This window comes from Hevea brasiliensis, chromosome 8 (assembly GCF_030052815.1).
Source record: "Hevea brasiliensis isolate MT/VB/25A 57/8 chromosome 8, ASM3005281v1, whole genome shotgun sequence".
NCBI lineage: Eukaryota > Viridiplantae > Streptophyta > Magnoliopsida > Malpighiales > Euphorbiaceae > Hevea > Hevea brasiliensis.
Genome location: NC_079500.1, coordinates 21676195 through 21820373, shown reverse-complemented (window position 1 = coordinate 21820373; position 144179 = coordinate 21676195). Strand labels below are relative to the sequence as shown.

The 144179-nt window shown below is 32.3% G+C and overlaps 8 protein-coding genes, 2 long non-coding RNA genes and 1 pseudogene across 21 annotated transcripts; 5 read left to right on the top strand and 6 right to left on the bottom strand.

The window, feature by feature from the left end:
• Positions 1–12502: 12502 nt before the first annotated feature.
• LOC110671577 (protein FAR-RED IMPAIRED RESPONSE 1-like) lies at positions 12503–13969 on the bottom strand. Its single transcript, XM_058150747.1, has 2 exons — positions 13685–13969; positions 12503–13549 (listed from the first exon to the last, which is right to left on the bottom strand). Exons 1-2 carry the CDS (start codon positions 13967–13969, stop codon positions 12503–12505), a joined length of 1332 nt encoding a protein of 443 aa, XP_058006730.1.
• A 462-nt stretch (positions 13970–14431) lies between these two features.
• Positions 14432–19409, bottom strand: LOC131182330 (uncharacterized). 8 transcript variants are annotated; one of them, XM_058151460.1, is made up of 7 exons: positions 19272–19409; positions 18879–19028; positions 18711–18762; positions 17963–18606; positions 17337–17444; positions 17149–17250; positions 14432–14685 (listed from the first exon to the last, which is right to left on the bottom strand). In XM_058151460.1, exons 4-7 carry the CDS (start codon positions 17969–17971, stop codon positions 14539–14541), a joined length of 366 nt encoding a protein of 121 aa, XP_058007443.1. In that variant the 5' UTR covers positions 17972–18606; positions 18711–18762; positions 18879–19028; positions 19272–19409; the 3' UTR covers positions 14432–14538. The 8 variants fall into 8 exon arrangements, 5 of the variants coding, with proteins under 5 accessions (XP_058007443.1, XP_058007441.1, XP_058007442.1 ...); XM_058151458.1 differs by lacking the exon at positions 19272–19409 and adding an exon at positions 19132–19215; XM_058151459.1 differs by lacking the exon at positions 19272–19409 and adding an exon at positions 19132–19215 and having other exon boundaries at positions 18879–19023.
• A 10911-nt stretch (positions 19410–30320) lies between these two features.
• On the bottom strand, positions 30321–38164 carry LOC110651947 (profilin-1-like). Of its 3 annotated transcripts, none has more exons than XM_058151463.1 (3): positions 37817–38162; positions 35521–35600; positions 30321–30802 (listed from the first exon to the last, which is right to left on the bottom strand). In XM_058151463.1, exons 1-3 carry the CDS (start codon positions 37937–37939, stop codon positions 30757–30759), a joined length of 249 nt encoding a protein of 82 aa, XP_058007446.1. In that variant the 5' UTR covers positions 37940–38162; the 3' UTR covers positions 30321–30756. The 3 variants fall into 3 exon arrangements, with proteins under 3 accessions (XP_058007446.1, XP_058007445.1, XP_058007444.1); XM_058151462.1 differs by lacking the exons at positions 30321–30802; positions 35521–35600 and adding exons at positions 31478–31608; positions 32124–32201 and having other exon boundaries at positions 37817–38164; XM_058151461.1 differs by lacking the exon at positions 30321–30802 and adding an exon at positions 33449–35084 and having other exon boundaries at positions 37817–38164.
• Positions 38165–39804: 1640 nt separating this feature from the next.
• On the top strand, positions 39805–41018 carry LOC131182499 (uncharacterized). Its single transcript, XR_009150791.1, has 3 exons — positions 39805–39893; positions 40342–40399; positions 40919–41018. It is a non-coding gene; the product is annotated as an uncharacterized LOC131182499 (long non-coding RNA).
• A 4016-nt stretch (positions 41019–45034) lies between these two features.
• On the top strand, positions 45035–46595 carry LOC110649428 (putative F-box/LRR-repeat protein At3g28410). The gene is made up of 2 exons (XM_058150746.1): positions 45035–46240; positions 46401–46595. Exons 1-2 carry the CDS (start codon positions 45035–45037, stop codon positions 46593–46595), a joined length of 1401 nt encoding a protein of 466 aa, XP_058006729.1.
• A 6293-nt stretch (positions 46596–52888) lies between these two features.
• On the bottom strand, positions 52889–54038 carry LOC131182329 (uncharacterized). The gene is made up of 2 exons (XR_009150649.1): positions 53787–54038; positions 52889–53230 (listed from the first exon to the last, which is right to left on the bottom strand). It is a non-coding gene; the product is annotated as an uncharacterized LOC131182329 (long non-coding RNA).
• Positions 54039–54672: 634 nt separating this feature from the next.
• On the bottom strand, positions 54673–58661 carry LOC110649429 (uncharacterized). 2 transcript variants are annotated; one of them, XM_058151454.1, is made up of 4 exons: positions 58352–58661; positions 55424–55501; positions 55042–55200; positions 54673–54938 (listed from the first exon to the last, which is right to left on the bottom strand). In XM_058151454.1, the coding sequence occupies exons 1-4, from the start codon at positions 58472–58474 to the stop codon at positions 54828–54830; spliced, it is 471 nt and encodes a 156-aa protein (XP_058007437.1). In that variant the 5' UTR covers positions 58475–58661; the 3' UTR covers positions 54673–54827. The 2 variants fall into 2 exon arrangements, with proteins under 2 accessions (XP_058007437.1, XP_058007438.1); XM_058151455.1 differs by lacking the exon at positions 55424–55501.
• A 4333-nt stretch (positions 58662–62994) lies between these two features.
• Positions 62995–64992, top strand: LOC131182101 (uncharacterized). Its single transcript, XM_058150745.1, has 3 exons — positions 62995–64200; positions 64361–64549; positions 64774–64992. Exons 1-3 carry the CDS (start codon positions 62995–62997, stop codon positions 64990–64992), a joined length of 1614 nt encoding a protein of 537 aa, XP_058006728.1.
• Positions 64993–73293: 8301 nt separating this feature from the next.
• LOC110649432 (uncharacterized) lies at positions 73294–77636 on the top strand. 2 transcript variants are annotated; one of them, XM_021803995.2, is made up of 3 exons: positions 73294–73601; positions 74017–74177; positions 77317–77636. In XM_021803995.2, exons 1-2 carry the CDS (start codon positions 73447–73449, stop codon positions 74165–74167), a joined length of 306 nt encoding a protein of 101 aa, XP_021659687.1. In that variant the 5' UTR covers positions 73294–73446; the 3' UTR covers positions 74168–74177; positions 77317–77636. The 2 variants fall into 2 exon arrangements, with proteins under 2 accessions (XP_021659687.1, XP_058007436.1); XM_058151453.1 differs by having other exon boundaries at positions 73296–73601; positions 74017–74139; positions 77321–77636.
• An 11057-nt stretch (positions 77637–88693) lies between these two features.
• LOC110649426 (zinc finger protein 4-like) lies at positions 88694–89748 on the top strand. Its single transcript, XM_021803988.2, has one exon. It carries the CDS (start codon positions 88825–88827, stop codon positions 89419–89421), a length of 597 nt encoding a protein of 198 aa, XP_021659680.1. The 5' UTR covers positions 88694–88824; the 3' UTR covers positions 89422–89748.
• Positions 89749–90694: 946 nt separating this feature from the next.
• LOC110649431 (TIP41-like protein) lies at positions 90695–99029 on the bottom strand (annotated as a pseudogene).
• Between the last annotated feature and the right edge of the window lie 45150 nt (positions 99030–144179).

Here is a 144179-nt window from a genome sequence, read left to right as displayed (position 1 = left end):
CATTCATTCTTTTGTTACTTAGATGGATATTCTAGTTTCTTTCAAATTCCAATACATCCTGATGACCATGAGAAAACTACCTTTACCTGTCCCTATGGCACCTTTGCCTATCGAAGGATGCCATTCGGATTGTGTAATGCACCTGGCACATTTCAAAGATGCATGATGGCCATTTTTTCTGATTTTATTGAAGAAATTATGGAGGTCTTCATGGATGACTTTTCAGTTTATGGTACTAATTTTGATTCATGCTTGACTAATTTGTCTAAAATTTTGCAGAGGTGTGCTGATAATGATTTGGTGTTGAATTGGGAGAAATGCCACTTTATGGTCCAAGAGGGGATCGTTTTAGGGCATTTAATCTCAAATAGGGGAATTGAAGTGGATAGAGCTAAAATAGAAATTATTGAAAAAATGCCCCCTCCAACCACTGTCAAAGGAGTGCGGAGTTTCCTTGGACATCTTTGGGTTTTCTGGCGATTTATTCAGATTTTTCTAAACTTGCTAAACCCTTAACAAATCTTTTGAATCATGATGTTAAATTTGATTTTAATCAAGATTGTATGGTTGCTTTTGCAGGTTAAAGGCGGCATTAACAACGACTCTATCATGCAACCCCAGTTGGACTTTGCCATTCGAAATCATGTGTGATGCAAGCGAGTTTGCTGTTGGAGCTGTCCTTGGCCAGCGAAAAGATAGAAAACCTTATGCCATTTACTATGCAAGCCGAACCCTTGATGAAGCTCAAGTTAATTATGCCACAACTGAAAAGGAGTTCCTTGCGGTAGTATTTGCACTCAATAAATTCCGTTCTTATTTGGTCAACTCAAAGGTAATAGTTTTCACTGATCATGCAGCAATAAAGTATTTAATGAGCAAGAAAGAAGCTAAATCTAGGTTGATTAGATGGATATTGTTACTTCAAGAATTTGATTTGGAAATAAGAGATAAAAAGGGTGTTGAGAATGTGGTGGCTGATCACCTTTCTAGGATGAAAACTGAAAATAAAGATGATGAAATTGTGCCAATTGATGAATTTTTCATGAATGAGCGATTGTATGTGTTGAATTGCACTTCCATGGTTTCTTGATATTGTGAATTTCTTGTCTTGTGGTGTCTTGCCACCTGATTTGTCTTGGCAGCAAAAGAAAAGATTCTTGCATGATGTTAAATTTTATTCTTGGGAAGAACCTCTTTTGTTTAGAAGATGTAATGATGGAATAATTAGGAGATGTATACCAGAGGAAGAAATTCATGATGTTATTTACCATTGTCATTCCTCTGAATATGGTGGTCATTTTAGTGTCTCAAAAACTGTTGAAAAAGTCTTGACATCAGGTTTCTATTGGCCTAAAATGTTTAAACATGTGAGAGACTTTGTAAGCAAGTGTGATAGGTGTCAAAGGGTAGGCAACATTTCCAAAAGAGATGAGATGCCTCAACAATCCATATTAGAAGTTGAATTATTTGATGTGTGGGGAATTGATTTCATGGGGCCATTTCCATCTTCTTATGGAAATAAATATATCTTGGTAGGGGTAGACTATGTATCTAAATGGGTAGAAGCTATTGCTACACCTACCAATGATGCAAGAGTTGTGGTGAAATTTCTGAAAAAATTTGTTTTGACCAGGTTTGGTGCCCCACGTGCCATAATTAGTGACGGTGGTAGCCATTTTTGCAACCACCAATTTGAAAAATTAATGAGAAAATATGGGGTAAAGCATAGGATTGCCACACCATATCACCCTCAAACAAATGGCCAAGTAGAAATCACAAATAGAGAAATCAAGCAAATCTTGGAGAAAACTGTCAATAAGTCCAGAAAAGATTGGTCCCTTAAATTAGATGACACTCTTTGGGCATATAGAACAGCATTTAAAACCCCCATAGGAACTACACCTTATAGGTTAGTTTTTGGGAAATCATGCCATTTGCCCGTAGAATTAGAACACAAAGCTTATTGGGCCATTAGAGCAATCAATTTTGATTTACAAGCTGCTGGACACAAAAGACTTTTGCAACTTGATGAATTAGAAGAATTGAGACTTGATGCTTATGAAAATGCTAGGATCTACAAAGAAAGAACTAAAAAATGGCATGATAAGCATATCAAGAAAAAGGACTTTAAAGAAGGAGATTTGGTTCTCTTATTCAATTCAAGGTTAAAATTTTTTCCAGGAAAATTAAAATCAAGGTGGTCCGGTCCATTCAAAATTGTGAAAGTTTTACCTCATGGTGCTGTTGAAATTTTTGGTGAAAAATCGGGTAATTTCAAGGTAAATGGGCAAAGGTTGAGGCATTATTTAGCTGGTGAGCCAATTGAGAAAATAGCAACTTGCTATCTTTCTCATTCTCCATGAAATTTTGAGTAAGTATGGTCAAGCTAAAGACCTAAACTTAGCATTTTTGTGCATAACTCCCAATTTTTCTTTCATTTGTTTTAAGTTTTTTTTTATATACTCCGTATTCAGAATTTAACATTGTTCTAATTTCCTTGTGCAGATGGGATGCAATGCATTGCAAGCAAATGAGCATAAAAAAAAAAAAAAAAACATTTCATGTCTTTAATTTCGTTGCTTAATTAATTAGTATTTTTAACTTGTTTAGTTAATATTTTGCTTGTGTTGTTTTTCTTTTACTTGAACCATTTACTTATTCAGTTTTTTTTAGTTCCTCATAACATACATTTTTAGTTCATTGCTCACTTGCTTTGATATGCTCCTTTGGAATTTCCATTTGATAATTATATTCTCTGCACTTAACTTCCCTATTCCAAATTTTTGAGATTAATCGATTTAATGGATTCCATTGCACTGTTTCTTTTGCAATGAGTGCAGCAGCTGTCCAAATTTTACCTAATTAAATTGGCTGCACTTCAATGAGGTAACACTTCTTATCTCAGCTTATGTCACTTTCAACACAAGTTGTGCTATCGCTTATGCAACAGGGTAATAATTTCTCTATGCACATATAGCCAAATTATCCCATTCCTTGCACATTTTTAACATTGAGGACAATGTTCATTCTGAGTATGGGGGAGAGGGTAAATTTTTTGCAAAAATTATTTTTCCTTGCAAAAATTATTTTTCCTTTTTCATTTGCATATAGTGACATACTCATTCATTACTTCATACTTGTACATATTCACATATATACACTGCATATAGCTTCATATATACTTAGTTAAGCATACTTAGTTACATATAGGTTGACTATTCATTTACACTCATGCATTTCATTCATTCATTTAAAATTTTTGAATTTTTAAACCAGTCTTTGGATTCCATAAGCCACTTATTCAAGCAATCCAACTTGTCTTTAGATGGTTAGTGGAATGAAAGTTCCAGCTGGGTACAAAGTCTTAAGCATTATTCTTTCTCTTACTTAATAGCTGAAAATTAATATATCAATCTAGGTATGCAGTGCTAGTTAGTTATTTTGAGTTTTGAGTGTCTGGATAAGCCTTTAAGGAAGAAAATGGTCCTTGTCGTCTCACCATTCCTAGAACAAGCATCTTAGATCTTTCAAAGCGAAATTTTTAACTTGCATTTGATAAGAATATGATTTAGGCATTTCTTCATATTTTAAACCTCGCATTTAGCCTTAACCTACCTTAATTTCATTTTAACCCTTGCAAACCCCCTTGAACCTTAATTCCCTAATTTCTTTGGAACCCAAATCATTTACCTAGCCATAAAACCTAAACACTACCACCTATCCATGAGAATAATATTTTAGCAATTAAGTGCATAAAATAAAAAAAATAAAAAAAAAAAATTTCGGAGGATTGAAACATCTTGAAAAGTGCTAAAATAATTGTGAAAAGTTGAAAAGGTCACCAAAATATCCCAAAGGTAATTTTGGGTGTGACATAAAATAGGGACACATACAAAATCAAAATAAAACAAAATAAATAAGCATAAAAAGTAGTCCCTTTGTATAATCATTGTGATAAGCACTTGAGATTCATTGTGAATTTCTTTCCTCTTGACTTGATAAAAAAAAAATAAAAAAAAAAAAAATGGATGCACTTTGAGTTTCACGATTAATATTATTCTCATATTTTGTTTACCTTATTCCCTTTCTTTGTTAACCACAATTTTACCCTATTAGACCCCATTACAACCCTTAAAAAGACCTAATGATTCTTTGAAAAATGCTCGTTACATTAGTAGAGTTAGATCTTTTATGCTTGCATATGGGTTTGGCAATATAATCTTCCATACATTACTCACCATCTATTTGAGACACATTGGCTATCTATTTCATTTAGGTTTGTTTTGGCACAATTGACTCTTGTAGTTGGTTGGTATTTGTTGCTTGGGTTGATTGGTTAATTCTTAGCTATTCTGTAATAGTTGAGAGTGCTTGCTTCATTCTTTGTGCTTTTGCTGGTGGGAATTTGGAATGTTGGTGGCTAGAGGTAAGTTGGTGGTTTGGATTTGTGATTTTTGTGTTTTCAAAGACTGATTCTATTCCCTTCCAAATGAGTTTTAATGAAATTTTGCTTGAGGACAAGCAAGAGTTTGAGTATGGGGGAATTTGATGCATGCATTTTATATCATCATTTAGGAGTAATTTTTGCACATAATTTACCCTTATTCATAGCTATTATTTTAGATATTAGTATATATTTAGTCAATTTTGCAATTTTCACTTTTCTTAGTTTAATTTTTGGAATTTATTTGTTTTGTAGGTTAAATTTGGAGAAATTTGATGTATTTTGATCAGAGTAGCCATTTGGAGGAGATTAAAATCGAATTGCAAAAATTTTGAAGTTGAGTAAAAAAATGGCCGAGAGCGACACAACTCGCAAAGACAACCGATTAGCTTATGTCGCAGTTGTGTCGATCGTCGATATTCACGCCGAGAGCGACACAACCGCGACACAACCGGCTCACTTATGTCGCTTTCTTGGAAAATTGTTGACGTGACATTTCCGTTACTCTAGCCTTTTTACCTCACTTTCTCTGGATCCTTCCCCCTTTTACCCATTCTAGAACAGTCCCCTTGCCTATATAAAGTGCCCTTTATCACTTTCTTTCCATATAGAGAGCAAGGGAGTCATTTTTAGAAAGATAGAAAGAGGGAAAAGGAGGAGCACTTTCTGCATCTTCTTCCAGCAGCAGCAAGGATCAAGTTTCTGCACTTTTCTGCAGAGATCCTGCTGCAAATCTGCTGGGTTTTTCTACCCCTTTAAGCTTACATTTCCATTATTTCTTCATTTCTTCATTTGGGTTTATTTTTAAACAATGATTTGTGAGTAGTTGATTGAGATTCTAGAGATGGGTTTGTAAATATTGATTTGTTTTGTGGTTTTGAACTGATTTAGCCATTTAAATGAAGATTGTTATATTTTGATTTATTGCTTGTGTGCTTATTTCCATGCTTGATGAATGGGCCCTCATTAAGTTAAGTTTTAATCCTTAATAGATGGACTGAAAAGTGAATATTGGGGATGGATAATCTTGCAATAAACTTTATTTTCTTGGTGTTAGAAATAAGCTAAGAAGATTAAGGGGAACTTTCCAAAAATCAATTAGAGCATTAATTGGGTTTTTGTTAGATTTGAAATACCGTGAAAACAGGGTTTGATTTAATGAAAACCAATTTTGAGATGCTTGAAAAAGGTTTCAAAAATTTAAGAATTGATTTCCCTCAAAATTGCAATTCTCATGTGTTTGGCTAAATTAGGGAAAAATCACAAGCAAACAATATTGAAAATCCAATCTCTAGAATCAATTTATTTTTCATTGAAATTAGATATAAATTCTCCAAACCTCATAAATAGCAATTTCAATTTAAATCCAATTTAAATTTAATTCCAATTTAAATCCAATATCTAGAATTACTTTATTTTTTTAGATTTAATTCTTCTTAATTTCATAAATAGAAATTCCAAATTAATTTTTGGTAATCTAGTTTAATTAATTTTAGTTAATTGATTGATCTAGTTTTAATTCCTCAAATACCAATTTTAATTCCAAATTTCATTTTACATCTTTAATTTTTGTCTTAATTTTAATTTTTAGATTTTATTTTTAATATCTTTTAATTTTTGTCATTCTAATTAGCTTATACTTTTATTCCCAATTTAAGCACAATTCCCTGTGGGATCGATATCATTTTTTTAAAACTATACTACTGTGACCCGTGCACTTGCGGACACACCGTATCAATGCTCATCCCTTTCCCATGCTCATTATTCAAGTATCACCCTAAAACATATCTACCACCCAAAAACACATCTTATCTATCCGTAGTTGTTAGCTGACAAACGAGTATCATACACTCCTCTCTCAAATCTTTATCCTATCAATCGAAGCAATAATGTCAGACACATTTGAGGTTCGTATAACTGAGGATATAATCAAATTCCAATCCATGGTAAGTGAAACCTTTATCTATCATCTGTTATGTATGATTCACGTACCTCTTTCATCTATCATCTATCATCTGTTTTGTGTTTGTGTTCTTCCAAGTTAATCCCGTCAAGGTTTTTAAGAGAGAGAATGGAACAATTTCAAGTGACATTTCATTTGCGCACACCATCAAATGAAACCTGGGAACTGCTAGTCAAAGCAGGACTAGGAGTATCTATAATTGACAAGGGATTATCAGAATTCATGGATTACCACAAAGTAGAACTGAACTACAAATTGATCTTCACTTTCAATCCTCCATATGAATTTAAAGTGGTCATAATCAATTCTGGTGGTAGAGAGATTTACTACCCTAAGAGGATGCAAGAGCAGAACATAGGGCTAACCAATGTTTATCAAAATACAATGCATGCAAATCTAAATACAGGTGAGAAATTTCAATTTTTTTCTTACCAAATTATATGCTATTCATAAGAATGAATTGTTACGCAATTGTTTAATTATTTGTACTGCCATGTAGATGTTCATGAGAATGAATTGATACGCAATTGCTTAAATGATTTATACTACCGTGTAGATCATTTGGTATCACAGAACCATGTCAATCCTTCTCAATGGTCATTTAAATTTGTTTGCAAGAATTACGATTGGAAATATAAAGTGGTATGCTTTACTATCATTTGTAGTACATTAATTTTCTGTATACACAATTTCAATTGGATTTTTTTTTATTACTTCTAATGGTGTCAACTTTATTTGGAAAGGATATCCCTGCACTTGAAGCTGTGCAGTTTATTGGACGAGAGAGAACCACAATCATTGTGTGGAAGCTGCCTAAACCTGGATGAAGATTAGATCATCCCATGCCATTTAAACTTGGGTATGTTTGTACAGAGGAGACATCCAGACGTGGAAAGAAGCCAAAACTGAAAGCAAGAATTGCAAAGGGATGGGTTCGGTTTGTTAGATTCTATGGACTAGAGAAAGGGGATGAGTGCACCTTCATCCAATCAGTTATGGAAAAATCAAGCTTCTTCATTTCTGTCATCCGCATGGGTCATCATATTTAAATTGTTACTATTTCAAATTTTAATGGTTCATTTGATGGATGTTGTTTTAAACTTGCATTGATATCCAGTGCCAATGGTTTTTTTCTTTTAGATTATTATTGAGCAGTTTAAGCGTGTTATTTTGTTAAAAATAATGAAATATCCTTTTTAATTTTGTTGATATGGTAGCTCTCTATTAATGAAAAGGAAATGTTTTTTGGCGCAAAAAAAAAATGTCACAAATGGCACAAATGGATGTAAATTGTCTAACTCACCCTCCACATGAATGGAGGGAATATTGGGAGGGAAAATGGTAAACAAATCTTGGTGCCATTGTTTTACCAAGCGCACACGATATTGCAAGGTTTTAGTGTTGTAAAAAAACTAATGTTTGAAGGGCCAGAAATATTATTGTATCATTTGTGATAGGGGAAGAAAATCAAATGCTAATAAGTCATAAAAAAATGATTGAATTATATTATTAACACCACTTCACTACTATTAGAATAATCACCAATACGACCACCAATAGTTAAATCAACACCACTGCTATAATCACCATGTGTACAATATTGCCACTATTATCATCATTAAATCATTGTTTTTAATTTAAATATAGAGGGAGATAGTCAAAGATATTTAGAGAATGATAGAAATAAAAAGAGTTATAGGCAGAGATATTAAGATTATCACATATATAAAGATAAATAAAGGGAGAGAGAGATAAACATGTGGAGAGAGAGATATAGAAATGTATAAATCAATATATGTGTTCATTTTTTAATAACTCTGGTGTGTGTATATATATTTTTCATACAAAAGATTATCGGATGAGGGCTAATAGCCCGACTGGCATTGGCGCATGCTTCCAAGCATGGTTAAGGGTTCGAACCCTCCCAGTGTCAGATTCTTTTTTTTTTTTCCCTTTAAAACACACCTTAACAAGATAAAGTCATTTCCATTGAAGAAATTATTTGATGAGGGCTAATAGCCCGACTGGCACTGGCGCATGCTTCCCAGCATGGTTAAGGGTTCGAACCCTCCCAGTGTCAGATTCTTTTTTTTTTCCTTTTAAAACACACCTTAACAAGATAAATATAGAGGGAGATAGTTAAAGATATTTAGAGAATGATAGAAATAAAAAGAGTTATAGGCAGAGATATTAAGATTATCACTTATATAAAGATAAATAAAGGGAGAGAGAGATAAACATGTGGAGAGAGAGATATAGAAATATATAAATCAATATATGTGTTCATTTTTTAATAACTCTTGTGTGTGTATATATATTTTTCATACAAAAAATTAACGGATGAGGGCTAATAGCCCGACTGGCATTGGCGCATGCTTCCCAGCATGGTTAAGGGTTCGAACCCTCCCAGTGTCAGATTTTTTTTTTTTCCCTTTAAAACACACCTTAACAAGATAAAGTCATTTCCATTGAAGAAATTATTGGATGAGGGCTAATAGCCCGATTGGCACTGGCGCGTGCTTCCCAGCATGGTCAAGGGTTCAAACCCTCCCTGTGTCATATTTTTTTTCCTTTTTAATATCACTATTCCCACTACATTTCCGTTTATTAAATGGGCAATTCATATCCAGATGAGTGTTGAAGGGGTTTGTTGACTGCCATTAAGTTCCCTTCAAACATTAATAAACGGTCAAAGATCTACCTAACATAGAGATTGAGAGAGAGAATCGAAAATGGTGAGATCTTTCCTTTCAAACATTAATAAACGGTCGACGTCCTCGTTCCTTTTTAACTGAAAGAGAAAGAATCCTCTCTTAAGAGCATCATGGGAGAAAATGATAGGTTCTATTTCAATGTTGAACGCAACAATAGCAGGATCGTAAGCTCTTTATATCCTTTTATCTAATTTTTTTTTCTTTAGTCAATATAAAATAGAAATAAGTGATAATTTACTGATGCTGATATGATATTTGTTTCTCATCCATTTTTTTCGACATATACAGAGGATTCCAAATCATGTTACTCATCTACTGGGCTATTTAAATTTTGATAGCACAACACTTTTTGTCAAAGGTATGGAAGGTCACTCATGGCAGGTTGCGGTTGTAGTGGATGAGAAAGATGGGAATTTATATTTTACAGATGGTGTTGATGAACTTATCAAATACTACAAGTTGAAAGCGAAGTTACGTATCATATTTTCACATCATCGATTACACAGCAGGTTGAGATGTTAATGTTCGATAAAAAAGGAGTTGAGATTGATTATGGATTTCCACCATTACCGGAAGTAATTCAAATATCTTCAGATGATGATGATGTAATAGGTGAATGTGCTGACTTTCGCATTATGAGTTTTTTTTTTTAATTTCTTTCATGCAACCAATAAAATAATAAGAACTTGCTTTGTTTTTCTCTTTATTATTATTAAATTCCATGTTTTTTATAGAGCACAACAGTAATCCTGATGCAGAACCCCTTCCTACTCAGTCAAACTTTGTGTCTGTGATGAACACCGCTGATTGGAAATACAAAGTGGTAAACTAGCCATTTACGAATTATGTTGAAAACTTTATTGATTATGTAAATTATTTTTCAAATAGTTATTGACATGTATAAAATGTATCTTGTGTTATTTACTAGAATATTCCAATTGAATTTGCGAAGACGTTTCTTGGCTTGAATGGGAGGTTGGTTCACATACAAGTACCTGGTGTGCGTAAACAATTTCAAGTTCAGTATGTGACTCGGTTTAGTCAAGAGGGAGTCTTCAAGAAAGCAAGGTTTGAAAAAGGATGGCGTGCATTTGTGCAGGAAAACCAATTGGGAAAGGATGATGAGGTGGAATTCACTTTGACAGTGGCTGATGACTATAGGATTGAGTTTCAAACTGAAATTACAAGGGCTGGGCAGTAGCTACAGTTTGGATAGGGTCCTTTTTGGTGTTGTCTTATGTATATAGTATGCTAAGTTTATGTTTCATGAGACAATATGCTATGCTATCCTCTATGTGTGTCGAATGTTTTGCCATAATTTTTATCCTTACCAAGTTTGGAAGCTGGATTTTTTTTTTATTACAGTACTATTTTCATTGGCTTGGGGACTGCTATTGTATATGAATTGGGCATGTTACCAAGCCTTTGCTTTTCAAATTCAAGTTATTGCATATTTGCAATATATTAAAATTCTGATGGAATGCTTTTCCTCATTTGTGAAAATTAAGTCCTTATAAGAATACATAGGATGTTATATATAAATAACAGCAGGCTAAACATTTGTTCCTACTATGCATCTTCCAGTTGACAGAAATTGTGTATATGCATTAACTATTAAGTAAGAGGAAAGCACTCTAGCTTGATCTCTAGCACCCCCCTCTCGACATTTTGTAGCTTGAGGCTTATTTATTGTTTTATCGTCCCATCTACTAAGGTGATGAAGATAGATACAATGCTTTACAATAAAGAGTTTCTTAGAAAGAAGATGAAGATAGATACAAATAAGGGTTTGTTCAATAAAACAATAGTATACTTCTTTAAAATTTTTCAAAAAGATAATTGGAACTCACATAATATTAATTATAGTGGGTAAAGCATGGGAACTCTCATCCTATTTACTCAAGTAGTTGTTAGATAGAAGAGAGATAATGAAAATTCAAATTATACTCTATCTCTTGACATCTCTTCCATTCAAAATTTTAATAAGGATAGTTATGTCATTTTATAGGCATTTGTGCTATTTGTGCCACAACATTTGTGCCATTTAGCACTGTCCGACCATGGCTATGATTATAATCCAGAAATGTAATCTCAACTTAACAAGAAAAATGATCTTACACGAGTTATAATAAATTATATAATATGCTACGTCTTGCTTACATAAGAAGCAGAAGCAGACTAAAATTAGCTAACTAATTTTGATAAGTTATAAACGCAACTCTGGCTATTTCATAAGATAAGTTGTAATAAAATTTTAAAAAATTGCTATTACATTGATGATACTATTCTAATTTCTTAACCAGTTCCATTGTAATGCTTAGTAGTATAATGGGTATAATGGATTCCTTAATGCCTAATACTATGATGGCTTGGTATAGTTCCACTGACAATCGGATTAATTACAGCATTAGCAACATTTCCTTGTGTTTGGCTACCTGGTGTTTGGCTATTATACGGCCCAACCTTTACATGTAAAAGGACACAAGTTACATGAAATATCTAAAAAAAATGAAATAAATAACATTAGTACTGATTTAAAAAAATATATATATACCTGCTCAGCAATATTCGAGTTAATATTGTTTCTTGGTCGACCTCTACGCCTGCCCCTTCCACTGTTTCTATTCCTACCAGAATTTGCTCATTGAGTGATCTCCCATCGATGCGCTCGCTTTATTCGTGGCGTCACGACTACGAGTCACATGTGGATTAAGAATAACTCTTTCATTTTCTTCGTTTTCATCAACATTGTTAGTGTCAATAGTAACCTGTGCATTACTGGTAGGAGCAATCATTCCATCATTCCAGCTCAATAAATCCCGCTTCAATTCAGCCAACCGTTGTTTCACAAATTTGATCTTATTGTCATCGTAAGCCAAATCGGATGCTTCTTGAAATAACCTCTCCATCTCCCTGTATTTCTCAAACTCCTCTGTCATATGTGGGTACCCTCCGTGAAAAAACTTTTTACTATGGACACGGTTAACATCTTTTCTCCATCGCCTAAGCAAATATTGTTCGTTGATGAACTTTATGTCTTTGAGTGACATCAACCTCATGATATGGCAGCACAATATTCCTTTTTATTCGAATTTCTTACAATTGCAGCTGAAATATTGGCCATTTTCCCTGTACTCTACATCATAAACAAACTCCCTACGAAACCAGTTGTTGATTATGGATTTCTCCATAATTTTATGTCTCTCAATTCCTGGCTCATTATCTGCTTCACGCCTTCCCTCTTCAGTTGGCTGAATGACATGGCAATACCACATTCGTTTAATCTCCTCTTGAACGAGCTTGAATATTGAATTAGTAAATGCCTTTTGAAACTGTTGTTCCCATTCAAAAACAGATATGCAATTTACAACTGTGTTTTTTTTATTTGAAATCAGCATAGAACTCCTTTTCATTCTTGTCACACATAGCAATCTCATACTGCTCCACAAATTGCTTTAGTGTGCTCATTGAGTTAACATACCTATCAAAATAGGCATGCATGCTCTCACTCCTTTGAGTCGAAACCATTCCAGCCCAAAATGTGTGATTGAGATAAATTGGAACCCAATACTCCCTATCAACATATAGTTTGGAAAGCCATTCATTTCTTTCCAACCCATGCTTCACCACAAACTCATTCCAATTTCTCTCAAACATCTCGATGGTTAAGCTATCATATATTACAGCTTTAAACTCAAGGCATGCACTATCATAATCAGTAACACCCTTAAACTTCTCAGGTACCTTGCATAATATATGCCACAAGCAAAATCTGTGTCTAGTATTAGGCATTACCTCCCTAATGGCTTTCCTCATGCTCTCGCATTGATCTGTAAGAATAGAATTAGGATGAACATCTTCCATTGCTTCAAGCCACGTCATGAACAACCACTTAAAAGTGTTTACATCTTCATGTGAGATCAAGGCGCATCCTAATAAAATAGATTGCCCATGATGATTTACTCCAATAATGGTGGCAAATGGCAACTTGTATCGATTAACAAGGTAAGTAGTGTCAAAACTAACAACATCATTGAATTCCTCGTAAGCAGCTTGACTACGAGGATGAACCCATAGAACATTTGAAAGCCTGGAATCATCATCAAGATCAAATAAATAGAAAAACTCAGGATCGTTTCGTTGCATTCTCACAAACAACTTACGTATAGCCTCAGCATCACCATCACCAAGTCGTAGCCTCCTCTTTCGCTCAATGAAGTTTCGACAATCCTTTGACAAACAGCTTAAATTTTCTGGTCCACCTGCTTGAACTTCAAGCAACCTAATGCTTTTTGTGGGTCTTATGCCAGCTATATCGTTTGCCTCCAATCTCCTCTTCATATCCATATTCAGTGACCTGTGAGCAACCATCAATCTAGACATAGAAGGTTCCAATTCGTGATTGTGACTTGAAATAACTTTTGAAATCTGCCACATTCCATTTTCTCTTAGGATTGCATTAATCTTTGCAGGACAATTTATCCTTTTTGATGATTTCGCACCAATTGCTTTCCTTCCTTTATCGCAACTAATTGTTTAATATTTGCGAGATCCACCCCGTACATTAACTGCTGATCTTTTGAAAACACTAAAACCTTTCAATCTAGCATGTTCTTTATAGAAGTTGAACATAGTGCTGATACAAGGAAATAACATCCCTGTTAGAGGACCTTCTTCAATAGCATTAGTGTTTGCTACTGCTCTAATGCCTCCTTCGTTCATATCTTGATCACCAGTTGATTCATCTTCCTCCACATCTTCAGCGAACAAACTATCATCTTCACTAAAATCAAATATCTCATCAAACAATTGCCTACGATATGACCTTCCCTGACTTAACCCCGCCATAAAAAAATTGAAAAAACTGAGAGAATGAATCAACTTTAAAAGAAAAAACAAAGAATGAAAATATTTTAAGGAAGGCAAAAACAAAGAATGAAAATATTTTAAGGAAGGCAAAAACAAGGAATGCTCATCACTGCTGCATGTGTTAGCTCATATGTGCATGCATTAATGCAGTAGACACACTCATCGAATCATCAGTTCTTGAATGGTGTGCATGGCTGCAAGCAATAATAGCTTGTTGCATGCACGCTTTCCTTTGCATGAGCCATGAAATGAGCTATCTTACCAGCTCCAAGCTTTGAAGCCATTTTTAAATTGTTTTCTCTCTTTCTTTTAAGGGTATAATAGTAAAATTACATACATTAATACCATTTGAGTCAACTCAAATTGAGCTATTTAGCAGCACTCTAAATTTAAATCTATATATTATTTATTTTATTAAATGTTAATTTAATGGAATTCAAATTAAAATAGAATTGTAATTTATTATGTAAAACATTAATATGATAAACAAAGAATAGACATCGAGATTCCAAGAACAACACGAAGTTCAAAACAAAACTCATCCAAATTTAAGGAGGAAAACACTCATAATAAAATCCCCAAACGATCCTGACTATCTTCAATGCTAAAATTGATTTTTGACTTTGAAAAAGATTCTGAAGCTGATGCAAAGATAGAAACTTCCTTCGCTCAGCTGCAACAGCTACTTCAAAAACCTGAAAGGAAAAGGTATAAAACTTCAGAAAATAAGTTCTAAATAGTTTTTGTAGCATTAAATTCTGGAATTAATACTGGAATCTAGCATCTTCAACATCTCTAATTGCTACCATTACATCCTCAATCCATCATTGTATACTACAATCCCATCAACATAATATTATTGAGGAAAAAAAATAATAATCTCATTTATAAACAACTAAAAATTCCCAATTATCTCTATGATCTCAATGGTTTGGACAAGTTCCATACAAACACAAATACATATAAACAAGACAACACAAAACGGGGCATGAACCTTGTCAAAAATGGGCTTTCAGTAGCTAACATTGGAGAACTAATATGCAGTCTTAACTCAAAAAACATTTGAATAGTCCATATTTTTCACCTCTTTCGGAAAAATATCCTTGCATCTCTCTCTCTTTTCTCCCACCCATTATCATCTAATAATATATATGAACCCCTCCTTCCACCTCTCTCTCTAAAAAATATCCATACATTCATCTCTCTCTCTTTCTCTTCTTCCACCCACCGTCATCCAATAATATATATATACACATTCACTCATATGTTTATTATTATTATTATTATTATTATTATTATTATTATTATTATTATTATTATTATTATTATTATGTGCTAAGATGATAATGTGTAATATTATTATTGACATTTTTACCTGAATTTTAAGTTTTTTAAATAAATAAAAAAATTTCCATTTTTTCATAAATAAGTTTCATAAATACAATATATATATATATATATATATATATATATATAAGGGAAGAGAGAGAGGGGAAATTATTTTTTTTAATTATATTAAATAACATAAATTTCTTTTTTTACAATTATACTAAGCAATAAATTATTAATTTTTTACTAAATTATGTTAAAATTAGTCAATTGACTATAAATGAAATAAACATACAAAATTGACTATAATTGACAAAAGTATAAAAGTTTTGACCTTTTTTATTAAAATAATAAAAGATCAAAGTTCATGCTAAATCAACTATCACGCCAGTAATATATAAAAAAAATAATATTTTTGTCACATTAACAACCATATCGACATTCACTTTATTCAATTTGGGACCCAAGTCACAATTAATATTAAAGTTTCAAATTAAGTCAAAATTGACAAAATAAAAAGAATTGGCTGTAATTAATGAAACACAGTTTTTTTTTTTAATTTTTTACCATTTGGCCTGTTATTTAATGCACTTGAATACTGATTATCTTTTTCATCATGCTACCAGGATTTTTCAGTATATATTCCTTAGTCAATGCAGTATCCCATGACCTAAACTATTGATACCTTTAAATTCTTCTAATTTTTAGTTGTGTTCTCCATTCTCATCCCCCAATATTTTTCATTACAATTTATTTTAAAAATGATGTAGGTCAACTATCAAGCAACTGGTTGGGTGGCACAGCATCGGTCTGACGCATGGGCTATATCATCAGCAAGTGGAGGAAAGGTTATGTGGGCTTTATGGCCTATGGGTGGTTCCTGCCTTTGTACCCATTTGTGGGAGCACTATAATTACTTAATGGTTCTGGTAAGTTATTGAATTTTCCCTGTACCTTGTTGTATGACAAAAAGGTAACAAGTTTTCCTGATTGCTGCATTAGCATTTTCCGGAGGACTCTGCCACTAGTAGTTCATAATCTGATGCAAATCTTAAAACATTTTCTGACCTGATTACTGGGAAAGACTTGGCTTCTTGAAGCTAACGGTGCCAATTTTCAAAACTTTCGTTCAAATCCATTCTTCAAAATTTTTACTAGAGTGCTAAGACTGGATGAGTTCTTCTTTGTCTAGTGTTTATTCTTCTTATGAACTCGTCATTTTTTCTCTAGTCATTCTACTTTTGGGGGGTCTAAAATGTGGCTTCTTTTTGAATGAGTTAGATAAATAGAAAGCTATCATAACCATGAGCAGAGTCATTGAGCATAGGCCATAGAGTGATTAAAATGCGTAGGAAAAGAGGGGAAAAAAAAGGCCCCCAGGCCTTCCTCATCCGACACCATATTTATATAGGACACACACACACACACACATATATATATATATATTGGAACAGTTTGGTTAAGAACCATTTGTAGGAAAAAAAAAAATTCTCAATTTTCCTATGAGTCTTTTTGCATTAGTGATGCAGGATGAGATTTAATTTTAATGCTGTCTTCCCCTTCAACATCCCTGAATTTGTACGAAGCAGTTGATGTAATTGTCAATGGTTTTATGTTACTGTGTTTTCTCAGCAAATTCATCTGCTCTCAATGGAATGTGATTTCCCTCATAAAATGTTGTAGTTTTGAATGTTCTGATTGATACAGAGACCACCAACTTCAGGTGGACCACATATATGCATGTGCATATAAGACTAATGATGAATTGATGTTATTTTTACCACTTTTGGTTTCAGTTTTATAGCAGCAAATTGTCTAGTGCAGAGTACCTTGAATGATTTGTACCTACTTCCTGCACTTCCCCAGGATAGATGGATGAATGGATCTGTAAAAGGATTGAGGGCACGTAGAGGGTTGATAGTCACCATATGCTGGAAAGAAGGGCAACATCACAGTCATACCCACGCACAGGAATTGAAAGCTTACAGGCAGCAAGGTCAATATCACCATAACGAACCTGACTATCTTCAATGCTACAATTGATATTGGACTTTGAAAAAGATTCTGAAGCTGAGGCAAAGATGGAAACTTTCTTCACTCCAGCTGCAACAGCTGCTTCAAAACCCTGAAAGAAAAAAGTATAAAACCTCAGACAATAAGTTCTAAACAGTTTTTGTAGTATTAATTTCTAGTTGCAGCAGCATACTTTCAGATTAGGTATTAATAATGGAATCAAGATCTCTAATTGTTGCCATTACATCCTACAATCCATCATCATATACTACAATCCCGTCAACATAATATTATTGAGGAAAAAAAAAGAAAAACTAATCTCATATATAAGCAACTAAAAATTCCCAATTATCTCTATGATCTCAATGGTTTGGACAAGTTCCATACAAACACAAATACCAAGAAACAAGACAACACAAAACAGGGCATGAACCTTGTAAAAAATGGGCTCTCAGTAACTAAAATTGGAGAACTAATAATGCAGTCTTAACTCAAAAAACATTTGAATAGTCCATATTTCTAGGATAAGTCGTTACCATTATCAACATCACCTGCAGAGAAGTAAATAGCCAATCAATTAATCTCCACAATTCCCAATATTTACTAATTGCACACAATAACAAAGCAAACCTTAAACATAATGGAGTCTGATAAGAACAAATACCAAAGTTAATTTGAGTTCACACCAGCATCCACAGGAGGTTCCTCCATCATTGTTATTGGTTCTTTGTCGATAGGCAACAACATCCTCTTAGTCCAGCATGTTACAATTCATTATCTGCAACTCACTTTGGCCAATAAGCATTGCAGTAATACAAATTGTCCAGCTTTAAAAATTAATAATCCAATAATCGAATATATAATTCAAAATCATGATATATATATATATATATATATATATATATATAGAGAGAGAGAGAGAGAGAGAGAGAGAGAGAGAAACAATTTCACCACCTTGATCCTCAATTTGATGTGTTAATTATAGGCGAGCTTGATGTTTATTTTTACTATCATGCTGTTCCCTTTTTTCTTTATTTATTGTCTTCATAAAAAATCGACAAAATAACATTATTAATTATTGCTGTAATCCACAGGATTTACACATATAACTTAAGCCAGACTGTTCCCTCTCTCTCTCACCCCTCTTATGTCACACACCAATCCCAAGCAAGTAAACTACAACTTTTAAACCACTAATCAACATTTACCTCTGGTTGCATACATGGTTGCTGAAGTTGTATTGATGGAAATAGCCTCTAATAAGTGGACAATGGCTTCCTCCAATTTACGTGCAATGCAACAGATTCTACAATCACATCCTTATAAAGCAGAAAATCAAACCATATAACACTAACATTATAAATAAGTATCTACCCACACATTCATTCTAATTCCTTCAGAGATGGCCTCCATGGCTTTGGGTCACCCATCTGCAAACAGACATTCCCATATGCCATAGAAGGGGGGAAAACATATGCAAATAATTATCAGGTTCCATGAATAAAATAAAGTCAAACGCACAGAGGATGAAATTCACCAACAATACCATCTGAGGAGGATCATTATGAGGCTCAACAGTCTCGCCCTCAATCTCAATGCTCGATTCGATTAGCTCGTCCTGCACCTTTTCTTCCTCTTTGGGCTCTCTTTGTGGTCCATCCTTATCCTCAATGTCCTCATCCGCGCAATAGCTTTTCTTTAACCCCAAGTACATCAAACGTTAACACGTAAGAAAATAAATACACAATTGCACATAACTGAAAAAGAAAAACAGTGGAAAGGAAGCAAAAAAACAGCACCGATTTGGAGCCTGCGTGATTGTAAGAAAAGGGAGAGAGCTTAGCACCAAGACTGAAGGGATATATCCGAGTAAACCAAAAATGAGAGAAGAAAATAGAGAAAGAGAGAGTGAAACTTGAATATATAGGAAAGTTTTTACCTCTTGAGGTAGTCGCGGAAGAAGGAGAGGAAGGATCACTAAGAATGGAGGGATTGGATTTGCATTGTTCGACGAAAAGCTTCATTTCTTAGTGTTTAGCTCGGTACATTTTGCGTCTGGTATTGCAGAGGGAGAAATTGATCAAAGCATAGAGAACGGAGGAAAAGAAACTGAGGAGACAAAGCGCCGAGAATTCCTGGACGAAGTGGACTGGGTCAGACCCATGCAAGTCGGGAATGATCTCGAGCTTGAGAACTTGATGTGAAGGCAATGTCCAAGTCAGACAGACCTATAAGGCCCACACGGAGAGTAGTCTGGGTCCATGATCGCTCGAGAATCGAAGAGCTCTGCGCTCGATTTGCTCATGCCCGAAAACCCCCAAGTCTTAAATAAAATTTAAAACACCGTAATGTTCGTTGTGTCTGAAAGCCCCTGAATTTTACTGTTTAATTTAATTTCTTAAACTACCTCAGCGTAAAAATTTTAAAAAAAAATTATAATTTTCTACTCTATCAAAAGTTTTATACCTAATAAATTTAAAATAATTTAAAATTTCATTCTCTGAGATTCTGAATTTCCTTTATAAAAACATAATAGGTTTTGTGAAAGGGAGGTATTTAGTTATAGCTATTGAGTATTTGTTTAGGTATTGTAAGGGAGATATTCATCTTTTCTTGCAATGTCTTGCTAAGGCTTATTCTTTAGTTCAATCTCTATATTGCCATGTTTCTGGGATGGCCATTGACGCAGGTTTCCGGCATGTTTGTCTAGAATTTGTGGGCTTTTTTGGATAAACATCCATTTGAAGAAGAACTTTTCTTTGTTGAGAGAATTCATGCAGGATAAGGTGATTTTTATTAAAAATTTCTCTCTTTCAACGGGACCTTTTTACCTTGGAGGTGGATACATCTCCTATATGTTAGTAGTATGCCTAGGGCATATTATTGTATTATATCTTGTAAATATTTATTTCTCATTAATGGCAAATCTATTATTTTCTTTTAAATTTGAATGGTTTGAAGTTAATTAAAAATATCCTTTAATATCTTGTTAGATATTCTATTCTTAAGTCATTAAAAATATGAGTAACTTACGTTTATTTTCTGTTCACAATCTATGATACTTCATTGGGTATGACTTATCCGAAAAGATTGTCACTTACGTTTATTTTCATGAATTAGTATGAGATACTAATATGATGAAATTGTGAGTTTCATGCCATATGACAAATATGGTGGGCACTTATAAGATAAATAGGCCGAATCAGTGACACAAAAATGACTTGTACATGGAGTTTACTCTTGTCAATACAAGGTCATCTAGATCATACTAGTACACATAATCCCTTGACCTTAGATAATATAGTTATCTAGTATATAGGCAGTTTGAGTTTGATACTGCTTTCATGCTTGTACTATGTATGAGTATATGGGCATGTGTTAACTCTGACTAGTTATATATGGAGATAGGCGTTAGTTAAGATGTGATCCGTTACCCTAAGTAAATAGGGATAAAATCCTATGTTCATTTAATTATTCTTGATAATTCAAGTTTCTGGCCATGACAAATAGACTTAGTCAGAAAAGGGTTTCTGACTGGAAAAGTCTTATTAATCAATAATTAGAATTAAAAGTGAACATATGATTCTAAATAAAAGAGTTTGACATGAACCATGACTTTAGCTGGAATCAGAATTTTATAACGGAGAGATTTTAGTGCATGGTATATATGATCAAGGTTCATAAATTAGGGATTAATTCATAACTAATTGGGCATTCATAGTATATTATGCTAGATGTCAACCATGATTTATGAGGACTTAAATGAAAAGAAAATTTTATTTTATGTTTGAAATAGCTCCAATAATATTGAGAAGTTAATATTATTCTCATTGCCAATTAGTAATAAATCTAGTGAATCACACACATTATGATTAAAGAGATCCATATAAAAAAATCTTATATGTCTAGATATTATAAAATCTATATTTATAAAATCTATATCTATATGTTAGCCATGTTTACCCATATATGAATGATTTTATATTATGTAATAAAAAATTTTATGTAATAAAAAATTGAATGGATTCCTTTTTTCAAACTACAATTATTCATTACAAAAAATTCGTTCTTATAGTAAATGCTCAATACCCAAATAGGCCTAAAAGTTGATCATGATCAAGTACTTTTTGGATCGTCTAAGACCTTTCGATTGGCCTTTATCTCAAAAAATATTGAGATTTTTTGCATACAAATTATTTACTTGTTACTAATATAGTTTAGCTCCTATCATTCTTTAGATTCTTTATTCATATACAGCATCTTTTTCTTTTATCAAGGGTTCTACTAATTGATATGTTTCTACAAATAATTGAAATTCAATTTCTTGATTTGTATCTTAAATTTTTGGAAACTTATAAAGTCCCTGATCAATGAACCTACAAAATCCTTTAAATTGTATCTGACTAAATCCAGGTATTATAGACATTCCCCCATTTCCATATCTGAGCATTTTGATTTTCCCGTTTATTAGATAAAGATCCCATTATTGGATCATTCTTCTTTCAATTATATGGATTGGGGTCCTGAGCTAAGCCTTGTCTAAGGTTTGGAAATCTTAATGCCATAATCCCTTTCAAGTCCTCCTAGCCTAATTCCTACTGCAATACTTTTTGCTAAGAAAAGCGTCCATATTGTGGCAATTCCACCCAGAAAGTAGTGGGTTGCTCTTACAGCACATCCTTTTATAATGCTCAAGGCTCTAGGTTGAGTAGTAGGAGCAACTTTTTATTATTATTATTATTATTATTATTATTATTATTATTATTATTATTATTATTATTAAATTTTAATTAGAAAATATGAAATCAAGAGATATTTAAGCAAAAACAAATAATTTTTTATTTGTAGTAATATGTAAATATCAAATTTACAGATAATATGAATTTTAAATTATAAAATTGCAACCTAAGAATGGATAATATTTAGTTATGTGATACTCAAATTAAAATTAAATAAATTTAAAAAAAATTAAATGAAATGATTTTTTTTATCTACAAATCGTTATTTGGGCCGAAGTAGAAGATGTTAAACTTCTTGTCATAGTCCTATTTTTCTAATGGGAAAATATATAGGATTCAAGCTAGCATGCGGCATTATTGTTAACAGATTCACGAGTAACATCTTAAGCAACATGGTGATTTCTTTCTTTCTTTTTCTTTTTTTTTTCTTTTTTTTGCCCAGTAAAATATTATTTGTAATAATATAAACTACATTCTCGAGCTATATTGTTGGTATTTTCTTTATTATTGGGATTTTCCAGAAAATGAGGCATACCCAATCTGTTGGAAGGATGTACATTATCATTTTTGTTAGACTGGTTGATTGAAGGACCTGAAGGGTATCTGGAAAAAAATCCATCAACTTCTCCAGAACATTCATTTGCTGCTCTGGAGGAAGATTGCCAGCGTACATGAGCTACGCGTCAACCATGGACATGGCAATCATAAAAGAAGTTTTTTATGCAGTTATTAACGGATATAAAGAAGACTGTCAAGCAGAGCTGAGCTGTGCTGACGAGGAGTGAAGGAGTTGAAGTTTAACTTATTCTGTTAGTTTTAGATTCTGTCAGTTAGTTAGTTTCGCCCCTGTATTTAAGTAGTTAGTTACTTACTTGTATATAAACAGATGATTGATCAACGAAAGGTCAAGTTTTCAGTTCCACTTTCATTTCTCGCTGTGGCATCAGAGTAATAACTGTTGTTCTCCCGATTCTTCTTTATTCACAGATCTCATATCTATTCTTTGACAGTTATTTTTCTTTCTTTGTTGATCTCTTTATTTTGTTCATCTGATCTTCTTTATATCCAGTAATAACTGCAGCAGTTATCTTAGTGCTTAAAGCAATATGCATATACCAATGGCTTGCTTCTAATAGTTCATATATATCCAGGTTGGTAAACACCTGGAAAATTGCTCTGTGGGCTCATCTAAACAACAGTGAACATGCATATAGGATGGTTAACCATTTGATTAAGTTGGTGGATACAGATCATGAGATAGTTTTTGAAGGTGGACTATATAGCACCTTGTGTGCAGTACATACTCCTTTTCAGATTGATACCAACTTTGGGTAAGCTGCGTTGTTGTATTATCAATGGATGTGTTGCAAACATCAGAATAACTTATCAATGAATGTGCTTAGCCTTTGCTGGACCAAATTGCATTAGTTTGCCTAGAACATATCATGTATTAATCATGTTCCGATTTAATGACTAGAAGCAGCCTCACCTCTCTGTTTGGTTCAACACTTTGCTTGTTGATGGTTTATTTATTTATTTATTTTTTGATTGAATCTCAAAATTCTCTCTCAAAAGGTTCTAGTTTTAAATGCTCTTGATTGATACAGATAGCACCAACTTCAAAAGGACCACATATAAGCATGTACATACAAGACTAATGATCAATAGATGTTATGCCTACCACATTTGGATTCAGTTTTACAACAGCAGTTGCAGAAATGTTCATTCAGAGTACCTTGAATGATTTTTACCTGCTTCCTGCACTACCCCGAGATAAATGGATGAATGGATCTGTAAAAGGATTAAGGGCACGTGGAGGGTTGACAGTTGACATACGCTGGAAAGAAAGTGATTTCCATGAAGTTTGTCTTCGGATAAAGGATGGAAGAAGCCGACATAGACTACATTATAGAGGAACTACAGTGACAGCAAGCATATCTTCTGGCATAATTTACTTATTTGACGCACAGGTAAAGTGGGTAATGGTATGGCCTATGGGAAGGTTTTCTTTGATATATTTTTTGTTTTGAGTTTATTGAATGGCAATATCAAATATATTGGTTAGAGAAGCAAACAGTACATCTACCAAGGAACTTGGTTCTTTCGAATGTAAATGCTCTTTTACGCTATCTTTGGTTCCTGCAATTGCAAAGTAGTTTCTTATTTTGTACTTGTCATCCAATCCTCTAATCAGTATTTTTTCTATACAATTATCCAACTATTCTGATAATTATAGTTTGGTATATTACTTGAGATTGACATGTTTTTGACATGATAGTTACTTTATTTATTGAATTACTGTCAATAAGAAACATTTCATTGAACAGAGGAAAGTTAGCCAATGAGATCTTGATTTAATGGAAACAAAGATATTGCACCTCACCCCAAGGAAAGTTCCCCACAGTTCAGTGCGTCATCGTTGAAGCTATGGCTATTTGACATGATTTGCTTTGCACAATCACCCAATATGGCTTAGGATCGACAGGGAAGGCAATTTGATCTCTGTAGTTTCAGGTATGTATACAATCATATTGTATTTTGCTTCCTTCCATGCTACTTTGTCTAAAGCCAGACACATCCTCGTAGATTTTGCTACATAATTTTACATTTTGCTAATATAAATAGGGTTATCTTCGTTAGTGTCTAGGTGTATTTATTAATAGTAGATAATGTCCCTTATGTACTTCAATTGGTTGATGAATATTTGATTTTTGTGTTGCTTTATTTGAAGTCCAAGGAAAAAAAAAAAAAGGTAAGTTCACTCATATTCATTTCAGATTCACTTTTTATGATCTTTGAAAAGTTATTGTACAAGAAGTCATTAGTATGATAAAAAATAATATCACCTATATATACTTGAACCATATGCTTGTCATACACATGTATTTTGATAAATAATATAGCATCAATCTTTCCTCTTTTAAAATCGTTTTCCCTAATACTAATAAAAATGCCTAGCCTGGATTAGTCGGTCTAATGGTTAAAAATATATCACTCACCTCTAAAGGTTTAGATCACTCCCCACTCCCCTTCCAGCCGAGTCCCTAAGAGTAAATCCCTCTTACAAAATTGAAGGATGATTGAAGCCACATAATTATTAGGATTTTCTAGAAAATGAGGCATACCCTCTGTTGGAAAGATGTACATCATTTTTGTTAGACTGGTTGATTAAAGAAGCCGAAGGGTATCTGGAAACCAATCCATCAACTTCCACAGAACATTCATTTACTGATAGGGATGGTTCTGTTATGGAATGGGTATGTAAGCCTCTTATATGTAATTTCCAAATTCATTGTTGTAGTCACCAAGTGCAAAAATTCGTGGATGACCCTTAACGCAAGTGTTCATCTGTCTATACTTGTCCTCGGGCATTTAGGGGAAGCTTGCGAGGCTGGTTGTCAGATTCCAGATGAGAAAGCAGAGTAATTAGATCCTACGATCATATCTGCTTTGGGAATTTCAGTTGAGTTTGTAATCCCTTTTCAGCAGGTTAGAGTTCCAAATGATATTTCTCAGAACTATGTGCTCAGATGCACCAATCTCTGCCATCTATCGGTAATATAAAATTACCTTTCTTGAAAAAGTTGTCTCTTAGAGTTGTTTTTGCAGATGATGATGTAATTAGCAAACTTATTGCTGGGTCTCCTTGAAGACATGAGTTTCATTACCTACTATGGTATCAAGTCTTTACAGATATTTGATCTAGTTAATCTCATCCAATTCTGTGCAAAAGATATTGTTAATTTTGAGCGACTTAAGATGGAAACACCAAATCTTCAATCATTCACTCTGCAAGGTCCCACTTGGCCTTCTGTATTAAAGGTGGCTTCCTTGAAAAATTTGAAGAGCCTACATATATTTAGTGCTCCCATAACTGATAAATGGTTGTATGAGCAACTAAATAAATTTCCTCACTTGGAATGCTTGAGCTTGGCTGAGTGCCCTATGTTGGAGAGTATCAAGATTTCTAGTTCTAGTCTTCACAAATTGCGCATAGATTCTTGTGGAAAGGTGGCTAAACTTGATATTGATATACTTAATCTATATGTCTTCTCATATTATGGTGATATAATTTCATTTTCTTCAAACAATTTGACCTTACCCAAGGTTAATTTGTATATCAAATCCAATAATATGAACAATTCCTGGTATACTAGATTGATTAAATTACTTGACGAGTTCAATCAATGTTTCAACATGGTGACTTTGGAAAGTGATATGGGTGAGGTATGTATATTAAATCATTTCTATTATTTGAATCTTTTTTTACGTATACTTTGAGTTAGTTCACAATTAATACTTTGAATTAGTTCACAATTAATACACTCATGGAATTAGTATGTAAATTCTAGCTGCTATTTATGTGATGAATTATTCATCTTTTCAGAATTATATTATTCCTTGCGAAGTGAGAAAACTCACACCCATTGCATAACGTGAAAGAATTGAAACTTTCAATGACTACTAATCGCCATCGTCCAATTGCGGAACTTGTGGATGCTATGCTTTGGATTTCTCCACATCTAGAAAGTCTAGACATAATTAATTTCAACGTACAATCCTCTTTTAAGGTATGATATTATTTAATTTTATATATAGTAATTCCATTTAAGAATGCTGAATTGTAACAACTAAATTGTAGCTTTTCAGTTAAGATAGTTATCACCATTACAAATTATTTAATTTTCTTTTTTGTTAAAATAAATGCATATGAAGTTTAAATCAAGAAAACAAAATGGAAAAATGAAGTTCTAGAATTTTGTAGCTTAGTTTAACGATATTATTTTTCTTACAGTTCTCATATCAGAAGCAAATTTATGAAGAAGAGTGTATTTGTTACAAGTCTACTCCTATATCCTACTGGAAAAATTGCATAAAGCAAGTAAAAATAAAACAAAATTTTCCTGCTGTCACAAGGCGTGAAGATGAATGCTTCATGCAAGTTCGTGAACGTGAAGAAAGGAATTTTGCTTTTAGCCAAGACATCTGGGAAAATATTAGTGATTCCTGTTAATTATGTAACTACCTGATAATCCGCAAGCCGCAACGGAATTTTTTTTTTTCTTATTTGAGTAATAAGTTTATTATAATTTTTTTTTAATAAAGTCTGTTACAATTAGAATTGTGCAATTTTCAGTCTAAATTGAAAAATCGAACTGAACCAAATCAATTCGGTTTGAGGCTAAATTGCCTCTCTTCGTAAGCTTTTTTTTTTTTTTTTTCCAACTTTTTGAAGCTCAATATAATCTGCTTCTGCATGCATTGCAATTTAAATTAACTGTACTAAGAATTCACAGTAGATTTACAATTCCTAGTACTAAGAATTCTCTTGGTATAAAAACTCCAATTTTATCAAGACATCTCCATGCAGTATTTTTAACCATCTTGAAACCTAAAACAAGAGAACAATGCAACTACCATATTACGAATAGAGTAAAAAAGTTTTTACTAAAAACAACTGCACTCCTTAAGGTTTAGAAAAACACTCATATCAATTCATATCACAAATAACCTTCATGAAATTAGTATTCAACATTGAAGAATTAATAAAAACAAGCCAGATTAAAGCCAAAAGACAAGCAAAACTTCAAATTCAAACCAACAAAATTTTCACAAATCAATATCAATTACCCCAATAGCTATGGATTCAATAACAGGAAATAATATCACATATGGAAATCAAGAATAACCCATAAGCACCCAATTCTTACATAGGCTGTGAGAATTGCAGCTCAAATTTCTATATCTCCACTCATGCAATCGGCTTCCACCTTCATATCCGGCCTCACTAGAGATAATTTGTAATTTGATGCAACAACGATGGAACTCGAAAAAATTTACCTACTTTTGGACCGCACTTAAAGACTACCGACATACCTCCATTACAAAATGAAAGATAAGGCCCAGGTAGCTCTCAACATTCATTACTTGGTGATATCGCAAGATTTGTTAGCTAAAATCTCTGGTATCTTGGTGCCAGAATTTTTACTCCAGTATCACCAAGACTTGGATTTCAGTCTGCTCTTCTTCCATTTTCTTTCTCATGTTGATTGTATTCTCGAGAATACTGACCTTATGGTTCATTAGAGTGACCCCAGAAGGGGAACCTATTAAGGATATTTACATTCATTTCATAGTTGTAGTTGTTTTAGATTTGGCATCATTGGGTGATAATATGGATTGGAATATCTTTGGGGTCCTTTTCTTTTTGGCTTGTTAATCCCAGCAAGGTCTCCATTAGCAACAACCTTAACATCTAAGCTTGATACTGTTGTCTATGGCTTGCTCATTCCCCTGCTGTCTAGTTTCTGTGCCTCCAAATTTAATTTATGGGTATTAGTAGACCATTTTGAAGATGCTCTCAATTTTCAAATGGCCTTAATAGGGTACATAATAAAGTTGGCAGCAACTTATCTCATGGTACTCTCTATCAACATGCCTTTCAGAGAAGCTGCTGCTCTTACTCTAAAATTTTGAATGTTAAAGGCACAAAGGAGATGGGAACATTTTTGAGCTACACTATTCATGAGGTACTTATATGCATCAAACTAATCAATCTCACCATTCTATTTTATATTGAGAAATAACAAGTAGTAATGTGTTACGTATCAGAGGAGGAAGTATAGAAAGAAATAGTGAGTAGTTAGAAACGTTGGGAGTTAGTTTAAAGAGTTAGCTTAGAAGTATGTTTGGCGGGAATTAAGAGAGAGGTAGTTACTAAAGTTGCTGAGCTGTAAAGTTGTTGAGCTGTGTAACTACTCTTAGTAATAGGTTGTTACTAAGCTGCTATATAAAGCTCAATAGCTATTCTTGTATTTCATTTTGGAACAATAATCAAGAAATACAACTCTTTATTCTTCTCTTCTTTCTATCTCTCCTCCTAATATTCTTCTCTTCTTTTCTAAGTCTTCTATAATTCTTTGTTAGAGACTCTTACCCTAACATAATGTTAGTCGCGGGCAACGCAATTGCTGCTAGAACTTCTCATTGCAAAATTATTGAATGCCTCTGGTTCATTGCCTGTACCTATACTGATATTCATGTTGGACTCAAAGATTAATTCCTAGTGTACTTAGTGTTATGTGTATATATATAAACAAGTGAACTCACTCTTTCTTATTTGTCTCCTTTTCTCCTTGCAGTTAAAGGATCTGGACAGTACTAGTGGGATTTTTTTTTTGATATTTCTGTTGACAACATATGCACCACCCCTAATAAAGTTGCTCTATGATCCTCATAAGCATTACATAGGCTATAAGAAAAAATGCATACAGTATGCTCAATGTAATGAGAGGCTCGAGATCCTAGTCTGTGCACATAAACAAGAGGATGCCATGGCAGCAATCAAGTTGCTTGAACTTTTGAAACCTACAAAGCACAGTCCCCATTTCATTTTTGTACTTTGCTTGCAAGAACTTGTTGGCAGTTACACTCCTTTAATCAACCACTAACTAGGCCAAAAAAGCAGTGATTCTGAAGCATCCTGATCACAACCAATCATTGATGTTTTCAAGTATTTGTAAGTTCTCCCTAAATTCTACTAAAAATTTGACAACTTGTCCCATCTTAAAATAAATAAATAAATAAAACAATTTATATACATAGCACATGGTAAATTAAGAGATTGCATGTATTGTGTCTCCTTGTTGTCTTTCTCAATCAAGTATGTCTAAAATCATCTTCCAATTGAAGGGAATATCATACCCTCTGAGAGCAAGCAATAAACTCAAACAGTTTACCAGCTAAAATAGCTTCCAAATTGACTAAAATCATAACAATAGATGACAAGCTTTTCGCAGAGCCAGAGCTATGATGGTAACCTCATATCTATAATAAAATTAGGATTGTTCAAACTGTCTATCCACCAAAATCGCATGAAATTCATCTTTGACAATTCCAATTCCATGAGTATCACTTGAATCAACAACATAAATTACAGCTTGAGCATTTGGAAAATAATATGGTCATAAATAAACAAGCAAATACAGAGCAAGCAATTAAGGGGGATGACCACACAATAAAAGCAGCCAACATGAGAACCCCTAGAAGAAATAGAGTTTGTGGAGCAGAAGCACTTTGTGGAATTAGACAGTCTGGAAGATTCACAAATATCGTTTTAGAAGCAGATTTGACAAGAAAATGGAGTTTTACAAATAGGTTGTCCAAATTTCACTAAAAGTTAAAGAATTACCATTTGCACCACAAAAGAAAAAACACCCACCAAACCATTTATTCCGACAAAAGGCAACTAAAATACTTAATTCTTTGATATTTTAAAGCATTAGTAAAAGTCAAAACTTGAAATTTTTCCATTCAGAGTCCAAATTCCCATCATATATTCATTTTTAAGACCAAATTTTGCATAAAAAATTATTAAAACAATAATACATTTACCGTCCTAACTATCGAAATTGAGGAATTGAGAATGTGTGGTATGGCTCACCACTGTTCACGCGCATACCAGATTATTCTTTTCAGATCTCCTTCCCTATCGACTTTTGGCGGAAATATATGCTGACGAAGAAGGGCGGTGTGACAAGGTGTTGCCGGTTTCGGAGATCCCGTGGTTAGAGGAGACAGCACTGGCATCTCTCAATTCCTCACTCAAATCGCGATTATAGGGTGGGGAAATCAACAATCCATTAGGATTTTGAGAAAAGAAGAATATGGCAAGTGGCGACGACTTCACGACGGCCGGACAGAGTGAGAAGTTTCAGTCCAGAAAGGCACTCTGTTACAGGGAGAGCATGGAATTTTAGTTATTTTGGTTCCGTTTTGTTTTGGAGAAAAAAAAAAAAAAAAAAAAAAAAAAAAAAAAAAAAAAACACGAATCAAACAGAATTATTTTAGTAATTTTTAAATTAATTTATTTTTATAAAAAATTTATAAATTATATTTATATATAAATTATTTAATTTTATTAATTAATAATTATTAAATTTAAATTAAGATTAAAATTAAATTAAATAATTTAAAAATTAAGTCTAAATTAAAAAATTTTATCAAAACTTAAAAATTAATAAATTCAAACCAAACTAAAATAGAGTGAATTAATTCATTTTATTTTTCATTAATTTTAATTCGATTCGATTTAATTCTATTTGATTTAGGTAAACCGAATGATCGGACCTACTCTATTTTTTTGTTTTTATAGTTCTAATTATTTATTTATTTATATATTTTATTATTTCGTCGAATGCTCTGTACTGATTTTCTTTTATAACTTCACTGAATTTATATAAATTGAGTGTTAATGCTGCAATTTAAATTTAATAAGTTAAAAATAAAATATTCAAATCATTTTTGATATATATTAAATACTAAATAAAATTAATATTATAAAGAATCATGTGAAAGGAAAATCCAGCAATACATACTCAAATCCCTAGTAAATAATTTATTATATTCCTACTAGCTAATACATATATCTCATTACATATTATTTATCTTGTATGGTGATGCAGCTCCTAATTACGAACCACTTCAAATTTGGATTCCAAGTTGGAAATTTTCATGTTGCTCCCTATTTGAAAAACCCTACGACAAAAGTTAAATTCGTAATCTGCGCCGTCCACCAACTTTCAGAAAAACACAAAAAAAAATTAATATTATAAAAATAAAAATATAAACTATTTTTTTATTCAATAAATAACATAAATACTTACAGATGTAGCTTTCCAGATTCCACTAAAAGTGAAATCTTGGGGTTCAAATCCTTTGCAATTAAAATACATAAGCGTAGTATAATTTTCATTATTATTTTCAATCGGCTGATCATGTCCAATAATAACAGATACTGATCCTTGATTTCTACAATCTTTGCACTAAATAATATATTCTAATCAGTTAAAATAACATATCAATTAAAACTTGGTGATGTATTTTAAACTCAAATATCATATTGTTCTACACTACACTCAAATTTAAAAGATATTGCTATAATTTCAATCAATTTATTTTAATAATAAATAAAAAACATATTTAACAATTTAGAAAAAAAAATATATATATATATATATATATATATATATATATATATATATATATATTACCTTGTACTTCATTGTTTGATGGGTGGAATACATACAAACTTCTTTTTTACTCATTGCCTGACAGTGAGTACATTTCAACTGTAATACAAAATATATTAAAAATATTATAAATAAAAATAAATAAAATATTTACATAAATAAAATTAATTTCTTGACCTTGAAAAAATATGGTAAAACATTATTAGGACCTCCAGCAGGTTGTAAATTCTTAAGATTATCGAGTTTAGCTTTAATTTTGAGAGCAAATATTACCATGATTAATGATTAATAGTGTTATTGAAAAAATGGCTAATGATTTTGTATATTCAAATTAACAAATCTCTTGTTTTTATAAGCCATTAACTTAAAAAATGAAAATTTCATTTAAGCTTAAAAAGCATGAAGTTATTGGTAAAAGTATGACTAAATTCACCTAAAATGCATTATTATGTATTAAGTTAATATGCTTTAGGAGTACACATGTAAATTTCTGTTCGCAGGCATTGGTATATATTTGAAAGCAATGTACGAATTCATTTTAAAAGGAGGTGGACCCAGAAAAAGAATCAAGAAGTAATTGGTTAACAGAGTTCTTGAGTCTTTTACCATATGCTTGAAATTTAGAGTTGACTAATAAATAAATAAAGCATAGATTTTATAAAATTTAATTTGATGACCGAAATTATTAATTTTAATTTTCTTTTAATTCATAAAAATCTTTATTAAAAGGATATTACATAATTATTTTAAATAAAAAATATTTTTTAAATTTTAACAAATATTAAAATAAAGTAACAAGTAAAAAAATATGTATGTTTATAAATACAATTATTGGATTATGCAGTATTATATAAATACAATATAAAAAATAAAAGAAATATATTTGAAAATTCTACATAATGGTTTCTCATACATAGAAATTAGAGACTATAAAATTCGAGATGTTAGAATTTATATAATACGATTTTCGTGAGTGTCAGAATTTAATAATATTTTCTTGAATCACTCATTAAAAACAATAAATTTATGTCTCTCTCTATATATATACTTCTTTTGAATTTTATAAAAATTAAGTTTGTATGTATATGCTATAGAATTTTTTTTTTAAATCTATAAAATTATATTTTTTAAATTAATTTCTAGAGGATAACATAAATTAATCTTTTTTCTATATTATAAAATTAATTGATAAAGTAATTGCTATTCTTACATAAAAGAATTTTACTAAATATTAAATTTGTGATTAATTCTAAATTATTATAAATAGAAAAAATTACGTACTAAAACTAATAATGAGTTTTTTAAATTATATAAATATTTATATTAAAATTTATATTCAATTGAAATTATATTTGTTAATAGGATTGAAATTTTAATTAAGCTTGCTTGTCCTAGATTTTTTATTTATTTATTTTTAACTTTTATTTTTGATAAAAAAAATTGATTTTTAATTAATTTTAAAATTGGACATTTCTCCTATTAAAATAAAATTCATGTGAGTATTTATTTATTTATTTATTGTGCTTAACTTAAGCTCCTAATGTAAAACTTGTTATTTTACAACTCAATCTGTAATTTAAATCTTACTTTTCCAAGCACACAAGTTGTCACGTGATGTTGTCTTCATGGAATTAATATTGCATTGAGAAAGCTTTAGTCATATACGTGGCAACCAGCTACTGCTTATTATTGGTTTCCATAAAGGACATACATATCAACAATTAATTATTTGTGACTAGTAAAATAGCTCAATTTTATAAATAATTCACTGTAAATTACCTGTGTTAGTATCATACAACTATTTTCATTGTAAAATAGCATCGCTTGTGGGTAATCAGTAACCAAATAGAAATTAAATTTTGTTCACAGAATTTTATTATTTTTTGAATTAATCACATATATTTATAATTTATTACTGTTATGATAACGTAGCCTAAATTATTTAAATCGATTATTTTCAGACATATACATACTCAAAGACATGACTTCAAGCATGAAATACCTCCCCAGTTTTAGAATTTGATTTTCACGTGCTCTTTAGTGGAAATCGAGACCGTTACTATTATCAAAACTTTGAATTTAGGTAGAAAAACGTTCAAGAGTTGTAAAATTAAATGAGTATCTTTTTTTTTTTCATTAATAAGGAAAACTGTTCTAATAAGCCTAAATTATATATGACAAATTCTAATAAGCCTAAATTGTTTGAAAAGCATAAGCATAATATAATATTAATTTTTATTTAATATGCTTTAATTTAATTCATAATTTGTGTCAATTCAACTCTTTTTTTTTACAGAAAAAAAAAAACTTATTCTAATTCTATTGTGTTTACTCTTAAATGTCAACAAGGGAGAGAGAAAAATAAAGTAAGGATTAACAAGCTATAACATTAACTTATTTATGAGACGTGTTTGTATATTTTTAAATTATGATTTAATTAATCATTAATGAGTGAGTGATTGAATTATAAAACAAGTAAGAAAGGTATGGCTTCAAGCATGCATAGTTAAAGACATGGCTTCCAGCATGAAAGACCTCCCTAATTTTAGAATTTGATTTTTATGTGCTCTTTAGTAGAAATCGAGATCGTTATTATCATCAAGATGTTAAGATTAGGTAGAGGAACATTCAAGAGTTATAAATTAAATGAGTAATTTTTTTTTAAATAAGCAAAACTATTCTAATAAACCTAAATTATATATGACAAATTCTAATAAGCCTAAATTGTTTGAAAGGCATAAACATATCGCACAGTCAACAACCCTATCTATATATAATCACATTTGGCAATAATTTACTAATCCGATGTTCTCAGCATATTAAATTCTGTTTCTTAGACCCTAAATTTTAGTGACTTGCACTCATTTGGTGTGTGAAACCTTATGGTCTGCTGGACTTTACTAAAGCAAGCGTTCTCTATTTTAAATAGGAGAGGAAGGTCCAGGATGGTCAATGGTTTGAAAAACTGCTCCGTGGGCATGCCTACACAACAGTGAGCTTACATATCGAATGGTCAAACATCTATTTCGCATGGATTGACCATTCAATTATATATATAGATATTTTGACAATTCCGTTAATATTGCAATTTTGTTTCGGTCTTTTAGCAGTAATTGTAGAAATTTGTTGCAGAGTACGGCAAAGGACTTGTACTTACTCCCTGTTTTTTTTTAGATTAGCAGGTGACCGGTTGTGTTAATGTTCATTAAATTAACTAAATAATTAATTTTATTCATTTATTTTCAGATCCAAGATCAATTAAATTAGTTTTTTTAATTAATTTTATTTAATTGGTTTAATTAATTAAAGGTTTGAAGATAATTTACAAAAGAAGTTATTGATAGTGAGTGGTTACCAAAGAAAGCAGTTAAAAGGAGTTATATGAAGTTTAGAGAAATTATCAAGAATTGACGGTTACCTTCCATCATCTGCAGAACGTGAAGTGAGTGTTCTAGAATTTACAGTATGTGCAATGGGTCTTCTAGAATCTCCAAACACCTACAAAGAGAGGTATAAATACTATGTGAGCAGCAATGTAGAAAGTACCAACAACTCAACCAATCCAACCAATCAACTCAAACAATAACAATCCAAAGGGGTCTAGCAATTCAATCAATCCATAACTCTAACAATCAATCTGTCTTTTACATTTATTCTTAGTTTCAATTTCAATTCCAAGCAATTTTTACTTTTACAAGCTGTTGTGTTTTAATTTAAAAGTTTTATAATTTTCTTCAGCAATAAATACAATCTTACTTTTCAATTTCAATTATCTTTCACACTCACATTGCATTTAAAGGTGAAGCAATGTTCAATGTGATCAGTTCTCACAATCGTTTAATTCACAAGTTAGAAAGTGCAATCTTGTAGTTGATATACCCAATATCTGGTGTGCTCGCATTCAAGCTATTAGTTAGCCAAATTGTTTTCTCAACAAATAACTTCATTGTAATAAAAATTTGAAGGTAGTTATCAACTTTTTAGGAAAAAAATTGCATTAACTATATAAAGAGTGCAAATTGTGTATTTGGGTGACTTTATATAGATAACGTAGATTGATTTTATATTAAGTGACTATAATATAATATTAATTGTTACTTGATATGCTTTAATTTATTTCGTAATTTGTGTTAGTTCAAATCTTTTTTTTTTTTCACAGAAAAATAATAACTTACTCTAATTTTATTGTGTTTACTCTTAAATGCCAACAATGGAGTGAGAAAAATGAAGTAAGGACTAATAAGCTATAACATAAACTTATTTATAAGATGTGCTTGTATATTTTTAAATTATGATTTAATTAGTCATTAATAAGTGAGTGATTGAATCATAACACAAATAAGAAAGGCATTAATTATTCGGCTATAAAAGAAATGGAGAAATTAACAGAGGCTTAAGGAAAGCACAACTCCATATTAAAAAGAAATAAATAATATTATTATATTTATTTGATTTGTTTTAATTTGGTTTATTTTTTGTGTCATTTAACCTTTTGTTTTAATATATATATACTTCCTTTGAATTTTATAAAAACTAAGTTTGCATGTATATGCTATAGAATTTTTTTTTTTAAATCTTTAAAATTATATTTTTTAAATTAATTTTTAGTGGATAACATAAATTAATCTTTTTTCTATATTATAAAATTAATTGATAAAGTAATTGTTATTCTTCAATGCCATTTACATAAAACAATTTTACTAAATATATGCCTGATTGTTTTCATACTTCTTTTTTGTTTTCATACTTCTTTTTTTGGTAACAGATTGTTTTCTTACTTAGTTCTTATATTTATTTATTTTTTAAATTATTTTTTAATTCATGAATTGTTTAGCCCGTGCCTTTATTTTTAAACTAAATTCTTTCTAACTCAACTATTCAATTTTTATAATTTGGATAATCCAACTATTTAATCCTCATAATTTTGAATCTATCAATTATTTAATCTTTATGATTTCAATAATACAACTATAAATAATTCTGGACATATGCTGGAAAGAAAGGGATCTCCATGAAGTTTGTTTCTGGATGAACTATGAAGGATGGAAGAAGCCAACATAGACTACATTATAGAGGAACTACAGTGGCAGCAAGCATATCTTCTACAGCAAGCATATTTTCTTTGATAATTTTTCGTTCTCAGCCATCCAGCTGAGTTCCTAAGAGCAGAAGAGTCACCAAGTGCAAAAATCCAATAAAAGATGCATACACAAGATCTAATTGTTATTCAACCTAACCCAAGTATCAAACATAACCATCAACCAATTCAACTAGATCCGCTTACAATCATAAAACGAACCATATGAGACCGCCCAATTCCTAATTAGCCCACATGGGTATGATAATCATTCAATAATCCTCAAAAAAAGTAAATCAAGTTACCACAAAATCATCAAATCAGATCATAGAGGCACCAACTTCAAGCCCCCAAAAAAATTAAAGAAAGAAACCAATTCAATTGGGAAAACAGATAAGAATGACCAATTTCCTTCCAGTATATCCCATCAGATAATTAATAAAGACGGAGAAGAAGAATAATCAGACGAAAAACTAATAAATTTTTTTTAAAGGAAAGAAAAAAAGGAAACAAGAAAAAAGTAGGTCAGATCACATCTAAGCACCAAATCTAACCCAAGAATCAATTTCCATGGATCCAAAGTAACACATGGGTTATTTTTAGACAAGAACGAAGAACGAGTGAGGTATAGAAATACCTGAGGAAAGTTGGAGCTCTGGGCCCAAACGCTGCCGTCTTGGCCGATGATGGCGGCAGCAGAGAGATGATTGCCTTCGATTTCGCACATAAGATGCTCATCTACATATGTTTGCCACGACATCTTCTTCTGCTTCTTCTTCAAATTCAGAGATTTGATGAAGCTTTTTTAGTTTCTGCGCTGTGCAATGTGAGTATGGATTGTGCTCAGCTGAGAGAACGAGAGGTGCGTTCTTATCTGCGAAGCCAGCAGACTGATATTGCGTTAAAACGACGAGACGTGGTCGACAAACGGTGTTCTCTTTAGGGTGCGTTTTGTGTGGGCGTAACGGAATGGGCGTGAAATTTTATAGTATTAATATTAAAGTAATATTTAAGCAAAAAATTATTTTCGATAATTTAAAATTTAAAACTTTAGTTTTAATTAAAATTAATTATATAAAAAATAATATTTAAGTGAATAAAGAATTATGATTGAAATTTAAAAAATAATAATTTAAATATATTTAATATAAAATTAAAGTAATAGAGTTACAATTATATAATAATTAAATTAAATTATATAAAAATAAATACTCTATTAAAATTATTATTATTTTAATAGTAATCTTTTTTTATCACTAATTTTTGTATGTGTATTGTACAGTAATATAATATAAATTGATATATATAATTAAATAAAAAAATTCAAAAAAATAAAAAAAAATTAATAAATAATTTTTTTTTAATCGAGATATAGACACACACTTAAAATCGTTACAATTTTAATAAATTCATTATTTTTATATAAACTACACACGCACGTTATTCATAATCAATGTAAACTTTTGAAAGACCAATTCCTAGACATGTCAGACTCATTTACGAATATTAATTAATGTCATATCAAAACACTCAATTTAATCAATGATTTAAAATCATCTCCAAGCCTATTTTATTTATAATATTAAGAGTTTGAATTATAGAGTCGTTATTATTAAAAAATTTTATTGAATATCACTCCTCCTCCCATTTTGAATTGTAACACCCCAAATTTTTATTAATTATGAGTATTTTTGATATTTTAATTTTATTTAAATTTTAGGAATTTTTTTGAGATTTTTCGGATTTTAAAAATCGGGTTCGATTTTCCGAAAATATAAACTTTGATGATTTTTAAAAATTAATTTAAAGACCACGTGGCAAAACTAAAAATATATTTGGAGTCTACGTATTTTTCTGAGTTTTCTGGAATTTTTTCGAAATTTTTTGACCTCGTTTTCGGTCCCGAGGTAGAGTAAAAAATTCAAAATTTTGTATCCTGAATCGAACCGGCCGAATCGAACCGGACCGGATCGGACCGGTCGAATCGGACCGGCCCTTTTCTCCTTTCCTTTTTCTTTCCCCGCGCGCGTCGTCCCTCTCCCTTCTCTCTCTCGTTTCTCTCTCCTCCCCTCCCCAGCCGCCTCCCCTGCGTCCTCCCCTCGCCGGCGCCGCCTCCCAGCTACTGACCCCCGTACGGCCAGAAGTAAAGCGCGCGATCTCCCTCCTCGCGCGCGCAGCCTTCCTCGGCCAAATCCGGCCGATCCGGCCACCGATTGGACCGGGTCTTGTGTCCAAAACCATCTACTCGGCGAGAGCTTTCCATAGACACCAAGAACGCCGAAATCCATCGAGCGGATTGTCCGATTTTAGCTCGGGAAGATTTTAGCCCATTTCGACTTTTGGGCTAGATTTCTCGAAAACCGTGAATCCCACGAGAAAACCGAGACCACCAGCACACTCCATTCGTCGAGAGCTTTGCAACGACATAAATTTTGAATTTTTCCGACACCGTTTTTTGGTGGGTCCCACGGAACTTTGCAGTGTATTTTCGAGCATTAAATGAGCTTAGAAAATTCTGAAAAATTTATGTACTAACCCCCGTGTTATGGGCTTCGTGTAGGTATCCTCGATTCGCGGAAATTCGACAGTTGACCGGGTCTGCAAATTTCGCCGCATGCACTGGCACGGAAAAGTCTCCGAATTGGGCCGAGGTTTTGGCTAGCCCCCCATTGTCAGACGTCCCGAGCGCGTTCCCGAAGTCGGAATCGGCAAAGGTAAACCCGAACCTTGTTTTTACGTAATTTTCTAGTGCTTAAATAGGATTAAAAATCCATAAAATATTCGTGGTAGCTTAGAAAATTACAATTCTTTTTGCAATAGCTTAGTAATATTGCTAAGGACCGCGGGGCAAAGTTTTATAATTTTTAGAGCTTATTTGGGCAGTTTTTGCAAAAATGGTCAATAATAAGGACTAAATTGAAATTTTGCGTATTGTGATGGATGACTGATTTGATGGGCCCAGGAGGGGCTGTGTGATATGATTGAACTGTTGATATATGGAGTGTGAATATAGAAGTGCGTTTTTAGCCCTTTTGCAGGTTGGGTAGGTCCTAGGTATAGGGGAGACTCTGCCGGATTTTCGGCACGACTTAGGACGTATTGGTCTTTTTCTTTGCTTGTATTGAGTCAGATTATATTAAATAAATGTAATATAATTGTCAGGTGAGCCGAGACAGCCTTCTTCCTCCGCCCAGCCGCCACAGTGATTGTCGTCAAGTCTGTGAGTAAAATATTAATTTTAATTGTAATTTCGATATTATTATATGTTCAGCATGCCCATGCATCACTTATATGCAGATATTTATGTAGTTAAACTCTAGGCACGGATTATGTTGCATTGATAACTGTTGACGTGCCATGAGTGTTGTTGTGGTAATTTGGAGCAGTGTGCGTGCGTGTGATGTGGTGTGGACTATGGATAGGACGGGTAGACACGGCTTGAGTTCTTCGCTGGGACCCCGATTTGGTATTTAAGTGGAAGTCCGAGCTGAGTTCTTCGCTGGCACCAGGTTGGATTTAAAAGAGCTGTATAGGGGATCAGCTCCCATATATTATGATTGATGTTACAGGGTGCGTGAGTGCTCCAAATTACCTTTTTGATGTTATGATGTGAAAATGTTGTTTATGTTGCATTTCACTCTACAGGGCGCATTAGTTCAGATAGTTATAGAGATTATAGTTAAGATTGATATTTTACTCTCTGAGTCGAACGCTCACTCCTGTTCAAAAATTTTTACAGGCCACAGGAGGATATTTTGTTCTGGGTTAACCTGCTTTTCTACTTCGCAGGTTGTTTATCAATATTTGTGTAATGTTAATTACTCCTAGAATTTCCGCATGTATTAGAAGTTCTTATTTGATTATGGTCTGTAATATTATTATCATGTTGGACCTGTAAACGTATAATGATATGCATGTTTGATGGATTGGATGAGGGAGCTGAGCTCCCAATTATTATTATGTTGATGAGTATGTGGAGGGTGAGCTGAGCTCCCCAATTGATTATATATTGTGTTTACAGGTCGGGTGAGTCGAAAACTCCCCGTTGGTAAGTCCATTTTATGGCCGGACTCTGTCCGTTTGTTTTCTTGATATTGGGCCCAAATGGGCCTTAGAGTTGGGTTAATGAACAGTTAGGCTTACTACGGGCCTCGGGGGCTTTAGGCTGGCCCAGGTCCTAGTGCCGGTCCGGCCCATAGGTTGGGTCGTGACATGAATGTGAAAATATTATATAGTTAAATAAAAATAAATAAATAAATAAAAATAATTTCAGCCTTTCCTGGAGAATATTATTAGGCTAGAGATTTGATGGGCTTGTGGCCTCTAACCGAAAAGATTAATTAAGAGATCTGTCGGCCCCGGATGATTAAAGAAGGTTTGGTTAGCGTGCACTAAAAAATATAAATTAAATTTGATAAAGATTGTTGATTCTCTTCTTTTAAAATTATTAATTAATGAATAACAATTCAAATTAGTTTGAGAAGGTCATGACATTAACACTGTACTTATTTCTTAGAATGGGATAAACACAAATCCAAATCAAATAGAAATTTAAAATCCTAAACTAATTTGGAATGCAACTAGTAAAATCGAAATTCGAAATTTAATATTATATACATATAGCTTAAGATCAAAAAAGTGTAAATTTCTATTAATTCTTTACGTGAATTTCCTTTTCACCCTCTAGCTAAATTTCTATCGTATTTTTCTTCTTTCCAAGAAACATTATATTTATTTTGAATAACAAGTTTAGACTTTTTAAGTATTTTTATTTTATTTCTAATCTTTTTATTTATATTTTATTACCTATATTTGTTATCAATTAAAGCGTTATATTCAGATTTTGAAGAAATCGTTAATATACAAGCTGATATCAAGGAATTAAAATCGTCCCAAAAGCTTCAAAAAGAGATGAAGAAAGGAGGTAATTTATCTTTTTGTTCTCATATATTTTTTTTAATCATGATGTACATATTAATTTTAAATTTTTTATTTTTTGTTTAATTAATATAATGTAATATAACTAGATTTTAATCAAGATATCTAATACCAATTTTCTTAATTATTCTCTGTGACTCGTAGGTTGAGTCAGCTATCATATTTATAATTATTCTTATTAAATTGATTTAATTTTTTGAATTCTTATGTGCCATTAATTATTGTTACATTATCTGTTCTCTCGGTCTACATGTTTATGATTTAGTAAGTCTATTTATTAATTTATCTCTTGGTTCCTCAGCAAGTAATTATTTAAAATATATATATAATTATTTTTTTAAATTAATAAATGTATTAAATTAATTATTAGTGGATAAAATAAATTAAAATTTACATTTTTTTCTGTATTATAAAATCTATAAATGATAAAGTCATTGTTATTTTTCAATGCCATTTATATAAAATAGTTTTATTAAATATTAATTTTGTGATTGATTCTAAATTATCTGAATATAAAATTTTAAATACTAAAATTAATAATGGGTTTTTAAATTACATAAATACTCAAGATCTAAATTTATATTAAAATTTATGTGCAACTTATATTATATTTATTAATAGAACTGAAAATTTAAGCTTGGTTATCCTTAGATTTCTTATTTATTTAATTTTAACAATCTTTTTTTATAAAAAAAAAAAAAGGTTAACTAATTTTTAATTAATTTTAAAAATTTAATTAATTATTTGAAAATTTATATTTGCTGTTTAAAGATTTGCATGAGCAAATAACGTTGGTATTAAATTAACTTAATCTATGAAAGACGCACTAAACTTAGGGAAGGGATTTTAAATAATTATAATTTAATTTAATTAAATAATTAAACAATTATCTTCTTTTACAACTATTAATTAATAAATAATAATTCAAATAGGTTAGAGAAAGTATACCTTAGAATCCTAATCAAATATGAATTAGAAATCCTAAACTAAATTGGAAATTAGTCAATAAGTAAAATCAAAATTCACCATGTGTGGCCTTTAATAAGCTATATATACACATAAAGTTTAAGATAAAAAAATTATAAATTCCTACTAATTCTTTATTTGAATTCCCTTTTCACCTACTTTTCTCTTTTTCAAGGAACACCGTAAGGTCCATATTTTTTTACTGTTTATATTTTATTTTTAATCTCTTTATTTATATTTTCTTACCTATTTTAATTACCAATTATAGTCTTATATTCAGATTTTGAAGAAATCGTTAAAAGTAACGCTGAAATCAAGGAATTAAAATTGTCCCAACAGCTTCAAAAGGAGGTCAACAAATTAAGAGGTAATTTATCTTTCTATTCTCGTGTAATTTTTTTAATCATAGTCTAAAATTTAATTTTAAATTTTTTATTTTTATTTTAAGTTTAATTAATATAATATAGTTTGATTTTAATCAAGATAATTGTTCTCTGTGATTCATAGATTGAGTTGCTATCATATTTATAATAATTTTTGTTAAATTAATATAATTTTTTGAATTTTTTTTGTCATTAATTAATATTTTATTGTCTCTTTTCTTTGTCTACATGTTTGTGAGTTAATGAGTTTATTTATCAAATTGGCTAGAAAGTTAATTTTAGGGTGAAATAAACGTTTTTAATAAATTTAAGGGATAAATTAAATTTTAATTCAAATCTTAAACTATTAGTCCCAACCTTTCATCACCCATGCCTTGAAACTTAGAGTTAACTACTCAATAAAACTTAGATTCCATAAAATTTAATTTGAGGACTGAAATTATTAATTTTATTTTTCTTAATCTATAAAAAAATTTGCAAAGAGAAACGAGTTTTTCTAAAAAATTAAGATCATTATAATTTTTAAGGAACTTAATTGACGCTAGCAAGTGGGACTAACAAAACAAGTAATTGTGGGTTTAGGCTTAATTACAATGATTAGAGACAACAATTAGAGATATTTAGGCTCGTGTATTAGATAGGATTAAAATATTTATAAATGGCTTTAGATAGATAGTACTCAAATTATTAAATAGGTTAAAATTTATTTAATACTAAAGTTTAAAGATTTAATAATCTTATCTTGAATCATTATTCTCTAATTACTTAAAAAATAAAATAAAATTATAATCCTTTTAAGATTTGAACTCCAATAAATCATGGATATTGAAATTCTTTTCTTTAAGGATTAAGATTTATTAAATGCCTATAAATAAACTCATATCTGTATATTTTTATGCCAAATTCTCTACGTTATTTTTGGACAAAGGTAAGGATCTTAACCTCTCCAATTTTTTTTTAATACAATATTTTTTTCTTTAAAATATGAATGTAATGCTCTCATTGAGAGTATGCTCTTATTTACATGACAAACAATCAGAAGACTTCAGGTTTTTTTTTTTTTTCTTAATCAATGATTTTTCTTCGAAATTACGAAAATTTACTGCATAAATTGATTTTTGACAATAAATTTTTCAGTTAATAACTCAATGATTTTTTATCTCTCATTTTATATATAAATAAAAACTATGAAATTTCTTACAATAATTACCAAAATTCATAAATAACTAGACTTTTCTCTTCTGCAATTATTATTGATTCATAATGTTTTATTGTCAAAAATCTTAAGATTCATAATGTTTAATATACTACATAAATTGATTTATGTACACTATGCTCTTATTTACAGTATGAAATTATAGAAATTAATGGTAAATACTGTTCGATAAAAATTAAACATTTAATTTAATATGCCTTTTTTAAAGTTTTTTTATTGCTTTTTTTATTATTATTTTTAATTACATGCATCACTTCTTTTAATCTAACATGTAGGTGTTTTTTGGTTAAGTCAAATGACTTTTTTTATTTTCTAATATATTAAACAGAAAAAAAATTTGTCAATCATAGACATGGACAAACGCATAGAAGCAGTTGATTATATATCAGAATTGCCAGAACATATATTGCATCATATCTTGTCCTTTCTCCCTATCAAACAAATCACTCGAACCAGTGCATTATCAAAGACATGGTTTCAAGTATGGAAGACCTCTCCGATTTTAGAATTCAATTTTTACGCACTATTTAACGGAAATCAAGATCGTTACTATTGTCAAGACTTTGAGATCAGGGAAAGGAACATACAACAGTTATATAACTTTGTTGAGCAGATTTTGTTAAGCCGATGCAAGCAGATGGATAATTTGATAAAGTTTACACTTGTTGTGACTTTTATTTATGAGAGACCAGAAATGGTTTCCACTATGGACAGATGGATTGGCTACGCTCTGAAGAGTAATGTTAAACACCTGAAGATTCAAGTTGGTCCAAGTAACGATGATGAAAACTATAAGTACTGCGTGCCTCAAACAGTTCTCAATGCAATGTCAATACAGGTTTTAGATTTGAGCCACTGCAAGTTGCATCTGCCATCTATCGGTAACATAAAATTACCTTTCTTGAAAAAGTTGTCTCTTAGAGTTGTTTTTGCAGATGATGATGTAATTAGCAAACTCATTGCTGGGTCTCCTCTAATTGAAGATATGAGTTTCATTACCTGCTATGGTATCAAGTCTTTACAGATATTTGATCTAGTTAATCTCATCCAATTCTGTGCAAAAGATATTGTTCATTTTGAGCGACTTAAGATGGAAACACCAAATCTTCACTCATTCACTCTGCAAGGTCCCACTTGGCCTTCTGTATTAAAGGTGGCTTCCTTGAAAAATTTGAAGAGCCTACATATATTTAGTGCTCCCATAACTGATAAATGGTTGTATGAGCAACTGAATAAATTTCCTCACTTGGAATGCTTGAGCTTGGCCGACTGCCCTATGTTGGAGAGTATCAAGATTTCTAGTTCTAGTCTTCACAAATTGCGCATAGATTCTTGTGGAAATGTGGCTAAACTTCATATTGATATACGTAATCTATATGTCTTCTCATATTATGGTGATATAATTTCATTTTCTTCAAACAATTTGACCTTACCCAATGTTAATTTGTATATCAAATCCAATAATATGGACAATTCCTGGTACACTAGATTGATTAAATTACTTGACGAGTTCAATCAATGTTTCAAGATGGTGACTTTGGAAAGTGATACGGGTGAGGTATGTATATTAAATCATTTCTATTATTTGAATCTTTTTTTACGTATACTTTGAGTTAGTTCACAATTAATACTTTGAATTAGTTCACAATTAATACACTCATGGAATTAGTATGTAAATTCTAGCTGATATTTATGTGATGAATTATTCATCTTTTCAGAATTATATTATTCCTTGCGAAGTGAGAAAACTCACACCACCCCCATTGCATAACGTGAAAGAATTGAAACTTTCAATGACTACTAATCGCCATCGTCCAATTGCGGAACTTGTGGATGCTATGCTTTGGATTTCTCCACATCTAGAAAGTCTAGACATAATTAATTTCAACGTACAATCTTCTTTTAAGGTATGATATTATTTAATTTTATATATAGTAATTCCATTTAAGAATGCTGAATTGTAACAACTAAATTGTAGCTTTTCAGTTAAGATAGTTATCACCATTACAAATTATTTAATTTTCTTTTTTGTTAAAATAAATGCATATGAAGTTTAAATCAACTCAACTCAACTCAACTCAACTAAGCCTTTATCCCAAAAATTTGGGGTCGGCTATATGGATTCGCTTTTTCCATTCTGAACGATTTTGGGTTAAATCCTCAGAAATGTGTAATGCTTCTAAGTCATGCTGTACTACTCTACTCCAAGTCAATTTAGGTCTACCCCTTTTTTTCTTTCTATCCTCTAGCCTAATGTGCTCTACTTGTCTAACTGGAGCCTCCGTATGTCTACGCTTCACATGACCAAACCACCTCAATCTCCCTTCTCTCAACTTATCTTCAATTGGCACCACTCCTACCTTTTCTCTAATACTTTCATTACGGATTTTATCTAGTCTAGTATGGCCACTCATCCACCTTAACATTCTCATCTCTGCAACTCTTATCTTAGATGCATACGACTCTTTCAGTGCCCAACACTCACTACCATATAGCATAGCCGGTCGTATGGCTGTACGGTAAAATTTTCCTTTTAATTTATTGGGAATCTTACGATCACATAAAACTCCCGTGGCACGTCTCCACTTCAACCATCCGGCTTTAATCCTATGACTAACATCCTCCTCACATCCCCCATCTACTTGAAGAACTGAGCCTAGATATTTAAAGTGATTACTTTGGGACAGTGCCACTCCATTCAAACTAACTCCTTCCTTATCACCAGTTTGGCCTTCACTGAACTTGCAATGCATGTATTCATCTTCGTTCTACTTAACTTAAAACCCTTTGACTCTAGAGTACTTCTCCAAAGTTCTAGCTTCCTATTGACTCCTTCTTGTGTCTCATCTATCAGAACAATATCATCCGCAAACATCATGCACCAAGGAATACTCTCTTGTATATGTTTCGTCAGTTCATCTAAAACTAATGTAAAAAGGTAAGGGCTTATGGCTGATCCTTGGTGTAATCCAATTGAGATCGGAAAATCTCTTGTGTCCCCTCCCACTGTGCGCACAATAGTAGTTGCTCCTTCATACATATCTTTCAATACTTGTATGTACCTAATAGATACCCTCTTTTGTTCTAACGCATTCCATAAGACCTCTCTTGGAACACTATCATACGCCTTCTCCAAATCAATAAAAACCATGTGTAGATCTTTCTTCCCATCTCTATATTTCTCCATCAAGCTTCTAATGAGAAAGATCGCTTCCATAGTTGAACGACCAGGCATGAAACCAAATTGATTGAGAGAGATAGAAGTATCATGACGTAGTCGATGCTCCACAACTCTCTCCCACAACTTCATAGTATGGCTCATGAGTTTGATTCCCCTATAGTTTGAGCAACTCTGTATGTCTCCCTTATTTTTAAAAATAGGTACTAAAATACTCTTCCTCCATTCATCAGGCATTTTCTTTGAGTTTAGAATCTTATTAAATAATTTAGTTAACCATGCCACTCCCATATCTCCCAAATACTTCCACACTTCAATTGGTATTTCATCGGGTCCACAGGCTTTACCTACTTTCATTCTCTTAAGTGCTTCCTTTACTTCTAAAGATCTAATCCTTCTAGTATAATTTACATTCTTTTCTATTGTTCTATAATCTATATTCACGCTATTTCCATTTTGACTATTATTAAAGAGATCATTAAAATAATTTCTCCATCTTTCTTTAATGTCCTCATCTTTCACCAACACTTTTCCTTCTTTATCCTTGATGCACCTAACTTGATTGAGATCTTGACATTTCCTTTCTCTACTCCTTGCTAATCTATAAATATCTTTCTCCCCTTCTTTAGTTCCAAGTTTCTCATATAACTTTTCAAAGGCACGTGCTCTTGCTTGGCTAATCGCCTTTTGCCTCTTTCTTTGCTATCTTGTCTTTGTTCATATGCCTCATTATTATCACATTTAGGTAATTTCTAATACCAATCCCATTTACTCTTCAAAACATTTTGTACTTCCTCATTCCACCACCATCTCTCTTTTGAGGGTGGTCCATGTCCTTTAGACTCCCCAAGTACTTTTCTAGCTACTTCTCTAATCTTTGATGCCATCTGTATCCACATATCATTGGCCTCCATATCTAGCTTCCATACTTCGACTCAAGAAGCTCATTTTTGAACTTCACTTGCTTTACTCCTTTGAACTCCCACCACTTTGTTCGAGCTACACTATTTCTTCTGACCTTACTTGAATTGTTCCTAAACTTGACATCCAAGACCACCAACCTATGTTGACTTGTTAAAGCCTCTCCTGGAATGACCTTGCAATCCTTGCATAGAGCTCTATTTGTCGTCCTGGTTAAGAGGAAGTCGATTTGGCTTCTATGTTGCCCACTTTTGAAAGTCACTAAATGTGACTCTCTTTTTATAAAGTAAGTATTTGCTAGTATTAGGTCGTATGCCATAGCAAAATCCAGGATGCTTTTTCCCTCCTCATTTCGACTGCCAAAACCAAAACCTCCATGAACATTCTCATAACCTTGCCTATCACTTCCTACATGTCCATTCAAATCTCCACCAATGAAAACATTCTCTTCATTCGGTATGCTTTGCATTAAATCATCCATATCTTCCCAAAACCTTTGTTTACTCTCCTTTGTCTAGTCCTATTTGTGGGGCATAAGCACTAACTATATTTATTGTTTCTCCGTCTAGTACTAGCTTTACTAGTATAATTCTATCTCCTACTCTTTTCACGCCTACTCTGCGTCTTTCAATGTCTGTCTAAGATTATACCCACTCAGTTCTTGATTCTCTACTTTCAGTTAAACCACAGTTTGTACCTAAATTACCCACTTCCTTACTTTTCTCTCCTACCCATTTAGTCTCCTGAATGCAAGCAATATTCACCCTTCTCCTTTCCAAGGTATCCACAAGCTCCATTAATTTTCCTGTAAGTGATCCAACATTCCAAGTACCAACCCTGATCCTCCTCCTATCCTGCTCCTTTCTAATTGGTCTCCTTCTATGATATCTTCTATTATTTTCTATGTCTATCTTGTGTTCTGTTCCACTATTTGTTCTATTATCTGTCCTATGGACTAACTTCTTTACCCACACCCGTCCATGATGTGGGAACCCTTGCTCACTTAACACCACACCCGGCGTAGGCATGGCGTCGCTTTCGGTGAACGCCCTACACCCTTGCATATTTATCACTACACCCGGGCTCCGATGTAGCGCGTCGTTAGTAGAGGACGCCCCAACGTTTATATCATTTGAATCCATATCATAGGGTGTGACGAAATTTTTACGCTGGTTGTCACCTACCGCAACCCTCCTCCTTTACCCGGGCTTGGGACCGGCTAAGCGCAAACTACTTAGGCGGAGTTCATATGAAGTTTAAATCAAGAAAACAAAATGGGAAAATGAAGTTCTAGAATTTTGTAGCTTAGTTTAACGATATTATTTTTCTTACAGTTCTCATATCAGAAGCAAATTTATGAAGAAGAGTATTTGTTACAAGTCTACTCCTATATCCTGCTGGAAAAATTGCATAAAGCAAGTAAAAATAAAACAAAATTTTCCTGCTGTCACAAGGCGTGAAGATGAATGCTTCATGCAAGTTCGTGAACGTGAAGAAAGGAATTTTGCTTTTAGCCAAGACATCTGGGAAAATATTAGTGATTCCTGTTAATTATGTAACTACACGATAATCCGCCATACGCACTGGAATTTTTTTTTTTTTTCTTATTTGAGTAATAAGTTTATTATAATTTTTTTTAATAAAGTCTGTTACAATTAGAATTGTGCAATTTTCGGTTTAAATTGAAAAATCGAACTGAACCAAATCAATTCGGTTTGAAGCTAAATTGCCTATCTTCGTAAGCTTTTTTTTTTTTCCAACTTTTTGAAGCTCAATATAATCTGCTTCTGCATGCATTGCAATTTAAATTAACTGTACTGAGAATTCACAGTAGATTTACAATTTCTAGTACTAAGAATTCTCTTGGTATTAAAACTCCAATTTTATCAAGACATCTCCATGCAGTATTTTTAACCATCTTGAAACCTAAAACAAGAGAACAATGCAACTAACATATTACGAATAGAGTAAAAAAGTTTTTACTAAAAACAACTGCACTCCTTAAGGTTTAGAAAAACTCAAATCAATTCATATCACAAATAACCTTCATGAAATTAGTATTCAACATTGAAGAATTAATAAAAACAAGCCAGATTAAAGCCAAAAGACAAGCAAAACTTCAAATTCAAACCAACAAAATTCTCACAAATCAATATCAGTTACCCCAATAGCTATGGATTCAATAACAGGAAATAATATCACATATGGAAATCAAGAATAACCCATAAGCACCCAATTCTTACTTAAGCTGTGAGAATTGCAGCTCAAATTTCTATATCTCCACTCATGCAATCGGCTTCCACCTTCATATCCGGCCTCACTAGAGATAATTTGTAATTTGATGCAACAACGATGGAACTCGAAAAAATTTACCTACTTTTGGACCGCACTTAAAGACTACCGACATACCTCCATTACTAAATGAAAGATAAGGCCCAGGTAGCTCTCAACATTCATTACTTGGTGATATCGCAAGATTTGTTAGCTAAAATCTCTGGTATCTTGGTGCCAGAATTTTTACTCCAGTATCACCAAGACTTGGATTTCAGTCTGCTCTTCTTCTATTTTCTAACCATAAGGTCAGTATTCTCGAGAATACTGACCTTATGGTTCATTAGAGTGACCCCAGAAGGGGAACCTATTAAGGATATTTACATTCATTTCATGGTTGTAGTTGTTTTAGATTTGGCATCATTGGGTGAGAATATGGATTGGAATATCTTTGGGGTCCTTTTCTTTTTGGCTTGTTAATCCCAGCAAGGTCTCCATTAGCAACAACCTTAACATCTAAGCTTGATACTGTTGTCTATGGCTTGCTCATTCCCCTGCTGTCTAGTTTCTGTGCCTCCAAATTTAATCTATGGGTATTAGTAGACCATTTTGAAGATGCTCTCAATTTTCAAATGGCCTTAATAGGGTACATAATAAAGTTGGCAGCAACTTATCTCATGGTACTCTCTATCAACATGCCTTTCAGAGAAGCTGCTGCTCTTACTCTAAAATTTTGAATGTTAAAGGCACAAAGGAGATGGGAACATTTTTGAGCTACACTATTCTTGAGGTACTCATATGCATCAAACTAATCAATCTCACCATTCTATTTTATGTTGAGAAATAACAAGTAGTAATGTGTTACGTATCAGAGGAGGAAGTACAGAAAGAAATAGTGAGTAGTTAGAAACGTTGGGAGTTCGTTTAAAGAGTTAGCTTGGAAGTATGTTTGGCGGGAATTAAGAGAGAGGTAGTTACTAAAGTTGCTGAGCAGTAAAGTTGTTGAGCTGTTTAACTACTCTTAGCAATAGGTTGTTACTAAGCTGCTATATAAAGCTCAATAGCTATTCTTGTATTTCATTCTGGAACAATAATCAAGAAATACAACTCTTTATTCTTCTCTTCTTTCTATCTCTCCTTCTAATCTTCTTCTCTTTCTTTCTAAATCTTCTATAATTCTTTGTTAGAGACTCTTACCCTAACATAATGTTAGTCGCGGGCAATGCAATTTCTGCTAGAACTTCTCATTGCAAAATTATTGAATGCCTCTGGTTCATTGCCTGTACCTATACTGATATTCATGTTGGACTCAAAGATTAATTCCTAGTGTACTTAGTGTTATGTGTATGTATATAAACAAGTGAACTCACTCTTTCTTATTTGTCTCCTTTTCTCCTTGCAGTTAAAGGATCTGGACAGTACTAGTGGGATTTTTTTTTTGATATTTCTATTGACAACATATGCACCACCCCTAATCAAGTTGCTCTATGATCCTAATAAGCATTACATAGGCTATAAGAAAAAATGCATACAGTATGCTCAATGTAATGAGAGGCTCGAGATCCTAGTCTGTGCACATAAACAAGAGGATGCCATGGCAGCAATCAAGTTGCTTGAACTTTCGAATCCTACAAAGCACAGTCCCCATTTCATTTTTGTACTTTGCTTGCAAGAACTTGTTGGCAGTTACACTCCTTTAATCAACCACTAACTTGGCCAAAAAAGCAGTGATTCTGAAGCATCCTGATCACAACCAATCATTGATGTTTTCAAGTATTTGTAAGTTCTCCCTAAATTCTACTAAAAATTTGACAACTTGTCCCATCTTAAAATAAATAAATAAATAAATAAAGCAATTTATATACATAGCACATGGTAAATTAAGAGATTGCATGTATTGTGTCTCCTTGTTGTTTTTCTCAATCAGGTATGTCTAAAATCATCTTCCAATTGAAGGGAATATCATACCCTCTGAGAGCAAGCAATAAACTCAAACAGTTTACCAGCTAAAATAGCTTCCAAATTGACTAAAATCATAACAATAGATGACAAACTTTTCGCAGAGCCAGAGCTATGATTGTAACCTCATATCTATAATAAAATTAGGATTGTTTAAACTGTCTATCCACCAAAATCGCATGAAATTCTTCTTTGACAATTCCAATTCCATGAGTATCACTTGAATCAACAACATAAATTACAGCTTGAGTATTTGGAAAACAATATGGTCATAAATAAACAAGCAAATACAGAGCAAGCAATTAAGGGGGATGACCACACAATAAAAGCAGCCAACATGAGAACCCCTAGAAGAAATAGAGTTTGTGGAGCAGAAGCACTTTGTGGAATTAGACAGTCTGGAAGATTCACAAATATGGTTTTAGAAGCAGATTTGACAAGAAAATGGAGTTTTACAAATAGGTTGTCCAAATTTCACTAAAATTTAAAGAATTACCATTTGCACCACAAAAGCAAAAACACCCACCAAACCATTAATTCCGACAAAAGGCAACTAAAATACTTAATTCTTTGATATTTTAAAGCATTAGTAAAAGTCAAAACTTGAAAATTGTCCGTTCAGAGTCCAAATTCCCCGTTCAGCATGTGTATATTCATTTTTAAGACCAAATTTTGCATCAAAAATTATTAAAACAATAATACATTTACCGTCCTAACTATCGAAATTGAGGAATTGAGAATGTGTGGTATGGCTCACCACTGTTCACGCGCGTACCAGATTATTCTTTTCAGATCTCCTTCCCTATCGACTTCTGGCGGAAATATATGCTGACGAAGAAGGGCGGTGTGACAAGGTGTTGCCGGTTTCGGAGATCCCGTGGTTAGAGGAGACAGCACTGGCATCTCTCAATTCCTCACTCAAATCGCGATTATAGGGTGGGGAAATCAACAATCCATTAGGATTTTGAGAAAAGAAGAATATGGCAAGTGGCGACGACTTCACGACGGCCGGACAGAGTGAGAAGTTTCAGTCCAGAAAGGCACTCTGTCACAGGGAGAGCATGGAATTTTAGTTATTTTGGTTCCGTTTTCTTACGGAGAAAAAAAAAATCAATTTAACCGAATCAAACACAATTATTTTAGTAATTTTTAAATTAATTTATTTTTATAAAAAATTTATAAATTATATTTATATATAAATTATTTAATTTTATTGATTAATAATTATTAAATTTAAATTAAGATTAAAATTAAATCAAATAATTTAAAAATTAAATTTAAATTAAAAAATTTTGTTAAAATTTAAAAATTGATAAGTTTAAATCAAACTAAAATAGAGTGATTTAATTCAGTTTATTTTTTATTCAATTTAATTCGATTCGATTTTTAAAATATCATAATTTTTAATAATTCAGTTTTGATAATTTAATTATATTTGATTTAGGTAAACCGAATGCTCGGACCTACTCTATTTTTTTATTTTTATAGTTCTAATTATTTATTTATTTATATATTTTATTATTTCGTGAAATGCTCTGTACTGATTTTCTTTTATAACTTCACTTAATTTATATAAATTGAGTATTAATGCTGCAATTCTTAAGAATAATTTTAAATTTAATAAGTTAAAAATAAAAGATTCAAATCATTTGTGATATATATTAAATACTAAATAAAATTAATATTATAAAGAATCATGTGAAAAGGAAAAACCAGCAATACATACTTAAATCCATAGTAAATAATTTATTATATTCCTTCCAGCTAATACATATATCTCATTACATATTATTTATCTTGTATGGTGATGCAGCTCCTAATTACGAACCACTTCAAATTTGGATTCCAAGTTGGAAATTTTCATGTTGCTCCCTATTTGGAAAACCCTACGACGAAAGTTAAATTCGTAATCTTTGCCGTCAACCAACTTTCAGAAAAACACACAAAAAAGAAAATAAGTTAATATTATACAAATAAAAATATAAAAATATAAATTATTTTTTTATTCAATAAATAACATAAATACTTACAGATGTAGCTCTCCAGATTCCACTAAAAATGAAATCTTGGGGTTCAAATCCTTTGCAATTAAAATGCATAAGCGTAGTATAATTTTCATTATTATTTTCAATCGGCTGACCATGTCCAGTAATAACAGATACTGATCCTTGATTTCTACAATCTTTGCACTAAATAATATATTCTAATCAGTTAAAATAACATATCAATTAAAACTTAGTGATGTATTTTAAACGTTCTACACTACACTCAAATTTAAAAGATATTGCTATAATTTCAATGAATTTATTTTAATAATTTTATATCAACTTAAACATATTTAACAATTTAGAAAAAAAAAAAAAATATATATATATATATATATATATATATATATATATATATATATATTACCTTGTACTTCATTGTTTGATGGGTGGAATACATACAAACTTCTTTTTGACTCATTGCCTGACAGTGAGTACATTTTAACTGTAATACAAAATATATTAAAAATATTATTAATGAAATTAAATAAAAATAAATAAAATATTTACATAAATAAAATTCGTTTCTTGACCTTGAAAAAATATGGTAAACCATTATTAGGACCTCCAGCAGGTTGTAAATTCTTAAGATTATCGAGTTTAGCTTTAATTTTAAGAGCAAATATTACCATGATTAATGATTAATAGTATTATTGAAAAGTGGTTAACGATTTTGTATATTCAAATAAACAAATCTCTTGTTTTTATAAGCAATTAACATAAAAAATGAAAATTTCATTCAAGCTTAAAAAGCATGAAGCTATTGGTAAAAGTATGACTAAATTCACCTAAAATGCATTATTATGCATTAAGTTAATATGCTTTAGGAGTACACAAGTAAATTTCTGTTCGCAGGCATTGATATATATTTGAAAGCAATGTAGAATTCATTTTAAAAGGAGGTGGACCCAAAAAAAAGAATCAAGAAGTGACTGGTTAACAGAGTTCTTGAGTCTTTTACCATATCCCTTGAAATTTAGAGTTGACTAATAAATAAATAAAGCATAGATTTTATAAAATTTAATTTGATGACCGAAATTATTAATTTTAATTTTCTTTTATTTCATAAAAATCTTTATTAAAAGGATATTACATAATTATTTTAAATAAAAAATATTTTTTAAATTTTAACAAATATTAAAATAAAGTAACAAGTAAAAAAATATGTATGTTTATAAATACAATTATTGGATTATGCAGTATTATATAAATACAATATAAAAAATAAAAGAAATATATTTGAAAATTATACATAATGGTTTCTCATACATAGAAGTTAGAGACTATAAAATTCAAGATGTTAGAATTTATATAATACGATTTTCGTGAGTGTCAGAATTTAATAATATTTTCTTGAATCATTCATTAAAAACAATAAATTTATATCTCTCTCTGTATATATACTTCTTTTGAATTTTATAGAAATTAAGTTTGTATGTATATGCTATAGAATTTTTTTTTAAATCTATAAAATTATAATTTTTAAATTAATTTTTAGTGGATAACATAAATTAATCTTTCTTCTATATTATAAAATTAATTGATAAAGTAATCGCTATTCTTAAATAAAAGAATTTTACTAAATATTAAATTTGCGATTAATTCTAAATTATTATAAATAGAAAAAATTACGTACTAAAACTAATAATGAGTTTTTTAAATTACATAAATATTTATATTAAAATTTATATTCAATTGAAATTATATTTGTTAATAGGATTGAAATTTTAATTAAGCTTGCTTGTACTAGATTTTTTATTTATTTATTTTTAACTTTTATTTTTGATAAAAAAAATTGATTTTTAATTTATAAGAAGCTATAACATAAACTTATTTATAAGATGTACTTGTATATTTTTAAATTATGATTTAATTAGTCATTAATAAGTGAGTGATTGAATCATAACACAAATAAGAAAGGCATTAATTATTCGGCTATAAAAGAAATGGAGAAATTAATAGAGGCTTAAGGAAAGCACAACTCCATATTAAAAGAAATAAATAATATTATTATATTTATTTGATTTGTTTTAATTTGGTTTATTTTTTGTGTCATTTAACCTTTTGTTTTAATATATATATATACTTCTTTTGAATTTTATAAAAACTACGTTTGCATGTATATGCCATAGAATTTTTTTTTAAATCTTTAAAATTATATTTTTTTAAATTAATTTTTAGTGGATAACATAAATTAATCTTTTTTCTATATTATAAAATTAATTGATAAAGTAATTGTTATTCTTCAATGCCATTTACATAAAACAATTTTACTAAATATATGCCTGATTGTTTTCATACTTCTTTTTTGTTTTCATACTTCTTTTTTTGGTAACAGATTGTTTTCTTACTATTTAGTTCTTTTATTTATTTGTTTTTTAAATTATTTTTTAATTCATGAATTGTTTAGTCCGTGCCTTTATTTTTAAACTAAATTCTTTCTAACTCAACTATTCAATTTTTATAATTTGGATAATACAACTATTTAATCCTCATAATTTTGAATCTATCAATTATTTAATCTTTATAATTTCATAATACAACTATAAATAATTCTGGACATATGAAGGGATCTCCATGAAGTTTGTCTCTGGATGAACTATGAAGGATGGAAGAAGCCAACATAGACTACATTATAGAGGAACTACAGTGGCAGCAAGCATATCTTCTGGTCTATGCCCATGCCTTAAGAGGGTTTTCTTTGATAATTTTTCGTTCTCAGCCATCCAGCTGAGTTCCTAAGAGCAGAAGAGTCACCAAGTGCAAAAATCCAATAAAAGATGCATACACAAGATCTAATTGTTATTCAACCTAACCCAAGTATCAATCATAACCATCAACCAATTCAACTAGATCCGCTTACAATCATAAAACGAACCATATGAGACCGCCCAATTCCTAATTAGCCCACATGGGTATGATAATCATTCAATAATCCTCAAAAAAAAGTAAATCAAGTTACCACAAAATCATCAAATCAGATCATAGAGGCACCAACTTCAAGCCCCCAAAAAAATTAAAGAAAGAAACCAATTCAATTGGGAAAACAGATAAGAATGACCAATTTCCTTCCAGTATATCCCATCAGATAATTAATAAAGACGGAGAAGAAGAATAATCAGACGAAAAACTAATAAATTTTTTTTAAAGGAAAGAAAAAAAGGAAACCAAGAAAAAAGTAGGTCAGATCACATCTAAGCACCAAATCTAACCCAAGAATCAATTTCCATGGATCCAAAGTAACACATGGGTTATTTTTAGACAAGAACGAAGAACGAGTGAGGTATAGAAATACCTGAGGAAAGTTGGAGCTCTGGGCCCAAACGCTGCCGTCTTGGCCGATGATGGCGGCAGCAGAGAGATGATTGCCTTCGATTTCGCACATAAGATGCTCATCCACAAATGTTTGCCACGACATCTTCTTCTGCTTCTTCTTCAAATTCAGAGATTTGATGAAGCTTTTTTAGTTTCTGCGCTGTGCAATGTGAGTATGGATTGTGCTCAGCTGAGAGAACGAGAGGTGCGTTCTTATCTGCGAAGCCAGCAGACTGATATTGCGTTAAAACGACGAGACGTGGTCGACAAACGGTGTTTTCTTTAGGGTGAGTTTTGTGTGGACGTAACGGAATGGGCGTGAAATTTTATAGTATTAATATTAAAGTAATATTTAAGCAACAATGAAGTTTAACCCACTGATATTAAAATTATTTTCGATAATTTAAAATTTAAAACTTTAGTTTTAATTAAAATTAATTATATAAAAAATAATATTTAAGTGAATAAAGAATTATGATTGAAATTTAAAAAATAATAATTTAAATATATTTAATATAAAATTAAAGTAATAGAGTTACAATTATATAATAATTAAATTAAATTATATAAAAATAAATACTCTATTAAAATTATTATTATTTTAATAGTAATTTTTTTATCACTAATTTTTGTATGTGTATATAAATAAAAAAATTCAAAAAAATAAAAAAATTAATAAATAATTTTTTTTTATCGAGAGATAGACACACACTTAAAATCGTTACAATTTTAATAAATTCATTATTTTTATATAAACGACACACGCACGTTATTCATAATCAATGTTAACTTTTGAAAGATCAATTTCTAGACATGTGAGACTCATTTACGAATCTTAATTAATGTCATATCATAACACTCAATTTAATCAATGATTTAAAATCATCTCCAAGCCTATTTTATTTATAATATTAAGAGTTTGAATTATAGAGTCGTTATTATTAAAAAAATTTATTGAATATCACTCCTCCTCCCATTTTGAATGTGAAAATATTATATAGTTAAATAAAAATAAATAAATAAATAAAAATAATTTCAGCCTTTCATGGAGAATATTATTAGGCTAGAGATTTGATGGGCTTGTGGCCTCCAACCGAAAAGATTAATTAAGAGATCTGTCGGCCCCGGATGATTAAAGAAGATTTGGTTAGCGTGCACTAAAAAATTTAAATTAAATTTGATAAAGATTGTTGATTCTCTTCTTTTAAAATTATTAATTAATGAATAACAATTCAAATTAGTTTGAGAAAGTCATGACATCAACACTGTACTTATTTCTTAGAATGGGATAAACACAAATCCAAATCAAATAGAAATTTAAAATCCTAAACTAATTTGGAATGCAACTAGTAAAATCGAAATTCGAAATTTAATATTATATACATATAGCTTAAGATCAAAAAAGTGTAAATTTCTATTAATTCTTTACGTGAATTTCCTTTTCACCCTCTAGCTAAATTTCTATCGTATTTTTCTTCTTTCCAAGAAACATTATATTTATTTTGAATAACAAGTTTAGACTTTTTAAGTATTTTTATTTTATTTCTAATCTTTTTATTTATATTTTATTACCTATATTTGTTATCAATTACAGCGTTATATTCAGATTTTGAAGAAATCGTTAATATACAAGCTGATATCAAGGAATTAAAATCGTCCCAAAAGCTTCAAAAAGAGATGAAGAAAGGAGGTAATTTATCTTTTTGTTCTCGTATATTTTTTTTAATCATGATGTACATATTAATTTTAAATTTTTTATTTTTTGTTTAATTAATATAATGTAATATAACTAGATTTTAATCAAGATATCTAATACCAATTTTCTTAATTATTCTCTGTGACTCGTAGGTTGAGTCAGCTATCATATTTATAATTATTCTTATTAAATTGATTTAATTTTTTGAATTCTTATGTGCCATTAATTATTGTTACATTATCTGTTCTCTCGGTCTACATGTTTATGATTTAGTAAGTCTATTTATTAATTTATCTCTTGGTTCCTCAGCAAGTAATTATTTAAAATATATATATAATTATTTTTTTAATTAATAAATGTATTAAATTAATTATTAGTGGATAAAATAAATTAAAATTTACATTTTTTTCTGTATTATAAAATCTATAAATGATAAAGTCATTGTTATTTTTCAATGCCATTTATATAAAATAGTTTTATTAAATATTAATTTTGTGATTGATTCTAAATTATCTGAATATAAAATTTTAAATACTAAAATTAATAATGGGTTTTTAAATTACATAAATACTCAAGATCTAAATTTATATTAAAATTTATGTGCAACTTATATTATATTTATTAATAGAACTGAAAATTTAAGCTTGGTTATCCTTAGATTTCTTATTTATTTAATTTTAACAATCTTTTTATATAAAAAAAAAAAGGTTAACTAATTTTTAATTAATTTTAAAAATTTAATTAATTATTTGAAAATTTATATTTGCTGTTTAAAGATTTGCATGAGCAAATAACGTTGGTATTAAATTAACTTAATCTATGAAAGACGCACTAAACTTAGGGAAGGGATTTTAAATAATTATAATTTAATTTAATTAAATAATTAAACAATTATCTTCTTTTACAACTATTAATTAATAAATAATAATTCAAATAGGTTAGAGAAAGTATACCTTAGAATCCTAATCAAATATGAATTAGAAATCCTAAACTAAATTGGAAATTAGTCAATAAGTAAAATCAAAATTCACCATGTGTGGCCTTTAATAAGCTATATATACACATAAAGTTTAAGATAAAAAAATTATAAATTCCTACTAATTCTTTATTTGAATTCCCTTTTCACCTACTTTTCTCTTTTTCAAGGAACACCATAAGGTCCATATTTTTTTACTGTTTATATTTTATTTTTAATCTCTTTATTTATATTTTCTTACCTATTTTAATTATCAATTATAGTCTTATATTCAGATTTTGAAGAAATCGTTAAAAGTAACGCTGAAATCAAGGAATTAAAATTGTCCCAACAGCTTCAAAAGGAGGTCAACAAATTAAGAGGTAATTTATCTTTCTATTCTCGTGTAATTTTTTTAATCATAGTCTAAAATTTATTTTTAATTTTTTATTTTTATTTTAAGTTTAATTAATATAATATAGTTTGATTTTAATCAAGATAATTGTTCTCTGTGATTCATAGATTGAGTTGCTATCATATTTATAATAATTTTTGTTAAATTAATATAATTTTTTGAATTTTTTTTGTCATTAATTAATATTTTATTGTCTCTTTTCTTTGTCTACATGTTTGTGAGTTAATGAGTTTATTTATCAAATTGGCTAGAAAGTTAATTTTAGGGTGAAATAAACGTTTTTAATAAATTTAAGGGATAAATTAAATTTTAATTCGAATCTTAAACTATTAGTCCCAACCTTTCATCACCCATGCCTTGAAACTTAGAGTTAACTACTCAATAAAACTTAGATTCCATAAAATTTAATTTGAGGACTGAAATTATTAATTTTATTTTTCTTAATCTATAAAAAAATTTGCAAAGAGAAACGAGTTTTTCTAAAAAATTAAGATCATTATAATTTTTAAGGAACTTAATTGACGCTAGCAAGTGGGACTAACAAAACAAGTAATTGTGGGTTTAGGCTTAATTACAGTGATTAGAGACAACAATTAGAGATATTTAGGCTCGTGTATTAGATAGGATTAAAATATTTATAAATGGCTTTAGATAGATAGTACTCAAATTATTAAATAGGTTAAAATTTATTTAATACTAAAGTTTAAAGATTTAATAATCTTATCTTGAATCATTATTCTCTAATTACTTAAAAAATAAAATAAAATTATAATCCTTTTAAGATTTGAACTCCAATAAATCATGGATATTGAAATTCTTTTTCTTTAAGGATTAAGATTTATTAAATGCCTATAAATAAACTCATATCTGTATATTTTTTATGCCAAATTCTCTACGTTATTTTTTGGACAAAGGTAAGGATCTTAACCTCTCCAATTTTTTTTTTTTAATACAATATTTTTTTTTCTTTAAAATTTGAATGTAATGCTCTCATGTATACTATGCTCTTATTTACATGACAAACAATCAGAAGACTTCAGGTTTTTTTTTTTTTCTTAATCAATGATTTTTCTTCGAAATTACGAAAATTTACTGCATAAATTGATTTTTGACAATAAATTTTTCAGTTAATAACTCAATGATTTTTTATCTCTCATTTTATATATAAATAAAAACTATGAAATTTCTTACAATAATTACCAAAATTCATAAATAACTAGACTTTTCTCTTCTGCAATTATTATTGATTCATAATGTTTTATTGTCAAAAATCTTAAGATTCATAATGTTTAATATACTACATAAATTGATTTATGTACACTATGCTCTTATTTACAGTATGAAATTATAGAAATTAATGGTAAATAATGTTCGATAAAAATTAAACATTTAATTTAATATGCCTTTTTTAAAATTTTTTTATTGCTTTTTTTATTATTATTTTTAATTACATACATCACTTCTTTTAATCTAACATGTAGGTGTTTTTTGGTTAAGTCAAATGACTTTTTTTATTTTCTAATATATTAAACAGAAAAAAATTTGTCAATCATAGACATGGACAAACGCATAGAAGCAGTTGATTATATATCAGAATTGCCAGAACATATATTGCATCATATCTTGTCCTTTCTCCCTATCAAACAAATCACTCGAACCAGTGCATTATCAAAGACATTGTTTCAAGTATGGAAGACCTCTCCGATTTTAGAATTCAATTTTTACGCATTATTTAACGGAAATCAAGATCGTTACTATTGTCAAGACTTTGAGATCAGGGAAAGGAACATACAACAGTTATATAACTTTGTTGAGCAAATTTTGTTAAGCCGATGCAAGCAGATGGATAATTTGATAAAGTTTACACTTGTTGTGACTTTTATTTATGAGAGACCAGAAATGGTTTCCACTATGGACAGATGGATTGGCTACGCTCTGAAGAGTAATGCTAAACACCTGAAGATTCAAGTTGGTCCAAGTAATGATGATGAAAACTATAAGTACTGCGTGCCTCAAACAGTTCTCAATGCAATGTCAATACAGGTTTTAGATTTGAGCCACTGCAAGTTGCATCTGCCATCTATCGGTAACATAAAATTACCTTTCTTGAAAAAGTTGTCTCTTACAGTTGTTTTTGCAGATGATGATGTAATTAGCAAACTTATTGTTGGGTCTCCTCTAATTGAAGATATGAGTTTCATTACCTGCTATGGTATCAAGTCTTTACAGATATTTGATCTAGTTAATCTCATCCAATTCTGTGCAAAAGATATTGTTCATTTTGAGCGACTTAAGATGGAAACACCAAATCTTCACTCATTCACTTTGCAAGGTCCCACTTGGCCTTCTGTATTAAAGGTGACTTCCTTGAAAAATTTGAAGAGCCTACATATATTTAGTGCTCCCATAACTGATAAATGGTTGTATGAGCAACTGAATAAATTTCCTCACTTGGAATGCTTGAGCTTGGCTGACTGCCCTATGTTGGAGAGTATCAAGATTTCTAGTTCTAGTCTTCACAAATTGCGCATAGATTCTTGTGGAAATGTGGCTAAACTTCATATTGATATACGTAATCTATATGTCTTCTCATATTATGGTGATATAATTTCATTTTCTTCAAACAATTTGACCTTACCCAATGTTAATTTGTATATCAAATCCAATAATATGGACAATTCCTGGTACACTAGATTGATTAAATTACTTGACGAGTTCAATCAATGTTTCAAGATGGTGACTTTGGAAAGTGATACGGGTGAGGTATGTATATTAAATCATTTCTATTATTTGAATCTTTTTTTACGTATACTTTGAGTTAGTTCACAATTAATACTTTGAATTAGTTCAGAATTAATACACTCATGGAATTAGTATGTAAATTCTAGCTGATATTTATGTGATGAATTATTCATCTTTTCAGAATTATATTATTCCTTGCGAAGTGAGAAAACTCACACCACCCCCATTGCATAACGTGAAAGAATTGAAACTTTCAATGACTACTAATCGCCATCGTCCAATTGCGGAACTTGTGGATGCTATGCTTTGGATTTCTCCACATCTAGAAAGTCTAGACATAATTAATTTCAACGTACAATCTTCTTTTAAGGTATGATATTATTTAATTTTATATATAGTAATTCCATTTAAGAATGCTGAATTGTAACAACTAAATTGTAGCTTTTCAGTTAAGATAGTTATCACCATTACAAATTATTTAATTTTCTTTTTTGTTAAAATAAATGCATATGAAGTTTAAATCAAGAAAACAAAATGGAAAAATGAAGTTCTAGAATTTTGTAGCTTAGTTTAACGATATTATTTTTCTTACAGTTCTCATATCAGAAGCAAATTTATGAAGAAGAGTGTATTTGTTACAAGTCTACTCCTATATCCTGCTGGAAAAATTGCATAAAGCAAGTAAAAATAAAACAAAATTTTCCTGCTGTCCCAAGGCGTGAAGATGAATGCTTCATGCAAGTTCGTGAACGTGAAGAAAGGAATTTTGCTTTTAGCCAAGACATCTGGGAAAATATTAGTGATTCCTGTTAATTATGTAACTACCTGATAATCCGCAAGATGCAACGGAATTTTTTTTTTTCTTATTTGAGTAATAAGTTTATTATAATTTTTTTTAATAAAGTCTGTCACAATTAGAATTGTGCAATTTTCGGTTTAAATTAAAAAATCGAACTGAACCAAATCAATTCGGTTTGAGGCTAAATTGCCTATCTTCGTAAGCTTTTTTTTTTTTTCCAACTTTTTGAAGCTCAATATAATCTGCTTCTGCATGCATTGCAATTTAAATTAACTGTACTAAGAATTCACAGTAGATTTACAATTCCTAGTACTAAGAATCCTCTTGGTATAAAAACTCCAATTTTATCAAGACATCTCCATGCAGTATTTTTAACCATCTTGAAACCTAAAACAAGAGAACAATGCAACTACCACATTACGAATAGAGTAAAAAAGTTTTTACTAAAAACAACTGCACTCCTTAAGGTTTAGAAAAACTCATATCAATTCATATCACAAATAACCTTCATGAAATTAGTATTCAACATTGAAGAATTAATAAAAACAAGCCAGATTAAAGCCAAAAGACAAGCAAAACTTCAAATTCAAACCAACAAAATTCTCATAAATCAATATCAGTTACCCCAATAGCTATGGATTCAATAACAGGAAATAATATCACATATGGAAATCAAGAATAACCCATAAGCACCCAATTCTTACTTGAGCTGTGAGAATTGCAGCTCAAATTTCCATATCTCCACTCATGCAATCGGCTTCCACCTTCATATCCGGCCTCACTAGAGATCATTTGTAATTTGATGCAACAACGATGGAACTCGAAAAAATTTACCTACTTTTGGACCGCACTTAAAGACTACCGACATACCTCCATTACAAAATGAAAGATAAGGTCCAGGTAGCTCTCAACACTCATCACTTGGTGATATTGCAAGATTTGTTAGCTAAAATCTCTGGTATCTTGGTGCCAGAATTTTTACTCCAGTATCACCAAGACTTGGATTTCAGTCTGCTCTTCTTCTATTTTCTTTCTCATGTTGATTGTATTCTCGAGAATACTGACCTTATGGTTCATTAGAGTGACCCCAGAAGGGGAACCTATTAAGGATATTTACACTCATTTCATAGTTGTAGTTGTTTTAGATTTGGCATCATTGGGTGAGAATATGGATTGGAATATCTTTGGGGTCCTTTTCTTTTTGGCTTGTTAATCCCAGCAAGGTCTCCATTAGCAACAACCTTAACATCTAAGCTTGATACTGTTGTCTATGGCTTGCTCATTCCCCTGCTGTCTAGTTTCTGTGCCTCCAAATTTAATTTATGGGTATTAGTAGACCATTTTGAAGATGCTCTCAATTTTCAAATGGCCTTAATAGTGTACATAATAAAGTTGGCAGCAACTTATCTCATGGTACTCTCTATCAACATGCCTTTCAGAGAAGCTGCTGCTCTTACTCTAAAATTTTGAATGTTAAAGGCACAAAGGAGATGGGAACATTTTTGAGCTACACTATTCTTGAGGTACTTATATGCATCAAACTAATCAATCTCACCATTCTATTTTATGTTGAGAAATAACAAGTAGTAACGTGTTACGTATCAGAGGAGGAAGTATAGAAAGAAATAGTGAGTAGTTAGAAACGTTGGGAGTTAGTTTAAAGAGTTAGCTTGGAAGTATGTTTGGCGGGAATTAAGAGAGAGGTAGTTACTAAAGTTGCTGAGCAGTAAAGTTGTTGAGCTGTTTAACTACTCTTAGTAATAGGTTGTTACTAAGCTGCTATATAAAGCTCAATAGCTATTCTTGTATTTCATTCTGGAACAATAATCAAGAAATACAACTCTTTATTCTTCTCTTCTCTCTATCTCTCCTTCTAATCTTCTTCTCTTCTTTTCTAAATCTTCTATAATTCTTTGTTAGAGACTCTTACCCTAACATAATGTTAGTCGCGGGCAACGCAATTGCTGCTAGAACTTCTCATTGCAAAATTATTGAATGCCTCTGGTTCATTGCCTGTACCTATACTGATATTCATGTTGGACTTAAAGATTAATTCCTAGTGTACTTAGTGTTATGTGTATGTATATAAACAAGTGAACTCACTCTTTCTTATTTGTCTCCTTTTCTCCTTGCAGTTAAAGGATCTGGACAGTACTAGTGGGATTTTTTCTTTTGATATTTCTATTGACAACATGTGCACCACCCCTAATCAAGTTGCTCTATGATCCTAATAAGCATTACATAGGCTATAAGAAAAAATGCATACAGTATGCTCAACGTAGTGAGAGGCTCGAGATCCTAGTCTGTGCACATAAACAAGAGGATGCCATGGCAGCAATCAAGTTGCTTGAACTTTCGAATCCTACAAAGCACAGTCCCCATTTCATTTTTGTACTTTGCTTGCAAGAACTTGTTGGCAGTTACACTCCTTTAATCAACCACTAACTTGGCCAAAAAAGCAGTGATTCTGAAGCATCCTGATCACAACCAATCATTGATGTTTTCAAGTATTTGTAAGTTCTCCCTAAATTCTACTAAAAATTTGACAACTTGTCCCATCTTAAAATAAATAAATAAATAAAACAATTTATATACATAGCACATGGTAAATTAAGAGATTGCATGTATTGTGTCTCCTTGTTGTTTTTCTCAATCAGGTATGTCTAAAATCATCTTCCAATTGAAGGGAATATCATACCCTCTGAGAGCAAGCAATAAACTCAAACAGTTTACCAGCTAAAATAGCTACCAAATTGACTAAAATCATAACAATAGATGACAAGCTTTTCGCAGAGCCAGAGCTATGATGCTAACCTCATATCTATAATAAAATTAGGATTGTTTAGACTGTCTATCCACCAAAATCGCATGAAATTCTTCTTTGACAATTCCAATTCCATGAGTATCACTTGAATCAACAACATAAATTACAGCTTGAGTATTTGGAAAATAATATGGTCATAAATAAACAAGCAAATACAGAGCAAGCAATTAAGGGGGATGACCACACAATAAAAGCAGCCAACATGAGAACCCCTAGAAGAAATAGAGTTTGTGGAGCAGAAGCACTTTGTGGAATTAGACAGTCTGGAAGATTCACAAATATGGTTTTAGAAGCAGATTTGACAAGAAAATGGAGTTTTACAAATAGGTTGTCCAAATTTCACTAGAAGTTAAAGAATTACCATTTGCACCACAAAAGAAAAAACACCCACCAAACCATTTATTCCTACAAAAGGCAACTAAAATACTTAATTCTTTGATATTTTAAAGCATTAGTAAAAGTCAAAACTTGAAATTTTTCCGTTCAGAGTCCAAAGTCCCATCATATATTCATTTTTAAGACCAAATTTTGCATCAAAAATTATTAAAACAATAATACATTTACGTGCATACCGTCCTAACTATCGAAATTGAGGAATTGAGAATGTGTGGTATGGCTCACCACTGTTCACGCGCATACCAGATTATTGTTTTCAGATCTCCTTCCCTATCGACTTTTGTCGGAAATATATGCTGACGAAGAAGGGCGGTGTGACAAGGTTTTGCCGGTTTCGGAGATACCGTGGTTAGAGGAGACAGCACTGGCATCTCTCAATTCCTCACTCAAATCGCGATTATAGGGTGGGGAAATCAACAATCCATTAGGATTTTGAGAAAAGAAGAATATGGCAAGTGGCGACGACTTCACGACGGCCGGACAGAGTGAGAAGTTTCAGTCCAGAAAGGCACTCTGTTACAGGGAGAGCATGGAATTTTAGTTATTTTGGTTCCGTTTTGTTTCGGAGAAAAAAAAAATCAATTTAACCCAATCAAACAGAATTATTTTAGTAATTTTTAAATTAATTTATTTTTATAAAAAATTTATAAATTATATTTATATATAAATTATTTAATTTTATTGATTAATTATTATTAAGTTTAAATTAAGATTAAAATTAGATCAAATAATTTAAAAATTAAGTCTAAATTAAAAAATTTTACTAAAACTTAAAAATTAATAAGTTCAAATCAAATTAAAATAGAGTGATTTAATTCAATTTATTTTTCCTTTATTTTAATTCGATTCGATTTTTAAAATATCATAATTTTTAATAATTCAGTTTTGATGATTTAATTATGTTTGATTTAGGTAAATCGAATGCTCGAATCTACTCTATTTTTTTGTTTTTATAGTTCTAATTATTTATTTATTTATATATTTTATTATTTCGTGAAATGCTCTGTACTGATTTTCTTTTATAACTTCACTGAATTTATATAAATCGAGTATTAATGCTGCAATTCTTAAGAATAATTTTAAATTTAATAAGTTAAAAATAAATGATTCAAATCATTTGTGATATATATTAAATACTAAATAAAATTAATATTATAAAGAATCGTGTGAAAAGGAAAAACCAGCAATACATACTTAAATCCATAGTAAATAATTTATTATATTCCTACCAGCTAATACATATATCTCATTACATATTATTTAGCTTGTATGGTGATGCGCTCCTAATTACGAACCACTTCAAATTTGGATTCCAAGTTGGAAATTTTCATGTTGCTCCCTATTTGGAAAACCCTACGACGAAAGTTAAATTCGTAATCTTCGCCGTCAACCAACTTTCAGAAAAACACAAAAAAAAAATAAACTATTTTTTTATTCAATAAATAACATAAATACTTACAGATGCAGCTCTCCAAATTCCACTAAAAGTGAAATCTTGGGGTTCAAATCCTTTGCAATTAAAATGTATAAGCGTAGTATAATTTTTATTATTATTTTCAATCGGCTGACCATGTCCAGTAATAACAGATACTGATCCTTGATTTCTACAATCTTTGCACTAAATAATATATTCTAATCAGTTAAAATAACATATCAATTAAAACTTGGTGATGTATTTTAAACTCAAATATCATATTGTTCTACACTACACTCAATTTTAAAAGATATTGCTATAATTTCAATCAATTTATTTTAATAATTTTATATCAACTTAAACATATTTAACAATTTAGAAAAAAATAAAAAACATATTTAACAATTTAGAATATATATATATATATATATATATATATATATATATATATATATATATATATATATTACCTTTTACTTCATTGTTTGATGGGTGGAATACATACAAACTTCTTTTTGACTCATTGTCTGACAGTGAGTACATTTCAACTGTAATACAAAATATATTAAAAATATTATAAATAAAATTAAAATAAAATAAATAAAATATTTACATAAATAAAATTAATTTCTTGACCTTGAAAATATATGGTAAACCATTATTAGGACCTTCAGCAGGTTGTAAATTCTTAAGATTATCGAGTTTAGCTTTAATTTTGAGAGTAAATATTACCATGATTAATGATTAATAGTATTATTGAAAAAATGGTTAACGATTTTGTATATTCAAATTGACAAATCTCTTGTTTTTATAAGCCATTAACTTAAAAGATGAAAATTTCATTCAAGCTTAAGAAGCATGAAGTTATTGGTAAAAGTATGAGTAAATTCACCTAAAATGCATTATTATGCATTAAGTTAATATGCTTTAGGAGTACACATGTAAATTTTTGTTCGCAGGCATTGGTATATATTTGAAAGCAATGTACGAATTCATTTTAAAAAGAGGTGGACCCAGAAAAAGAATCAAGAAGTGATTGGTTAACAGAGTTCTTGGGTCTTTTACCATATGCCTTGAAATTTAGAGTTGGGCCAATAAAAAAATTTATCTTTTAAATTATTAACATATTTGCTAATAAAATTTATTATTTAATTGGCCAATAAAAAAAATCAATTAATGATTTATATCATTTAGATATAGAGTGTCAATGATGAATATAATTTTTAAACCTAGGTGTCTTGTGTAGTTCACTTAAAATTTGATTATTTTTAAATTTCTTCTTTTATTATTTAAAGGAAATTTAAAAAAAAATGGGACACTAATTTTTTTAATTTAGTTGGCAAATAAAAAAAATTAAATTATTAGTATATGAGCTCATTAAATATTTTTGTTTAGTTTGACCGATATAGATGTAAGAGTATACTAAAGATATATTCACATTTAAATTATTCTAAATTAAAACTTAAAACTTTTTAGGGGATATAGCTCTCTTTTAGTCCCTGAGTCTAATGTTGGATGGATGTAGTATTTTGACATAGTCTTGTATATTTTACTTACAATTTAAATTTTTTAAATTTTTTTATTACTTAAAAGGAAATTTAAAAAATGGGCCACTAATTTTTTAATTTAATTGGCTGATTAAAAATCTTTTAAAAATATATCAATTTTTATGATACCCATCACTCACAAAATTATTTTTATTTAATATTTATGTTTCATTATATTTATTCTTTATTTTAAGGAGAAAATATTTTATTAATATATTCATGTGTCGTGTGAATCATATAGAATTATCTCTATCATAAGTGAGAAAATTAAAATAAAATACTTACATATATTTATAAAATCAAAATATTCGTATATATTTATAAAAATCAAATATTTATAATTTCAATTTACATTTTTAGCTCAATACAACTATAAATTAATTACAATTTAATATAGCAAATATTGATAATGCCTAATATATCTTATATTACAAAAATTGTGAAAATTTTAATTTTTTTATATTTTTAATTAATAATATATTAATATAAAACAATTTAAAAGCTAGAGATTAAAAATATATAATTATCATAGATTATAGAAAAGTGTTAAATTTAAATATAAAAAGAAGTTAAGAAAAAAAATTTAATATTCCTTTTTTATTTATAATAAATGCTTGACTTAATTTAATAGCTGAAAACATATCAATAACTTTACGAATTCAAGTTTGAAATTTAATGTTATTACTACTTTAAAACTATTTAACATATTATATTAAAATTAATACAAAAACTTAATTTTGTATTTGAAGTCAACATAGAAACTATAAAGGCCTAGCTTAGTTTGATCCCATGTTTAAAGATATATAACTCACTTGGCAAGTGTTAGATTGTAGCCTATTTCTCCAATCTCTTAAATATTTTAACGAAATTAACTATTTGGTTCTTATATTTTAAAAATTATAATATTTAGTCATTGTAAAAACTTCTATTAAACTATTTAGTCCATTCGTCAAATTTTTCATTGATCAATATTGGTCAATATATTATTTAGTCACTCTATTTTAGTAAAACTAATTAGTTAGTATCTATATTTTGAAAAAATACATTACTTAGTCCATGAATTTAATTTTATTAACTATTTAGTTTCATAATTATTTTTTAGACTTCAACTACCCTAATTCTCTTATTCATATTTCTTTCTTATCATTTCTTATTTATCTCTTCGTGTTTTTTTTCCTCTACACCTGCACCTTTCTTCTCCTTATTTTCTCTTTGTTTTCATCTGTTAATAAAAATAATATAACTGTCTACATTAAAAAGTTAATCAATTTCTTTAAATTTTTAAATAATTAAGGAAAATTATTTCTAAGTAAAGAAAGTATAAAAATGATGTCCAAAGAATTGAAAATTAAAAAAATATAAATTGAGATTTAGTCTCCACATAATAAAATTTTTATTATTATCTAAGAATATATCACATTAGTTAGTATCTGTAATTTGATTTTGTTAACTATTTAATTTTATAATTATTTTTTAGATTTAAACTACTCTAATTCTCTCCCTCTTATTTATTTCTTATCTTTTCTTATTTCTCTTTTCGTGTTTCTTTTCATCTACACCTACATCTTTCTCTCCCTTATTTTCTTTTTATTTTTATCTGTTAACAAAAATATTATAAGCTGTCTACATAAAAAAATTCATCAGTTTCTTTAAATTTTTAAATAATTAAGGAAAACTATTTCTAAATAAAGAAAACATAAAAATGTATCCAAAGAATTGAAAATAAAAAATATATATATAAATTACGATTTAGTCTTTATATAATAAAATTTTTATTTTTATTTAAGAATATATTTTTTAAAATATATGAAACAAAAATTATTTAAAAGAGAAAAGAAAAAGAGAGGGAAGAGAGGAGTAAAAAGGATTATTTATAACAAAAGAAGAGACTACGCTTACAATATATAGGATATTTATCCAAAGTTTTCATATGATATATGATTTATTCAATATAATTAGAGTGGATAATATATTTAATTTATACATAAAAGTTATTTTAAATTAGTAAAGGCAAAGCTATTGAAAATTGATATCAAATGTGAAGTCGATTATAATTTCTATATAATAAATTATAATAATCCTTATTTTTTAAAATTTGATTGGTTCATACTGCACAGTCAACAATTCCATAAATAATAGCATTTGGTAAGATTCTACTAATCCAAAGGTTCTCAGCATCCTAAATCCTGTTTCTTAAACCCTAAACCCCGTTGGTGTCACCTGCGTCTGCACTTCACTCATTTTCACTTCGCTTCTCCGGAGGCTCGAGTACAGTTTTGGCACAGAAATGTCTTGGCGCAGTGGAGGATCGCTTTCACGCACGCTCATCTCCGCTGCCAGGGCTCCATCTCGCCTCTCCTCGTTGCCGCTCCCCCGCATTCGTCCCCCGCCCACTGCCTCGCCCCGGCTCCAGTCCCGCCGCCTGTCCTTTGTTACATCTAGGTACTGGGTTTTTATTAACAGAAATAATGTCTCATGGGGGAAAAGTTTCCATTTTGGTGTTTGGAGATCTAAATATTGTCGATTATTTTTTTCTGTGTTTCCCATTTATTACAGTGATTTATTATTTGGATGGATAGTCTTTGAATGTGGACATTCTTTTTAAAATTGTAAAATTGATCTTTTTTCAATGAATTTTTTTTCTTTTAATTTCATTTCAATTGACGATGGATTATGGATACACATATCAAGTTTGCTGAAATCAGCTTAATGGGTTGTCTTCAATGGAGGCTTTTGTTTCACATGAAAGATCCAATACTTATTATGCATTTCCCAAGAAAATGGTGAAGCTTTTTCTTTCCCCCGTTCCCTTAAGTATTCTGCTTTTTATTATGAGTACTTCTTGTGTACCCTGCAGGAACATGGGAGAACTGGGATGTATGCAATCATTCTTGCCTCTGCATAGCATGTTGTCCACAAACCACCTCACATCACGCCTCAATGCTAACTTGCGGGCTTTTTGTGAGCTGTCTCACGGTACCTTCTACCGTACTTGTCAGGATCGCTAGTAGTCTCTTTGTGAGTCTTGCTGTTTCTAGGGCACATGAAAAAATGGAAACAATTTTTGAATTGTTTATTTTCATACACTGTTATTCTGAATAACTTCAATTGCAAACTGTAAAATCTCTTCCATTGGTTTTTTAGTAAATTTTCCAAATTTTATGGATGATTGGTCAAATTAGCAAGAAAGTGATTAGGTTTTTGTTTGTTTTCATAAAACTTTGTTAATGAGAAGACTTGGGATTGGGATTGATGGGGAGGAATGGAAAAGATGGATTATGCACATGGACTTTCAGTCAGCTAAAGGTGCAGGATTATTGCCACAATTGTAGGTTTCTTTTTCCTATGTTGTTCTTTAAAAATAATAAGACAAGAAATTAGTCAATCATTAATCTTGTACGAGTAATTGAATAAGAAGATGAACCATGGAGTTAAACATTGAGGCATTTGTTAACATGCGTTGTATGTTTATCATCAAACATTTGACAAGATATCATGAAGCTAAATTCTTATGCTGACAGATCTACTTTGTTTCTGTTTATGCAAGTCTGTAATAAACTAGTTCTCTGCGAAACAAAAAAAAGAGGGGGGGGGGGGGTGGCGCAGGGGCGGGCGGGCGGCACTATTTTCAGGTTCTTTAGGTGGATATGCATTGGTTTAATATAAATGTGTTACTGATAGTTTATTCATGTTACTTTATTTTCTTTACATATTGATTACACTTTGGATACTTGGTTTAGAACCCTTTTTGGCCTTTGTTTTCCCTTTTGCTAATTATTGGATAAGAATAAGAAATTGTCACATATTGGTGAAGTTCTAATGTTTGTACTGAGGACATTCTTCATTTTAACATGAAGGAAAAGGCTTTTGCTTTTTTCTTCTCATTTCTTCTTTTGATATCCTAGTTTATCTGCAAATTGATGGAAGTGTAACATATGGTGTATTTCCTTATCTAGTGCTATTATTTGACAATTTTATCTTGATGAATACACATCTATATGTATAGATGTAGATTGCAGTCATCACTCACATATTCATGGGCACGCATGCTTTTGTGCTTGTGGTGGGTGCCAATCTGCTATCCCACTAATATGAGTAAAACATTAAGTTTCTCTTCATTTCGAATAAAAAAACAATGTTTTTGTGTGATCCTCTTTATAGTTAGTGAATTATTAGTGATTGGAAAGTTACATTCTTGTTCATGTGTTTTACTTCTTGGCTTGTTTATCACTTGCTCTCTTTTTCAGTACTTCCCTCAAGATCATTTGCCATTTTGAAAGCTTTAATATGTCCTTCTTCCATCATTAATGAATTATTAATGAAATGATCTACATTCTTGTTCCAGTGGTTTATTTCTTTGACTTTCAATGCTCTTGTAATTTATTTCTTGGATGTTATGTATGTGTCTTGGTTACCATTTTTGTCATCTGTTTGAACATCATTCACCATTTGAAAAGAGGGTAGACCTATCATGAGTTCATGACATATGGGGAGAAAGGAAAAAGCACTTTCTCTAGTCAATAATCCGAATCAACTGAGTTTAAATGTAATGTTTAGAACTGTTATTTACAAAAACTTTGTGGTTGGGCAAAATCTGTTATGTCTTTTCTGCTAGAAGTATGTGTAAAATGTTGAGTTTCCTTTCACTCTATGTAAGCATTGGTGACATATGGCTTCATTATTGGAGGCTTAATATAGATTAGGAAAGGAACTGAGGCTTAATATTGATTAGGAAAGGAACTGAGGCTTAATATTTATTAGGAAAGAAACTTATTGTCTAGTTTGTTCACCGTCGTATTTTTGTTTTGCTTCCTCTTTCAGTATTTCAAAATGACTCCTGTTTTGAAAATTAAGGGAGTTCACTTGGACTTGCATGAGATCTGAGGGGAAAGGAAGAAACTCCTTGCCATTAGTAGTCCCAATGACCCCATTCTAAGAGGCATACATCTTGAATGATTATAAATTATTTACTCTTTGGTTAGACAAACACAGTGAACATTTTGTTAAGTAGAATATCGAAGTTTTACTTTAGTTACTAAAAATCTATTGTGATTAGTTTTTGACTCATAGAACTTGTTCTACTCCAGCGTGCATACCAAAATATCATAACATGGAGACCTTCTTATGTTCTTTCTCTTATGGCTAATTTCTGGTGCAATTCACTTCAAGTACACTTCCTTATATTGCTATTATTCTTATTTTACATTGGAAAGGGTTGAGTTCTGAAGCAAGTCAATCAATCTGATTGCAAATAATTATCACTATGAGCATCTTTCCAAGTTTCTTATTATAAGCCCTTTTTTGTATTTCTACAGTGCAAGGCTGACAAGATTGAATTCCAAGTTCTTTAGTACTTGAATGCAATATTTACTACAACATTCAATTTTTTTTTCTTTGTTGAGACATCAAGGTTGAGAGATGCTGATTTTTCAATCACCATATTCTAGTGGCAAATTTCATGTTCACCCCATTTGGAATGATTCTTATGATAGAATTCAATTCAATTCTATTAAAAGAATTTAATTCAAATGAGTTTATAAGAAAATTCATGTGTTTTTAATACTTTTTAAAATAATAGAATTCATTTGAATTCTGTTGTTTGGAACAATTGATAAGTGAAATGAATGTATTGATTTTCATATTTTGCCCTTGTTTACGAAGAAATAAATATAACTTAAGTAGGGGTGCTTTGGGTATTTAATAGAAAACTTCATTAAATGAATTGAATTTTTGCAAAACCATACCACCGTTGGCATGGATTCATTTCTTTTAAAATGATTTACTGTTTTATTTAAATAAATGAATTCTAGCAATTTTAAACTTTCCAAACATGAGAATTCATCAAAAGAATTCAATTGAATTGAATTCTTTCATTTTTAGATCTTCAAAATGCTTCCAATGTGTTTCTATTATTTTTCCTTTTGGCACTTTCATGGGCATCCCCTGTTCTACAGCATACCCTTGTGCATTTTAAAATGCATCATTATTACTCTCATGAAATATTGATTTTGGGGCGGATTATGACTTCCAAAGGATGGACACATCTGCTAGTACTACATTTGGAGTTTCACGAGATTTGTCATGATCATAAACCCCCTTGGGCTTTCTGATATAGAACTCATATGCAGATTTTGAACAATTTACTCCATTATTGCAGGTACTTGAAGGGCAATTGGATTTGTGCAGCAAAATGAAACAACATATTGAGGAAGTCAGAAAGTGGGTGCACCACGAGGGTCTTAGGCTTTTTAGGTAGGAATATTTTAATAAAGATGCAATGTTTCTATTATACTTCAGAGATTAATCTTGAAATTTTATTACTTTTGGGACAATCAAATGGAGGTTTTTTAGGTACCTATATGTCACTTGTTATTATCATCTGCCCTATTTCCTTGATTTCTGCCCAGTATATGTAAGATTATGCTGACAATACAATAGCCTTGTGGCCTTCTTTTGGATTCTATATCTTTCTCTGTCTTTTGGTTCTTTTTACATGTATGATGAATGATGCTCCATGAAAATGTGGTTTCCAGAAGGATTGCCCTGCAGCCGTCGCTTTCAGCATATTTTATCATTCATTACTTTTTTTCCTTTTTTCTTATTTGCTATGCTTTTGTGGATTGCCCTGCAAGGGCAAGAGAAAGTACAAAATTTCCCAAATGTAATGCATTGAAAAAGAACAAAGTAAAGAATATGAGATGCTGCATCTCAATCCTGTTTGGTCTCTGACATTCCCAAGAGGAACTCCTGGCACATGGGGTGTTTATATCCTGATAATTGTTGGGTTACCATGTCCAAGCACGAGGGCTGTTGTCTTTAGATCCTGCACCATGCCCCACGTGTAGACTCCACTAGTTGTTGGAGGAACTATGTTCCAACCTGGAGAAGTTGATGATTTGCACCTGGTAGTAGGCCTTTAATGAGCGTTGGCCTATGTGTGCTCCAATCACTTTCCTTCTTTTTTTCATTTATTTGGCCATTTTTTAATGTGCATGTATTGTGTAGGGCACTAACATATGCTATTTTGGGACCCTTGCTTAAAGACATGAGAAAAATACCTAAACCATCACTCCTGATTTTAGAGCTATTTCTTTGAATTGCATGTTTTAATTACAGATTCCTTTGTGCTTTGCAAATAAGAATGTTAATGAGAGAGCTCAACCAGTGTTGCAGCCATTCTCCCACTAGACCAGTGACAATACATGGAGGAAAATTATTAAATACGCTGGGCACGTGTTCATCGAAGCTCACAAATAAGAGTGGATTTCATGTAAATGTGAGAAAAAGCTTGTAGATTTGGTACACTGAATAATTTCTTATGAGTTAATTTAGTTTTTTTTAGTATAATTGGGTCCAATTGGGACTCAAACATGACATACCACAGTTCTTGAGACAATACTAACATCATTGAATTAAAGTTCATTTGGTGACCTCACAAATCTAGGGATGACTAGTATTATTGAAGCATGAGTCAATTTAATACTGCATCTATAGTGGCTGTATATTGATAATTGATTTTAATGGATTTTACTTTCATGATACGTGTTGTGTGTTACTTTCCATTGTCGGGCTGTCGGCATATGGGTGTTGACTTTGAGATAATTAAGGACTAGTAATTTTTGGTTTCTAAATAGTTTTGTTTGTGTAACTTTGTTCTTGGAAGGCATAAGATCAAAGCTTTTTCAATTCACTGGATATTTGTGATAGGCAAAGATATATTTTGTTAAAAACAAAGCCCATCTTATTATTATTATTATTATTATTATTAGTATTTAGTGGTTATGTCTTTCTTTCCCTCATTCACAGCCTCACTTCACTGAAAACTTAGGCTTCACTTCCCACGGATGGAAAGAAGTGGTTTCCTTTATTTATTGAGAAGTTGAGTTAAAATGGTAACCAATTGCTAACTTTATGGAAATTTGAACTTCTGAGTCAATACAAAATGTTGCTTATTACATGTTGTTCCTGTCACGACCCAATCTATGGGCCGGACTGGCACTAGGACCTGGGCCAGCCTAAAGCCCCCGAGGCCCTTAGTAAGCCTAACTATTCCTTAACCCAACTCTAAGGCCCATTTGGGCCCAATTTCAAGAAATCAACCGGACAGAGTCCGGTCATAAAGTGGACCTTTTAACGGGGAGTTTTTGACTCACCCGACTTGTAAACAAAATATATCATCAATTGGGGAGCTCAGCTCACCCTCTACATACTCAAATTAACATAAAGATAAATGGGAGCTCAGCTCCCTCATCCAGTCCATCAAACATGCATATAATAATTTTACAGGTCCACATAACAATTTATATTACAGACACGAATCATTTAAGTATTTCTAACACATGCGAAAATTCTATGAGTAAATAAAATTACACAAATATTGATAAACAACCTGCGAAGGAGAAAAGCAGGTTAATCACAATAAAATCCTCCTGTAGCCTGAAAAAATATTGAACAGGAGTGAGCGTTCGACTCAGAGAGTAAAATATCAATTTTAACCATAATCTCTATAACTATCTAAAACTAATGCACCCTGTAGAGTGAAATGCAACATCAACCACATTTTCACATCATAACATCAAAAAGGTAATTTGGAGCACTCACACACTCTGTAACATCAATCATAATACATGGGAGCTGATCCTCTATATAGCTCTCTTAAATCCAACCTGATGCCAGCGAAGAACTCAAGCCGGACTTTCGCTTAATAAACCAAATCGGAGTCCCAGCGAAGAACTCAAGCCGTGACTACCCCCGAAGGATCGGGTCCCAGCGAAGAACTCAAGCCGTGACTACCCCCGAAGGATCGGGTCCCAGCGAAGAACTCAAGCCGTGACTACCCGTCCTGTCCATAGTCCACACCACATCACACGCACGCTAACGCACGCACACTGCTCCAAATTACCACAACAATATCCATAGCACGTTAACAGTTATGAATGCAACATAAATTGTGCCTAGAGTTTAACTACATAAATATATGCATATAAGTGATGCATGGGCATGCTTGAACATATAATAATATCGAAATTATAATTAAAATTAATATTTTACTCACAGACTTGACAACGGTCACTGTGGCGGCTGGGCGGAGGAAGAAGGCTGTCCCGGCTCACCTGATAATTACATTACAATTATTTAATACAAATGACTCAATACGAATCAAGAAAAGACCAAATACGTCCTAAGTCGTGTCGAAAATCCGGTAGAGTCTCCCCTATACCTAGGACTTACCCAACTTGCAAAATGGCTCAAAACACACTTCTATATTCACAACCCATATATCCACAACTCAATCACATCACACAGCCCCTCCTGGGCCCATCAAATCAATCATCCATCACAATATGTAAAATTTCAATTTAGTCCTTATAATTGATCATTTTTGCAAAAATTGCCCAAACAAGCTCTAAAAATTCTAAAAATTTGCCCCGCGGTCCCTAGCAATATTACTAGGCTATTGCAAAAAGAATCATAATTTTTTGAGCTACCATGAATATTTTATGAATTTTTAATCCTATTTAAACACTAGAAAATTACGAAAAAATAAGGTTCGGGTTTACCTTTGCCGATTCCGACTTTGGGAACGCGCTCGGGATGTCTGACAATGGTAGGGTAGCCAAAACCTCGATCCAATTCGGAGACTTTTTCGGTAACAGGTCTGTTTGGCCGGAAATTCACAGACCCGGACAACTGTCGAATTGAGGATACCTACACGAAGCCCATAACACGGGGGTTAGCACATAAATTTTTCAGAATTTTTTAAACTCATTTAATGCTCGGAAAAACACTGCGAAGTTTCGTGGGACCCACCGAAAAATGGTGTCGAAAAAATTTGAAATTTATGTCGCCGCGAAGCTCTCGACTAGTGGAGCGCTCTGGTACTCTCGGTTTTCTCGTGGGATTTACGGTTTGTGAGAAATCTAGCCCAAAAGTCAAAATGGGCTAAAACTTTCCGAGCAAAAATTGGACAAACCGCTCAATGGATTTCAGTGTTCTTGGTGTATATGGAAAGCTCTCGACGAGTAGATGAGTTTAGACACAAGACCCGGTCCGATTGGTGGCTGGATCGGTCGGATTTTGGCCGGGAAGTCGATGAGTCGCGCACACGTGCGCGTCGCTTCAGGAGCCGTTTTCTGGCGTTCTAGGCGGAGGCCGGCCGTGGGGGAGGGGTGAGGCGCGCGTGGGTTGGCGAGGAAGTGGCGGCGGGGCAGGGGGAGGAGAGAGAAAAAGAGAGAGAAAGGGAAGAGGAGAAACGCGCGCGGGAGAGGAAGAAAAAGGAAGAAGAAGGCCGGTCCGATTCGATCGGTCCGATCCGGTTTGGTTCGATTCGGCTGGTTCAATTTAGAATACAAAATTTTAAATTTTTACTCTGCCTCGGGACCGAAAACGAGGTCCAAAAATTTCGAAAAAAATTTCAGAAAACTCAGAAAAATTCGTAGACTCCAAATATATTTTTAGTTTTGCCACGTGGTCTTTAAATTAATTTTTAAAAATCATCAAAGTTTATATTTTCGAAAAATCGAACCCGATTTTTAAAATCCGAAAAATCTCAAATAATTTCTTAAAATTTAAATAAAATTAGAATATCAAAAATGCTCATAAAATAATAAAATTTAAAATTTTGGGGTGTTACAGTTCCATAATCTCTCTATGTTGAAACAAGTAATTCCCCCTTCTAGATCTCATGATTTTCCCATTTCATCTCAATTTTCTTATAGTTTTATTATTTATAAATTTTTCTTTCATCTAATCAAATAAGAGCCTTATCTATTTCATTCACTTTTCCTTTCTCAAATGCTTGACTTTTACTCAGCTCTCTTGTTGATTGTCCTAAATCAATCAGTGAATTGTTATTGAATTTTAAATGCACTCAATTAAATTTTGATTTTGAAAATTTTGTTATCTATTCTTGTTATTATATGTTCTTTTGAAATTGGAGGTTGGAATTTGAAGAAAATGAATTATGGGTGTTGTTTTCCTTTTCGAGATACTAAGAAGGTTTTTCATAATGAAATCTTTTATCATGTTTTTGTTGCGAGTTAATGGTAAAGAAAATTAAAAATTTTTTGCTTTGATTTGCAAATTATGGCAAAAATATTTAATTATACGCATAATTGATGTCGATAATATTGATATTATTTAGAAAATTTTCATATGAGTATACTAAATGGAGGATAAGAAAGGGGTAGAAAAAATATATACTTTAGTAAAGTAATTTCTTTTTGTTAAAATGAATTTAAAATTGATAAAAATATTATTAATAATTTTTACGTCTTAAAGAACATATTATTGAAAATTTTAGTACATGTGACAAGTTTTGCATATGAGATATAATAAAATGAATTGATCATATATATATGTAAGAGAAGAATTTATCATAATTATAAATTTGAAAAAAAATTTTTTTGACCATTTTGTTTTTATGATTTGGGTGGCCATAGAACGATTTTTGAATATGGCAAATTCTAATGTGCAGCACTCAATAATAATGCACATCGAATTATGTAAATTCAATTTTTCTATAAATTAGAAGATCTGATTCACATAAATATGAGTAATAATATACATATATTTCGATAACTCAATAATTTTTCTTTGAATATTAGTTATTGGAGTTACTGTGAAAAGTCAAAAATAATGAAAATTATTGCTGAATGTTAACCTATAACCAAAAGATGGCCAAAATTGTGATCAAGACATGTCAACAACAATAAAGGAAAGAAATGGAAATTGAGTGATTGAAACTTCTTTGGGGTTACAGATTAAAATTATTTTAAAAAATAAGTATTAAATATTATAATTAAAATATATTAAATACAATTTAAAATCAACTTTTAATACGCTTTAATCTATATTTCTTTCCTTTCAAGTCTCTTGTAGAGGAAGAAGATGGAACCATCAAAATGTTAAAATTGACATTAGGCAAAAGAAAAAGTATATTGCATCAATAATTAAAAACATATCATTCATTTAATAAATATAGATTCGAGTCTCCACTTCACATATTTCTCTATTAAAAAAATGAAAACAAAGCATATTTTGGGACCATATGCAACTTGTTTAACGTCCCCATTTTTTGAAAACTGATTCCATTCTCCATATGTAAGTTTATATAAACGCAAAAGTACTATGCATTTGACTGTTTACAAAGAAAATTGGTCCATGAATGATTGTAACTTCCATTTCGCAAATTGCATACCAACTTTTTCTTTTCTTCTTTCCCTTCCAATTTCATAGAAATGTCTCCAACCACATGTACAAATCAAACCTTAATCGCAGAAAATTGGTCTCTCCTACTTATTTCTCCGTTCCATTTTACGTTTGATTTTTATTTTTCTATATTCTATGATAATATTTAAAAGGAATATATATATATATATATATATATATATATATATTATGATAATATGTTTATCATAAGGTAAATATGTGTTTTGACTATCTGGCTTCCTTTGCAGTATTTTACTTTTTTGATGTTCACTATTTTGATAATCCTCCAGCAAGTCTCCATATTCTGTGGAGTTGATTATAATCATTTTGTTTAGATTGTTGTTCTAACTTCTCTTTTATTATAAAAATAAAATAAATCATCCTGATATTTTATATATATAATTTAGCTTCGATTCACACTCAATTTTAAAAATTTATAATTTAAAAAATTATTAAAATACTGCTGAGTTAAAGGTCATTGATTAATTTATTATATATAATCTGTAAGTGATGTATATATACAATTAATTTCGATTGAAGTTCGAACTCAAAATTTTACAACCTTAGAATCTTAAAGACTACTCAAATACTACTGAATTAAAACTCATTCATTCATCTATGTACATTTAATATCAACCATACGTGATGATTCGTTAGTTAATTATAGGATTTTTAAAAATTCCTGAAATCTGATGGAAATTTAAAATCCTCTCTTCTTAGCATTATTAATTCCTGGGTGTGTATCTATTTAATCTCTTTTTTTCTTGCACAAGAGGAACTATGACTTGAAACTCTTCATTATAATATAATGGATTGTCAACACCATCATCTTTATTTGTGTTTCTGAAGCACTTCGTTGGTTCATTGACTTTGTGTCATTTTCATTTTAAAGTCTCCTTCAACAATTTTGAAATCAATAGTATTAATTGCAAACAAACCCCTGATGTTTATCTTAATATACACTTTGGTCCATGAGATTTACTTCTAAATTAACGCTTTAATCCTTCACTATAAAATTATAATTTTTTTTCATTATAGTTATTCCTTAACATTTTAAATTACACCAAATTTTAGTCTCTAAAAATTTAAAATCTAATAACACTTCAATTTCTTAAAATAGTATATTTTTCGATAATGATAATATCGCGACTAAAACGTGATAATTTAAAAATTGCAAGGATTAAAGTATAAATTAAAGCAAATCTTAGATATATTAACAATTATCCCATATCAATAACAAAATAAGACTTTTTTTTGTTTAAATTCTATATATCGTGAATACAAAACACAAAATATATAGTGAGATTTATTCCTTAAATTTATAGTGTATTAAATTTAGGTAAGAATTTTCCGAATAAATATATTATCAACAAAGATGATGGTCAGAAACTTTCACAATTTTAAGCTTGATTAGAATTACAACTCACAGTGTTTCAGAAGGGTGAGGCATAAAAGTTATCATAGGGCAAATTAGGGTTTTGGAAGGTTCAATGGGACACTCAAGGTCCACGTCCATTGTTCACTACAGAATGGCAATGTTTGGCAGGACCTGAGGGAGGCATAAACTTTAATCAATCAAGTGCCTATTCATATGTTTCATGAGAAAGACAGGTAGATAATGCCAAAAAACCTGAAAAAAATGCTAAGCGCTAAGCATGACAAGTTTAGGACCGTACAATCTCACCGAATCTCATGTCTCACCCTCATTTTTCTGAGAAAGATATTATCATTATTGTTGCACATCAAATGGTCCACACAAATAACACAAATTGAGGAGAGATTTTAAAATATAAGTGTGATAAATATAACAGTTTCATTATGATAGATTTATTATAAGAGATTTTATATAGTGATTATGATAATTTTATGTGGATTTTATTATATTATATTGAATAAATTTTTTACACAGAGAGTTTCACTTTTCTCTCCTGAGGTTATTATAAGAAATATTTTTATGATTATGATTTTTTTTTAATTTATAAAAAATCACTAACATCTCTATAAAAAATTCAGAAACAATGTAAAATTGTTAATAATTTTTTTTTTCTGTTTTTAATATAATAAACTTCAAATTCAAAATCTTAAAATTTCAGAGGCAGCTTCAATGCCATTTGTTAAAGCTTATTATTTTTTTTTCTTATTTTTTTAAAGATTATTTTCGTTATTTTCATTATAATTAAGAGCTTACACGAATTTTTAGGCTGGATTACGAGTTGATAGGTCATTAACCCACGCTTTGCGACAAGTTTACTTTTTATAACATTATTAAAATATATTAATAAAGCTTTATTTAATTTTTATACATAAAGATATCTAATGAATTCATCAATATTCATAAAAATATTTATTGAACTAATTTAATTAAAATTTTTTATCGAATGATTTATTAAATTGGTATTTAATAAATTTCAGATCACTTGAATCAAAATCAATAAATTAATGATGTGGCAGAAAAATTATATTGATATCCAAAAATTATGATTTAATTTTAATTTAAATCAAAACTAGAGTAGCCAAGCAGCATTTACAATCATTAATATTAATATTTATATCCAAAAATTATAATTTAATTCTATAAAATAAGAAAAATATTTTAAAATACCTCCTGAATTAAAACTAAAACCAAACTGAACATTCGTCAAAGCCACTGAAATAGCAGGTTTTTTTTTTTTTTTTTTTTTTTTTTTTTTTTAATAAGTTGGATCACTTTAATTACATTGGAGGCTTTACAAGAATGGCTCTAGCTCTAATTCTAATCCAAATGTGAGTACAATTTTGAACAAGACTATAGTAGCACAAACAATGATAGATAAGCACATAAGCAGAATTGGTTAGGAGTCAGAAAACATCAAATAGAAAATAATAGAAACTTGACTGAAGCAAAAATGCCCATCTCAAACAGAACCAACTTGAATTTTGTCCTCACCAAACTCACTTCACACTGCAAGTTGTCATATGGTATTAGTTCTTCACAATCACAGCCCTCCCTGGCTCTTACCTCCCCACACAGCGCTCCTTTAACATATCCTATACTATTCAATGGGAGAGGATTTCCGATGGTAATTCAATTATTTTATTAAATATAAGCATTTTAAATAATTATATCATTTTAAATAAATTTTATTTTAGTTTGAGCAAGCAATTGTATGGTTTATTATTAAGTTGTTTGTTTAAGGGAAGTTTCTAGGATTTTTTTTTCCAAAAATAGTATATATATAAAAAAAAAATAAAACCAAATAACTTAACCCAACTAACCTACATACGTTTGATTCTATTAATTAATATATCACAATTATTCATATTGAGTAGAATCTTTTACTTATTTTCCCAACGCAACTTCCCAAACAAATGGAGCGCACCTCTCATGCTGGCCTATGCTTTATTACTTTATGTTAGTTTCTTTGGTGCTTCTATTTTTCATAAAGTAAATCTTATTTTGTCAATTACTATCATTAGATAAAGTCTAATTTAATGGTGAAATATATAAAGTATGAACAAAGTGAGTTAACATTAAAGTAACCATAGAAAACACCAATAAGAAGACATTCACCAGTGTACCGAGCACTGGAAAAAGATAGAATTGTTCTATATCTGATGACCTATTTATCTTATTATTAAATCCTATCTTCGTTCAACATGGAATTAAGCTCCCCTCCGGAGAGGGCTCCTAGCAGCAAACTTGTAAAGAAATTAGGTAGAGAGAGAGAGAGAGAGAGAGAGAGAGAAAAGCCCCTCATCTCCTTTCCAATCCATAACTTTCTTTTCATGAAAAAAACAAAATAAAGGACTAATGAGCTCCTCATCTCTTATCCATAGGTTTAAAGAACAAAAGCAGTTAAAATAACTACAAGCGACTTCAAAGGCAGTTCTCCATCGTACATGCACATTGCCCACTAAATGTTTAAAAGGTGACGAAGAGACCCACCTAAATACTCCCGTTGTTAAGCAAAACAATATTAAAAACGGCAAGATAATACCCTCTCTCTCCTTTGTGGACATTATTGGCAATTCTTTGGGCCCCATCATCCACCACTAAACACCAACCCCACCACCACTCAATTCAATACTTTCTCCATCCAGAATTGAAGCTTATTATTCACTCACTTCTCTGAGTAGGAAATGCACCCTTCAATATCTTTTCTCTACATTCAAAATACCTACTTGACATGATAGAATTCACTGCACACTATAATTTTCTTTTGGCCTATAGTTTGCAAGTGCTCACCAAGTAACAGTTGATGCAAGTAATTAAGATTCTAATCTGACTGATGATGGAGATGGAGTTTGTGGTCACCACCTGATAAACTATTGGAGAATAGGTGCTAGAAAGGAATTGGGAATCGCCTGTGTACACTGCTGCTGCTTAGAGGTGAGCATTCGGTTCAAACCGAGCCGAACCGAACCGAATCGAAATGGATGAAAAATTAAATCAAACCAAATCGCTCTATTTCAATTTGGTTTGGTTCAAACCGATCGATTTTGATTTTTGATTGATTTTTTAATTTAGACTTGATTTTCAAGTTATTTGGTTTAATTTTAATTTTAGTTTGAACCTAATAACTATTAATCAATAAAATTAAACAATTTATATATAAAAAATTAAATATAATTCATAAATTTCCCATAATAATAAATCAATTCAAAAATCAATTCATTCGATTTGGTTCGATTTGAATATATAAAATTACTATTCAGTTCAGTTTAATCGATTTTTTTCCTTCAAAACCAAATCGAACTGAAATAACAGAAATTTTTATAATATAAAATCGAATTAAAACGATTGAACCGAATTATTCGATTCGATTCAATTTTTCAATTTAAACCAAAATCTGCTCACCCCTACTGCTGCTCCTACTAGCTTAGCCATCAAAGACAAATAATTACTGTCCATAAACATTGAATAAAAGCAATTCTACATGAGTATATCTATCTGTATGTGTGTATCTATCAATCAGCTAAAAAGTAGAGTATCTTATAGCCAGCACACTGAAGACATAAAAGATTAGCATTAGATTTGTTTCGGTAGAGGATAAGAACACACTAAATGACAGGCAGATATTGGTTAATTGCAGGATTATGATTTTGACCATCAATGTCACCTGCTAGATTGTCAACCTTGAATTACTCCAAAAGAGAACCATGCAAAGTTGATTTGATTTGAGAAGAGGAAAGAAAAAAGGAGAAAGATGAAAGTGGGGAATCCTAAGCTTGACGAGTGCAACAGTAACGATGACATAAGCATCAGCTCCAGGAACACCAAGCATCGCCCAGTGGGGTCGCTGAATTGAAACCTGATAAAAAAAAACAAAAAAAATCATGTCTAACTTTCTTTCCATTATCATATCTATCCCCATTTATTTCCTGTCTTCCACTTTCATCTAACCCTTCAGAGAGTCTCTCACAACAATTCCACCTTTTCTACCTATTCAACTTTCGTCTACATACACCAAAAAAAATGTTTGAGATTCGTGGAGATATGATGGTCAGGGATGAAGCCATTGAAACAGCAACCGACAAACACCAGGATGAATTAAGAATCAGCAATAATAGCAATGAAAGAATTGAAGATTGTAATCTAGGAGGAGAGTGGTTGAATCTGAGCTTAGGTGGCAATTCAGTCTCAACAGCAGGAGACTATGATCCACACTCAAGACCTACTTCTAGCAAGGTTTTCTCATGTAACTTTTGCAGGAGGAAGTTCTACAGCTCACAGGCTCTAGGGGGTCATCAGAATGCTCACAAGAGAGAGAGAGGTGCAGCTAGAAGATTCCAGTCCCAGAGGATGATGACGATGATGGGTTTTCCATTAAATACCCCAATGAGCAGATCACTGGGGGTCAGGCCCCATGCGCTTGTGCACAAGCAAAGTAGAGAAGGAACTACTGTTGCAGCAAGATTTAACGAAACCAATACAGGGTTTGGAATGGCATGGATGCCCTTTATGCTTGAGGATGCAATGGATTTAATGTGGCCAGGGAGCTTTCGCTTGGATCCACAACCACCAGAGCCACCATCAGAATCGCTCAAGCTTGACTTAAACCTTCGACTCTGATCCATCCCTCACCATTCCAGTTCAGAATTTCTTCTCATGTTACTTCTATTGGAACAGTTTTTGACTTGTTCATCCATCAAAAACAGAAACTAATATGGGAGGGAAACCAACAAACCTATTTGAAAAGTTCAAATCATAAAAAGTGGTTCTTCCTCAACATGAAGAAAGACCTTCCATGTATGCATGCCACAGCACAAGAAAACTTGTAACATACCCCTGCTCTTCAGTTGTATCCTGAAAAATAAATGCCAGTGCACCTACTTAAACATCCCTGAGTTTGTAAGCATTTTTTAATCCTAATTATGAAGTACAGAAGTTTTTACTCCAGCCTACATGTCTCCTTAATGTGATAGTAACGTTTACTCGTTATATTTTATTTCCAGCAAGAGTACTACAATATTTCAGTTCCTCTCTTTTTTTTTTTTTTTTTGCCATTTTGTTTGGGATTACGGCTTAGTTGTTATTGTTGTTATCCTCTTCCAACACTACTTTTGTTCAGATGTTATCTAAATGATTCTTACACATCTTGCTTTGCCCAAGAAACATTATAGGCATGTTTACCTGTAGAAAATACTGTTTTAGTTTTGCATTTTCTATTTTCCAAGAAAACTCTAGTTTTCAACTTCTATGAAAAATAAGGGAAAATATGTTCACCTACCAACAATAGAAAATTATTTTCTAATTAAAAAATTCCATATCTTTCATAATTAAAAAAATAAATCATTGTAAATAATATTTAAAAACTTATTTTATTTTTAAAGTTTCTTTAATATGTGTTATTTATTTATTCTTATAAGAATATGATTAGTTTTGTCATTGTAAATCAATATTTTTCTAAATAATTATTCAATTTTAGTTATAAAAAAGTTTTATAGTATAATTTTTGTTATAAAAAGTCATTGCTTTCCATTTAAAGAACAATTGGAAAACGGAACTTTTGTTATAAAAGAAAACAGTGGAAAACAACTTTAGAGCTGTTTTTCAAATCTTAATTAAATTTTGGAAAACTGGTACACGTGAACACGAAACACAATTTTCCAGTTTTCTTAGAAAACTTTTCCAGAAAACACACCAATTTTCCACAAGTAAATAGACCATATGTATTCCTACCAATTTTTTTTGCATATATTTCTGCCAATGCCATTGGAACCATGAAATCATTATAAATATAAAAAAAAAGGCATTTTAGGTTTTGTTTGCACAATCACTTTCGTCAATGTTTCCCTCTCCACAAATAAATTCATCAAACTAGCTTCCTGAATTAACGTAAATATTAAGGGGGAAAAAAAAAGAGCATGTGCAAATATAATCCACCTGAAAGAACATGAATTCTCTATGACAACAACTTGGGAACAATATATATCTTTTTGCATGAAGACAACCTACAGCCTTACAATTTACCATGGACTTTAAGCTTTTGTCTCTTATGCATGATCACAGAAAGCCTCTGGCTGATGATGCTTGGATCACTATATGCTGGAGAATCAGAAGGATACCCTTTCTGCATCATAAAAAGACATCAATGCATAAATATTAAAAACACTTGTTACCACATTAAGCATGCAAAACAACCTTACTTAGGTAGATACCCATGTAAGGTGCCAAATGTCTACCAAAAAAAAAAAAAAAAAAGCCTGTACAGCATTATAATATCTTTCAAATTGACAATATAAATTCCAAAACTTGCCCATTTTTCCAAAGTCATTCTAATGTATGTATAAAAAAAAAATAATAAAATAAAAGAAAGGCTGTCATGTACTTGAGTTATTTTACCCATGCCTTTACAGTTTAATTACCAGGTGCAATACATCAATGCAGAACCATAAGCTGCTTCACCATGGAATGGATTCAATTTAAGTGATAATTCAGTAACCATAACTCAATATGATAAAACATACCCAATTACCAGAACCCTCTGCATTACAACAGAGATGCTGTTTTACACAATTCAAGTAAGGCAAAGCTGTCATAGTTGATGCAAACAAATTTTTGTTTTAAACAGCAGCATACTTATACCTAAAGTTTGTTGGAGTTTTAGTTTTTTTTTTTTTTTTTTTCCCCTTCCACTTCCCCCTTTAGACACAATTGTATCCATTTTAGAAGCTATTTTAAGTACTAAGATCTTTAGGCCAAATGGCCATAAAATTTCCAAACTCTGTAAATATTTTCAATTTTAGAGAATCCTTTAAATTTTATCAATTTTAGCTGAATCATATGATGTTGGTAACAACTTTAGCCAATTTACTGAAATTGACCAAAAAAAGTACAAATCTAGATCATTCGACCATATCTTTATACAACTAACCATGTAATAATTCCATGAAAGTGCCAAAAGTAGCGAAACAAGCATCTTTTTGGTTTTGAATCCTAAAAGCAAGAAAATCAGCAGAAGAAATCCTTAGCAGAGTAGGACACAGGAAAGGTAAGAAGACAGCTCATCGATCGTATACACACTTATGCATGCAAGCATGGACAGGAACATGCTAGCCTATTAAACGAATTGTGTACAACAATGCAAGTGTGTCCACAAAGTGCTTACAGCAGAGATAGACTGAAAGGTGGCTTCTCTCCAGCAGCTCCCTCGAAGGATGACAGGGTTAGTGCTGTCTCCAAACGTGCAAAGCATGCGAGTGTCCCTTAATCTCATCAAGACTCCGTCAACTCTAAGCTATGTGCAAAAAGAGAATAGCAAAAAAAAGGTATTTTAGATGGAGAAAACAATGTCAGTCAAGTCAGTCAAACAAGGGGACAAATGTAGAAACTGGGGGAAGAGGGGGAGGGGGAGTGGGGGGTTTGGGGGCGTGGTTGCGAGGGGAAATCAAGATGTCACTTCAAAGTATGCAATAGAAGATATTCCTCTTTACTTAAGGGGGAAAACATAAGGTATTTCTTTATATTGGACACATGATGTTCAGCATTAAGCAACTTAAGTTACACATACAAGCATGTATACGTGCATAAATGTGTAGACTGAGAAGGGGAAAGAGGGTTTTGAATGAGTGGTTCTTTTATTATTAAATGGACTAGAATATAGGAAATATGATCATATAACTCACCCAGAACCGCAAAAGAAGAAACCATCAACTAGGCATGACTCTCTGCAAAATAAAAAAGTGAATGTCCTCAATACACAGATATAAGGAAGTGTATCTAGCATTACATCCATTAAAAATTAGCATTTACCACTTTAACAGTTAAAAGCGACTCTCCATTATCAGCAAGCTCATCTTCATACAAGACTACCTGTGGTGTTAAAAAGACTACTCTCATCATGGCAGGCGCATATACACTAAGGATATAAAAATGGAACTTTATGATGACTACCTCATCATAGTCCAATATAAGTTGGCTACCTCATCATAGAAAAGAATAGGTTCTTTTGATGCAAGGGAAACCACATCAATTTGCCCCTTGCATTCCTCCCAACAGATGCTTGAGCTTGTCTCCAAGATATCCTCACTTTCATTCTGACCACAAGACAAAGGGTGGTAGCAACATTTTCTAAAATAAAAATAAACTATATAGGCAACAATAACAAAAACACCAGATTCTAAATTCTGTATCAGCCCCTGTTCACATTTAAGAAAAGCCTAACCATATCCTGGCAAGGAACCAGAGATAAAGAAGTGCAAAGTAGGGAGTCTTGTGTAACTCTCTAATTTTAGCCAAGTTATTGCATAACCTTTACATGAAGTGCTAAGGCAAAGCAATTACGAATCAAGCCAAAAACCAAAATAATTTGGTTCAGTTCATCAGTTATTTATGTATAATATTTAGATAAAAAAATATATAAATATACATGGTTCGATTCAATTAATAATTGAAACGATCCAAATCAACAAAGAATTTTAAAAAACCAAAACCAAACCTAACTGAAAAGCATTGGTTCAGTTTCATTTTTCTGTTTAAACTGAACAATGCTCAAACCTAGATCACTTTACTGCTTGGACATTCCACTAATTCTGTTAATCTGTTCCAACTGCACAGTTGGGAAAAAAAAGTTTGCTAAATAGTAGATGAAGAACAAGACGAACCTTCTTCAAGTCTACCTCAATTGTTTCACTTCCACAATACGGTGTCGTGAATGTATAGTCATAATCTAGTATCACCTGCTGAGATGGTTTGCTGCAAATTCACATTAGGTGCTATGTGAGGAAAGAACAATCTCTTTCATTTGGTACATGCTGCTATATCAATTAAACACTTCAACTGCGAAAGGAAGAAGGGAGAAAAAGATAAAGAAAAAAATTCAGAATGAATGAAAATTTTCCAAAGGCTCAAGTTGCATAGTGAAGGGTACAATTTGATGATCAACGTGCAACTCTGCCACATTATACAGGTTTTCAATGAGAACCTATCCTTTTACCTTCCTATGGATGTACTAACTATTTGGATGCCAATGAGCGACAAGAGCCTCAATCCAATAGAAGGACATCATTGCAAAAGGAGGGGAAGTTCTAAGAGAACTCCCTTGTTTAAAAAGTTATTTCATATTCTTTGCTTCAAACATGTGATAAGTTTTACAAGGAAACTACTTTATCTCATTTCAACAACAATCTACAAGATGCCAGCCACTACATGATGCATTTATTTACTATCCTCCCATTGTGAAACAATGTAAATAGGCAGAGCCAGGTTCAAGTGATTGATGTAACTTTCAGAATCATCTATCTATGACCTATCAGGACTTGGTGCCAATGAGCTTAATCCAATTGCATAGGTGCTGCCAACATTGCCCATTAAGTAACACAACAAGATAGAGCAAAGCCTATGCAAATAAATCTTCATTTTATCAAGAATTTGACAGTGACAACCTAAAATACGGAGATTAGACCCAAACTACAATGATTGTGTGACAAGACTTAATTTTAGGGCTCTAGTGCCTTGGAAATTAGGGTCAAATAAGTCAATGGTAAAAGGGGGAAATAAGTTAAAAACAACAGAAATTGGTCCTGTTCACTGTTCAGGGAGTTTCTGAACATGCATACTCTATTTGAAAACTCATGCTCTACAATATTGAGTTATTGACTTGCATGGAGGAAAAGACATCAGAAATATCTGTTAAAACAAATATGGAAATATCCAACTAAACAGGTAATAGCCTCCTGAAAATTTTCCACCCTGCTTCTATGACTTTCCTAAGATCCTAGCAGTCATATGATCTACCGCGCAGGCTCAAAGTAACAACTTATAACTAAGTTTTAAAGGCTCCTATAAGCAATATAGGAAGGTTGCTACACTAGAAAATTCATTTTTTCGTAATGTAGATATAAAGTAAAATGATTCAAGTGATTCACAGAAAGTATTAGTTCAAGTGTCTGTTAGGAAAGTCAGAGGGAAATATGTTGTGGAGCTAGGAATTTAATATAACATAACCTTTAAGATGATAAGCTACCAGCATATGTTGTGGAAGGCTTAAGGGCCTCTAAACATCAGGGCTTTTGTTTAGTCTGCTGTTGTTCAAAAGATGAATAATAATAATTGGAAGACATTATAATGAGACTTTATCTCTGGATCTCTGTGCCACATGTTGTATACGTAGTGAGTTTCATTTTTGTTTGTTTTCACACTGTGAGTTGGCTAGGGCCATCTCAAATCATTTCTTTGGGCCACTTGAACACGTGGCAGATACCTATTGGTTCAAAATGGAAGACTTTTAGTGGTTGAAAGGAATACATAGTTCTTTGAAATTGCACTTTCTTTGCAGTAATATGGAGCATATAGTTGGATAAATAATGCTCACATTTTAAAGGCTGAGTTTTGTATTTTTATCTACGGACTATGGTGGGAAAGGTTGTTTGTCTTGGAATATTTGACAGCTTATATAACCAGGCATTCACAAACAGCACCTTCAAGTGTTATGAAATTCAATTGGAGGGCTCTACTTGATGTAGAACAAAGGGAAAGAACCAAACAGAAAATAAATCAAGGACCAATCCTTGAAAAGAGAACTAATTCTCAATAATTTTATTAATCTCAATAATAATCATATTCTAAAAGCTATTGAATAATAGAAAATTAGCTCTATTTATAGAGCTTACAACCCTAATCAAATTAGGAATAGAAACCCTAATTCAACTCTAATTAGGAATACTAAATAAGATAAATTAGGAAATAATATACCTAATAATAATAAAATTCCTAAGCAATCACAACTCTTTAAATTTCCTAATTCTATAATAATTAAAATTCCTAAATAAAATTCTAAATTTCCAGTTCTGCATTATTCTCACCTGGTTAGGAAAAACTCGTCCTCCTGGAGACATCTGGACAAATAAAATCAATAAAAACAATAGTTGAAAAGTTCTTAGGAACAAGAATCCAATTTTCAAATTCTTTTGTTGGCTCCACAAGTTTATTTTCTTCAATTTCAATTGGAGTTTCCGCGGCTTGATCAACTCGAGCTCTAGAATAAGCTCTTCAATAGGTAAAGGTTCAACAATCAAAACTTTGGATTTTTCAATTTCGGACTTTTCAAACTTAGGTTCTTCAGGCTACTCATTTTGTTCCTCATTATAATCTTCAAGTTGCTCTATGAATTCTTCTTTTCGTTTATCTTCAAAGTCAAACTTTTTTTTCTTGCTTTACAGTTTTAATTTCTTCTTTAAGTTCTCGCACAGCTACCGATAACTTATTAAGCTCTATTTTTGATAAATCATTAACCTGTACTTCTACTTTTGATAACTTATCAAGCTATGCTTTCAATTTTTTCACACTTGAAATCACAAGTTTTTTTTTTCTGCCTTCTTCAAGCTCTCTTTCCTTAACTTGTAAGAACTATTGTAAATTTTCATATTCCCTTTTCTTATCTAGTAAAATTTGTCTAACTTCTCAATATTCACAATGTAAGAAATAACACCTTTTACGATCACGTCTATAACTATAATTATCTATCCAATGACATAGAGATAGTAATAGACTCTTAGAAAATCCAATGTCATAATTAATTTTTTCGAGAACATTTTTGTAATAATTGATCTCCTCTTCTAGCCTTTCAAAATAAGTTTCCATAGCATTTGAAGTAAGAAACATACCGTACTTAAAGAAGAAAACTCAAAATTCTGCTTTTAAGGGTTGTTTCTGTCGAAAACGAGCTACAAAATCAGATGCAGGATGTTGAACTTAGCAAGGAAAGAAACTCTTAAAAATTTGCTAATGCGGCTATCTGATGTGGGTTGTTGCTGGGGCCAAATCCGTTGCTTTTGGGCGCACAATAAAATTGGGTGAGCTTGTTGGGTGTGGAAATTGATCCAAATACCCGATCTATTGGTTAAAGCTCCAAGGGCATCAAACTGAAGCACCGACGATGCGAAGAGATAGATCGGCTGACAACAAGTTGTTGAGTTCTTCTGGTTTTTGACTTCTTTTTTTTTTTTTTTTTGAACTGTAGGCATCAAGGAAAAATTTCAAAGGACAAAAACACCGGTGGGAATCTAAAGAATGGGAAGTCTTGTAATTTTGCAGAAAGCGATAGAAATTTGGCTCGATTTTAGACTCTGATAACAAATTGATATACAACAAAGGGAAATAACCAAAAAGAAGAGAAATCAAAGACCAATCCTTGAAAAAAGAACTAATTCTCAATAATTTTATTAATCTCAATAATAATCATATTCTAAAAGCCATTGAATAATAGAAAATTAACTCTATTTATAGAGCTTACAACTCTAATCAAATTAGAAATAGAAATCCTAATTTAACTCTAATTAGGAATACTAAATAAGATAAATTAGGAAATAATAGATCTAATAATAATAAAAAAATTTCTAAACAATAAAAATTCTTTAAATTTCCTAATTCTATAACAATTAAAATTCCTAAATAAAATTCTAAGCTTCCTATTCTACATTACTATTGTATTAGTTTGTTTTGTCGGTAGCTCTCAGTAGGAGAATCCTTTATCCTCCAAGCTGTAGCCTCAATTATTTTTTATGAGAATTTTTTTTTCCTATATAGAAAAGGAATAATAATAATAATAATAATAATAATAATAATAATAATAATCATCTTTTTTAAAGTGTTACATTTTGAACCTTGAACAATTTAAGAATTTCAATTGAATACTGGTAGAATCTTTTTTTCCCTTACAGTCTTACTAATTCTCAATAAAACATTGGAAACAAGGAATTTAAAGATAACTTGTGTTGAGCAGAATAAGTTTATGAGAGCAATTTTTATAAGTAAAAACTATTACTATCACTATTACAATTAAAAATTCAACCTCATATCTAAGGCTTTTTTGAAAGTTTCAGATGGTACACAACTTTTCCATGCAAACCATATTATGTCAATTAAAGCTCATTATACACAATAACAACAACAAATGAGAGAGAGATAAAGAGAGAGACAGCTAAATTACCTTCTGAATTTCCATTTTTCTGCTGCAGGAACTTCAACCGGTGGCAAAGCCTCTTGCTTCCAGCCAGCAAGGGCATCAAATGCATTGAAATAGATTTTGGTGCCACTGTTGTCATGTTTAAGAACTAAAGAACTGTCCCCAAAAACCATCTCCGGCAAGTGAGATGTCTGAAGCTTTTCTTCCCATCTGTAAGCATACAAGTCACCAATATTCAAATTACTTCCAAAATTTGGGAATGAACTTCTCCAATTAAAAGCTCATTCAAGCAAAAGGAATAACAAAAATTACATGTCACATGTAACATCATGGAGACTAACAATTTACACATTAATTGAGATTCTTCCAAACTTTAAATTACAATAGAAAAACTGCACTTTGACTTTGGAACAAAATCATCCCCAGAAGATACAATCAATTTGATAGATCTAAACCAAGTAATAACTAGCCACATTCTATAGAGAGATGACTTTGTCAGAACTTTATTTTTCCGAACATTTAGATCATAAGCAAGAATCAATGAAATCAAGCTGAAAGTAAACCATTTTGCAACATCTGAAACCTGAAAAACCAAATTATAGCCCCAATTGACTACCAAATCCACATGAACCCTAAACAAGACGAATTTCCAAAACCACTATGCAACGATTTTACTTGGTAATCAGTCCAATCGACTTTTGCCTACAGATTCAAAGGAAAAAAACAACATAAAGATAGAAATTTGGTTCTCTTAAACAGGAAAACGACTTCCCCAGTTTGCTCACTAAAGCAACTCAACATAACGAAAAGATGAATATATGAATAGATAAAGCCAGAAAGCGAGATTACTGCAGGAGAGTGGAAGAATTGAGAATGGAGCCCTTGCGGGAAAAGATCTCCCAGCCATGGATACGCAGTCCACGGCCACCGCCATCGCTCAATAGCTCGCCGGCGGCGGCTTTCAGGTCCTTCGCGTCGACTTCCACTGCCATATTCGTGAGCTTGTTTTGTTTGCTTTTCGAAAATAGGATTACCGATTACATCGGTTCCCGATTGTTTATTGCTTTTTTTTTTATCTTGGCTTTTTCCCTTGGTTTACGCTGGTTTTATTCGGCGTCTATTTTGAGAGAAATAATAAGTGTCACGGCAGTTTTTATCATAATTTTATTTCGCCAAATATATTAAAGTTAAATATAAGGCATAAGATCAAATTTCATTTGGATCAGTCGAACCCTTAACTTTCAATTAAGGGTAATTAAAACCTATTAAACGGTGTTAATTACACTGTTAATAAGACCAGTAAAGTAATATTATAAGACCCACAAAATTATTAAAAGATTACTAAACATTTATAAATATTAAAACTTATATTTAATAGAAAAAACTAAATCAAATGAAAAAAAAAATATAGATTTTCCTTAAGTTTCTTGGTAACCAAACACCAAAAACAAAGAACAAATATTAGAATTCAGCTAGCCATCTAATTTAGACTCACAAAACATAACATTCTTCCCCATTTTCAACAATCACTCCATCTGAACTACACAACTCACTGTAACACATCTTCCACCCATCGCCACACCAAATTTCAATGCTCTTTCAATGTAGGCAAACTCCCAGCTGATGACCCAATCTCATCCTTTACATCCTCGGCTGAATTTTCCTTTAATTCCAAAATGTTCACTCTTATTGCAGAACTCAAAGTTGGAACCATGGGCTACTGGAGATCATCAACAACCCAATCAATGACCATGATGTCATTATAAATGGTTGAACCGACTTTGTAAAACACAAGCTCTAATTCAAATAGATGAAAAAAAGAAAAGAAAACCTAAAAAATCTTCTAGTCTCATGATTTACATGGTAAGTAAACAGTTCAAAACTTATCAAAAAAAAAAAAAAAAAAATTGAGTGAGAACCCATGACTAGAGACCAAACTCTATCCTCCCATTTGACAATCAAAGAGCAAGACTTTTAAAATATTGAAACAACCCACAAGAACTCAAACACAAAGATCATGAAATCACACTAAAGTTTTTCCTTCATCCCAAAAATCAATCTCTACATTCATAACCTAGCAAGAAGGAAGCACAAAAAGAAAAAGAAAAATACACATTTTCACCCCTTAACTATTATCCAATAGTCAAAAAAAGACCTTAGACTTTTTTTTCGTTCAAATAGGCCCCTCAAGTATTATAGTAAGACAAATAAATCCAAAATTAACGGTGTTAACCAACACTATTAAAAAAAATAGTAAAGTTAATAGTTAATAAATAAAATATTAATTTTTTACATTTTAAAAAATTAAAAATATTTAAATTCTTTTTTCCTAAACAAAATATCTAAATTGATGAAACAAAACCCAACCGCCACTTTTCAACTTCCAACATAATCCATAAATCAAAGCCGTTAATATTGCAGATTTCAATAGCTACTTCTTTGTATTGGGATTTTGCTATAGATTTTTTTGTCTGAATCAAGGTTAATTTCAACTTGTGGGTGCAAGACTAGGTGGTTTTACTATGATGAGGCAAGATGGAATAAGAGGATGCATGAATTGTCAATATTGTGGGAACCAAGCGAAAAAAGAATGTGCCCATTTGAGATTGAGATGTAGAATTTATTGTAAAAGTTGAGGGTTCTAGTGCCAAACCCATGTCAAGAGCAAAAAGGATGAAGCTTCCTCATTTTCTACAACACTCTCATCACAATCTCATTTTCCTCTTCTTCTTAGTGATTTCTCAAATTGCAGAGCAACATTGTGAATATTTTGAATTTGTTGTGATTGTATTTTTCAATAAAATTATAATTTTATTGATATTTGAGTTTTTTTTTCTTGGGAAAATTTTGGGTATTGAATAGTTGATTGAAGAATTAAACTGTTGGGTGTAAATACTATATTTTGTTCGGATCTAAAATAAATTTTCTAAAAATAAAATAAAAATAGGAACAAAAAATAATCAGTCTATTGTGAATTTTCAGTTTCAGTTTTTATTGGTATTTTCAATTTCAATATTTCCTTTTTTTTATTTATTTTTCTTTTTAATTTTAGTTCTCAAATAGTAATTTTATTTTTATTAAAATTTAGAAAAAATGAAATAAAATAAAATCTGGAATAAAATAGAAAAGTAAAATAGCGAACAAAAAGAAAATCTATTTGTTTTGAATTTTGGTTGGCATTTTGATTTCAATCTTTTATCTTCATTTAAAAATTACTGTCGTTTTATTTGAGTCATTTAATTAAAGAAAGAAATTTAAAAGAAAACAAAATGAATTATTTGGATTCCATTCTGATTTTTGATCTTACATTTTCAATTTATTCTAAATTTCATTTTCTTTATTATTTTATAAAAAGAAGAAAAATACTCTGTTGGGTCTTAATTTTAGCCTTTAAGTTTGGGATATTCTCCCATTTTAATTTTTTAGGGGGGAAGTAGAAGAGGATAGAAATTAATTAAAATAGGAATTAATTAAGGATCAATTAATTTTGTTAATTTCCTAAGCTACCAAGGTCTCTGTAGAGAAAACTGCTCCTCTCCCTTTGACTGACTTTTTAAAAACCCAAACCTATATTTAAGAAGAAAACAACGATCCTCATTGGACACTGGCTCTCCATATAAAACACGCTATCTGCTCTCTCTGGAGGAAGAGATCAGCACTTGTTCTCACAAAAAAAAAACACTCCCTATTTTAGTTTTAGTCCCATTTCAACTTCAGGTTGAAACCAATGGCTCACCAATTCTTCTTCACCAATATCAGTGTTTGTTCTGCTCCAGATCAGCGCCTTTAAAAGCCACCCATTCTATTTGTTTCTGTACAGCAGATCTATAGTTATTCATTAAGGAGATACTTGCTAGATTTGATCGTTGGCTTCATAAGTGGATTCACTTTTTTTTCGGTGCCATTGCATCTGTTACTTCTCCGGTACATTCTTTTTGCGATTTGTTAATTGATGACTATGAGACTATGAATTCATTTTTGTTTTTTATAGTAATCATTGATTATTAATCAAGCATGTTGGTAATGGGTAGGGAGGATTGATACTATGTGGTTGTTTATGATTGCTTAGTTTTATTGTTTTGTGTATATACTGAATGATAATAAGGGAAGGTTTGGAGTGAATTGAAACAGAGGTTGGGTTGTTTGCTGAATTTGAATTTTTAGAATTGGATTATATGGTTTGATTGTTAATTCTTGATGGATGGGGTTTTGAAAATAAATAGATATAGCTATTGGCTAAATGATAAGGATTTACTTGATTTTTTTGGTTTTTAGTGTAGTCAATATTTGTTGATAGTAAAACCCACAGATTATGTTTTGATGCTTCCTACTTATATTACTAAATTAATTAAGGTTTCTTGTTTTTGGGGATGCTCGGTTGAAACTTTTATTTTATGCTAATTTCCATAAATGGTATTGCATTAGATCCTACTTATGACGAGGTGGTGATTTAAGCCAGAAAATTATGAGAATAAAATTTGTATATAGTAAAATTATCAACATCAGTGTGGGCATTCTAAATGCATTCTTGGGTATTTGGGAATACTTTCTTAAGTATGGTTTTCTCATGTAATAAGTGTCCTGTTTATTATTGAAAAGTCTAAGATTGTGAGTTGGAATTCTTGCTAATTGAATTAGTGGCATGATCCTACATAATTGCGGCCGAAGTTCATTGAGCGTTATTAGCACTTGGTTCATCACAAGTGGAATCTTAGTGATAAAACCCAAGTTCATGCATCCTGTTAATATTTTAGTATTAGTAAATAAAGCTTAAATATAAATTTTAATTCCTAAGCCCTTTTTATATAATGATGCCACGTGTTTTGATGATGGGTGTTTAAATAGACGAGTAGATATTAAAATTTATTGGAAGGCCCAAATCATTTTGATTGTAAAATCAATAAAATATTATAAATAAATGAATTAATTAAAATATTTATGATTTGATGATAATCTCATCACAACCCCTATTAATTAAAATATATAATAATCTTGAGGTCTAATGATAATTCTATTTTATACCTCATAAGGAAAGGCAATTAGATAATTAATTAAAATTGTTTCAGAACTAATGATAATTGCATCTTAGACTTTAGGCTTTAAAACTTAAAGTTTTGTTAGGATTTAATGATAATTTCATCTTAAATCCTACAAACTTGAAATAAAGTATATAAAATCTTTCAAAGTTTAATGATAATTAAATCTTACAAATCAGATAAAAATCAAGATTTTGGAGTTTAATGATAATTCAATCTTAAGCTCTATAAATCAAATAAAACTAAAATAATTGAAGATTTAGTGATAATTTCATCTTAAATCCTTAAATTAAAAAAAATAATAAAATCCTTGGAGTTTAATGATGATTTCATCTTAAACTCTATAATTGAGTATAATTAAAATAAATAAGTTTTTTTGGGGTTTAATGATAATTTAATCTTCAGCCCTACAAATTAAAAGTTCTTTGGAGATTTAATATTATTTTTGAGTTTAATGATAATTTCATCTTAAGCTCTATAAATCAAATAAAATAATAAAATCTTTGGGAAATTTAATGATAATTTCATCTTAAATCTTGAAAAATAAAATAAAATAAAATAAAGATCATGAGTTCGATGATAATTGCTTCTCGAACCTAAAGAAATAATAATTAATGGTTTGTTGGGTGTAATGATAATTTCTCTTATACCCAATAAAATAAAATAATTAGATTAATTTTTCTTAAACTATTCTATACGTGTTCAACTCATAATTTTGCATTTGTATATAATTCGGGGCACCACACACATAATACCCTCAGTTATTTGGACACCGATGATGGGATCAACAATGGAGAGTTGAAAGTTTTCACAATCTATTGGAATCCCTAGGAATTAAATGACACATTTCCCGGTATTAAAGTTTTAATCAAGGAAATGGAGGAAATCAATAAAATGTTAAATAGGCATCACTTGTATCACATCTATGTTTGACTCATTTCTTATATCTAATAAAATAACTGAAACTTTTTAAAATGAAACTAAAATTCAATTTCTTAAAAATAATTGGCTTCTATTTTTTAAAATAATGAGATTTAAAAAAAAATAAAAATAAAAAATCTTAAAACCAAAAATCTATTTTAAAATCCATTTTCAATTTCAAACATATTTTAATTTTCAAGTTAATTTCCAAAAATTTTAATTTATAAGTCAATTTTCTCAACAAATTTAATTTTGAAAGCCCAATTTAATTTTTTAAACAAAATTTAATTTTCAAATCTAATTTAATTTTCAAATCAAATTTCATTAGATTATTCGTCAAATTTAGAAGCCTCTTTAAAATAAAAGGTTTGCAAAAAAATAAAAAATAAAACAAAGATCAAATGGAGTCAAAATTCACTTTTAGGGTCGCTTCACTTACTTGTGTATTTGAATTGCTCTAATAGTGAGATATTTAAGTGTTTCTACATTTATATTTTCGATCAAATACAAGGAACCAATATTACAAATTAAGCTCCATTTCAAATTATCGACATTAATTCATTTGAGCACATTCTTAAATCCATCTACCCTTTTGGGACGATGTGGGATGCCTAACACCTTCCCCACACGTATAAGAACCCCGAACCTTGAATCTCTGGAATAGAAGTGGATCATTTTCTTTAAAACAAAAGTTTTGAAAATATAATAAAAGGTTTTCTCTATTTTTTCCACAAAATTAGAGTGGCGACTCCTCACTTTTCCATTTCGGTGTGAATTACATGGCAACCGCAAAATACGTTATGACATTGGGTATTGTTATTTTACAAAATCATTTGAAGCTAATAGTTTTTTGAAGCTAATACGGCAGAGGCAACAATATGTGACTATTGGGATTCAAAGTCTATTGTGTTTGTATTTTTGTTCGCATCTGTTTGAATAATGGTGGTTCTATCTGCGTCCATCGAAGGGTTATCATGAGAGATTCAAATGGGGAAAGGAAAAATTGGAGGTTTGCTCAATGATAGCTCTTTTGACTCCATATCAAAAGATTCACATCGACTTCAAATGCCATTTTCTTTAAGGTGAAAGGATATCCATTATCAAGGAAGAATGTCTTTTATTCCAACAAAAGAACCCAAAAGATGAAGAACTCGAAGAAGAAGAAGAACCAGAAAGCCAAATTTAATGAATTAAAATTACTTTTATCAATTTTATTTTGCAATTTTAAATGACTAGAAGATTTTAAAATAATATTATATTATTTTTATGGTATTTTAATTGTGAATTAATAATCACATGACCGTACATGACTAAATTGGACTTAATTGAATTAAAATTAAATTATATAGAGTTTATTTTATGTATTTTAATAGTTGAGGGGCTTATTTGGACCCAAAAAATTTAAGGACTTTTTAACAATCGGGTGATAGTTAAAGGGCTAAAAATGACCTTTTGCCAAAAGAAAAGACCCTAAATCAAGGAAATTGAAGAGCAACTTTTGGTAAAATAAACCTTAAGAAGCTTTTTGAAGCTTTTGTTTAGAGAGGGTTTTTGGCATAAAACAAGAAAGAAAAAATGAGAACTTAGAAAAGAGAAAACCCAAAATATAATAATAGGAAGAAGGTCTCTTTCCATGAATCACATCCAATTGCGGCTCTAGAAATCTCTAACAGTTTTGGGTTCATTTCATTAAGATGTATTATTTTTATTAATTTTCAATAGTTAAAATTTTTTAAAATAATGTTTTATTATTATTAGTTTTATTTCACTTACTTGTAATGGCAAATACCCATTTAACAGCTTTTACAATCAAGTGACTGCACATGATTAATTTGTATCTAATAATATTAAAGTTGAAATGTTTAGGGCTCGAATGTTCTTAATTAAAAGTTGAGGAGTTCAATTGACCCCAAATGAAGTTTAGGAGTCGAATTGACTATTGAGCTAAAGTTCTAGGGTTTATTTGAGCTTTTGGCCTAAATATAAAAAGTGCCACATTTTTATAAGAGTGCTTGAAAAGTCGCCATGTGATCTATCTTTATTTTTATATTTGTTATATAAAAATTAACTTATCATATTAAATATTAACTTTGTTTGAACATGTAATGCCCTCACTTTAGGTAGTTCGTACATTCCACTATTCTGATAACTAATGTCCGTTCGGACAGTCATGATGTCTGTAACTACACTTAAACTAGAGTGAGGAGACATAAATTGACTGGATAAAGACTAAGTAAAATTAAGGAAAAATTAAAAAAATAAAATACAAAGAGATTAAATGAGTCAAGGCTCCGACGATGGGTAACCCTAATGGGAAGCGACTGTGAATATAGTTGTCAACCCCGGACTCATGGGGAACCCTGTGGAATAATTATATGGGACTAAATTGAAGGATTTATGAGGTTTATATGACAATAAAAATGTCAAAGGAATGCAAGGAAATAAATTCAATTGTTAAAAATAATTACAACTCGATGAACACAGCAAAGGGTATTTTGGTCATTTCACCCTCAGAGTTGATTTTTGATCAACATGTCCATTAAATTAAGTGAGATTTATGTAATAAAATATGAAGAAATATTGATACAAATTTAAATGAAAATAAGTAGAGAAAAGAAGAAAAGAAAATAAAAGAAATGAAATTAAATTTTAAATTATGACCTAAGCATGAGGTATGGATGACATAATTAAAAAAAATTAAAAGCCAATTAACTTTAGACATACATATAAATATTAAGACAAATCTCATTAATTCCTTCTCATCACTTGGAAGTTTCATCTTCTTCTTCATTTTACTTTGGCCGAACTCCTCTCCTAACCTATTCCACCATTGTTAACTTTGTTTTAGCTCAATTTTCTTTAGATTGTCACCACCAAATCCCTAGCCACCAACACTAAATCTTAATATTTCATCTTGGTGAAGAGTTTGGGAGTAAAAAGAAGACAAGAACTTGAAGTTTTGGGAAATCTTGGAATTGGTCACAAGAGGTTAGTGCTAAACCCTTGCTCCTTCTTCTTCTAATGGTGAAAATGAAATGATTTATAATAGAATTACATGATAAATGAGGAAATTGATGGATGTATGCTAGACAAGAAATTCAGCCAGCCTTTATAGGAGTAGGATTTGAAGTGTTTAAATTCAAATAAACTTGATAATTTGCTTGAGTATGATGATAAGTATGATTAGTATGCCTAATTGATATGTGTTGTGTAAATTTTGAATTGGGAGCTAGGGTTTTGAGGAGAAAATTGGAGATTTGTTAAATTGTTGTTGAAATTGATGTTGTTAAGATTGATTATGAATTATTTGAAGTGCCACTAATGTGATTGAAGTTTGAAAGTTGAGTGGAATTGAAAATTGGAAGTGTTGACTTTCTGTGCAGGATTCTAGACCTTGAGTCTAGTGTGGTTTTAAGGCCATAAGTAGAGGTATGTTGCTCCAATTGGTGTGAGGCTAAGGAAACTTGGACAAATTGCTAGGAAAATTCAGCTATCCAAATCCTAAAAATGAGCTAAATAGCCACTTGACCCTAGAATAGTATTTATATCATATCTCCCACTAGGAAACTCTAATTGGGATGAGCCAAATTATTTTGAAAACTTAAGAAACAGGGCTCCAACTTTGATTTAGGAACTTTCCTCAAATTTTGAGTGTAAGAACCCCTAAATTAGGAATAAAAGACACTGACCTGAACCTAAAATCCTGATGGCACAGGGTTCATGAGTCTAGGTTAGTTGATTAGCTATAACTCACCCTACATAACCTAAAAAATTGTGATTCTTGAACCTGAGTGACTCTAAGATATAGGAGAACAACTCTTATGGAGGACATTAGGCCTAAAAATGACTATAGCATGCCCAAATGACTAGATAAAGTTTGACACCAAAATCTGCCTGGTTCTGAAACTAGAAAAAGGTAATAAACTAGTTTTGCTAATTTGACCATAACTTGAGTTCTAAAACTGCAAATGACATGATTCAAAAGGAAAAATAGAGATAAGACATAGAGGAACAACTTCCATGAAAGAAGTATGGCTAAATGGACTCTGCATCTTGGCCAAATTGCTAGAGGAATTTAAAGTATAAAATTTGAAATCCATGAAATTTTTAGGGACAACTTGGAATAAGAATGGTACCCCACTTAAATGACTTAAGGAACACCTAAATCATGTGAATAGGTAGTTGGGGCTTCTATCCCCATCACAAATAGAACTTACGATACATTGCCAATATAACTTGAAATATGATTTGTAATTAACACAAATAAATTGTTAAATGTATAAATGAAGTGAAGCTATCATTAGGACTTATGTTCCCTTGCAAATAGAATAATAATACTTTGCACAATAAATGGTACATGAGATTGATTGCTGTGAATTGTAATCAACATGAATGATATGATGAATGCATAAATTATGTAGAAATGTGATTCGAAAATTTATGTTTCCACCATAAATAGAATTTAAAATACCATAAAATATAAATAGAACTTATAATGAAATAATAAAACATATGAACCCCTAATGGTACTAATGTGCCCATGTATTGCCTAAACACGTGTGTCAGATTGGATAGATTGGCATGCAAATAGGGGATTGATTTAGCAGTACTGCGTAAGGCTTTATGCTTGCATTTATGGCTTGTATGTCCGATTATGTGTTACCATGACTTCTTAGCCATATTGATTGTATACATGGTTGACGTTATGCGTCCCATGGTATGACGGCCCGAGACACCACAGTGTCCAGTGTCAGCTATATTAATTGCATATGTGATTGACGTTATGCGTCCCATGGTATGACGGCTCGAGGCATCACAGTGTCCAGTGCCAGGGACCTGCGTATTCAGTCCAGTCAGCCCGTCATAGATTACTTGGGCAGTGAAATAAGTTAAGAATATTAAAAATTAAATAAATGAGTGAGAAAGATCTAAAATGAACTAGATTGATTCTAAAAATTTATTTATTATGAAATGATCCAAAATACATAGAAATATTAAGTAAAGCAATGAAAAGGCTAGAAAAATAAGTATAACTTAAATAATTATTACAAATGTATCTTCCATAATAATATGAACATAAATTTGATATTTTTATTAATTTTGTATATTGTATGTTATTATTGTGAACTTATGAAATAAGCGCTTTCAAAGAATAACAAAAATGACAAAAGATATTTAAAATTAAAATTTCATATGGAATCAAAATAATTCCTTATTACACAAATTATGCTCTAATTTTTATCTTTATTTATATATATTATTTCCTTGTTATATTATTGCACCACTAAGCAGAAATGCTTAGCGCAATGGGTTGTTTCCTTGCGTAGGCACTGAAGATAAGCCTAGTGGACATTATACTAGAATTTTAGAGTCTGGATCTACAGAAGTGTCCAAGGTGTCACCTCCTCAACAATGGATGTAGATAGGGCTCATATAGGTCATATTAATATATTTTGTACATTATAAATATTTATTATGTTGTAATATAAATTATGAAATTGTATTTAATATGTACATGATGTAAATTAATAAATTGACTATTTTATATGTAATTAATTTGTATATCATGTAAATTAATGAAATTTGAGAATTTTTATATATGAATTGAGCATGAATGGATGTGTATGGAAATGAATATCGAATTGAAATACATAAATGATATTTGAAATGATGAGATGGTTATGATGGGTATGAATGAGATTATCATTAGAAAATATTGTTGAAATTTTTAACAGATGAATAGTGAAACACGCTAAACGGTGATAGAATAGGGAAAACTTCGTTAGTTTCTCATTCGAATATAAATTATTTAAAATATAACGAGATTAAAATTTAGAAAAAGGAACAAAGTAAGATAAGAAATGTGTTCTAGCATAGAGTATAACAGTCCTTACTCGGCTACACTATAGACTAAGTAAGGGGTGTTACAGAACATTTTTAAATTTCAATTACTAAAATGTTATCTCATACAAAAAATAATATTTATTTAAAATTCTTTTTCCAATATCTTTTTAGAGTTTTAAAATTCTTTTAGGCATCACAAAACTATGTTGATATTATATATTTCTAAAAATCAATTTTTTAATTAAATTTTTGGTTAAATTGGAAAAGATGAATTATATTTTAAAAATTATATATATATATATAATTATTTTATTATTTATAAAAATATTTAAAAATTATACTTATAGCGATAGATAAATAATTCGTCACCAATTATATATATTAAAGTTAACAACATGCTAATTCATATAAATTCATCGCCAAACTATTTAGTGATAAATATGCATGACTAATAATTTTATTAATTAGTACTTTCTAAACATTATCGTCCCTAATATTTTAATAACAAAAATTTTGTTGTTAAATTCTTTAAAATCCTAATTCTATAAAATTCTATATTATCTCTAATAACTTTTATTGGCAACATATTTGTCACTAAATATTTAATAATTTCATTTGTTAATATTATAATAATTAATATAAATTAAAATTTTAATGTTATTTAAATAATATTTCTACTTATACTAAAAAATATATTATAATTAGTAATATAGTAAATTCATAATTATAATCCTATAAGTATTATTAATTATTAAAAATTATCTAATTTATTTTAATAAAATTAATAAGAATATATATATATATATTTAATTAAATAAAAATTTAGCATTAACTATGTATTAAAATCAAGAATTTGAATTTTTAATCGAATAAAAATAGATAAATCACATTATTGGTCATAAATTTATAACATTTTTTAATTATTTATATTCATAAAAATATAACTTTAATCAAACATAAAATTTATTTTTATATATAAACACATTTTATTTATTTCATTTTCAATAATAAAAATAAATAATTTTATATTCTCAAATTATTATTTAATATAATAAATTAAAAAATAATTTGTATTGAAAATTTTAATGAAATTATTATAATTGCATATCAATTTTGACTAATTTAGGTAAATAGATTAAAACTAAACTAATTTAGGTAAATAGAATGAAACTAACACTAATTTTATAATTTTAATAAAATCAACTAAAATTTAAATAAAATAAAAAAAGTTCTTAGAATTTTTTAATTAATTAGTCCTATTTTCAAATTAATTTTATTTTTCACATAATAAAATATTATAATTTACAAATATGTTAAAAATTAAAAAAAAATGCTATTCATAAAAGTTATTTAGTCTTTATTTGTATAAATAATTGTTCAAAATAAAAATAAAATTTAATTTTATACTAAAATATAATAAAAAATCATAATATCAAATTTAAATGCTTATTCATTTTAAATTTTTATCTATTTATATAAATTTTATATTATTATTTAATGGCTAAATGGCTAAAAAAATCAAAACCTTCATAAATTTCTTCAATTTTAGTCCAACATTTTAATTTTATTAATTAAATCTCAAACTTTGATATTAGTTTTAATTTTAACAATTAGCATAAATGGGTGACTTAATTGACAAAAGTAATTCAAATATTTACATACATCATTAATGTTAGCTAATTTTTTTTATTTTTATATCAATTTTAGCAGTTATTCTCAAAATAATATAACACATTATTTATTTATTTTATATATAATTTTAAAAATTATAATTACATTTATTTTGATTTTATTATTTGTTCATACTTATTTTTAAATATTTTATTTTTTCCTTAAATTTAAAATAAAATAATATAAAAGATGTGAATAAAAATATAACTAGAAAAAAGGGAAAATTAAAAATTCAGATAATAATATTAGATATATTATTCATTTGTTTTTTTTTATCAACATGAAGTTTGTTAAAATTAATAAAATACTAAAATTATTAAATATATTTTGTTAAAATTAATAAAATACTAAAATTATTAAATATATTAATAAAATTAAAAGGAATAGCTAAAATTGATAATGAATAAAAAAATTTGAATTATTTTTACCAGTTGATGAGTTAATAGTTTGCATTTAAATTTATTATTAAAATTGAAAATATTTGGAAATGTTTATGATTAAATTGATATAATTTAAATTTTTTACTAAAATTGATAATTGACATAAAAGTTTTGATTTCTTTTTTCTTTTAACCTTATTTAATTTTGTAAATATATGAGTATTTAGAGTTATATTAAAGAATAAAATTAATATATAATATAGAATTCTTTACACAAAAATAATCATTTTATTTATTAATTATTTTTAGGCCTAAGAATTAATTAAATTAATTTTTTTTGTGAATTAATTTAATTAATTTTATTTTATTAATTTAATTAATTTGTAATATGAGATAATTAATAATTAAATTAATGGTGGTTAATTGGATGGTTATTTAAAAGAAGGGAGTTGACAATAGTTTTTAGCGGTGCTAAGCAGTTTCAAAAAGTGGGCAAGTGACTCAAAGTAACCGCAGAACGTGACAGAGTGTATTCTAGAGTCTTCTAGGAGTCTTTCAAATATCTACAAGCAAAACTATATAAGCCAGATGAGCAGCAATGTGAAAAGCCCCAACAACCAACAACATAAAACAATAACAACTCAACCAAACTCAAGTAGTCTTTTTATCTTTATTTTATTATTCATTTATTTTTTCAAAGATCTTGTATTTAATTTCAAGCCTTGTACTCTCTTTTCAATTAATCTAAACATCCTTTCGATTTTCAATTTACTTGCCCTTTTAAGTTTGGAGTGAGATTGATGAAACTGCGTTTAGTGTAGTTGGTTCCCATAATCGTTTGATCTAGAAGTCAGAGCACAATTCCAGGTAATATACTCAGTATCTGGCAAGCTATCGCATTTCCTAAGTTGTTAGCCAGTCAAATTGTTTTTCAATGAAATAATTTTTGGCACGCCCAGTGGATATTTCTCATGCTTCACTGTCATTCATATTCTTAATAAGGCATTACAAAATGTTTATAGTGATGAAAAAAAACTTGCATCAACCATTGCTGATGCCTTAGAGAAGGGCATTGAAAGGTGGATGAATATAGCTCTCGATAAAATTAATGTAAATACAGAGAAGATTGTTTTGCTGATTTAGTCATTGGCTGAAAAGTTTAATTTGCCTATTCTATTACCTTCTGTTGGCTAGGTCTCTAGGTCACAAGAATTGGACACAGTATCCAGAGGTGCTAGGGAGCTCGAAAGGCAGGTCCAATCCCAAACTCCTAATGGCAGTGCTGAGGGAAGCCGTGACAGCAGGAAGGAAAGATACCAGCCACCTCACAGGAGAGAGAAACAGGTGGTTAGCAAACCAAGAACACCAATTCAATTTAGTCACCCTAGCGGCAAAAATGTTGTTCCCATCCAAGTTTTCAGTAACACTAACCCAGTTACTTACTTTATTATTTATGATGCAAAGGTAATTATAGGTCCTCAGGTGGCATTAGCCCTTCAGTAGGTGCAGACTCCCCGGTGTGTAACATCCTAAATTTTTTTGAGCTCTGAATAGTATCATTTTTCAGTCAGTGAATAATACTATTCAAAGTCAGTTTGAGGACTAAAAATAAGACAAAAAATAATTAAAAATAAGTAGAATAAAAATCAAGTAACCATTAGGTTATGGAAAATATTGGTATTAATGAAAAAGATGGATTATAACCCGATGAAGGAAATTTTAGTCAATTCACCCTTAGAGTTGATTTTTGACCAAAACGTCAATTAAATTAAGTGAAATTTATGAAAATAAAATTTGAAGAAATTTTGATGAAAATTTAAATAGAAATGTGTAATTTAAAGAAGAAAAGAAAGAAATGAAAACTTAATTAAAATTATGACATAAGCATGACCAAATTAAAAAAAAAAAAAGAGAATAAGTGTATAAGTAAGAGACAAAAACCCTTAAAATGAAAAGCTATCTTCTTTCTTCCCTTCACATGTGCCGCCCTACTCCCCCTTAGCTCTTCCTCCATTGTTGCTCCTCCAAAGCTCCATTTCCCTCTTTGACCTTGATTTAGTGATTAGAAGTAAAAAGAAGAGGATAAATTGAAGATTTGAAGCTTGAAGAATTGGGTAAGTGAGGTTAGTGCTATCTCTACCTTTCTTTCTTCTTCTAACAAATAAATTGAGTTGAATGGTGAGGGAATTGCATGAAAAATTGAAGAGATCATGCATAAAGGGAAGAAAGGGAATTTCGGTCAACCTTAGAAATTTGGGGATTTTGATAATTTCATGAAGTTAAGCATGAATCTTAGAGTGAAATGAAGTATATGTATGAAAAGTATGTTGGATTGCATGAGATTTGCATGGAATTAGGGATTGGGAAAATTAGGGTTTGGAAATTTTCGGAGAATTAAGGTTTTGATGTCATCAAGTGTAATTAATGTTTTTGAGGCCAAATATTGACCAAATTATGTATGTTGAGTATGAAATGAAGTTGGTTGTTGAGTGAAATTAATGAATTGGAAGTTGGTCAAATGCTAGAATTCTAGACCTCTGAGTCCAGCAGTTTTGGATGAGCATAAGTAGAGATAAATAGCTTCAATTAGTGTGAGGCCAATTGGAATTGAACCCTAAGACATAATGCTATAATTTTCATGAAGGAAGCCTGCCCAGAAAATGACCATAGGTTACCCTAATTCAACCTTGAATCTAGAAGTGGCAATTCTGGACCCTGCAGAATGACCACATGAACAGTAATCTTAAAATTGTCATAACTCACTCTAGGAAACTCCAATTGACCTGATTCTTGAACCTATGGAAACCTAAGACATAAGAGAACATTTCATATGGGGAACTTAAGGCCAAATTATGAACCTAACATAATCAAATTGTTGGATAAAATTAGATCAATAAATCTGTCCTGTACCAGAACCAAACTTGGAAATCCTAAATTTTGGATATTTGACTAGTTTGGGTAAAAATGATATAACTCAAGTTACAAAACTGAAAATGTAGTAATTCCAAAGCCAAAATTCTCATAAGACATAGAAATAAAACTGTTCTCTTTTGACTAGAACCCAAATCTTAGGGCAACTTAGAGAAATTGTTAGGAAAAATTAGAATGATAAAGTTAGAATTCTTGAAATCTAGCAAACCTGCCTTATGACCTTGGGACACTTAACAGGTCATAACTTCTTCTAGAAAACTTCAATTGAGGTAAATCAAATTGATTTGGAAACCTAAGATAAGGATCTAAAACTTTTGTTTCAGGGATTTAAATCAAAATTTGAGCCTAAGATGCTCAGATATGGGATGCAAATTTTGGTAAAAATTGTGATAGCATTGATCTGCAGAATTCAATATCTAGAATAGCATTGGTAATTTGACTATATATAGGGCTACAAAACTCTAAATTGAATGATTCAAAAAGGGAATTAAAGTTCAAACATAGGGGAACAACTTTCATGAAGAAAGCGAGGCCAAACTGAAATTGAAGAGAATTTAAGAGAATCTTGGCCAAATTGTTAGGAGAATTTAAGACATCAATTCTGGAAATTTAGGATACTTTCACAAATGACTCGAAAAGTGACAATGTAATACCCCTATTTGCATAGCTTGGTATATTTTACTATTCCAATGACCGGAGTCGGTCCGGACAATTAAGGGGATTAGAACCACACTTAAGACAACTAAATAAGCCCTGAACACAAATAATTAGTAATTGTCAATTAGTTAAGTCTAAATAAGAAAAACAGAACATAAGAAGTTAAATGAGCTGAGAGTCACAACGATGGGTGACCTTCTCGGGAAGGATTGCGAGGTCGATTTAAACTCGAATTTCGAACTATGAAATGTGACGCCTCGGTCCTTAGGACTATTACGAACACAGTGGAAAAGAGAAAATCATATAAAAGAATTGTTAAGCCAGTCAAATAATTAGGTCAGGGATCCGAAAGAAATATTGAATTATTTTCAAACCGGGTCGAACCGGCGAGGGGCAATTTGGTCAATTGACCCCGAGAGCTGACTCCTGACCTAACTGTCAAATAAAATCGGAGAAAAGAAAATTTCAGAATCAGGAATTAAATTAAAGAACTAATAGAAAAATAAATAAAAAAAAGAAAAAGGAAAAGTAAAAAGTGATGACATCATGCATGACCTCATGCATGATGCAATAATTATTATAATTAAAAATTTATTTAATTTAAATTTGTGGTCTCCCTAAAGACAAAAAAAAAAAAAAGAAAAGAAAAGAAAAAAAAAAATCAAAAGTCTTCATCTTCCTCAAGTTGGCGTCCACCATTCTCTCTCCCTCTCCCTCACCAAAATGCCATGGAAGCTTGCACTTAAGCTTTTGAACCCACCAATTAAACCCTAAATTCCCTAAATTTCTCCATTAGAACTTGATAACCTAACTTGAGAAGAGGCTTGAACAAGAAAGAAATAAGAAAAGAAGAAGGGAATTGAAGATTGAAAATCAAAGTTTGAGGTTAGTGAGCAAACTTCCATTTCTTAGTTTAATTTCTATGTTTTTGGTTCAAGTAGCTTAGATTTTAACTTAAAATTAAAAGAAAATAATTGTTGGAGGACTAGAGGAAAAATTTGGCCAGCTAGGGTTTGTAATGATAATATATGAATTTGATTGAATAAATAGTGTAGGTAAGCTTGTATGAGTATAGAAGTAATGCTAGTATTCTTGAAATTAGTTAAATGTAACAAATAGGTGAATTAGGGTTTGGCACCTAGGGTTTTTGGAGGAAAAATATAAGAAATTGTTACATGATGTGTTCGACCTAGTTTGAGCTGAGAAATGGTCATTTGTGACCAATTGGAGTATGTTAGAAGTGTTGGAACCAAATGCAAATTCGGATTGCTTAGGGTCATACTGCAGGCAGCAGGATTAAGGTCCCTTTCAGGGACCAAAACTGAAAATTTACAAACTCAATTGGTGTGAGGCCAATTGGGAATAAAACTAGATACAAAATGACACATTTTTTATTTAGGAATCATGCCCAAAAAGTGACTAAAACCTAGTGAACAAATTAACCAAATCCGGATTAGACAATCTGACCTGTACAAAATTGACCAAATGAATAGTGTTTGTTCATTTAGTCATAACTTGGGTTAGGCAGGTCTAAATGACCTGAAATTTTACCAGTGGAAAGCTGAGATATAGACCTAAAACTTTTATGGAGAATACAAATCCAAATTATACCCTTAACCAAGTCATTTAGTCACCCAAAGTTAGTGACCTAAAACTGCCAGAACCAGAATTTACCTAGAAATCTGGGTTAAGTCTAATCCGGTAGCCATGATTCAAATGGCTATAACTTGAGCTAAAAAACTCCAATTGGAGTGATTCAAAAAGCATAATAAAGTTAAGACAATAGGGAACATTTTCTATGAAGAAAATTTTGCCAAATTCTAATAGCAAAATGACCAATGGAACAGTGCAACATAAATTGAAAATTTGCAAATTTACCTAAAAGACTTAGGTTTTGAGAAAACAACCAAAACCAACAAAATTGGTTACCAAAATGTGGTATATGGGTGAAGTTGAAATTCTCATACCTATTAAGTCTTAGAAAGTCAACAAATTGACTTGAATAGTGTCGTGAATATTAACCCCGAAACACAAAATTTAAAAAACGTCAAGTTTAGAATATTAAAGCTAGGTATAAGTGAATTTGAATTTATTTTTGGATTTATAATAAGTTATGATATTGAAACACTATGAAACTGTGTGTTTCAGTGGAAAAAAATACCGGAAAAGAACCCGAGGGATCGAGTCAAGGCCAAGAGGCGACTCGCTTAAGGTTTGTGCACAACATCAACATGTTTAAAAATTCATTTACAAAGTGCATGAAATGTGTATTATGCTTTTGCTTTGAATTGTTGAAAGTTTATTTGTGTATATTTGAAATGGCAATGAATGTTTAGTAAATTGTTAAGATAAGTTTTGAAACCACAGTGTCATGACCATATATTTGAATACCTCACTAGTATGACTAGTGGGGGAAATCAGTTTCGAATTTTGATTCCTTATCTGGCTGAAGTGTTGAGGTGTGTGCCAGTAGAAGAAGAAAAAGAATGGGTTCTCATATATTTGAGCTAGCTAACCTTGTGTTGTGACTTCTCCTTAGCCTCTGGCTATTGAGATTATATTTGTTTTGAATGGCATGATATAACTGTGTGTTTTTATGAAATGTGTTTTGAGACTTTTGAAATGAAATTGTTTGGATTAAAATTTCATAAGTCATGTTTTGAATGTATTTTTTTATGTTCAATTTAAATTTTGAATAAATGTGATTTAAATTCCGCATAAAGATTATTTTAGTATGTTGTGCACCACTGAGTCTTAGTACTCAGCAATAGCTGTTATTTCTGTTGCAAATATAGAGACTAGAGGAGCAGCAAAGTGAGCTGCTGAGGATTGAGGAGCTACCTACTCTAAAGTCTATCGAGTATATTTTATACCCTGATTGTAAAAATTACTTTGATGTATGTAAATATATGTAACTGTATGGACATGTAAAATTGGTTATGAGTAGTTGTATAAAGTTGTATAGAGTTGTATAAAGCTTGTAATAAATTTTGATTTGAATTTCTCTTAATGTAAATTTTTGTAATGATGTATATAAATTGTTTTATCTTTAATGAAATATGAATGGAAGTATTTTGTTTTAATTTGAATGAAATTTATTAATAGTATTTTAATGATTGTTGAATTTTGGAAATTGAGAAATGATGTTGAATTTGGTTGGGATGGTTGTGGAAATTGATGAAGTTGTTGAGATAAAGTATTGGAAGTGCTTTTTACAGGTATTTGAAGAACTGTTTTCTCAAAATACAGATGGTACTCTGCCGAAATTTCTATATAATTTGCGAAAAAATAAAATGGGACAAAAATTTTTACTAGTTTTAAAACTTCGAATAAATGATTTTAATATCTATTAGAAAATGCTCACCACTTATAAAAATAAGAAAATTATTTTAAAATCCCTTGTAGGATACTTAATGAGTTATTGGTAGGTGAAGTTCAGTAATTCATTAGGTATTCTACGGGATCATATTATGCCTTACAAAGGGGTAAGGTGTGACATGTTTTAGTGGTATCAGAGCGAAATTTTCGAAGTATGTTTTAACTTGTGAATTTGTGTCTTTTCTTTACTAAGTACAACTGCTTAATGTCCTTATTTGTTACATACAGTGCATTACATCATAAATATGAACTAACGGAGGGAAATCTCCTTGTGTTATTTGTTCAGGAGATACCTGTAACACCCCTATTTGTATAGCTAGGTATATTACACTGTTCCGGTGACCGGAGTCGGTCCAGACAATTAAGAGGATTAGGACCATACTTAAGACAACTAGAGAAACCATAAGCACAAATAATTAGTAATGTTCAATTAGTTAAGTATAAATAAGAAAAACAGAACATAAGAAGTTAAACGAGCCGAGAGTCATAGCGATGGGTGACCTCCTCGGGAACGACTGCGAAGTCCTTTTAAACTCAAATTTCGAACCGTAAAAAGTGACGCTGCGGTCCTTAGGACCCTTATAAACACAGTAGAAAAGAGAAAATCACGAAAAAGAACTGTTAAGCCAACCAAATAATTAGGTCAGGGAGCCGGAAGAAATATGGAATTAATTGCAAACCGGGATGAACCGGCGAGGGGCAATTTGGTCAATTGACCCCGAGAGCTGACTCCTAACCTAACTGTCAAATAAAATCGGAGAAAAGAAAATTTCGGAGTCAGAAATTAAATTAAAGAACTAATAGAAAAATAAATAAAAAAAAAGAAGAGAAAAAGAAAAAGGTGTAGGGAGATGACATCATGCATGACATCATGCATGATGCCATAAGTATTTTAATTAAAATTTTATTTAATTGGAATTTATGGTGTTCCATAAGATAAAAAAGAAAAAAGAAAATTGAAAAAGTTTATTTACATCACTTGGATGACATCATCATGATGTCAAAATATAATTTTAATTTCTCTACATAATTGACCAAGTCAAAAGCAAATTGTTAAGACATAAAACACTTAAAAAAAAAGAAAGAAAAATCATTTTTCTTCTTCTTCCACCAAATGTGCCGCCCCACATCTCCCTTAACACCACCATTACCACACCTTCATGAAAGCTTGCTCCAAGCTTTAAATCCCCTATTAAATCCTAATTTCTTCCCTAATCACTCCATAAAACCTTATTTTCTTCCTTTGAGAAAGAGATTTAGCAAGAAAGAAAGAAGAAAAGAGGAGAAAAATTGAAGATTGAATATCAAAGTTGAGGTAAGCTATTTACTTTGGAATTTTGAGTTTAATACATGTGTTTATGATTAAATGAACTTAGAAATAAGCTTAAAATGAAATGAAGACAAGTGTTAGGGTACAAAGTTGAATTTTGGCCAACTAGGGTTTTGATATATGTATGCATGAATTTGGTGGATTTGAAAGTGTATGTGAGTTTAATTGTGTTGAATAATTATGATTCAAGGCTTGAAAGTAGTTAAATGCAAGAGTTTGTGAATTAGGATTTTGGACATTAGGGTTTAAAGACAAAAATGTTAGAAACTTGTAAATGATGTCTTGGACCTATTTTGAAGTGAAAACTGGTCAATGGTGACCAAATGAAGTGTGTTGGAATTGTTGGAATTAAGCCCAAATTCGGATTCAATGTGGTCATGCTGCCAAGTCAATTTTGAAGGACCAAAACTGAAATTTTACAATTCCAATTAATATTCCACCAATTGGGGATGAAAATAGACATAAAATGACACAATTTTCATTCAGGAACCATGCCCAAAAACTGACCAAAACCTAGTGAACAAATTGACCAAAGTTGAATAAGAGCAGTCTGCCACTGCACAAACTGACCAAATGAATAGTAATTGTTCATTTGGTCATAACTCGAGCTAGGTAGGTCAAAATGACCTGAAATTTTACCAGTAATTAGATAAGATATAGATCTAAAACTTTCATGAAGAACACCAACCAAAATTATGCCATTAACCTAATCAAATTATTGAGCAAAGTTGAGTTACTGAACCTGCAAAACTGCAGATTTCCATTTGAACAGTAAAGTTCCAATGGCTATAACTCTCTCTAGAAAACTCCGATTTAGGCGATTCTTGAACCGATGGAAACCTAAGACATAGTAGAACATTTTGTATGAAGGAAATTAGACTAAATTATGGACTTAACTTGATCAAATTACTGAACGAAGTTGGATCAAAAATCTGCCAGAACCAAAATAGCAGTATGAGCGATTGCACGTGAGCAAGATGGCTGTATTTTGGCTATAACTTGAGCCACAAAACTCCAATTGGGGTGATCCAAAAATGAGAATACACTTAAGACAATAATGAACATTTTCTATGAAGGAAGTTTTGTCAAATTCCAACAGTAAAGTGACCAATGGAACAGTACAACCTAAGGCACCAAAACTAAAAATTTGTAACTTTGCCTAAGGGACTTAAGTTTTGAGAAAATGACCAAAACCAACAAGTTTGGTGACCAAAATGTGGTATGTGGGTGAAGTTGGAATTTCCATACCTATTAAGCCTTAGAAAGTCAACAATTTGACTTGAATAGTGTAGTGAATAGTAACCCCGAAATGAAAATTTCTAAGAACGTTAGTTTAAGCATATTTGGGCTAGAATTAAGTATTTATGAATTAATTATTGGATTTATGGTAAGTTATGATACTGAAACACTGTGAAACTGTGTGTTTCAGTGGAAAAGAACACCGGAAAAGGACCCGAAGAATCGAGTCAAGGCCGATAGGCGACTCGCATCAGGTTTGTGCACAAAAATTTTTAAATTATAGTTTTCATAATGGAATTTGATTTGTTATATATTGTGAATGTGTTTTGTTCATTGTGAATTTCGAGAATGTTGTGCTACCTATTTTACAATGGAGATTTGAAATGAAGCTTGTTTAATTTTCTGCATTGTGAAATTTTTGTGTTAATTATGGGTTTTAAGTACTACGGTGTTGCCACCTGTGAATGAAAATTTGACTTTAGAAATTGATTGTGTTTCGCATAAAATATTTGAATAACTTGATTTAAATTGTTTTTTTTAATTCACACTTGGCATGGCAATATTAATATGTTCCTCATCCATTTGTGGGGTGAGTTTGATATTTGATCAGTTTTCTCCCTCTCTGGCTTCCCAGTTTGAGGGGCGAGTTTGGATGAGTACTCATTAGCTAGCTAGCCACCTCCCTCATTGATTTCGATTAGTGGGGGTGTTTGCCTTGTCGTGATGTACATACGGCATGTTCGGAAATTTTGTGTCATGGCCTAAGTTGTGTTATTGTTTAGCAACACTATGTTTATTAAATTGTTTGATCAAGTTGTGCTATATTAAGCTTGAAATTATGATTTGTTATAAATGCAATTTGAGAAAGAAATTGTGAAATGCGATTATGAGATTTTTGAATGATGATTTGTTCATAAATGTCTTATATTATACATTTTATTCTTTATTGTGCACCACTGAGTATTTATATACTCAGCGATAGCTTTAACTTGCTGTCGCAGATAGAGAAAAGGACATAGCAGTAGAGTGAGCTGCTACAGTCAGAGAGGAGCACGGTTGAAGAATTTCTGTACGGGTATTGTCTATACCCTGGTAGTTTAGTTTGATGTAAATATGATGGTATGCATATGTATCTCTGTAGTTTGAGCAGTTGTACAGATAAAATTGTAATAATATTATTCTTGAGATTTTGTGTTTGTAAATTTAATAGTGAATGTAAATTAAATATTTAAAATGCAATGTGCATGAGTTTATGAAATGTTTTGAGTTATTAATTTTTGATTTGAAATTTGGATTTTGAGTTGAAGTGTTGCCATTGTTGTTGATTTGAAATTTGGTGGTTGCAAATGAAGTTGTGTTTGAGAAAAATATTGGGAGTGTTTTTATTTTCAGATCTTGAAGAACTGTTTTCTCAAAATGCAGACGGCACTCTACCGAAATTTTTGTAAAAATTGCGGAAATCTTAAATATCCAAAAATTTGATATATGTTTGGACTTTAAATAAAGGTTTTTAATATTTGAAAAAAATTTTACCCACCAATTCCAAAATGAACGAAAATTGTTTTAAAATCCCTTGTAGTATATTTAATGGGTTACCGGTAGGTGAAGTACGGTAATTCATTAGGTGTACTACGGGAACATGTTACATCTTACAAGGAGTAGGGTGTGACAATACCCTACTCCAGATCGATATGGAAGAAGAGGATCGCTCAGTTGAGCAATTTGTTGAAGCTGAGGCACAAGAGGAAGCCCTAACTCTACAGAATGTTAGTGGGTCTATAGCACCAGCCCCGCAAATGCCGCATTTTCTTACACAGTTCGCACAGCAGATTACGGAAATATTTCAACAAATGGCTGGGGGTATACCTACTTAAGTTCCACCCTAGACTTCTGTGGTGCAACCTCAAGCTCCAGTCAGACAGTATGACAAACTGTTGAAGTATGGGGCTACAGAATTTAAGGGTACAGTAGACCCTTTAGAGGCAGAGCAGTGGCTGAAAAGAATGGACAGAGTGTTCAAGAAGCTACACTACGGATGAACTAAAATTTGAATATTCTATGTCACTACTGCAAGGGGATGCGTATGATTGGTGGAAGACCATCCCCCCACAACTTGGATGAATCACCAGTACTGACCTGGGATGACTTCATCAGAGAGTTCAGACAGAAATATGTCCTAGATGCATATGTGGATCAGAAGTAACAAGAGTTTTTGAGTTTGAAGCAAGGCAATAGAACAGTGGCAGAATATGAGAGGGAGTTCTCCCGCTTAAGCCACTACGCTGGGAGTCTCCTTTCTACCAGCAAGGAAAGGTGCAAGAGATTTGAGACAGGTTTGAAGCCCAGCCTACGGATGCAAGTAGTGGGATTCAGGCACAGTAATTTTTCAGAACTCATTTCTCAAGCACTTGAGTTGGAAAGAATTGAATCAGAAGCAACCCTAGTAAAAGAAAAATTAGAAAAAGCTGAGAAATCAAAGAGAGAAACGGGGGAAATTTCAGTAGAGCAAAGTCCTAGTGGTACTTTTGGGAAGGGGAAGAAACTTGGTGGACCTAGCAGAGGTCAAGGTGGAAGGTTTGGAAGGGGCAGATTTTCTAGATAGAGACCCCCTAGGTTTGGTCAACAGTCAAGCAAGGGTTCACAACCTCCCCGCCCCTGTGAGACTTGTGGCAAGATTCATGGGGGAGAATGCTATGGGCAACAAGAGCCTATTTTAACTATGGAGGCAAGAGTCATATTGCAAAAGACTACACTAGTGCTCCTAGATTCGGTCCAGCTCCTACGACTGCGGAAGGATCTATTTAGAGTCCTGCTCCCAAAGGTTCACAACTAGTTGGCAGAGGATGAGGCAGAGGTAGAGGCACTGCTTCAGGCAGTCAGGGTATGGTTGGTCAGTCAACACAAGGAAGTGCTTCAGCTAGGGTTTACATGATGAGACAGCGAGAAGAGGCTGAGACTTCTGATGTTGTAGCCAGTACATTCTCTATCTCTGATCAAGAAGTATTTGTGTTGTTTGATCCGGGTTCAACCCATTCGTATGTTAGTGCTAGCATAGTCAGTTCACTTGCTGTTCCATGTGTCAAAATGGATTTTGAAGTGCTAGTAACTAGTCCGTTAGGACAAGAGGTTCGGGTCAACAGAATCTATAGAGACTGTCCTTTGGTGATCCAAGGACATGTTTTTTTGTCAGATTTGATTGAAATGCCCTTCAGAGATTATAATATTATCTTGGGCATAGATTGGTTAGCCAGGCATTACGCCATGATTGACCGTAGACTGAAGACAGTCACTTTTGGTCTCCCTCTGTACGGTGATGTGATAATACATGGGGAGAGGCATTTATTGCCATCAAACATCATTTTGGCTGCACTAGCCAGAAGAATGATCAGAAAGGGGTGTGAAGCATACTTGGCACATGTGATAGACACCCAAGTGGGGAGTCCAGCACTGAGGGACATCTCTACGATATGTGACTTTCTGGATGTGTTTCCTGATGAATTGCCAGAATTATCTCTAGAAAGAGAAGTGCAGTTTGAGATTGATGTTATGCCTGGTGTGGACCCAATCTCCATAACACCATATAGAATGGCACCTGCAGAATTGAAAGAGTTGAAAGTGCAGTTGCAAGAATTGCTTGACAAGGGCTTTATCCGCCCTAGTGTGTCACCTTAGGGAGCGCCAGTATTATTTGTTAAGAAGAAAGATGGCACTCTCCGCTTATGTATTGACTATCGGCAGTTGAATAAAGTGACAATAAAGAAAAAATATCCATTACCCTGCATTGATGACTTGTTTGATTAGTTAACGGGTGCAGCTGTGTTCTCCAAAATTGACATGAGATCAGGTTATTATCAGCTGAAAGTACAAGAGCAGAGTATTCCTAAAACTGCCTTTAGAACTCAATGGCCATTATGAGTTATTGGTCATGCCATTTGGGTTGACTAATGCTCCGGCTGCTTTTATGGATCTGATGAACACTATCTTCAGGCCATATCTCGATCAGTATGTTATGGTTTTCATAGATGATATATTGGTCTATTCGAGGAGTGCAGAAGAGCATGATAGACATCTGCGGATTGTACTACAGACTTTGAGGGGAAAACAGCTATACGCCAAATTGTCAAAGTGTGAATTTTGGCTGAAGGAAATATCCTTCTTAGGGCACATAGTATCAGTAGAGGGTATCAAGGTAGATCCGAGTAAGATAGAAGCTGTCCTTAATTGGAGGCCACCCAGAAATATCACAGAGATTCGCAATTTTCTGGGTTTAGCTGGATACTACCGTCGATTTGTGAAGGGATTTTCTATGTTGGCATCTCCATTGACTAAGTTACTTCGAAAATATGTGAAATTTCAGTGGACGGATAAATGTCAACAGAGTTTTGATGAATTAAAGATATGTTTGACTGAGGCTCCAGTCCTGACTTTACCTACTCCGGGTAAAGAATACACAGTATATAGTGATGTTTCTCATAATGGGTTAGGCTGTGTATTGATGCAAGATCGAAATGTCATTGCCTATGCATCACGCCAGCTAAAACTGCATGAGAGAAATTATCCGACACATGACTTGGAGCTAGCAGCTATTGTGTTCACTCTTAAGATTTGGAGGCACTATTTGTATGGGGAGAAATGCTACATCTACATAGATCATAAGAGTTTGAAGTATTTGGGCACCCAGAAAGAGTTAAATATGAGACAAAGGAGATGGTTAGAGTTGATAAAAGACTATGATTGTCTGATAGACTATCAGCCAGGGAAAGCTAATATTGTGGCTGACGCCTTAAGTCACAAGACTATGGCAAGTCTATGGGTTACTCCCTTGTCTTTGGCACATGAGTTGAGATCATTACATGCCAGCTTAGAGATTGATGAGGAGGGGCAGACAACAATTGCATGGCATGTATAGCCAGTATTGAGTGATCAGATCATAATGGCTGCTCAGAATGATCAGAAATATCAAAAGCTATTGGAAGAAGTTCGGCAGGGCAAGAAACCAGAATTCTCAATTAGAAATGATGGTCTACTGCTACACCAGGGTAGAATGTGTGTTCCTAATGATGTTGATTTAAGACAGATCATTTTGAAGGAAGCACATTAGTCTCCTTTTACCATGCACCTTGGTGGTACAAAAATGTATAGAGGACTAAAGGAGCATTACTGGTGGATGGGTATGAAAAGAGATGTGGCAGAGTTTGTTTCCAAATGCCTAACTTATTAGCAAGTGAAGGCAGAGCATCAAGTACGCGCTGGGTTGTTACATCCACTACCAGTACTAGAATGGAAATGGGAGCGAATAACGATGGATTTTGTGATGGGACTTCCAAGGACACAGAAGAGTCATGATGTAGTATGGGTCATTATTGACAGACTGACCAAGTCTGCTCATTTTCTACCAGTCTGGATGGATTACAGTTTAAAAAGATTGGCCAAGAGTGGCTCTGAATGTGGAGAGAGTCAGGGAAAGGGAACAAACTGGGAGAAATAGGCAGCATAAGAGAGGACCTGGACAAGGACAGTCTAGTATGTCAGCTTTTGGTAGCAAGAAGCCCAAAGGTTCTCAAGGCCAGACATAGGGCCAGGGCCAGAGACAGTGCTTTCGATCTACTCTGAAAGGGGGCCAGTCTGGGGTGTCTGCGGCCAGTTCTCTAGTCACAGTAGTAAGGGGATCAGCCCCAGTGCCAACCTGTACACATTGTGATTGGAGTCACAGAGGAGAATGTTAATTATTGACTAGAGGCTGTTTCCATTGTGGAGCTACCGACCACCAATTATAGGATTGTCCACGGAAGAATGTTTCCACTGCTCCACCACAGACTGAGAGGTCTGCCCCAGCAGCCTAAAGGGGTAGAAGACCTACTAAGCCAGAGTGGAGCAGCAGTAACAGTTCTGCGTGGACAGTTCCTTAACTAATGCTCTGTCGACCCACACCTTAGGCAGGCACTCGTCACTCTCCAACACTCCCCCTTATGCCACTTTAGGCAGTGTGGACAAGTAGAAGATGCTGGGGTTGGTCCCTGAACCCCATCCCTAGAGAGCTGCCCACTGATGGTGTGGATTGACCTCTCCTAGGGGTGAACTATGGCTTGGGGCCCTGGGACTGACCCTGACCTTGAGGTTGACTTGAACTCTGTACAAGTGGACCTTTGAACTTCTTTCCTGGTGCAGGAGATGAGCTAGACTGACCCGAGCCCCTCTTTTGCTGTCTCTCCCTTCTAGTCTGCTCACTTATTCTTACTTTCTTAATTTTTATTGTAGCTTCCACTAACTCGGTGAAGTCCATGATTCCCAATGCAGTGATCATGATCTTTATGTTATCATTTAATCCCTCTTCAAATCTCTTACACCTCTCGGCTTCATTAGGGACTATCTCCCTTCCGTAACGACTCAATCTGACAAATTCCTTTTCATACTCTGCCACTGTCAACTATCTCTGCCTCAGGTTAATGAACTTTCTTCTTCTCTCTTCTAGGTATACATTACCCACATATTTCTTCTTTAATTCTGAGAGGAAGAAGTCCCAAGTTATTAATTATAGCTACACTTCATTAGACACTGTATCCCACCATTGGTAGGCATCATCTTGCAATAGAGATACAACAGCTTCTAGGTTTTACTCTGGAGTGCAGTGGAGTTGCTTTTAAACCCTTCCTGTTCTGTTCAACCAGTTTTTGACTGCAACAGAATCATCTTCTCTCTTGCCAAAGAAATCCACTACTCCAAATTTTCTTAATCTTTCTAGATGTGATTTTTGCTGTGGAGGTGGTAGTGGCATTACCCTAGCCATTTGTCTGAAGAATGGCCTGTGGAGGCTGAGCAGGCTCTGCTGGAGCTGGGTGGAGCAGGTTCTCCCTTACCCCCAGTCTCAGCTGCTGCAGGTGGAGCATAACTCTCCACTTCCTCCTCAACTGCCCTCTGTGATGTGGGGTCCATATCCTAATCAAAATAACAAAGACAAACAGATCTGCATTAGTGTCACCTCGACTCTTACAAATGCAATGCATAGTATGGACTCGATCTAGACCCAGAAATGCCTAAACCATGCTCTGATACCTCTAAATGTGACACCCCTTACCCGTCTATAGTGTAGCCGAGCAAGATATGCCACAAAGTGTACCGGAACACCCTATTTTAATTCAATCATTTTTATTCTTCCTCATTTTTTTTTTCTTTTTCTTTCTATTCATTTTCAATTAAATTTTTAGCAATATTTATTCATATTTTAGATCATAATAATTATTTACTTAAATGGACAAGTCAGCCAAAAATCATCTCTGAAGACGAAATGACCAAAATGCCCTCCGTTTGGCTTAACAAACTAAAATTGTCTGTACCGACTGAAAAATTTTTCTAAGCATTTTATTGGCATTCTAATGCCATAGAAACCTCAAAGACTCTTCTCTGGAGTCCCAAAAATTATTTTATGAATTTTCTCCTGGGCTCCTAGTTGCGAGGACCTCAACTTCCCGCTGGGTTACCCATCGCTAGGGCACCGGCTCATTTAATTTAGTTGTATTTTATTTCTAAAATTTTTTCTAAATTTTTCTTATTAACATTTGAGTTAATTATGATTCCTCACTTTAGTTTAAATATTTTTCCAGGCGTTCTAGCTGTCCGGACCGACACCAATCACCAGAACAGTAGAATGTACAGAGTTGCTACAGTGAGGGTGTTACACTAATTCATTCAATAAATGGGAGATTATTAATTTGATGAAAATTAATCCTAAGTTATCTTAAGTCCTCTCTCAAGGTACTCAATGTGTATTTTAATTAACCTAAACCCTACTTTCGTGGTGATTAAATTAATTAAACTCTTTAAGATCTTTTATTAATTTTGGAGCTCTACAAAGGTCATCAGCCTATCTCTAGGTCAGATTTTCTAGGTTCAAAATCTTGATTTTCTAATACTAATCTTCACCTTTCAGTTCTTCAATTAGTATCTTAGATCATAGCTAGGTGTGTACCAACACATAGCATGCATAAGAATATAAGAAATTGAATCAAAGAACAAAACCCCCAATATATTAAATAAAATCAAATTAGATCCATAATTAAATTTAGAGTGCTATATCCTAATCCTAGAATAAGGAAACTACTCACACATGGTGAGTTTTACAATCAAGTTTATAAAAAGATAAAGAGAAGACATGAGAAGAATATAGAGTGAAAGAACCCAGAAGGAGAGTTACAGCCTTGGACTTTTTGAACTTCAGTTGAAAATCCCTTTTAGCAATCTTGCAGATCTTGTTTCTCCCTTGCCTCCCTTGAGGTTGATGTGCATCCTTGAATGTAAATTCTCCCTTTTAATTCTTGACTTGTTATATTTATATCTGGTGTAAAAACCCTAATTTCAGAGTCCTAGAAGCATTAGGAGTCCATCCAGGTCAAGTTGGAAGTAAGAAAAGTCGCATCACAATTGCTGTCAAGGGACTTTACATGGGCCATGTAGTGATACACGCCCTGTGTAACTTTCTGCCACTTCATTTTTGAAGTTTTCTTCAGTCCAGAGAATTACACGGGGTCCAGGAAGTTACACGGGGCATGTTACACAGCTCGTGTACTGCTTCTGGCCCTATATTCTTCACGTTTTGGCCTCTAAATCTCTTCCAAAATCATCTTTGATTCTAAAACCACATAAAAACACCTGATAAAATATAAAAATCAATAAATTAAGTTGGATTAACATGTTTTCGAAAATAATAATGAAAACACATAAAAATAAATATAAAAAGAGACTAAATGCTAACAAAATGCAATGAATGTTAACCTTAAATGTCTATATAATTTGATGTAATCATGCATTCGTCAGCCTAAATGGCATTACTAGAAACTCATAATACCCATCCGAGTCCTAAATGCAGTCTTAGGCATATCTGCCTCCTTTACCCTCAACTAGTGATATCCCGATCTGAGATCAATCTTGGAGAATACACCGGCTCCCTTCAACTGATCAAACAGATCATCAATCTGAGGTAGAAGGTATTTGTTCTTCACTGTCATCTTATTCAGTTGTCGATAATCTATATAAAGCCAGAGTGTACCATTTTTCTTTTTAACAAATAGCACTGGTGCTCCCAGGGCGACACATTAGGGTGTATGAAACACTTTTCTAGTAACTCCTGCAACTAAACTTTCAACTCCTTCAACTCAATAGGTGCCATCCTATATGGAGCAATTGAAATCGGTACAGTACCCGACATAACCTCAATGGCAAACTCCACCTCTCTCTGAGGTGGCAAACCCGGTAACTCTTCCAGAAATACATCTAGAAAAATAGCATCGATGCTTCCCAGGGCGACACACTAGGGTGTATGAAACCCTTTTCTAGTAACTCTCGCAACTAAACTTTCAACTCCTTCAACTCAGTAGGTGCCATCCTATATGGAGCAATTGAATTTAGTACAGTACCTAGCATAACCTCAATGGCAAACTCCACCTCTCTCTCAGGTGGCAAACCCGAAAACTCTTCCAGAAATACATCAGAAAAATCACGTACTATGGGGATATTATGTAAACTCGGGATAGTATTCCTGGTATCAATTACATGTGCTAGAAAAGCCTCACAACCCTTCCTTATCATTCTCTTGGCTGTCGTGGCTGATATAATGCTAGAAAGGTAACCCATTCCTTCCCCCACAACTGTTATCTCATCACCCTCTGCTGTCTTTAAAGTGATCCTCTTTAACCGACAATCCACCATCACCTGATGGTGTGATAACCAATCCATACCCAATATCACATCAAACTCATGGAATGGTAACTCAATCAAGTCGGCCGAAAATTTACATCCCTTTTACCCCTTTCTTCTGCAAGTTCTTCTTTAGAATCACTTGAAGTAATGGCAGTTATGAGAGTTTCAAAATTAACAAGAGAAATTTCTGAGTCTATTGAATTATTAGGCGTTAATTGATGAATGGTCCTGAAGAAACGAAAGTGGAATATATTATAAGAATGGATTTCAAGAGAAAAAAGAAAAGAGAATTGGATGTAAAATGTGCTATTAATTCATTAATATTTGAATCATAAGAAAAGGGTCCATTTATAACATTACACTTGCCACCATGGACAAAATGATTAAGTGTAGATAACAAAATGTACTTTACTCGAGATTGAGCACAGGAAGGTCTTCTGCTTCCCAATTATCCAGCTCTTGCCCCTCAGCGATTGGTGGGATCAGGGCTTCATACAGGGAGTCTAGTTGTATGACATCAAAAGATGGTTCTTTGGGTGATTCTTCGCCCTTCTCAGGATTCTCAATGATTGGTTTGGTGAAGACATCTGTGATTTTCGTGAAAACTTTCATTTTCCTGAATTTCTGGTTAAATCTCTGATCCCGAAGCATGTTCCTCCTCCAGAATCACCCATCCATGAGAACATCCCCCTCATACCCCAGGCCGAAACGGCCAATCTTCTGGATAGCCGGTATGGGTTCAACAATCCCCTGCAATGTGGTGCTTAGTCCCTTGCCTACCTTATATCCACTTTTTAGCATCACCTTTGCGACCATAGTTGTTGCGCCTTCATTTATCAGGGTAGTTTCTTGCAACTCTAAAGCCTGGAAAGGACCTTTCAATTGTTTCCACATAAGGAAGTGATTACAGCTTGGTAACCAGCATGGCTTCTTCCCCTCTTACAGTGATGATTCTACCGTCCATGATGTATTTATTCCTCTGGTACAGGGTTGAAGGTATGGCATTTGCTGAATGGATCTAAGGTCTCCCTAACAGCATGGTGTATGCAGGTTCAATATCCATCACTTGGAATGTGACGCTGAAAGTGCACGCTCCGATTTGAAGCGGCAAGTCGATGTCTCCCAGCACCTCCCTCCTTATGCCATCAAAGGCTCTTACCACCATGGCACTTTGGCGTATGTTTGATCGATCGACAGGTAGTCTTGCCAAGGTGGCATTAGGCAAGACATTAAGGGCAGATCCGTTGTCAATCAGAACTTTGGCGACTATGCACCCCTTGCATTTGACAGTCACGTGTAAAGCCTTGGTGTGCTTCAAGCCAGCTGGGTCTATCTCCTCTTTCGAGAAAGTGACGAAACTGGATGCCTGAATTTTTCCTACTATTTTCTCGAATTGCCTCGGTGTGATATCGGGGTTTACAAAGGCTTGATCCAGAATCTTTTGTAGGGCTTGGCGATGCACTTCTGAGCTTAAGATTAATGACAACAATGAAATTCTGGTAGGCGTTTTCCTCAGTTGCTCAACAACGTCATATTCACTTTGCTTCATTATTTAAAGCAACAACTCCTCTTCTCCACCCAATCCAGCAGGCTCTCCTTTCTCGACTTTCTCAACCTTCTCTTCTATGTTCTCTTGTGCCTCTCCCATTTTCACTTTCCCATTTTTCTTTTCTTTCTCATCATTCCCGTAACATCTCCCACTTCAGGTTATAAATTCCACCTCTTGCTCAGGTGGAGAGGTGTTGCTAGTTGTGACAGGTTTGAGATTTGATTAGGGATAGCATTGCCGGAGGGTCTGGTATAAGTCATTCTGAAATGCTCGTGGGGAGCGAAGCACGATTTAGGAGGTGTTAAGGGTGGAGTATGGGTAAGGCTAGGAGCATATGTACTGTTGGATGCTTCTTGAGTGAAGACTTGGAAATTATAGTTCCAAGGCACAGCATGAGTGTTTATGGCTGAGAGCTGAGGTGGGGTTCGGATGACTGTTACTGGTAGTGGTGGTGTTGGGGCAGAGAAGGTCAATATGGGATTAGGGGTGGAGGCGTTATGGCCAAATCTGGCTGTATTTACTTCGCCTTCCACTTTTGACCTCGCTTAGCATCTCAAAATTTTAAGGGACAACAAGTTCTGGACCTCTTGCCGGAATCCCTCACAATCTCGTAGCTCATGATCAGCTGCTCTTCCATGGTAGGGACATCCCATATCCCTTTCTGCTCCTAATACCTGAGGGAAATGGTAGCCCTCCCTTACTGCCATAACAAAAATTTCCTCAAAGTGAGGAATCAGCTGATCTATCTCCGCAGTTGTCTTTTCATCCCCGGACTCTATTATGTTCACACCACTGCCTGTACCATGATTGGGCAGAGGGTTTGAAGTGACGTTTGGGGAGAGAGCCATTCCCTTCAATCTTCAACCACCCATTTCTAATCAGGGCCTGTACTCTTCCCCTAAGTGCCCCATAGTTATCAGTTGCGTGCCCAAGTGCCCCTCTATGATACTCACATCGGGCACTGGCATCATACCATCTAGGGTATGGTGGTTGAATCGAATCAAGGGGGATTGGCACTATTTGATTTATACCAAGGAGGTATCAGTATATTTCGCTGAGTGGGAGGGGAAGAGGTGGATCAGGGTTTCTCTATGGTCTTGGATTATTTTGGGGTGGTCTTGATTGAACAGGTTGAGGAGTTGGTCGAGGTTGGTAAGCTGTTTGCGATGGATACTGTGGGCGTGGATGAGGATAATTTGGAAAAGGGGGTGAAATGTTCGCAATTGTCGAGCCATGAGCCGAAGGATATGGCTGGTAATTATTCTAAGGGAATGAAGATTGGGTGGTTTGTCAGGCGATGGAGTGCATATCACCTTCTTTCTTTTTGCCAAAACTGGCAGCCTTCTTTACAGGATTCTCAGTCAACTCCTGCAATCGTCTTAACCTGAGGTTAGCTTCAATTCTCTCGCCAGCTTGGATGATGTTTGAGAAGCTTTTGGATGTGTTTCCAATTATCATATTGAAATACGGAGTCTTTAATGTCTCAATGAACAAGGAGAAAAGTTCATTGTCAGTAACTGGAGGATACACCTCCGCTGCTTTCTCTCTCCATCTCTGGGCATACTCCTTAAAGCTTTCCCTTTCTCTCTACACCAGATTTTGGAGGTCTCTCCTTGTAGGGTTGACATCACAGTTGAATTTATACTGTTTTAGAAAGGCATCAGCCAAATCTTTCCAAGAGCACAGCTTGCTCCTGTCTAACTGAATGCACCATCTCAGGGCTGCCCCGGAGAGACTTTCGTGGAAAAAATGGACCAGGAGTCTATCATCTTCCGTCAGGGCGGACATCTTGGTAATGTAAGTAGCCAAGTGAATGCGGGGGTCTGAGTTTCCGGTGTATTTGTCGAAGTCCGGGACTTTGAATTTGGGTGGTACCACCACATCTGGTAACAATCTTAGTGATGCCACATCAATTGAACCGTACATGTTCAAGCCCTCTATTGCCCTTAATCTTTCTTCGAGGGCAGAAAGCTTCTCATTCTCTCTGGCTCTGCTCTCTCCTCTTGGATGAGCTATTCCCCCAGTTTGGAAATAAGGGGCAGGGTGAACCGGAGGGACCGGGATTGAAAGATGTGGCTCGACATTTGAGACAACCGAGTAGTAGGTGAAAGGCAGGTCATTATTTAGGGGGGCCGAATTGACAATGATCGTCAGATCCGGAATAGGTGGCTGGAAAGTAAAAGAGGTTGAAGCTTGGTGAGAATTAACCATTGTAGGAAGTGGGGGAGGTAGTGGCAAGTTTGGCTCTGATGCATGCTTATTTTGGGACATCTCCTTCATCAGTTTCATGAGCCCTGAGACTCAGTCTCTTAATTCGGAAACTTATCCCTGCAGGTTCTGGACTTGTTCCTGATCTTCCATTAGTTTCTTCGTTCGTCATCTTATTAAGTACATTCGTCTTGGTTGAACTACTTGTTTGGTCAAGCTTGCTTTGCTTGGAGCAATGTTGATTTCCTGTGGGAGAAAAAAAAGAAGTCTTTAAATGAATTTTAAATTTTGTTAAAATTTAAAGGTCCTGATTGGCATCTGAAAGCCAGGAATGAGATCTGTAGAAGGATAATTGCATCAACTTTATCATGGCATCGCTCGATAGTCTGATGGTGAATGACTAGATCGAATGCGTGTCTATGATACTTATCCATATGGCGCATTCATCTTTTCGCATAACCCTAGCGAGGATAGTTCCTACGGGAGTCATACTATTCATTCATAGTTTTGCTAAACAATGGTACAAAGTGATTTTATTAATCGAATAGTTTATACACAGCATTCTTTACATTGGCCTAGGCTCAGGGAGACATTTAATAATGTAATAACATCTTTTGAGATACTCATAGAGTCTTTCTTCCTGTCTGGTAGGGTTGAATGTTTTCAAGGCATATTCAGATTCTGGCAAGAGCTCTTGTTTCCCTTATGCCATCATTCTTTCCAGCTGGTCAACATTTTCTCTCAGCTCTTAATGGAGAGTAGCTTGTCTTTCTTTTTCCTTTCTTTCTTTAGCACACTTCTTCAAAATATCGTTGATAAGCTGTGCTTGCTCTTTTAGTTTAAGCTTTTTCTTTTTGCTCTATTGTTTATACTCTTTCATGAGTATCTCCTGGTATTCCATTCTCTCTTGGAGCTTACCCTTCTGAACTTCTGCCTCTTTTATTGCAGCTGGGAGGGAGATCTTTTCCCTCTCCCACCGCGTTTCTTGCTCCTCAAACTCTGCCTTTTCAGTCATTGCCTCTTCCCTGAGCCTTTTTACCTCTCTTTGGAGGATGTGCTGTTGATCCTCCAACTGCCTTATCCGTTCTTGTAATTGCTGGTTCTCGGTATCCGATCTTTGTAGAGAGCCGACCAAACGAGCATTAGCTTCTTCTGAAAGAACGCTCTGATGGGGGATGCTTCCTTCAAGTTCTGTTGGTTCAGCAATTGAGTGTCCTTGATCCCTACTGGCCCTCCATTTAAGATAATCTTTCGTGGCACTCGGACCTTTAGGCGATCTTTCCATCATAGTGATGCTCTCCTAGGATTTGTGGGCTACTTTCAATTCTCCCTCGCTACCGAGCTCATGATAGAAGTGACCCCGATGGTATTCTTCAATACTGAGTGCAAACTGGGTTGAGCCGAACTGCCTCATTACCAATGCTGGGACGTAACTCGTATATCTGATCACTTCGATTAAAGATACCGAATAATTACTCCCCGTGCTGAACAAAATAGGTTGACCTGGCTCCCACAATTTCCTCTAGCAGTAGTTGTGGCTGTTGAAGCTTAGAATCCGCTCTTGCCATTGCAGCTCATCCTTTGGACTAACTACTAATCTGGTCATTTTCTCAACAAGGGGTTGGTCAAGGTACCAAGTTAACCCCTTTGTCTCCATAGGACACATGTGACTGATGATCCATAGGTGCAACAATTGAGAACAACATTTAATAGATCCCCTACTTTGTCGTCGATAATAAGTAAGAGTCAATAGAGTCTCTGCGAGGATAGTCGGTATTGGGTTGACCTTCTGCTTTTCTACGGCCCAAAACATTTTCGTGACACTGCAAGTTATAATTCCTAAAGGCCCAGGGAATAAGATCAGGCCGTAGATCCCCAAAGCTAGTGTCAATGAAGCTTGCTTCCACTGTTCACCCTGGATGTATAGGTCCAACCACTTCTTGAGGTAAGTCCAATGCCATCCATGCATGTTCCCCTTGATAGTTTCTTTTGCCTTTGCTTCCTCCGGGGGAATCCCCAACATATGCGCGAACCGTTTCCAAGTCTGTCTATGCTCGAGGTGTAGGTAGATCCGGTTCTGTGCCACATAGGGAATTTCTAACAGCGCCTGATATTCTTCCATAGCAGGGGTCGTATCGATGTCGTTGAAGGAGAACACCCCATACTTGGGGTTCCAAACTGACAGCATGGCCTTTAGTGCCGGAACTTGAACTTTGACCCGTATCAAGGTCGCGATCCTTCCGTATCTTTCCTCGAACTTTGCCTTGACGTGATCGGGAAGAGACCCCCAACTATTGGATAGACCCTCGAGATCGGCCATTTGTACTTCAACTTTGTTTGGGTCTAATGGAGGTAACAGGCTATCATCTGTCCTGGGGACATCACTTTATAGGGACGCTGAACTATGAAGCAGTCTGGACCACGGTCTAGCATTCTGTTCTTGTCTGGGAACCTCTTCCGCCGACTGACTCGAGGATGCCATGTTAAAATTGATGATTATTCTTTTACAAACCCTAATTCTGTGATGCATGTGGGAGAAAACTCGTTAGCAGGACAAATTTAGGTAATTTTGAATTATACTATTGGCGGGGTGATACCTACACATTATCAAAGTAGGAAAATGTGTAGATCTTCCAACGGTATGATCCAAAATTGCCCTAAAAAATAAAAACATGAGAGAACGCAAACAGAGTAGGGTGAGAGCAAGTATGTCCCTTTTGTCCTAAAATAGGGAAAATCCTAGAACCGGATAAGTGCTATCTAATTGAATAGTTCTATGTTATGAGGGAGCTTGCTATGGCTTCCAGTTATTGTGATAGTTTAGCTCAAGGTCTAATTTTCTAAAAGCCACAGGTCCCAAATTGCCCCTACTGTAAACAGTAAAGCCCCATTCCCTCACCATGATACTAACGGGAGAGTTCCACGGGTATCATAGTAAATAGAACGAGTTTGAATCTGAGCAGAAGCCTTTACGGATACTAACGGGGTAAAACCCACGGGTACCGCTACATGACTCCCTCCTACTTTCCTAAAGGGTAAGAAAGCCCGGGTATAGGGCTGAAGTGTGTGAGGACATTGTGTAAGTATTCAGTGTGTAAAAGGACACATTTACCTCTTCCCTTCGTGGGGGAGTTTTTTTTGCTTTTTTTTTTTTTTACGAGAGTTGCTGTGGGGAATAAGACAAGCAAAAATGGTTAGAATAATAACAAATTGATATATCAAGACTTTCGAATTTTGCGAATAAACCCCCCCCCCCCTAATTACGATTTCAATTTATAAGAGCATAAAACTAAATCTATTCTTGGACCTCTAAACGATGAGTTAAATAAGGTCCCCAGCGGAGTCGCCAAGCTGTTGCAAAGGATTCTGCGGTGGCTTGGACGAAAGCTCTTCACTAAAGTGGGAAAAGTGAGGAGTCACCACTTTAATTTTGAGGGAAATTAAAGAAAACCATTTGTGAAAATAGATTAAAAAGAAACCACTTCGAAAACAGAGATTCTAGGTTCAGGGTCCGTATACGGACGGGGAAGGTGTTAGGCACCCCGCCTCATCCCTCAACGAGGGCAAACAAATTTAATGTTATGCTCTTCATAAATTAAAAATGTAATTAGGGGGTTGGGATAGTAATGATGTTAATCCTTTATGCGTAATAAAAGAGTATTTGATATTTCACTTATTTTGGGTTGCTCAAGAACACGAGTTCGTGAGATGGCCCTTTAGTGAATAGGTGTTCGAGTAAAGTTATCTTGTGTATTGGGGTTGTGTTGTTTAATTTGGATTTTTGTTAAGAGCTCTCGGGTGAGGAGCTTCTCCCGATTTCTAGATATATTTTATTAAGAGTTTTAAGCGGGAGATTTCGGATAAGAACTCTCCTCCGATCTCTTTATATTTCATTAAGGTTTTGGCTGAGAAATGGGTAAGAACTCTCCCTCGATCCTTTAGAATATTCGGTTTAAAGTTTTTAGTGGAGGATCTCGGATAAGAACTCTCTTCCGATCTCCATTTTTTATTTGAATAAGAATCATGTAAGAACTCTCCCCCGATCTCTTAGAGTGTTTGGTTTAAAATTTTAAATGAAGGATCTCGGATAAGAACTCTCCTCTGATCTCTGTGTTTTATTTGAATGAGAATCGGGTAAGAACTCTCCCCTGACCTCTTAAAGTGTTTGGTTCAAAATTTAAATGAAGGATCTCGGATAAGAACTCTCCTCCGATCTCCGTGCTTTATTTGAATGAGAATCGGGTAAGAACTCTCCCCCGATCTCTTAGAGTGTTCGGTTCAAAATTTAAATAAAGGATCTTAGATAAGAACTCTCCTCCGATCTTCATGTTCTAATTAAGCGAGAATCAGGTAAGAACTCTCCCCCGATCTCTTAAAATGTGTGTGATATAAGATCGAACTTTTCACCGATCTCCTAGGTGATTACCTTGTTAGAACTCTTTAGCCAGCTGTAGACCCTTATTTTGTGATGAGTATGTGCATTGAGGCCGTGGGAAACCCGATGATAAAAAATTATATGACTGTAAGATGTAATTGGAGGCATGGAGCTGAATTTTTAATTTCGTGGCATGATCTTGAAAAAATAAAAATAATAATAAAGTTTTGGAGAAATTAATTTTTTATTTTGTTTAAATTTAATATGGGCAGTTCTTAAATGGATCTAATTAAGTTTAATTGGGCTCTATGGGCCTAAGAAAGCCTAGTTAGGAATTTTAAATGGGACCCATTTAATTATTTTCTAAAAATTAAAATAACAAAATATCTCTCTCCTCCTTGGCCCCACTCTCTTCCTCACTCCCTATTGGTATCACCCCCTTTCCCTCTCTTTCTATTGGTTAGAACACCTCACCCATATCCCAGTCTTATTCGAATTCTACAATCGTAGTTGTTTAAGTCATTTAAACTTTATCACCTTAAGACTCCAAACCCTACCACACCTCTTCCTCACTCCCTATTGGTGCCTTCCATTTTTTCCTGTCTTCCTATTGGTTGAAACACCTCACCCATATCCCAGTCTTATTTGAACTCTGCAATTGTAGTTGTTTAAGTCATCTAAACTTTATCATCCTAAGAATCCAAACCCTATCACACTTCTCTCCCAAAACCCTATAAATACCCTACTAGAGAAGGGAAGAAAAGGAGGATGGGAGGAAAGAGGAAGAGAAAATTCAGAGCTATAAGAAATTTAGAGATATTCAAGACTCTTTGAGTTCTTATTTTTTCTTTTCTTCAAGAAGATTTTCATACAAGATTTCTATAAGGTCAGTTTTTATTGTTTTCTTTTCAAGATCTATGCCACACAATATTTTAATTCTATGCTCTTTGTTTTCAATTTATTTTATATGTTCATATAGATCATGTAATCATGTTTAATTTGAGGGGATACACAACTCTGCACATGTTTAGTTTCTGTCTCTCGTACTTTTATTATTTTTCTTTATTTTCTTTATTTTTTATTACAAACAAAATTGGTAAGTAGCCCTAAGGTAAGTACCAAAGAGGGCGAAGCTTATATGGAGCTAAACGGGAGTAAGCCAGGGATATCATTGCCATACTAGAAGAGAAGACCCTTTTTTAAGGGTAGCTTGCCCCAATGGCAACTGCATTTACCAACAGGTAAGTAACTCTAAACTTATCGAATAACCATTGGCATGAAATTGTAGTAATAATAGAAATTTTATTTGGTAAATTAAAATTAACTTTGTTTTTAATTTAACTGACTTTTGTATGTAATTAATTTAAATAAATACTTTGTAAATTAAAATTAATCTTGTTTGTAAATTAAACTAACATTGGCATGTAAATAAATTTAATTTAATACTTGGTAATTGTAAAATAAATTTGCATATTAGAAATCTTTATTAGGTTGTGATTGTCTGGGCCTTATGTGATATTAGAATAAATTACACATGTACATAATTAACTTAGTTCAATTATCCTTAGGGTAACTTGGTAAAAATTAATTAATTAGGTTAAATAGAAACATAGGGCTATTTGAAATTGAATTTGTTTGTAAATTAAATTCTCAATAATAAATTAATTTTAGTCATCTGGTAAATATCATTTAAATAATTAGCAACCCTATAGATAGGAATTACTTGTGCATGAAAATTGTGTGTAAACAACAACCCTTCTGTGAATTACTTGCGTGTGTAGGATTAGAATTGCATTTTTTAGGATAAAGTTTAATAAAGAAATAATAAACAAGACTTCTAGAAACATTAATAGAGGACTGACACTTGAATCAACGAGGTTAGACCAGGCGTAAGGGGTGCCTAACACCTTCACTTTACGTACCCACTATCCCGAACCTAGACATTGGGCTATGGTAATAACGATTGTGGAAACTCTACAAGGAGTAAGTTACCATCCATGACCCTCGGAAGAAACACTGAATATGTCCCTGTTATTACCCGGGTGGCGACTCCTGTCTATCTATGCCTTCGTGGCATAAATCTTTAGTACCGTGGTAGTGTTATGGGAAGACGGTACTTACTAGTGGTTTGATTCTATTAGGATTGTATGAAGTGCATGTCTAGGAAATGCTGTCTAAGGAGGTGGTACTTAAGTGAGACCATTGTAACTCCACCACCTTTCCTGGGCATTACTTGGTGCATTTTATATAATTCCAATGGATGATATTTTGCCTCACGCCCCTCTCCTACACCAGCTATATTCGATCTCTTTTGGTTACTAGTCTGGGATCCAATCTTATCTCGATTCCCGCTCTATTATGCTATCTCCTGGACTCATTTAGTAGTCTGACCTCATAACTTTTTCCTTTGATCTACTATTCAACCTTTGGTTATTTTTATTTATTTGAAAAAAACTTTCACGTTAAGATACTTCTACCAATATTTTATTAAGTTACCTAGAAGTTGCCCACAATCAGAACACCTATTTTCAAAGGAAATGAAAACTAAAGAGAAATAAATAAAGTTTACGGACGAATAGAAGAAGTAAACATCGGGAAATAACCATCGAGCTGAATAATCTACATTGGGATTTTAGTGCAACTGAACTTAATGGAAATTTCAAGCATAAAAGTAGAGAAAATAAAACATGAGCATTCGGAGAAGTGATAGTCTAGACACTTACCTGTGGGAGGTTGAGGCTATTGAACTAACTCTGGGACCACAACTATTGTAGAGCTGCAAGCTGATGGTCTAGGGACTAACGCTTACTTCGAAATAACGAGGACCAGGTTAGAATGAGGTTGAGCTGAAGCTACGGTAACCGGGTCGGAATGAGATCAAGTTTGGAGAATAATATTCTGGTATTAGGGTGATGAAGATGAAACTGAACAAAAAAAAAAGAGTAATGAACAGACTGAAAATGAAGAATTTTGGGGTCCAAAACTCCTTCAATGGAGGTACTTAAGAAAACTAGTTTCTAAAGTTTCTCGATTTTATACAAACTTAGAATGGCAAAGTAGCAAGACTGAATTAAATTTCAGAGCCTTTTCACTATAATCACCATCACCTTTTTGTCCGTCCGTTCTATAGTATTGCATGCAGGTATTTATAGGGAACGGGTGCTCCTAATGAAAGGTCAGGATCTCTTCTGGGGAGATGGAAGGTTTGGATTTAAAAGGACATAATCCGATGTCTGAGAATTAAAGAGAATCAAAATGGACGGCTGAGATCCTATTCAGAATATCTGTCCTTTCTTTCTTTAATCCAACGGCTCAGGGTCTTTCCTATCAAGACGGATCCGAAGTCTGGGAATAAAAGGCATCGGACCTGTCGTCTGCTTTTTGATCCAAGGGCTCCGAGTTCGTCCTTACAAGTATGATCAACGGTGGAGATTGAGATGTACAGGACTGCCATAACTGTTTTGGCGTCTGTCAGCAATGTGGGTGATTTTGCAAATGAAGCGTACGGTGAAGATTTGATCATGCCTGCAATGCTTTAACTACCTCGGCCTTGATTATGAAGAAAGCTATTGGAAGTCTTTTTGTCCTCTTGTTGCTTTTCGATCTCTGTTCCTTCTGATCTCTCTGTTATGACTCTTTTCCAATCTCTCTCACATCGGGTCCCTCATCGCTTCCCGATTTGAGATCGCCCAAAAAATGAAATTTAATCTTTGAAGGTTCTCTCAATGGTGTAATCCGATCTCTTGGGATCGCCCAAATGATGTAATCTGACCTTTTAGAAATGAAATGAAATTTTATTTGAAGGTCATTATTTAATTATCACATTGGTTAATTTTCTGATCTCTGATGTGCCTACCCGATCTGGTTCCTAACTAAATCATTCTTAGCCGATCTGTGACTCTGAACATTTGCCTTAATCTGACGACCTTAGCTAACTGATCTCCTTTTATTTTATTTATGGTGTTTCTGGAATCTTCCCGCGACGTGTCAGGAAAGCGGGCGAATTCTGCTAACCGATGCGTCGCTTGGAACACTGTGAGCATTGAATGCTCAAACGGGTATAAATAGGGGGAGGGTCCATCAGTTGCTTCTCTATGTCATTTTCAGCACTCTGCTAGCAACTTCAACTTTCTCTCATTTCTTTAAGTTTTTTCGGCACTGATCATACTCCGGTAAGGACTTTAATCTTTCTCCTAATTAAACTTCTTTTATTTCTTTGAAAATGAGCGGCGTCGAGGGTCAGAGAGCGGCGAGCCCCCCCTTTCGTCCATATCTCATGGACGTCGGATGAAGTTGAGGTGGTCAGGCTAAATGGGCGACCTGAGACTTCTGCTTTGGCCCACGGTCGAGCGGCCCAGTCGAGACAGACACCTTCCTTTGGGAGAGAAAATCTTCCTGTGGACGAGTTACCGTCAGTCCTCAGGAAACCAATATGCAATTCATTAGTCAAGAGTATAAACTTCAGACCGACTCTTACGAGCTTATCAGATGCCATGGCGATCTACGAGCTGATCACTTCTTCGACGAAAATGATGCGATCATGGTGTATGAAGAGCAATTAAAAACTGGACTTCGGTTTCCCATTGATAACTTTTATAAGGACGTTCTAAAGTTCCACCACGTATGTGTAGCCCAAGTGCATCCGAATTCATGGCGAATTCTGGTGGCTTTTAGAGGCTTATGTTGGGCTAAGAAGCTCGAGCCTACAGCGAAGGTTTTTGCCGAGCTGCATAGGTTTACTCATCGAAAGGACAATGAGTATTGGTTCTTCCAAGCCAAACCGCACTGCGGGCTTTTTACCGATCTCCCTTCTTCACTAAAGAATTGGAAGAATCGCTTCTTTATGTTACGGAGCAAGATTCCGAACGGTTTCGAAGGTTTCTTGCTTAGCTGGCAATATTTGGGCCCATCAATTCCAAAGAAGATCGCCCTGAGTAGGGACGAGGGTGCCATGGTAATGGAATTGAAGGATCAGGCGGCCACTCACAAGTATTCGTGCTTATACGCGGTGATAGCCGAGCTAAAGTATTGGATGATGCGGCTGATCACCGATGAAGAATATAAGCTTCAACTCTCTGACCACGGCCCTGGTATCTTCTATATCTCTGATCTCTGAACCTTAGCGAACTCACTGACTTTTCTTTGTGCAGGTATGGCTGGCGGCAATGCTCCAAAGGAGAGCCGTAAGCGGAAGAGGGAGGTCTCGAGGAAG

Bases quoted from the DNA above. Each gene is read 5' to 3' on its own strand.
- LOC110671577 (XM_058150747.1), bottom strand. From the start codon at position 13,969: ATGGCGGGGTTAAGTCAGGGAAGGTCATATCGTAGGCAATTGTTTGAT. The intron at 13,550-13,684 runs GTACGGGGTGGA...GGAATGTGGCAG, and splicing joins TCAAAAGATCAGCAGTTAAT to ATTTCAAAAGTTATTTCAAG.
- LOC131182330 (XM_058151460.1), bottom strand. The intron at 17,251-17,336 runs GTTCGTTATGGT...CCTTCTTTCCAG, and splicing joins GTAGCATTGAAGATAGTCAG to CATATGGTGACTATCAACCC. The intron at 14,686-17,148 runs GTACTCTGCACT...TTTTCCTTTCAG, and splicing joins GTAGGTACAAATCATTCAAG to GTTTTTGAAGTAGCTGTTGC.
- LOC110651947 (XM_058151461.1), bottom strand. From the start codon at position 37,939: ATGTCGTGGCAAACATATGTAGATGAGCATCTTATGTGCGAAATCGAA. The intron at 35,601-37,816 runs GTATTTCTATAC...CTCTCTTTGTAG, and splicing joins AGAGCTCCAACTTTCCTCAG to GTGTTTGGAGATTCTAGAAG. The intron at 35,085-35,520 runs GTAACCGTCAAT...ACTGTTGTGTAG, and splicing joins CGTTCTGCAGATGATGGAAG to GCATGCCCACGGAGCAGTTT.
- LOC110649428 (XM_058150746.1), top strand. From the start codon at position 45,035: ATGGACAAACGCATAGAAGCAGTTGATTATATATCAGAATTGCCAGAA. The intron at 46,241-46,400 runs GTATGTATATTA...TCATCTTTTCAG, and splicing joins TGGAAAGTGATACGGGTGAG to AATTATATTATTCCTTGCGA.
- LOC110649429 (XM_058151454.1), bottom strand. From the start codon at position 58,474: ATGTCGTGGCAAACATTTGTGGATGAGCATCTTATGTGCGAAATCGAA. The intron at 55,502-58,351 runs GTATTTCTATAC...TTTGTATTACAG, and splicing joins AGAGCTCCAACTTTCCTCAG to TTAAAATGTACTCACTGTCA. The intron at 54,939-55,041 runs GTAAGTATTTAT...TTTTTCTGAAAG, and splicing joins GAATCTGGAGAGCTACATCT to TTGGTTGACGGCAAAGATTA.
- LOC131182101 (XM_058150745.1), top strand. From the start codon at position 62,995: ATGGACAAACGCATAGAAGCAGTTGATTATATATCAGAATTGCCAGAA. The intron at 64,201-64,360 runs GTATGTATATTA...TCATCTTTTCAG, and splicing joins TGGAAAGTGATACGGGTGAG to AATTATATTATTCCTTGCGA. The intron at 64,550-64,773 runs GTATGATATTAT...TTTTTCTTACAG, and splicing joins ACGTACAATCTTCTTTTAAG to TTCTCATATCAGAAGCAAAT.
- LOC110649432 (XM_021803995.2), top strand. From the start codon at position 73,447: ATGTCTTGGCGCAGTGGAGGATCGCTTTCACGCACGCTCATCTCCGCT. The intron at 73,602-74,016 runs GTACTGGGTTTT...TGTACCCTGCAG, and splicing joins CTGTCCTTTGTTACATCTAG to GAACATGGGAGAACTGGGAT.
- LOC110649426 (XM_021803988.2), top strand. From the start codon at position 88,825: ATGTTTGAGATTCGTGGAGATATGATGGTCAGGGATGAAGCCATTGAA.